This window comes from Desmodus rotundus, chromosome 4, assembly GCF_022682495.2.
Source record: "Desmodus rotundus isolate HL8 chromosome 4, HLdesRot8A.1, whole genome shotgun sequence".
NCBI classification, from domain to species: domain Eukaryota; kingdom Metazoa; phylum Chordata; class Mammalia; order Chiroptera; family Phyllostomidae; genus Desmodus; species Desmodus rotundus.
This window is the reverse complement of record NC_071390.1, coordinates 20,317,894-20,439,789: the sequence shown is the minus strand read 5'-3', so window position 1 is coordinate 20,439,789 and position 121,896 is coordinate 20,317,894. Positions and strand designations below refer to the sequence as shown.

Sequence of the window (121,896 nt, the reverse complement as noted above, 5' to 3'; positions counted from 1 at the left end):
TACTATATAGCACAGCACATTGAAGATTTCTTAAGTGTTCGTTTCAGTGTGAGCAGAACGTGTGGGTGACAGGTGAGACAGAGAGAAGTATGCAGGAAACAGGACATAGAGAGGACGGTATGGAGAGGTTTGGGCTACATGCCCCATAGCTGGCTGAAGCATTTTAAGAGGGAAAGCCATGAAACAACAAATGGGGTGTGTGTGTGTGTGTGTGTGTGTGTGTGTGGTAGAGCATCCCTGCTGCGGTGTGTGAAAGGAGACCATTTGTATTTCGCCAGAAGATGAGAACACGGATCGAAGCGATTAGGGTGGATTTCAGAGCTATTTTTGAGGTAGAGTCAATAGAATTTTGTCCCTGGAACTTGGGGTGACAAAGCACTGTGCCTCAGGTGAAGGTACTATCTCATAGAGAATTCAAGTTGACCTAAGCTACTGTTTGGGCAGTTTGAGACCAGGAGAGGGAGCTGTGCTTCAGAACAAAAGGTATCGAAAGATTTTTAGATTGCAGTTGTTTTGTTCTTTAGGGGCGCCCAGTTACCTTCTAAAAAAAAACAAAGCCAAAAAAAATATTTGCCAGCACCATTTAGAATCCCCATACTCTTTCTCTTTCTTTGCTAAACCGTGGGAATCCAGCACTTCCGCCACACCCAAGATGGCTATATCGGAGTTCGACTTTTCAATACTACACTTTCTAGGGGGGGCCCCGCCCCCTGGTCGGACTTACTTGGCTACACTTCTCATCCACACAGCTTTGCAGCACTCAAGATGGCCCAGCTTCCTCCTACTTTTCATTGGCTGGATCCCTCCGGTTTTCCGTCTTCGTGAGGAGGAACTTCGATGTGATTGACAGCCATTTCGGTCAATGGACGGAGTGTAGAGGCTGGTGCAGCGCTGGAACTGGAGGACCTCCCTAATGTATGGGAGGGTGTTTTGTCTGAGGTGGAGCAGAGCCGGAAGCGGGAGGGGGGAGAGTGAAACAGGAAAAGAAGGGAAGAAGGAAGAAGAGGAAAGAGGAGGAGAGGGAGGAGGAAGAGGGTGGCGGCGGCGCCGCGGCGGAGGAGCAGGAGCAGGAGGGGGATGGAGAGGAGAAGGCTCCTGAGTGGCATGGCGCTCCTGCTCCTCCAGGCGCTGCCCAGCCCCCTGTCAGCCAGGGCTGAACCCCCGCAGGTAAGGGGGAGGGGCGTCGGGGCCGGGCTGGGCGCCTGGGGGGTCGTCGAGGCCTGGCTGGAGGGGGCTGGAGACGGCCTCGCCGATGGCTGGAGGAGGCTGAAGGAGTGTTGTTGCCAAGAGTTGAGGGGTCGCGAAAGGGACATCCATGCGTGGAGTGGACACAATCTAAGGGGGCGCTGGTGTTTCGCTGAGGGACACCTGTTTCGGGGTCAGGAAGGCGGCAGAGGATGGGTGCCACGCGAGTGCGGGGCCTTTGAGACGGTAGTTAGGTCAGGTGGTCTGGCGTGACTGTGACTGGATAGTGGAGCCAAGCTGGAGCAGGTGGGGTGCGTTCGTGTCCCCCCATGGGGCAAGTTTCCTAGGCAGCGATGCCGCGTGTAGGTCTGTGGTCGGGGTACGTGGCTACTGGGCCAGCCTGAGAGGGAGGAGGGGCCGCGAGGATATTTATTTCAAGCTGGACTAGGGCAAGTTCTGAAGGCACCATTTTTAATGGAGTTGGAGTTAAGTGGTGGGAAGCAGGACTCTTGGGACGCAGGTGGGATGGGATGAGACGGGGACCCCTCAGGAGGAGGGCGCTTGAGCTCTTAGAAGCTCTTACTGTTAGGCTGGCTGGTCTGGGAGAGCCAGTCCCTGATGCTGATCTGGGCCAGCCTATGGCTATTGAGCAAACGGTGGTGCTGCAAATGGAGCACCCCAGCTTTTCTTGCTGGGTGGCTTGCTTTTTATCCAGGCAGCGAAGCTGGCTTGTGCTGATTCCAGCTCAGGCGGGCATTTCGAAACCTTAATGGGAGCGTTACTCTTGGTGCCAAGTTGGGTGGGGTGCACTAGGGGTAACCCCTCCTTCCCTCGCCTTTGGCAGGGCTTTACCTTTCTATTTTCTTCACTTTCTTTTCTCTTCTCTGTCTTTTCAAAGTCTCTCCAGCTTAGCACTTGAACTTTGTGTTGTGATCAAGAGTAGAAGCAGAATCCCAGCAAAAACCACTTGTCTTTTCCCCAGGAGTTCATGGGCTGCCTATTCACATAGGTAGGCATCTTTGTTTTGCCCATTATTATCCTTTATTTTAACATTTTAAGTGAAATGAAATTCACATAACAAACTATTTCAAGCCATTTAACCATTATAAAGTGAAACAATTCGGTGGTATTTAGCATATTCACAAGGTTGTGCAACCACCCACTCTGTCCTGTTTCAAAACATTTTTATCACCCCAATAGGAACCCCTACCCATTAAGCAGCTCAGCTCTCCTCCCCTTCCCCCAGCCCCTGGCAGCCTCCAATCTGCTTTGTGCCTATGGATTTACCTATTCAGAATATTTCACATAAATGGAATCCTACAGTGTGGCCTTTTGTGTCCGGCCCCTTTCCCTTTAGAATAATGTTTTTGAGGTTCATTCATGTTGTAGCACGTACCAGCACTTTATTCTTTTTTATGGCCGGATAATTCTCCATTGTATGGCCGTACCGCAGTTTGTTTATTCATTTATCTCTTGAAGTGTCCTGTTTTTCCCCCCAGAATATATTTATGTATATTTGAAATAACATGTGAAAGGAATAGAGCTCATTTTCTGGGCTAGTATATTCCTTTTTCTAGGTCTGAACCCTTCCATTTTAGGTGTTGGGGTTGTTTATTTTCCCAGTTAAATTAAAAGTAGGAGAGAGAGATACATTTTTTTGTCTATTAGAAAAGTTAATAATCCTTTGGACTGGTAAAATTAAGTATAAACGCTGATAGAGCAAAACATAGTCCAAACTGTTGCTTTTTCCTTTGCACCCGTCTATTTTTGTATCTCTAAAGGCTGTTCCCAATGACCAATCAATAACATTGTTAGGGGTTGATTTAGGAACATTAGGGCCTTTGGAGGTGGGTGCCCAGGGCCTGTGGACTGACTGCCTCACCCGGCGGAGCAGTGGTTGTCCTAGTCAGTGGTGGGAAACAGCCATTCCTTGTGTTCTGTTTTAAATCCCTGCCCATTTCTTCAGCAGGAGGAAGGATGGCAAGTGCGGAGGTCCCTTCCCTTGTTATGTAAGCTGGGAGGTGGCTAGAAGACAGGGGAGGGGATCTTACGGTTTGTTGAGCACAGGTCATTCTCTTATCATTTCTCTGGCACTTCCAATACTTATTTTGGGGACAGGGTGGCTTTTGTACTTTGTTCCATTTGGATGGGTGCTCGCACTGACCAGCAGCGATTGTGTGGTTCCAGTTCCTGCAGAGAAGGGACGGTTTTTCTAACCAGTAGTCTCCCTCTTCCCGACCCCTCCCCCCACACTCCCACCCCTGCCGAATACCCCTGTCTCTTTCTGTGGAGAACACCATTGTATGTATCTGTAGTGAAATTTATGTTTTGAATTTTAACCTTTGGAATGGAAGCTACTATATAATTATTAACTCTGAATCCACTGCAATTTAGCCAGTTTGGTGTGGGGTTTGATTTTTGTTGAGTTTTTGGCTTGTAGAAACCAGTAAAGAAAAAAAAAAAATTCAGAGACCATTTTGGCATAAGACCTACTTCAGGTACTCACTGTCCTTATTTCAGCAACGGGCTTCCAGCTAACTCTGGACTGAGGAAGACTCTCTGTACTCAGTCCGTGTTGAAATGGTATGTGTGCCTCACTGCATTAAAGTGGCTCTGTCAAGTACAGCCTTTTTTTCCAAATGCATTTAATACAGAAATACATATTGGGTGGTTTGCTTTCCCTCTTACCAGCTCTGCACTTGAACAGCCCTGTCTTACCATCCTGGCTCAGGGAAGTTCATTGGCTTAGCTCACTCCTGTGTGAGGAACTTAGACTTGACTCTCCTCTAGGTCACCGTAACTCAGATGTGAGCCCTTGAATCTGTAAAGAACAACAAAGCAGGAAGATCTCCAATTAGTAGGCCTTGGTATTTGTCTCTTCCAGTGAAATTATGATTGTGATACATGGAGTTGTTTTCTTTTTTCTATTTTTGGTTAAACTTTACCAGAAAAGTCTGACTATATTATTTAAAATAAAGATTTAGTTAAAAAAAAACAAGTCATTTTCCATAAAGTGAGTCAGCCAGTGGCGGGGGCACAGATCTCTGGAGATTCGGGCACTGCTCTTCTACTGTGCATTGGCCGGGGTGGGGGGTCTAGTTCCTGCTGTTTTTTCCCACCCCTCCATAGTATACCCTTGGCCCCCACCCCTTCCTTTAGTCACTTCCATTGCCCCAGCTTTTAGTCCAGAAGCCCTTCTTTCTTCAAAATGGCAATCACCAACACACCTTCTTGTAGAATAGTGGGATAGGAGACTTCCAGATTCAAATTCTCTTTCCCTCATTTTCTTAGTCTGTTTTACACACCAAAGTGCGCCGTTGTTGAAAATCAATGCCTTGAGTGTCTGCAAATTCTTTCAGTAGATTTCGGCAAACATTTACCGAAATGTCCCCTCTTTGAAGCAGGCTGTTACAGCTAGACATTGGGAATCCCTGTCCTCAAGGAGCTGGTAGTCTTGTTTGGAAGACAGGTAACACGCACAGTGATTTGTAACCAGAGGGGTCAGCGCTGTGATAGAGGTGTGGGCAACCGATCTGCTAGAGCTGGGGGTGGGGGGGTTTAGGGAAAGTTTCATGAAGGAAGAGGCATTTGGATGGGCTCTGAAGGATAAGTATGATGTCTGTGGGCCAGGAAGGGGGAGGCCCATTCCAGTATGCAAGTGGTGAGACCTGGAAGGTGCGCCGTGGTTGGATGGTGAAGGAGGCCTTCTACCCACTCGGTGGGGCAGTGCTGTCCAGCAGAACTCTCTGTGATGCTGAAGTGACCTGTGTCTGCGCCATTCATTTTGGTGGCCACTTAGCGACATGTGGCAAATGTGTCTAGGATACCTGAGGCACTGAATTTTTAATGACATTTAGTTTTTGTATATCAACTTTCTTGAGATATAATTAACTTGTCAAAAGATTCACCCTTTTAAAGTGTACACGAAACGTCTTTCTAGCCTGGCTGGTGTAGCTCAGTGGATTGAGCGTGGGCTGTGAACCAAAAGGTTGCCAGTTCGATTCTCAGTCAGGGCACATGCCTGGGTTGTGGGTCAGGCCCCCACAACCCTATTAGGGGGCATGCAAGAGGCAACCACACAGTGCTGTGTCTCTCCCTCTCTTTCTCCTTTCCTTCCCCTCTGTCTAAAAATAAATAAACAAAATCTTTATTTAAAAAAAAAGGAAAAAAAGTGTCTTTTTAGTAAGTCACAGAGTTGTTGACCGTCACCACTATCTAATTTTAGAACATTTTCCTTCATCCCATAAAGAAACCCCGTAGCCCTGAGCAGTCCCTCCTGGTCTCCCCCCCACCTCCCGCAGCCCCCGACAGCCTCTAACCTACGTTCTGTCTCTGTGGATTCACCTGTTCGGGACATTCCATATAAGTGGAATCATACACTTCTGTGGTTCCTTGTGACTGGCTGCTTTCACTTAGCACAATGTTTCTGAGATTCACCCATGTCGATAGATCAATATATCATTGCATGCATCGGTATTTTATCCCTTTTTATGGCCAATTACTATGCAGTCGTAGGAACGCACCACATTTGATTTATCCATTCATCAGTTGATGGTCATTTGGGCTGTCTCCACTTCTGGGTTATTATGAATAATGCTGCCGTGAGTATGCGTGTGCAGGTGTTTTGTGTAGACATATTATTTCCTCTCTCCTGGATGTGTGCCTAACAATGGGATCGCTGGGTTGTGTGCTAACTCCACACGTAACCTTTTGAGGAACTGCCAGGCTGTTTTTCAAGGTGGTATGATAAATTTAACTTTAATTAATTTCAGTGAGAAAGCTACATGTGCCTACTGACTACACATTAGATGATGCGGATGTCACAGCTGTGATATCCGGAGAGGGGGGCATGGGGGTGTAGTCGAACAGAGAGTGGTGAGACCTTGAGCTCAGGGGCAGGCCACCTGAGTTCCAAACTTGACTCTTCTGCTTACTGTCCTTGAGCAAATTATTTTAACGTCCTGCATCTTGATTACTCTCGGATTTGTTGACTTATGTTACCAGTCAGCCCTGCTTTTCCAGCCAGCATCAGACATTTTGAAAACATTTTTTTGGCCTGTGTGGTTTAGCAAGCAGGTGAGCCCTCCCTAAGTCACCCCATCTTGAACTTTCTTTTTCCTTGCTTTGGTCTGTCCTTGTGGTTTTACTTGAAGAACATGTTTGTTTTTGCCCCAGCGAAGCCGATGGCCAGTTACTTTCTTTATTCAGTCCCCTCGGTCCCATAACCAATTTGAATTGAGTCACGTACTTAGAACTTTTTCCTTTCCCCACTTTAAGTCTTGGATCTACTCTCATTTTCGACCTCAACAGGCAGGTGTGTATTTGTTCTCACACACGCTCAGCCTGTCGCCGAAGGGTCGCTGACTCTCCTGGACCTCAGGAAGGCTGTGTCTAGAGGAGAGCCCTCCCTCCCAGGCCCCAGGTTGTTGCTCGTTGTGGGTGTTGGGCACTAGCTAGCAACTCTTTATGGACACTGTGGCTACTGTAGATGGCTTTGGATTAAAAATTCCAGCTGCCTTTTGAATTCCTGTCCATCTATATGCCCTCGAGGGCCTCTTTCCTCCCTGCCTTAAATTGTTAGGACTGACGCTTGAGGGACCATCAGGTGCATGATGTGGGTTTAGTCCTTACCCTGCGACCCCAGTCGTGGGCACTGCCAGGGCCACCCGTTGCACAATAACTGCAGAGACAGGGAGAGCAGCTACTGAGTGAAAGGGAGCCGTCAGAGTGGGTCGTGGTGCCCTGTCTGCGCAGTGGCATCCAACTGGCTGTGGGCACCTCCCTTTTGAAAATCCTTTGTATTTCCACTAGGTGGAGAAACGTCTGGCCAAAATCTGCATGTAATGTGGAAACCACAAACAGACAAATACAAATAAATCCGGAACGTTGCAATCTGGGAAGTACAGAGAGGGGAAGCATATCTCATCCTATTGAATTCTGCTGCTTGTTGATACAATTCTGGGCTTTCCCAGTGTGGGAATTAAATAGGTCATTCTCCCAGACTTGTGGATCACCAGTCTTGCATGGCCTGGGTTTCTGGGATAGTCGCACTTACTCAACTACATGCCCATAGCCTTGACTTACTTCGGGTTTTCTCCTTTCCGTACTTTCTTCTGTGGGGAAACAGATGAGCTGCATCTGTACCGTCTGTTCCTGGTGCCATCACCACCCTCGGAGGGCCATGGCCATGTTTTGATTCATGGTCTTAGGTGTTTTAAAGAATTTAATTTAAACTGGTTTTGGAAGAGGTAAAAGTGAATCTAAGATGTTGCAAGAACATTTGTGGCTGAGAAGGGAGGGACCTAGAGTGAAGTTATAAAAACATGTCTGTTCTGATCTTTAAATATCAAGCAAGACCGATCTTATGTTGTAACACTGTTTTATTACACATTCTTGAAGATCGTCATCCATCCATTCATGGAGAAAAAATTTATGTTTTTCAAAATTCTACATGTTTTTTTGTTTGCCCTTTCCTAAATTATCTTCCTTACCTGCACTTGGCAATTTCATTCCAGTTGTATTAAAAACCAATTTAACATAGAAACAACACCCCCCCCCCAAACTTCATTCATTGATCAGATGTCATTATTCTCCCTCTTAGTGGTTTATTTGGGTGAGAAAGTTAATCTTTGGCTTTTTACATTGGGATGTTGGAGCATTGCCCCTCTTAAGGACTTGAGTGGTGTGAGAGTTGAATAGTGTAAGAGGTACTAGTGTAAGAAGTACATCCTGTGTACTCCTTTTTTTTACTTGAGACCTTTGTCTTTAAACATGCAGATCTTCTTGCTGCATTTGCAGGAGGTGGGGGAGACAGGAGACCCAGCACCAGTCTGATCTGGCACGAAGTCCCCTATGACTGACTTTCTTTCCAGTTGGTAGACCCTATTGCTGTTCTTGGTACTTTTTACCTTTTCACGTCAGTTTTTATTTTATTGTATTTTTAAGTTTATTTTAAAAGATTTTAGGTATTGATTTTTAGAGAGGAGGGAGAGAGGGAGGTAGAAGGAGAGAAACATCGATGTGTGAGCGAAACGTCGCTTGGTCGCCTCTCGCATTCACCCCCCAGGAGGAGCAGGCCTGCCGCCCAGGCTCGAGTCTGACCGGGAATGGAGCTGGTGACCTCTTGCTTCACAGGACGAAGCTCAGCCACCTGAGCCACACCGGTCAGGGCAAGTCAGTTTTTAGTTACACAAAAATAACACGTGCTCATAACGACGGTAAATAATACAGAAACACAACAATGCTTAGAGTAAAAAGTGAAAGTCTGTGGTTTGTTGTGTAGTTTTGGTGGTTTTTCTGCTTCTGCTGCCTATTTCTAGATAGGGTGGGGCAAAAGTAGGTTTACAGTTGTGAGTATGCAAAACAGTTTATGCTTATATTATTATTTATTAACTAATGTATTATTTGTATTACAACTGAAAACATACTTTTGTCCCACCCTTTAGTAATAAAATTCATATATACACACTTATTTATACATACAGATATCTCATACAAATGTAAAATTGGTGGTATGTGTAGGGTTCATTATATTTCACTTTTTTTTAAGACAAAAATTAAAACAGGGCCACTGGGACCCTGGTCCTGGCTGGTGTGGCTCAATGGATTGAGTGCCAGCCTGTGAACTGAAAGGTCACCAGTTTGATTCCCAGTCAGGGCACATGCCAGGTCCTCATGGGGGAAGTGCAAGAGGCAACTGATTGATATATCTCTCGTACATCAATATTTCTCTCCCTCTCTTTCTCCCTCCCTTCCCCTATCTCTAAAAGTAAATAAATAAAATCTTAAAAAGGGTGGGGTGCCCTGGCTGGTTACCTCATTTGGTTAGAGTGTTGTCCTGATACACCAAGGTTGTGGGTTTGATCCCCGGTCAGGGCACAAACAAGAATCAACCCATGAATGTGTAAATAAGTGGAACAATAAATTGATGTTTCTTTCTCTCTTAAATCAATAAATAAAATATTTAAAAATATTAAAAATAAATAAAAACAAAAATGGGGTAATTTATATGTAGCATTTTACAGTATGTACTTTTTACAAACCTTAATATATTGTAGGCTTCCATATCACATTATACCTCTGATGTTTTTTAAATGCCTGTGTGTTACTGCTTTAGATCATTATTTAAGCACTTTTTTAAAAAAGATTTTATTAATTCATTTCCAGACGGAGGGGAAGGGAGGGAGAAAGAGAGGGAGAGAAACATCGGTGTGTGGTTGCCCCCCACATACCTCCCACCGGGGGCCCGGCTTGTAACCCAGGCATGTGCCCCGACTGGGAACCAAACCGGTGGCCCTTTGGTTCACAGGCTGGCGCTTAATCCACCGAGGCACACCAGCCAGGCCAGCCCCCCCCCCCTTTTTTTTTCTTTAAAGAGAGAGAAGGTAAGGAAGGGAGAAAGAGAGGTTTGAGATACGTGGATTGGTTGCCTCTCACACTCCCCCAACTGGGGAGCTGGCCCACAATCCAGGCATGTGCCCTGACTTGGAATTGAACCAGTGAACTTTGGTTTGCAGGCCAGCACTCAGTCCACTGAGCCACACCAGCTAGGGCTTAACCACTTCTTTACAGATGAACATATGTTGTGTCCAGGTTCTTGCCAGGTAACCATTGTTGAACTTATTTCTGTCTGCAGTTGTGCTAGATTTCTAGAAGTGGCATTGTGGATTGTGAGGTTATAGGGTGTGAAATTTGTGGTCAGTAGTGCCAAGTTGCCCTCCAGTGGTTCTATCAGTTTACACTCCCGTCACTAGGGTATGCAAGGGCTCACTTCCCCAAAGGGTGAGCAGCATTTCTTGAACCACGTCCCATCCTTGTCCTTGAAGATATCTTCTGATTCTTAACATGGGCACCTGGGGAACCTTTCACTTTATTTCCTTGGAAGGCTGTAGGCCTCTGGTTTGCTTAGCTCCCAGCCTCCCTGTCTGCAAATCAGTTGCTGCCTTTGCTGGGGAGGAGGATTCACCCAAGGACAGGGAGCCTGTAGCTGCAGAAGGGGAAAATGCCTGCCCAGGTACTGAAGGCAGTGGTCTGTGGTCCCCTGGAAACACAATGTCGGCAGGTGGCCCGGAGTTGTTGACCAATTGCTTTGTGGCACACAAGTCTAATTGCATGCCCAGCAAACCACCTGCTCGTGGTCGTCCGGAAGAAGGATGCTTGGAAGTAGCATTGCCCAGAGTACAGACTGTGGAGCCAGACTGCCTCCATATGATTTTGGGCTAGTTAGTGAACTCAGTTTTCTCGTCTGTACGATGCGATAATAGCTCCTAGCTTACAGGGTTATTGCAAAGGTAAATTGAGTCAATACTTACAAAGCACTTGGAACAGTACCTGCCATATAGTGATCACTTGGTAAACGTTAGTCTCTGCTGCTGCTGCTGCTGCTGCTGTGTTCGGGGAACATTTGAGGCTTCCCTATTTTCTGACTGAACCGACATGTTTCCAGTGGAGGAATTTAAGTATAGATTTTGGTTCACTCCTAGTCCAGAAGGCACGTGCATTGCTTTCCATATCATCAGCCTTGGCAATCAGGTGAGAGGTGTTTTTCCAGCAATTGTATTTTAATGATAAAGTAGGAAATTATTTTTAGAGCAGGTAAGTTAGAATATACGTATACCGTTATTCTGATTTGTACATGCTTTCTTGAGTGGAGAAAAGATTGGGGGTGGGGGTTCCCATGAGCAAGGAGGTGTGTGGTCTTGTCTCAAGCGTGGGAGTCGCGGTTGCTCATGCATCCTGACCACAGAGCTGGACCACATGCAGCTCCGTCTGCTCTGGGACGCCATGTACTGTACTGAGTGAGGTGCTCTCTGGGGCTTCTTGACGCCTGACCCCACCTCCACTTGGTACATCCTGTTCTGAGGTGAAGATGGTTTCTGAGGGTTGGTTTTTTTTTTTTTTTTTTTTTGTAATAGCATTATTGAGCTATAATTCACATACCATAAAAATCATACTTCTAGAATGTCTAATTCAGTGATTTCAGCATATTGACAAGGTTGGGTTACCACTACCGCAATCTGGTTTCAGAACGTTTTCAGCACCTCGAAAAGGAATACGGTATCAGCAGACGTCGTCCGCTCCCCTCCCCATCACCCCAGGTCCCTGGTGACCGCCAGTCTACTTTCTGTCAATGGATTTCCCCATTCTGGACATTTCATGTAAATGGAATCATACACCATATGGTATTTTATGACTGGCTTATTTCACTTAGCATAATATTTTCACGGTTCATTCATGTTGTAGCATGTGTCAGTATTTCATTTCTTTCTATGGCCAATTAATATTCTGTGTTGTGGGTGTAACACATTTATCTGTTCTTCAGTTGATGGGTTGGGCTATTTTCACTTTTGGGCTATTATGAATAACACTTCTGTGAATATTGGTGTACAATTTTTTAAAAAGATTTTATTTATTTATTTATTTATTTATTTATTTATTTATTTATTTTTAGAGATGGGGGAAGGGGAAAGAGAGGGAGTGAAACATCAATGTGTGCTTGCTCTCACACCCCACACTGGGGACCTGGCCCGCAACCCAGGCAATTGAACCAGAGTCCTTTGGTTCTCAGGCTGGCGCTCAATCCACTGAGCCATACCAGCCAGGGCTGGTGTACAGGCTTTTGTGGACGTATGTTTTCATTCTCCTGGGTATATACCTAGAAGTAGAGTTGCCAGGTCACATGGTCACTGTGTTTGAGGAACTGCCAGGCTGCTTTCCACAGCAGCTGTGCCGTTTTACATCCCACTAACAGTGTACGAGGGTTTCAGTTTCTCCACAACTCTCCAACACTTGTCTGTCTTTTACCATATTTTGCTGTGTGTAATGTGCACCCATGGTTTTGTGCGCCTCATACATGGGGTTATTATACCCATGGTATGTAACATTATACCCATGTAGAATATGCATCCTTATTTTTCCCTCAAAAATTTGGGCAAAACGGTGCACATTATGCACAGCAAAATACAGTAGATCCTAACCAATCTAGTGGGTGTGAAGTAGTATTGCTTGTTCTGATTTGCATTTTTCTAATAATCAGTGATTGAACAGCCTCATATTCTTATTGACCATTTGTATGTCTTGTTTGGAGAAATGCTTGTTTGATTTTTGGCCTGTTTTAAAGACTTTGACCTGACTGAAGGGAAAGGGGTCATTTCAGGGAACCCCAGTGAGTGACTGCCCTGGGGGAGATTTTCCTTTCAACTAGATTCAGGGCTCTGGCCGTGCCACCACCTGTTCTCAGGACCCTGACCAACGGCTGCACTACTTCCATCAGCCTTGGCCAGAGGCCGCCCCAGGCAGCCATGTCTGTGATAAGAGGCCCATGTGGTCAAAAAAGTCTGCAGGGTTTGGGTTTTTTGGGGGGATTCTCAATGCACATGCTCCGTAGTTAGCTTCTGAAGAATATTACAGGTAAGCCGAATGAGTCCCTTGTCAGATAAATGATTTGCAAATATTTTCTCCCATTCTTTGTTGTTTTTACACTTTCTTGATGGCATCATTTGAAGCATAACTTTAGTTTTGCCAGAGTTCAGCTTATGTGTTTTCTTCTTTTGTCACTTGAGCTTTTGGTGCTCTATAGTTCTTTTTTTTTCTTTTTTTAATTTAATCTTCAGTGTATTTTTTCCCATTACCATTTAGTCCCCTTGTACCCCTCTCCCCGCAGCAGTCACCACCCTGTTGTGCATTCCCATGAGTGCTTTTTCCTTTTTGCTCAACCCCCTAACCTCCCCACCCTCCCCAGCCATCCTCCAGCTCTCCATCTATGAGTCTGTCCCCATTTTCCTTGTTCGTTCAGTTTGTTCATTAGATTGCACATGTGAGTGAAATCGTATGGTATTTATCTTTCCCTGACTGGTTTGTTTCACTTAGCTTAATGTTCTCCAGGTCCATCCATGCTATTGCAAAGGGTAAAATTTTCTTCTTTTTTACGGCCGAGTAGTATTTTATCATGTAAATTTCCCATAGTTATTTTATCCAAAGAAAAAGAGAATTAACACATGTACCCATTGGTAACTTCAGCAATTTATTCTCATGGCCAGTCTTGTTTTGTCTATATCCATCCACTTTCATTTCCATTCGTCCCCAGTGAAATTGTTTGGAAGCAAATCGTATGAAATCATTCCAACCATAAATATTTCCATCTGAATCTCTAAGAAATAAAGGGATTCTCTTTCTCAAAATAACCACCCTACCATATCATACCCTAAAAAATGGAAAGTAATTCCTTAATGTTATAAGATAGGATCTTGCATGGGATAATTTAAATTACATCCTTTGTAACTGCTGTCAGAAAATTTAGCTAATTATGACAGCTTTTCAATTTTCATAAGTAATTAACCCTCACTAAGTATTCCAGTACTTTAAAAACAGTTCTCTATAATACCTTTTAAAAGTGCTTCTCCAACCACAGCTTTCTCCTTTTTTCCTTTTTCCCCCCCCTACTTAAACAGGTCTAGTGGTGGAGTTTTAATCACAATCCTCTTTTTCACCCCAAAGAAAACTTTGTCATTTTGTTTGACACACGTCCATTTCCAAATTCTGCCGGTATATAAAGTGAAATACTAACTTAAGACTTTTGCCCGCAATTTCTAGTGTAGGGAGAATTTTTGGAAAAATCCTGCCCTTATCTGATATTGCACAGATGTTCAGAGAAACCTGGGAAAATGAGGAGACCCCATGAGCGTAATTTCTCCTCTTCCAGCTCTCCAGCGGTGTCAGCTGGGTCCCACGCGTGGCTGCCTGTGCCCACCGTCAAGGTGGAGTGCTGGGGGCTTCACGCAGCGCTGCAGAGGGAGAAACGGAACGTAGGATTTGGGGGCTGAAAGACTGGGGATGGATACTGGTGCTGCGGAAGAAGACTCAGTGAGACAGTCTGTGCCGTCGCAAGTGGGGCGGAGTTAGGGCTGCACAGACTTCTTCACCCCAGGACTCTTCAGGGGCTGTGCAGCGGGAATTTGCAGAACAGACGGTAGACCTCTGTGACCCCATAGGCCTCTTACAGCAGGAATGGCTGCCTCAGGTGGTCTCTGGACAGTGCTGAGAGAAGTAATGCTGGTGCGGAGCAGCGCGGTAATAACAGGTCCAGGGCCGCGAGAATAGGTAGCCACAGGGCGAGTCTCCAGTGCCAGAGCCCTGACAGAATCTAGTCGAAAGGTAGATTTCCCTCTGGGCAGTCACTGACTGGGGTTCCCAGGGAGGACCTCCGTCCCTTCAGTCAGAAGCCCTAGGTCTGTCTTACTCCTAGGTCACTCACTTTCAGACTTTCACTAGACGCGTCCCACAAGTGGGGCTCGTAGTAACTGCCTAGCCCTGTCACCAGCCGATGTAGGGAACATCTAAAATGGATGTGAAAATAGTTTATAAACCTTGAGTTCTCTGGAAGGATGATGACTTACTGTGTTTGTTTCTCGCTGGTTAACGCCACCTTTTCTGCAATATTGAGCATACCTTGGCTAGAATGTGCATCTTGAGCAAAGCGAAAGACTTTGGAACAGCCCTGGCTGGTGTGGCTCAGTGGGTTGAGTGCTGGCCTGCGAACCAAAGGGTTGCCGGTTTGATTCCCAGTCAGGACACATGCCTGGGTTGCAGGTCCCTGTAGGGGGCACACGAGGGACAACCACACATTGATGTTTCTCTCCCCCTCTTTCTCCCACCCTTCCCCTTTGTCTAAAAATAAGTAAAATCTTTTAAAAAAAAAGAAAGACAGACTTTGGAACAATGGATGTGGACACCTGCAGATTTTTTTCAGGCAAGAAGAGTGGCTTGCGGGGATACTCCTTCTTGCTGTGATGGGGGATGTTTTCTCAAAGTCACTTCCAGTTTTTTTCCTCCTAGGCCTTACACCTATATGGTGGCGTCTCTCTGCCCACTTCTGCTTTGGAGCAGTGATTTCTTCATGACTTGAACCCCAGGTCAAAGCGTTTTAAAAGTAGGCTTGCCTACTGCCGTCATCCTGTGTTGCCTCACACGCTGTGCCCCGGGAAGGAGTGAGTGCCGGGTGCAGGTGGGCCCGTGGTTGGGCGGTGAATGACGAAAGGACCAGTGCGCCCTGCATCTGGTGTGATCCCGTCTCCAGATTCACCCCCTGTAGTCGTCATTTTACTTGGGGTGTGGGTGTGTGTGTTCCAGAAATTTTCCCACTTCTACAACTTACGGGAAGGATAACCTGAATGTTTTCCTCTGGTGTTTTGAAATCTTAGAGCTGGAATAGATTTGGTTACCGCATAGCCTAAGGAGGGAAGAGGTAGTATTTGATTTACATAAGATCCAGGAAGTGAGGGAAGGCATGGTGCTGCGAGCTGTGTTTCCAACGAGATCTTACGAAGTTTCACAATCCTTTATGCAGAAAAGGCAACTTCCAGGTGTTGCTGATGGAGTTATCTGGGGAATGGGAGACAAACCAGGAACAGCTTCATCCTGTTCACCATTGAAAAACAAATGTTGGGGATTTAGATCACGTCCCAGCTCTACCTTGAGGAAGGGACTTTTACTTTTGAGGTGGCTTAAGTACCTTAAATCCCTCAGCTGAGAAATTAGAGGTGTACAGATAATGAGATCCCCAGAGGGTTTCCCAGTTCCTGCATCAAACCCCATGAACTCAGAGTAATACCCAGGTGTTCTGACCTCTTAGCTGTCTACCAGGTTTCTATGGCCAGGAAAATGTCACCCTCACTAATGTGTGGGGATTCGACTGTATTAGCTTCATTTTTTACAGTCTTTTCTTCAGTCATGAAGTCTGTTCATCCACGTAACCATCTTTCCTCGAGGGCGTATTTTGTGCAAGGCATTGCTTAGCATTGTGAGGGACACGGAAGTGCAAGTTTTGCATCTTGCCCTTAAATTGCTTGAACTTTAGAAGAGGAGAGAAGCCTGAGAATAAATAACTTTGCCAGAAAAGAGTGGATTTTCCTATAAAAGCACAACCAAGATGGCTTCTCCCTGGACAATGTGAATGACAACTTTTATGACCTTAAACCCAGAGGGTCTGGAGCTGCTTCCAGGGACTCAGAATTGACCTGCCTTTCATGAAATGACTTCCATGTTAGTCCTTTCTGTGTGCTTGCCGCCCATGGCATTCATATTCCCACTGAACGTGGGCTGCGTCTCTCTTTGTTTTGCCCAAAGTTTAAAGAAAAGTGGAAAATGAAATCAGACTTAAGGGACACCTGGAACACTTAATTTTTCTAACGGTCTTTTTACAAGTTACATCTGAGTGTGTATCATGCAGTTTTTATGACCTGCGTCCCCCTCCTTTTGTTCTTACTCTGATCTTTGGTTTAAAGAACAGTTCGTCAGGACACACGGAAGGTGTCTGGGAACAGTCCTGAGCTGTCGCTTGCTAATTTTCATGCAGCTTTTGGCTACTTGCCAGTTTGGTTGAGGTTGAAGTGTTTCTAGGGCAGGAAAAATGACCCTTGCATTTTGGTATGCAAACAAACAAGGCTGCTGTTGTACTTGATAAAGCTAAATTTGCAGATCCAGCGACAGCCCCTTAACCCTCAGTGACAGCCCACTGTCAGTGGTGAGTTTCAGAGACCCCTGTACTCTCTGGAGAGGGCAGCAAATGCCCGCGCGGAGGTCATAAATAGTGCCGAGTGATTGTCAGTGCAGAAGGAGTTTCCTCTTGGGGGCAGAGGAACAAGCGGCAGAAACCTGAGGGAGCTGTTAGTGTAAGCTGGTTTCAGCTTCTGCTGCTTTCGTTTCTGCATTTAAAAGCCTGAAGCTGCACCATTGACACGGGTATCTTCCCTCTCCCTGTCCCACCCCTGAGACTGGAACAAAAATCAGCTCCAAGATTTACCATATTTTAGTAGTAGATATAATTAAACAAGCAAAAAGAGAGCCTGAGATACTTAGTAAACTAGAAATTCCTGTCCTTGATATTTGTGGCAATACTGTCGTCATTAGAAAGAAAAAAATGTGCTGGTTAGAGGTACTTACTCAGTAAATACTGACACCCGCGTGTAGGACCGCTGCATTTCTACTTCCAGCTGACCTTCGCTTCATCTTTTGCCTTTCTTTTCTTTGTTTTTTTTTTTAATATTCTATTTATTTATTTTTAGAGAGAGGAGAAGGGAAGGAGAGAGAAAGAGAAACATCATCTGTGGTTACCTCTCACATGCTTCCTGCTAGGGACCTGACCCACGACCCAGGCATGTGCCCTGACTGGGAATCGAACCAGCGACTCTTTGGTTCACAGGCCAGCACTCAATCCACTGAGCCACACCAGCCAGGGCCATCTTCTGCCCTTTTCGGATGCCGTGTGTGTCCTTGTTTCTGTGGCTTGGGTCATGATTGGCCCTGCCTAGTGTATTCGTCTTCCCATCCAAACCATATATGTTGTTTTAGTACTCATCTCTCTCCCTCTCTCTCTCTCTCTCTTTAAAAATTGACTTTAGGGAGAGAGAAAGAGAGACATCGGTTTGTTGTCCCACTTATGTATGTATTCTTGGCTGTGCTTGTATGTGCGCTGACCAGGAGTCAGCCACAACCGTGGTGTATCAGGACGATGCTCTAGCCAAGTGAGCTGTTCGTTCTCTTACTAAAACTTTCTTTGGCTCTTCTGTCTCTCGCAGCTCTCCTTGCTCAAGCCCTTCTTGGACTTGCTGTCTTTGCTCCTTCCCAACATTTATTATGAAGCACCTATGTCTGTGTCTGTGGCTGCTGTCTTTTCTCCCTAACTGGTAATTAAGTACATAAATCCTCCGGGGTAAGACTAATTTGTCCAGTAGTCCATCCTTCTCATTCCCATGGTATATCCTGGATGGCTGGATATGACTGTGACTATCAGGTCACAAAAGAGGAGAAAGTGACAATTACAATATCAAGACATTATCTTCATGTGTGTTTGAGATGTTTCGGAACAAAACAGGCCTGGGTCAGACGTTGGTGCCACTGCCTACTAGGTGTGGTCCCTTGCATGTGTTACTTAACTTCCCTGAAGCTCATGTTTCATCTGTTCAGTGTCAGCTATCAATATGAGGGTCCTTTTTCTCCAAAAGAGATCATTTGACGTTTACCAAGGATTACATACTACATTTAAGAACTATGTGCCCAGCCTTCCTTTTGGGAAGACTGAATAGTAGGAAAGCATCCACAGGTTTTTTTGGAGACTGTGGAGATAGAAGAAGTAACCCCCGTGACTTGTAGAGCTCCTCGTCCTGCTCCGAAACTAGGAGCCGTGTGTTTTCTTGCCCTCTTGCCTCGGCAGGCCTGCTCAACGCCTGCCTTTGTCCAGCCCCAGGACACAGATAAGCTAGTATTCTTGGCTTCCAGCAGCTAAGCGAGCCTTAGCATTTCTACTTGGCACAGTTCTGAACATCTTTGTTCTGAGTTTGGAATTCTTCCCATGGCATTCGCCAGAATAATTACTTCAGGGTTCTTTTACTGACGTCCAACCCCACGTTCACGACATGAAGATGCTCTGGTTGGCTTTTGTTATTGTGGCGTTCACCTTGCTTTGGGGCTGGAGTTAGTATTCACATCTCATTTTTGTCAGAGCTCTACTGCTTTTAAGTGTGCCCGTGCCCAACCTGAGAGAAATGTAAAAGGTCTCTTATCTTAGATGTTCTGTGTCTACCTTACAGTCTGTACTCAAAGCTCCTGGAAATAAGTGGCCCAAGGTCTGGAGATTACCTCATACCCCAGAAGCCTGGAAGTTGCTGTCCTGTTCTGATAAAATTCTTTCTTCAGATTCCTTGTCTTTAAAACGAAGAATCTCCTGGCCCTCTCCCCTAGCCTCCTTCAGCCTGCCAGGTGACCTACTTGGGTGTGGGAACAGGTCACCAGGTTAGAGCTGAACAAATAGCTATCTTTCCCCATCTCTGTCCCAGAATTTAAAAACTATAAATACATAGGCTGCCTAGAACAATGTTGCCAAAAAAATTCTTAAATCAACTACAGTGGAAGAATGAACACCACTGGCCATGAACATGTCGCAGTGTGTCTTTTTTTTTTTTTTTTTGGCAGTATGTCTTCTTAAATAATAAGTTGATCAGAATATAAAGGGTTTCAGCATTGCCGTCTTCGGGGATTTTCTGAACTGGGGAGGGGCTGCTGAAGCAGGAGAAAGATGTCTCAGACACTACTTGAGGCCATAAGCACTTTGACAATTAATCCTGCCTAATTATGGTTCAGTGTACTGTTTCCATTTTTTTTTAATTGTTCGATTCATCATCGAATTTAATTTCAGCATCGTCAGGCAGATGACTATAATCATGTGATAAAGGATTTATTTGACTTAGCTTTGGTTCACAGTGTATGAGCCTGGACCGCTTAAAAGAACCCTTTTTTTCAGACTAGCAGAAACTGCTAATGATCATCTTATCTTGCCTCTGAAATCCCAAAGCTGACTGGTTTGTCACTGGGTTGTGGTGATATTTGCAGGGCACAGCAAAAAATGAAGTCACTTTCCTGGGAATGCCTGCATTTGTCAATTCAGACTCTTTTTCCCCTCAACCCCCCCCCCCAAAAAAAAAAAATCTCAGTACTCAATGAGGGCTGGTCAGCAGTGGGCTGGGGCAAGGAGAAGCAGATGAGTGAGAAGAAGCCGTTGTCAGCAGTCACTCTGTTAGAGTGTGTGATGTTGTGCTAGGTGAATGCTTTGGGTTCAGCGTTGCCTTGCAAACAGGAATATGTCATCTTGTAAGGAGAAAAAGTGGAAGAGTGCTGATTGGAAGAAACACTGTCTTGAGTAGCATCCATGAAAGGATGATTCATTAGGGGAAAATTGGGAAGTCTATGATGCGATTTCAATCATTTAGATTGAACTTTTACAAAGTTATATTTGGATTTCTAGTAATTTTGTTGCAGTTCCACTTATTCAGAGATCACTGATGATACGTATTGTTTAGAAATGGGGAGTGTTTCCATGGTCCATCAGAGCAAGGGTTCTTGGGTATTTTGCGCACGGTGGTATCCCCAGTGTTCGGCACCTGTGGGCGGTGAGTAGGCGTGGGACAAATGAGTAGGTGTGCGTACGCCCTGGCCCTGTTTCTGGAGCACTGCAAGTGCACCCCGCCCAGATCACAGCTGCCCACGAGTGGCTTTGGAGGCCCTTTGGCTGTCAGACTTAATAATGGTGCACGTGTTTCATGGTGGTCGGCTGCTGCAGGGGGACTGAGGAAATGAAAGGAAGGCATTGAAAACAGCTTTTTCGGGCCCTAGTTGGGTAGCTCAGTTGGTTAGAGGGGCGTCCCGACGCTCCAAGGTTTTGGGTCCAATCCCTGGGCAGGGCGCACACAAGAATCAAGCAATGAATGCATTATTAAGTGGGACAGCAAAAATCGACATGTCTCTTTCTCTCCCCCTCCTTCCTCTCTCTATAAAATCAATCCATTTAGAAGAAAGAAAGGAAGAAAGAAAGAAGAAAAAAGCAAGCAAGCAAGTAGGTTCTTCCCTGGGTGGCTGTGCCTCGAAGTCCAGGACTGCCTGTCTGGCAGCTTGGCCTGTGGCTGAGGACTGCAGCAAGGCGTGGGATAGACCAGGGGTGTCCAACCCGTGGCCCGCGGGCCGCATGTGGTCCAGGACAGCTATGAATGCAGTCCAACACAAAATCGTAAATTTGTTTAAAACATTATGAGATTTTTTTGTGATTATGTGTTGCCATGTACTTAATGTGTGGCCTAAGACAACTCTTCTTCCTGTGTGGACCAGAGATATGAAAAGCTTGGACAGCCCCGGAGACCGTATGACTGTGTCTTGAGAATAAAATAGGCTGAAGAACTGCTCCTTAGGCCCCAAACACCTTCAGCAGCAGAAGCTGCTTCTCTCTATACATCTCCCCTCCTCTCTTCTCAGTAGCGGTGAGACTGGGATTCATTCTTTCCATGAGCCTCAAGGAAATGGCTCAGCTGGCTTGGCTTATTCATTTCCTTGTCAGGAAAGTCAGTGTGACCTTGACCGTCAGTGGGAGACCTGCAGCGAGCACATTGTGTTTGGCTGGATTCACTAATGATTGAAAAGTACTTTTGGCAACTCACCCTGCTGTAAGTGTTGTGTACTGCTAATTTATTGACCTAGGTGGGGGTGATAGATACTAATTTGCAAGAGTCCTTTCTGATTTACCTGGGGTATGCCCAGCACCACCGTGCCACTCCCACAGAGGCCTTTGATACATATCACTGGAGGAAGATTGTTGCAGAAAATAAGATGAGATATACTTGCTTGGAGTCATGGAAAATACACCTCTAATTAGCAGCTTACAAAGTTAGTAGAAGGAAACTTTGGATTTATAAAGTTCCCCTGAAGATTGTTCTCCTCCAGGACAGTCATCGTTGCACGTCCAGATTCAGACACAGGCCTTTTGTCCTTTGCTAGTGTTTCCTTCGGTAGAGGATTCCAGGTTGGGGAGAGCTGCTGTGACCTGCTGCCTAGGGAATGGTGGCCAGATGAGAGCTGGCTTACACCACTGACTAGGAAAAATCAGATCAGGGCACCAACCGCGGGGCCTTTGCTTTCTGTGCAAAGCTTGCTGCCAGCCATTTTCTCCATAAACTGAGCTTAGAGAAGAAGGCACGACAAAGCTAAGGTAGTGAACTTTTAAGAAGCTAGAGAGTTGGTTTAAATATAGATGATCTGCTTCACTGGCAACTTGGAGGCTGTGGTGGGACTTGTTGTACCTTTTGTAAGACAAGTGAAGAAAGATGTTGGCACCTGTACTCGCGCAGTTTGTTTATGAAATATAAACTCTCCTGTTGAAGCGAGGGCCCGAGAGGTCAGCATCCAAGGTAGCATGTCCTACCTTAGCTGGGGAAGAGGTGCCTCTCCACGCCCTCTGCGAATTGCCTCAATCCCTGGAGAAAGTTGGGACAGTCGGCCTTAAAGCACTGACTGTGGGGGATGGGGGGTGGTTCCGTGAAACTTGGGTTTTCTTTTCCCAAGAAGGAGAAACAATACCTCAGGGGTCGTAGTGTCCAACCCTTATTCAGAGAAATGTGGCTCTTTCCAGCTTCAGGTTTATGTGCGCCCAAATCCGCTCAGAGCCCGAGGGAGCTGATGGGAGTGGGGGCTGCTGCCTCTGTCCTCCACTGCAGGCTCCAGCTCTAGGTGGGTCCAGGGCTGGCCATTGTGGGTTTGCAGCACATCCTCCTCAGTTCCACAGCAGCTGTCTGGAGCTTTCTCCGCTGTGCTTGAACTGATGTCATTTCCCTCTTGGCAGACAGCTTCGGGTTTGCTGCGTCTGAGATATGTCACGAGAAGGTGGGGGTGGGTCGGAGCCAGGCGGGGGGAGCAGCGAGGAGAGGAGAGAGTGCCTGCTTGGTCCCAGGACTCTGTTTACTTTCTCTGCTTTGCTCAGGAAAGCTGCTTAACTGGGACCGCGGAGCACGCAGGCCCGCCAGGGGAAATGCTCCTTCCAAGACCTTAACTTTTAAAAGCCGTTTGTTGCTAACATTAGTGTGGACGATGCTGTTGCAGGATGCCTTTCCTTTTGGGTCTTAGACAGGTAATAAACTGGTTGTGCGTGGGTCAGGGTTGGGAAGGGAAGAGGGGTGGGAGCTTGTTTATGGTACTGCTGCTTGGTGTGGAGGGAACCTTTTAGAAAATGTCTCACAGTTATAGTAGGCCAGCTCCCATACAGAAATTTCCAGTCTTCCCTTCTTGTTTGCTAGTGGCTCTTCGACGTCCCTGAGTCTCTTTGGGGCTGTCCATTCTGATTAGATACCTTAAGACCGGTTCCAGAGCTTCATGGAGAAAACAGTTGAGAGGTTGAGGTGGGGGAGGGGGAGAGGCAGTAGAATGGGATTCTTAATTAAAACGCCTTTTATTCCTTCTCCATTTTGATTTGGCTAGTTAGCAGAGATTTCTTCACAGTTCCAGAGATTTCTGAGTGGTGAGAGGGGAATATCTTTAAAAGGGAAGGGCTCCCAAAGGTTTTCTCCTTTTAAGAATGTGGTCAGGGCTGTGAGCCTCGGGGACATCCTGGACACTGCAGAGGGATGGGGGTGGTGGGATGGACCACCTTTTGGCCTTCCTGACCGTTTTTCAAAACCATCAGACTTGATTGCTTTGGGAGCCACTGTTGGAAGTAGGGGGGCACTGCGTTGTAGCCGATAACCTAGAGTAGGAGGAGAAAACAGTAGCGAGGGACCAACTGCTGTCTGCTGCTGCGAACACAGCTGTTGCCAACTATTTGTTCCAGGGCTTCTGAGAGTTGGCCACCCCCACCCCCGCCTTGGTCTGAAAGGCATGTCTGTATCCGAATGCGTAAGCGTAACTGTAACCGTCGTCGGCTGTAAGAGGGGGTGGGGAGGGACACACTCTGTTGCCTGTTCCTGGGTGAGGAAAAGCCACAGAAAAGATAGGACCAGAAGCCTTAGTTAGAGTCCCTGCTAAAGACTGCTTGTCGGATCTCACTCAGAAAAGTGCTGGGTGAGCAGATCTCCTTTGGTTTGCCTAAAATTTTTGTTTAAAAGTCAGCTTGTTTGAAAAGCTCTACACATTCCATTACTGCTCCTGTTGAACTTCGGTGTTCCTTTGATGTAGCTGATAGGCAGAGAGGGGGTTCCCATTTGAGCATCTCTTCTGTCCCCCATGACTGTCATTTTAACCTATAGGCAGAATGAGCCTGGGTGAGGCTGCTGAGCGGTGTTGGAAATGGGCTGGATGAGGGTTCCCGTGTTCTGCCAGCTGGTGGGGAGGTGCCTGGTACAGAGGGAAGAGCAGGGCTGCCGAGCCAGAGAGACCTGTGTCCCCGTCCTGACTGCTCTGGGTTCCCAGCAGACTGCCTGCCTGCTCTGAACCTCATCTCTGAGATCGAACAGTAAAACTGACTCAGAGAGTTACTGGGAGCATTTCACAAAATATTTGTTTAAAACAGTAGCACCTTGGCTGGCTGAGAGTAGACATTTAGTTAAAGACATAACTTTTTCAAAAATTTTTATTTATTGATTTGAGAGAGACAGAGAGAGAGATTTGTTGTTCCACTTACGCATTTATTGGTTGGTTCTTGCATGTGCCCTGACCCAGGGTCGACCCTGCAACCTTGGCATATTGGGACGATGCTCTAACCAACTGAGCCACCCGACCAGGGCAGCAACGTAACTTATTTTTATCTACTCATTCCTAAAGGATACAGGACGGGAGTGCTGGAAGGTAGAAGCTCTAGAGGATGGATTTCTTTACAGAGGTGGAGGGTGTGATAGACAGGAGCTCTCGCACCAGTCATTGGGTGTCTACCATTGTGCGCTGGCATATTTGGGAGGCTGTGGCTTGCTGAACTAATACACTATTTTTTTAAAGATTTTATTTATTTATTTTTTAATGAGGGGAAGGGAGGGAGACAGGGAGAGAAACATCAGTGTGTGGTTGCCTCTCTTGCGCCCCCTATTGGGGACCTGGCCCACAACCCAGTCATGTGCCCTGACTGGGAATCGAACTGGTGACCCTTTGGTTCTCAGACTGGCACTCAGTCCATGGAGGCACACAGCCAGGTCTGTACTAATATACTATTAATCTTATGTATTGGGGGCAAGAAGGGGACATCCACTCGCTAAGTGTGAGGTTGCAGTGGTTGGTTGCTGTGGGGAGCGTCTCAGGATCAGCAGCAGGTGAATCTTTAGCTCTTGTTTCTGAACAGGTTTCTGGTAGAAGGCTGAACTAGAGGACCTCTTGAAGGTCCTTTCTGCCCAGGCTTCTGTGATTCGAGCCTTGTCTATAAAAACCTTGAGTATTTTGGTTACATAATTTGTTATATTTCTGTCATTTGTGTGTCCGACAGTGTAACTGTTCTTTATTGGACGACCTCTGTAAAAGCTAGCCTTCTAAAGATTGCTTGGTGATAATTCTGTTTCTTAAAAATGGCATAAGCTATATATGCAATTAGTCTTTATCATATAATATGTATGTACTTTTTAATATTTTTTTCCTTTTAATCCATATAACTCTCAACCTTGTCTTTTGTGATAGTGTGATTCTGTTTCTACAGAAGTGCATCTGATGCTTACAGAAGTTAAGCCATTGGCCCAAAGTTGTTCGGCAAGTTAGGGAAATGGTAGTTGAAGTTTGTTTTTTAAAAACAAACCTTGTGTTGTTTTGTTTTGTTTTACTTATTTATTTTTAATAGAAATCTTCTAGAAGGGTCCTTTTGATTTTAAGGAGAATTTCCTCTTTAAAAAAATTTTTTTTAATTGACTTTAGAAAGAGAGGAAGACAAAGGGAGAGAAACATAGACTTGCTGCACCCATCCATGCATTCATTGGTTGATTCCTGTTTGTGCCCCGACCACCCCGCAACCTGGGTGTATCAGGACCACGCTCTGAGTAACTTACCTACCCTGCCCGGACTTAAGCCCTGTTTTTCTGATTTGAAAGCCTGAAGGTTTGTTGAAGATTTTTCTCACTTGCTAGACTGCTTTGCCCAGTGTCTGAGAGAGTGGAGTAGGATCAATGTGGTGTTCCAGTTGGGGCACCTTTCCTGACGGTTGTTTCTGGGTAGCCCGAGGACCAGATAAGACACTGCTCTTCCCTGGGTGCACATTTGCGTTTTGATCTGTGAAGACTCTCGGGCGTGCAGCATTTACCAAAGAATGCCACTGCACGGAGATTTTGAACTCAATGGGGTCCAGGTACAAAGGACGGGAAGACAAACTAGCGCACAGTCCTTACATCCTGGAAGCTCACACTCTGCTTCTCAACATGCATAACAAATGCCTGTGAGTTGGGCTTATTAAAATGCAGATTCAGTAGGTCTGGGGTGGGGATCCAGGAATGTGCATTTCTGTGAAGTTCCCCAGGTGGTTCTGACCCTGGTAGTTTCTGGTTACACTTTGAGAGACGCCCCCTCACCTCCCACCCTTTAGTAGCGAGGAAATAATTACAGGACAGTGTGCTGAGACTGACTGAGGAATCCCCAGGGACTATGAGAGCAGTGGGTGGGAAAGCATGTACATCAGGTTGGAGGAGGGGCCGCGCCTTGGAAGGCTTTCCTGAGTAGGTGATACCTGATCTGAATCTTGAAGGATGAGTAGGAGTTTACCAGACACACGAGCTGGGGAAAGAGCATTCTAGACAGATCAGGTTGGGAGTGTTTTTGTTTTCTCCTGTGGTTGAGAAAGGAAACTGTCCTCTTGTGAGTCTTGGTGTTAAAGAACTTGGCTCACCAAGTATTGGTGTCCCTTATGTCACAGAGGAGGAAAGCGTTAGGGCTCTTCGGTCTCCTCTGTGGCATGAACTCAGTCTGTGTAAAGGGAGAGAGGCCTGTTGCTTCCTTCCAGGGAGCTTCTTAACCAGCTCTGGAAGAACTAATGCAGTGTTCACTGAAGAATGGCCATTGTGCTTAAGAGGAGCTGAGGTTTGGAAGAGCATCGCCTGCCAAACTTTTGGGGAATGGCACCCTGTACCAAATTTTAGATAAAACACACCATTGAGGATGTGTTGTTCTTTTATTATTTGGCAAGACCAGAAAATGAGTTTTCTGGTTAAGAGAGAATTTATCATGTATACCTAACAGATGGGTGACTGATTTCTGGGGCATAAGATTGTAATAGAATGTTCTTAGTCTGCTGATTTGCATGAATTCGTTTTCCTGTTTGATTCAGAAGGCATTGATTTTTGTAAGGCTGGAGGATTCTTATGATCAACATTCTGTATCGGAAAAGTATTTTGCTTTTATTCTATTCAAAGCATGTGCATACAGAGGTATAAGCTCGGTCCCTGCCCCCAAAGGGTTTACAGTCAGGTAGGGGAAGTAGAACGAGTATGCAGGAAACTGGACATTCGGCAGGTGGCGCTGCTGAGTGATGGGAGAGTGGAGCAGAGTGCTGAGGTTCAGAGGAGTGAAGAGATGGCTCTCTGCAGGTGGCCCTTTCCACAGTCCAGCGGTCTCACTTATGCATGGCACTCACTGTAGGTGTGGAGGGACCAGTTGATGATAAATTCTAGTCGATGGAAGGCAGGAAATAATTTATATAACTTGTACCTTGGAGTATTGCCTTTCCCTGTGCCCCCAGTTGTCCACACCAATAAAGTGAGATATTTTATCCCTGATACTGGCAATGAGTAGGCTCCAACAGAACCGGGGTGGGTGTGGCACCCTCTCAGGCGACGTGCCCTTGCCACGTTAGAATTTGCCATGGGTCGGGACATCTAAGAGGGACCAACTCCTGGCCTAAGGGGTTGTTTGCACTCTGACAAGGTGACACTGGTACCTACAGCCCCTTGATTGGCCTGAGGTTGATTGTCAGAGCGGCCAGCATTTTGAACCCCATTCGCTCCCTGGGCATGGGCGGAGCTCTGAGGGTCTTGCAGGGACAACACTGAGATGCAGTGGTGAGAGCCAGCCAAAGGCTGCAGGGTGGGAGCCAGCTAGGCAGAGGGAAGGGGGGATCTGCCAGCCTCTTATTTACCTCCCAGCACTGCTGCAATTAACTGACATTTCCATGATACTTTTATTATTTCATCCAGATAGCCACCCATGAGGTGGGTGGTATTAGCTCCTTTCTGCTGTGAGGAAACTGAAACTCAAGGTGTCACCTCTTCAGGATCACACAGGTAATGGGACTAGGTCTTCCCAGTGTTGTCCCGCTCGTGCAGGTCCTGGTGTGGTACCTGCACCAGCATCCGCCGCCAGGCCTTCGCCCTGCGTGCCCTGCGGTCAGCAGAGGACCAGGTGTTGACTCCTAGTCATCAGTACCCTCCTGTGTGTGCTTAGCCTCTCTCTCCCAGGTTCAGGACAGATTGGGCAAGACCCTGCTTGGAAGGGAAGTAGTGGCTGTACACGGTGTAGCACAGCCCAAGGTGACACTTGTTGTTTGTACTACCTGAGGTTGGAGCCAAAACCCTTCTCGGAACTGATTGGTAAAAATCTTGTAAGTGACAGCACCACCAAGCACCTCCGTTTCCTACTGTCCCCTAAAGGCGAGGAAGGGAGGCTGTTACTGAAGCCTTTTCAGGTGTATTTTTAAACCCCAGCCATCTCTGTTGCAAGAAGGGGCTTTTTTAGAGGAATGTGGCTTGTTTTTCATCACATTCCTGTTACCAAAGCAAAGAGAAACCAGGGGACTGGACAATAATATAGTAGAAAGGAAGACTCTGTCTGATGATTTTGAAACTTTTATCCAGGACACAGCCAAAGAAAACATTCACTTCCTCCAGTGATATCCCTTGAGTTTGACCCACCCCCTCCCACCCCTTTCCCTTGAAGAGGTAAATTTTAGTCCAGAAAAACAGGATGATTTTGGACTACTTAAAAAACTGGGCTATAACATTTCTCTTCCTGCCCTAATTCCCTACCAGCCAGATCCTTGTTTCTTAACTCTATGCCCAGGCCTTCTTGGCTCTGTGCTCATTTGCAGGTGGAACAGCCCTGCAGGTTGACGGCTTGGAAATTTCTGTGCCCCTCTCTGGCCTTGCTTCTCTGGGTGGGGCTCAACTGGGCTCGAACCCTGGACCTCACCAGAGGCCTCTGTTGCTGGTTTCTGGAAATAGCGATTCAATCTTAGGTGACTGGCTTGACTATCTTGCTCTTTTAACTGAAAGGGAGAGGCGGGGCAGTGGTAGAAAGCTGCATGCTTTTCAGGAGAGAAGGGGGCAGGCTGGGAGAGTGGCTGGAGTATGGCACAATGACCTTCCTGAGAGTGGCTAAGTGTTTGCTGGGCTTGTGTTGCATAAAAGACATTGGTCCCTCGGGCACTGCATCAGGGAGGCCAGGGTATTTATTGTTGTTTGGTTCTCTTGCTTAACACGCTCCTCTCAGGAGCTTCCACTGAGCTGGGAAACACATGGTGTCGTTCACGGTGTCAAATACCGCCTGGCATATCATGTGGTTTTCAGCAAGGGTTTGGAAATCCCTGGTTACCCACAAGGCAGTGCTGTGGGTACCTGTGACCTCCCACTCCTCTGGGTGTGGCTCTGGAGCGTGGTGAGGAGGCAGGCTGCCAACAACAGCAGAAGATGCGATCACTCCCCCGTCTCTGGGTGAGGTTCCAGATTTACAGGCCGGGCTCAGATTATGCTGAGTTACTATAAACCTGTCATGGCCAGAGAGCCATGGGTAGGTCTCGCGGTGGTCATGTGAAGTCCCGTCACCACGCCACAGCCTTGGCCTAACCCTTGGAGGATCCCACCTTCTGCCTCGTAGCTGAGGCACAGGGACAGGACTAGCCCCTGGAGGTACTTGACCCTCAGCCTCTAGCATCAGTACTTTCTGAAGGGTTAGCGTGTCTGCTCCTTTGCTAGGGTAGGTGTGCTTGGGAGATGGACGCATGGACACATGGACACTCCAGGCAGACTCCGTCATTTTTTCTTTGGCTCCCAACAAAGCTGTGGGGGGAGAGAACTGCTGACCAAAATGGGGTTAAATTTAGAATTTTGCTTAAAATGAGGAAGGACTGTGTCCCCGGAACCCCATGTGTGCGCTCCACTGTCGAATGAACCTGGCGAATCCCTTGTAAAGCACATTGGCAACGTAGAAAAGCCTGGCCAAGTGCTTGAAAGCACAGTCACCAGGCAGAACTTGGTTGTCCCACATCTCTTGAGTGTGGTGGCAGGAGGTTTTCCTGATTCAGCAGAGGTGTCTCCCACATGCAGGAAAGAGGGCCCTTCTCTCTGTGCAGGTCCCTGTTATACACGTCCTGGGGAAGGTGTTTCTTGGGCCTCAGTGTAGCGAATTCAGATGTCTGCTGTTTGTATTCAGGCCTCTGCGGAATGTCTGAACCTCAAGGTAAGGGGTGAACGGTCTGTGACAGAACCTGAGAGCAAGAGAAGTTAACCAGATGCCCACAGGGGCCAGGCAGGGACGTGCTGAGTCAAGCAGATGGGGTATTGGACAGCGGGGACTGTGGGGAGGCCATGATGCAGTCAGAACTCATGGACATCTGTGACCCTGACTGATTTGGCCCTCAGGCCCCAACATGTGGGTCTTGAATTTTCAAGAGAAGCTGGAAATCTGAATTTCTGTATGAATTGTTCTCATCTTAAAATGTTGACAATTCCATTTCTTAACAAATTGAAAAAAGGACCCATGTGGGTAGAGAACTGATTAGCAGGCCGTTGTGTCCCGAGGGCCCCCAGTGCGTGATCCCTGCTTTCAGGCAGGAAAGCCAGTCATACTGCATGGGAAGGAAAGGACCTGCCGTCATAGGACTAACTATGGACACGTGGCAGCCAGCTGAAGTGCCCTCCTGCCCAGCCAGAGAGGCACCTGCTCCCTGCTGGTGTGTGTCTCTGCTCTCTGCACCAGCTCTGGACTGCCGGGGGTCAGAGGATACCTCAAAACCAGGATTGCTTTTCCTTCTAAGTGTTGGGGGGCAGGGGATGGGGGGTGAGGTGGAAGACTGGCCCGTTAACCCAATATCCCATCCTGCTGCAGGCAGTCTGACCCCACAGGCCTGCTTGCACTTGTATGCTGACGAGTAGCCTTTAATAAAACCATGGGGTATGTTGCAACTTCTAGTCTCTGTTGTGGGATTTTCCTACCAGGGTCAAGGGGCTTTATCTGAGTTTGTTATTCAGGTTCCTAATAGCAACACAGGAAATGGATTTTAATTTCTTTGCTGGCTGCTCTGTTTGGAGGCCATTTAATGAGGATCCAGTTGCAATGCAGCTTGGGCAGCAGCGGTGCTGGTGAGGATAGGAGTATACCCAACTGCTATGTTACTTTAAAAGGAAAATTATGGGTCCTGGTCAAGTAGCTCAGTTGATTGGACAGTTGTCCTGATACGCCAAGGTTGTGGGTTCAATCCCCAGTCAGGGCACATTCAAGAATTAACCAATGGGTGCATGGGTGAGTGGAACAAGGAATTGTTGTTTCTCTTTCTCTCTCACCCCATTCCTCTGTCTAAAAATCAATAAATAAAGAAAATTAATATAAAAAGTTGTGTTTGTCCCGAGGCAGAAAGATTAGAAATAATTTAATGTGTCTTGATTCTAAGTGGCTACTCAGGGGGCGGGTAACTGTTGGGATGTGTTGGGGATTCTAGAAAAAGAATAGTCAGACTATTCCACTTTTAGGGGGCAAGAACTGTGTATATTTTACATTTATTGGAAATCTAGGGCTATGGTTCTCAAACTTGAATGTATGTGAACATAATCAGTGGGCTGTGTTCTAAAAGGCAAATCCTCAGTCTCCGCCCCCAGAGGCTCTCAAGCTACATCTGAACTGACACCCCAGGTGATGTGGGGCCCACGGGAAACACCACATCTCTGTTCTGTTGCATGTGTTGTCTGTGTCCATTGCTGGTTTGGGGCAGACTCGCTTATGTGTGAGAGGACCTATTTAGTTCGGATTCATGGCGCCACCCTTCCTCGGACACTTGCAGAGTGTCGTTCTCTATGGGAAGACGGATAGGATTGTTCCAGAAGGCCCTCACAGGTTGAAGTGAGAACACCCCTGTCCCCACCACATCCGGGGCCCCTGGGACTCCCCTTCAGCATCATACATCTTAGCCAAATCTTGGAGCAGCGGCTGCCCCATTGGTTCTAGGCTTCTCTCAAGTCTGTCAGTAACTCCCTCCAGTCTTTGGCTTTATCCTTAAAGGCACTTTCCAACTAGGGGATGGGGGACGGGGTGTTCCTGAGCCCAGGAAGCTGAAGTCTAGGGGCCCTAAGGGCACAGTGTCAGATGTTGGGGATGAGGCTGAACCTTGTCAGATGAGATTTACTGGTTTGCGTAGGGCAGCCTGCCCCTCAGCTAAGGCCTTTTGGGACATTACTCAACTCCACCAAACAGCATAAAAGTCCATTCCTAATGTCCCAGTTCATACAAAGCAGACTGGTTACCTTACTAGCAATGGCCTGCCCTTCACCCCAAAGGCTAGGCGTCATTGTCATGTGCAGTATATATTGTGATCGAGGCAAAAACACATAACAATCCCTACCCTCAAAGAGAGGGAGATGAGACTAAGGTAGGCCAGACTCCTCGCTGAATCATCCCTCTGCCAGAGCTTGCTTCCCCCTCCTCCCCAGCTCCTCCATAACTTCCTTCCACTCAGTGCAGAATGTACGCTCCTGAACGATTCTTATTTTCCTCAGCCTTTCTTCAGACAGCCTTAAAACCAGAATTAGGGCAAACGTGAGTGTAACTTTCTTAGTGTAAAATAGAGGCAAATCCACAAAACTCTAAAGAACGTTTTTTATGACCACCACCAAGTCTTTTTCTAAGGACTTGCAAGTGCTGCATTTTCAGAAATCAAAGATTCTGTCTAGGATAGAACAAAAAATAGTTGATTCTCAGTTTAAGTTTCTAACTACCTTTTCTCATGTAGTCATTTCCAGTCGGTCTTGTTGATGAAGACTTTGTTGTCCTTTGGTTACAGAGCATTACCAAAATCAGATAGTGCTAGAATTTGGTCTACTTTCTGAAAAGCCATTCCTGATTCAAAAATGGAAGGAAAGTTGATTTTGTTGCTTACTCTGCACTAGCAGCCACAACTTGAGTAGTGGGGGGCAAAAAATAAAAAAAAAAAAAAGAAGGGGCTCAAATTGAAAAGTAGGTATGAGAGTTGCAAAAATACTTTGAAATTTATTCAAATCGCCATGAGCTAGGGAGAACCTAGCTACCTTAGCCAACAGTGAAATTACAAACAGGTACTTTGGATATTATTTTAAATGTTGTACAAAGCACTTGAGGTCTGGCTTCTGCTGAATTCTCAGCTCTTCCTTCACACACCACTCTTCCTGCGATTTCATGCGCTCAGCCTCTTCCGTCTTCTTTCTTTCCCTTCAGCGCACCAGGCTCTTACCAGCACTGATGTTCTTCATGCGCTTGGCGTGCCTGGAGCCCTGGTCCCGGGGGTCAGCTTACACTGGCTTCTTCTCAGGATTCAGGGCTCCTCTCCGATGTGCCCTTCTCAGGGAAGCCTTTCCTGACTGTGCCCTCGAAGGCCCTTTGTCCTATTATTCTGTTTTATTATACTTATGAAGCTTATTACTATTTTAAATTCTAATTTCACTTTAACAAGTGAAATTTTCTGTTGTCTTCACCAGAATGTACTTACAGTCTTTTTGTCTTTGTGTAGTTCTCTGGTTTCAAACAGTGTGCCCAGGTGTGAGTTTATTATTGTTTGAAAATTCCGTATCTTTAATCAGTTCTGGGAATTTTTTTCTTTTTTAATTTAAAATAAAATTTTATTTTTAAGTATATTTTATTTATTATGTTGTTACAGTTATCCCATTGTTTTTTCCCCGTTGTCCCCTCCACTCTGCACTCCCCCCTCCAACCTTCCCCTCCCTCCAACCTTCCCCTCCCTTAGTTCATGTCCATGGGTTGTACACATAAGTTCTTTGGCTTCTCTATTTCCTACATTATTCTTAACCTCCCCCTGTCTGTTTTGTGCCTAACAATTATGCTTCTTATTCCCTGTACCTTTTCCCCCCATTCTCCTCCCTCCCCTTCCCCATGGAAATTCTTAAATTATCTCTTTAAATATTACCTCTCCTCCATTCTCCTTTCTTTCTTGAGCCTTTTATTTCTCATTTGCCATTTCTATGTTTTCTCTTAAATGGTAGAAGCCCTTTGTTCGGTAATTTTCTCAGATCTCTTTTCCATTTCCTAATTCGTTCTTTGCCTGAGTCTAAGCTCCCGTCTGTTTAGTTTTTCATTTCAGTAACTACCGTATTTTTCGGACTATAAGATGCACAGGATCATAAGATATACCTAGGTTTTAGAGAAGGAAAATAGCGGGGGAAACCCGCTCCACCGTTGCCCCCTCCCCCCCGCGAGCCAGGTAAGCCATATTCGGGCTATAAGACGCACCCCTATTCCTGCCCTGATTGAGGGTAGGTCTTATCAGAGTTTTACATTTCTTCTGCCAGGTATCACAGAGTTACTGCCAGCCTAAGGCCACTTTTTTTGGTTAAATTTTTGGGTTGGGGATTCTCAGACCATGTAGAGGTACAATTCAAGTCTCAAATTAGCTTGCGGAAAGGCCTATGGTTACAGATTATTAGAGGAAATACTTTTTTGTTCTCAGTTCAGAGCTTTTTGTCACTGTTTGCCAATGGGCTATTTCCTCCAGTCTGCTCGCTCGCTCTCTCTTTGAGGATCCTCACTTTGTATTGGTGCTCAGTTCCAACTCCCAGTTTCAGGTGGGCCCACGAGCAACAAACAGCCCCTTTCCAGGGCAGCTGTTCCCAGGGCACTGGAAAGGCTTGCCTTCATTTACCAGTGTACTTTCTAGTTGCCCACAACATTTTTGGCCCCTGGGGATCCTCCTCGCTTTCTTGCAAGCTCTGCTGTATAATTAAACGAATATTCCTATATATCTAGTATTTCTGTGGGTTTTGACGGAAGAATTTTTAAGTTACCTACCCAGCCGTATTGCCAGAGGCAGGATCTCTTCTCCCAGAATCTCACGCTCATGGCTGTAGCTGTAGCATCCAGCACAGGGCCTGGCACATGGGGAAGGAGGATATATGTTGATGTGTGGAATTGGATGCTTCCATTGGAAACTGTTTCTTTGCCCCATAAGGAATGCCAGACAAAGGTGGTGCTTCAAATTCATTTTTGCCCAGCAGCCAAAGTAGTTAGTTGGCATCCTGTGAAATATTTTAATATTCCTAGTTTTTTACTTTGAAACTTTAAAACTTCAGTGTTTTACTAAGGACATGAAGATGCTGTTGCCAGCTGCTAGCAGAGCTTTCCAGCCCCAGAAACTGGCAAATTAAAACCATGCCTGGACGACTATTACTGCCCGGTGCCTCCTTTTGTGCTGGCACTTTGGAAGTTCTTGTGCTGATTAAGTTGACCTTTACTGTGGCTCAGCTAAGAATAGCTACTATAACACCTGGAAACTCTTAAGGAAAATGTTGTTAGTCCCGCAAATATGCTGCCACCAAAAAGATGCGATAATTTTTTGCATGTGTGCAAAAGGCATACTGTTGTTGTTCCTCCTTTTCCATTGTGAAAAGTGTTCTTTCCAGGCCCGTGTTGGTCATTCTTGCTTTTCTGTGTCCGTGCATTTTGTTTGGTGACCAGAGGTGTCCCGTATGTTGGAGCCAGTCACTGTGGCACCAGGGCTTGAAAGCACATGCTTACAACACACGAGGACCCTAGCGGTCATCACCATGGTCCTCCCTGAGGTAAAAGACCTTGGCATAAGAGCACATGTTATTTGCAGAAAGTTCACTTGTGTACAGTTTTACCCTCCTGGCATGGAGTTTTGTGCACCTGAAAACTACCAGGAGGAAGGTGTCTTTAAAAGGCAAATCTGATCTTGTCAGCTCCCTGCATAGTCTGGTCCCCGTTTACCTAACTTTCCTACCTACTTCCTCAACCACCCTTAGCTAAAGGGCTTTGCTTGTTTTATTTCCTCGGCCTGGAATGGTCTTCCTGTCCCTCTTCCCTAGTCGCTCACTTCCTAACCATCCCGACCATCTCAGTTCCAACTTACCTTCCTCCCAGAAACCACTCTGGACCTTCCAGACTGGCCCCTAGTCTTATCTGTTGTAAGCTCTCACTGTATTTTTCCCTCCTGGTTGCAGTTTTATCTGTGTGATTGCATTATCTTTTTTCTTTAGACTGCAAGCTGCTCAAGGACAGTGGTGGTGACCTTCTTTTAGCCATTTTCCCATTGTGTTTGCCACATCTGGTTCAGTGCTGGTGCAGGGCACTCAATAAATGTTGAAGGAAGGAACGTAGGCCCTGTGTTCCACACTGGGAGGAAACCCATTCTGCCCTTCAGTAAATCAGTATGGAAAATATGAGCAAAGAAGGGAGGAGTCCCACACATGCTGCCCCTCCTTGCTGCAGAGGAGGAGGAGGAGGAGAATCCCATTCTCAGAGTCTGAGAGCCCCAGGAGGCAGGGCCCTTATCTTTCCATCAAAGACAAAATGCTGACTTTATTTGGTTTGGGGCTTTTATTGGATTTAGTTAAGCAACTGAGGTGGGAAAAGCAACGGAAGAAGTATAACTTTAACCAAGGAGGCTCTAGCTTAACAGTAGTTAGAAGCTCAGGCTCTGAAGTCAGACAAACTAGTCCCAGCTCTGCGACCTTAGGCAAATCACTTAGCCCCTCTTGGCCTCAGTTCGCTGATAATACCCATTTCATAAGGTTGCTTTCAAGCTTAGATAAAGGAGTACACATAAAGCGTTTGGAACAGTGCCCAGCACGCAGCAAGTGCTCAGTGTACATTAGCTGTATTGTTCACCCCAGGTGCTCTGCCTTCGTGCGGGTCGCATTGCCCTTGTTTCGTTAAGCAAACCTTTCATTGCCCAGGTCTGTGCCCATGGCGGGTTGGGGAGGAGGACAAGGAGAGAGAGCTCCTGCCGGAAGGGGGAGTGCAGTTCATTCTCCGCTTCCCCTCTGGAGGAAGGGTTGGGGCAGATATTTACTGGTCACTCCTCAAGAGCTGGCCTGAACAACATAATCTATGTGAAGTGCTTGAATATGCTTGGAAGAAAAGCAAAGAGTAATCACAGAGGGTGCTGAGAATTTTCCATATTTGAACTTTCCATTGCATTCTTTCCGATTCCTTTTTCTGTTCTTTGTGTCTGGAGCCGCCCACATTGCCAGTGAACTTTGCTATTCTGAAAGAGTTCTAAATGAATTCGAAGTGCGGTTTGAATGGTCTTTCATCCTGGCAGTAATGGCTCACAAAAAGATACTATTGATATTAAGAGCTCAGAGAAGTTGAGTAACTTCCCAAGCGCTCACACAGTTATTTAAGCATTGTGGGCTTAACAAGTTAATAAACTGGGCTTTAAACCTGGATTTGACTGACTCGTAATCACTTCTGCCTCATGGTGGATCTGGAGCCACGAGGTGGTTGTGGAGGTCTGTGAGAGTCTGCTGGGTGTTCCACTGGTATGCTCCTCTTCATGGGGCGGGGGCGGGGGGCAGGCACCAAGCAGCATTCGCACACCTGTGTCCTTTGCCCACACTTTGTTGTTGGTGGGTTTTTTTCCTTTTCTTTTTCTTTTTGTTTTGTTTTAAGAGGGGAAGGGAGGAAGAGAGGGAGGGAAACATCATGGGTTGTCTCTTGTGTGCTTCCCGGACCAGGGCCTGAACCTGCAACCCAGGCATGTGCCCTGACTTGGAATCAAACCAGCAACCTTTCACTTTGTGGGACGACACCCAAGCCACTGAGCCACACTGGCCAGGGCCTTTGCTGTCACTTTGAGAGGAGACAAAGATTTCAGGAGCTTTTTTGTCAGAGGGAATGGGTGGTGGGTAGGATAATAAAGCCTTTTGGGTTGAAAGGGACATTAGAGAGCATCTTAACTAGTCTTAGGGCCACAGAGTAATTTACCCCAAGTTATGTGCCTCTGTTGTGGCAGAGCTGGGACCAAAACCAAGGTGCCTGAACCCCTTCCCTGGTGTTCTTCGTGACACTTGCAACTCACTACCCCAGTCTTCATTTTTTAATTTGCTAAAGGTCTGTGAGCCCATTTATATACGTAAATTTTTAACTCCCCATCTTCTTTCCTTTCTCCTGCAGCAGAAAAATGACAGTTTTCATAGTCAAGACTATCACAGGCAGCTGGGGGCTCTATCTGGGGCCAGAGGGAGAACAGGGGATAAGATATACTGGTTAAAAAGTGTTCAAAGAACTCTAGATTAAAGGGTGCTACTACAGCTCTGCTCTCCCTGGGAAAGAGAAGCGGGGTCCTGTTTATACCAAGCTTCCTCCTCGGAGGATGGAAGAGCCAAGAGAAAAGCTGACACCAGTAGGTCATGAGGATGCCACTTGTTTAGATTTCAAACACGTTCCATTCCACACCTCGCTGAGGACCAGGTGGCTGCTGTGTGTGCAGAGCCTGGACCTCATCTGGTGAAGTTTCCCGAGGCAGAAGTATCACTGGATTCTTTTTTTTTTTTTTTTAATTGTATTGATTGATTGATTTTTAGAGGGAGGGGGAGTGGAGGGGTGAGGAGGGAGAAAAACGTCAGTTACCCTCCATATGTGCCCCGAGCAGAAATTGAACCCACTACCTTCAGGGAATTGAACCAGTGACTTTTCATTGTACAGACAAGGTTCCTACCAACTGAGCCACACCTGCCAGGGCTCAGGAGAAACTTTTGATGTCCTAATGAAAGCAGCGTTTTACCCTGAAGTCAGAGAGTGTGGGTCCTAGCAGAAGTGAGCACAGGTCTGCTTTCTCCATGGGCTCCAGGCCTTGCAGCAGATGGCCCACTGGACAGCCCCCCACTTAGGTGTTTGCATTCTGCATCGGCAGACACAGGAAGGCAGAGAGAGGAAGGGTTGTTTGCGGTATTGTGAAACGCTCATTGTCAAGAGTTTAAAATGCATTTCCCACGTTTCCTTCTTCGTAAACCCCTTTAAGCTAGCGTGTAAGACCCTTTCAAGACCAGGAAACACCTGAGGATGTGTGGTGGAAACCTGCACTGAGCCAGGGGTCTGGTTTTTAGCCCTTCTTCTCCTCTCTCTGCGGCTCCTGGTGCCTGTACTATGGCTCCCCGGCCTCTGGCCCTGTGGACAGTCACTGGCATGCCTTGTTTATACCCTTGGCCAAGTAGACAGCCTAGTGAAGCCAGGGAGAGGAGGAGCCGACCATGTGACTTCAGTTTCCACTGGCAGGCATCCACCCGGATGTGCGCTGTGGGCTGGGTCAGCCTGAGTGGCAGCAAATACTCTTCTGTGGTTTTCGTTTCTTTGCTGAGCAGGGTTTTTTCCCTTCTTAACGCTGAACTTCTTGAGCATAGGGGCGCTGTCTTACCCACTTATCTCTGAATATCCCTCGCACCCAGCCCAGTGCTTGGCACAAAGCAGTGCCCAGGAATTGCATGTGTTACTTCTTCAGAATAAAGAAAGTTGAAAGCCAGTAGAACAGGTCACCTCTGGGTCTCATCATACACATGATGGTCCAGGGAACATGTTGGGCTGAAGTTCAGGTTGGCTGGTGGGGTACTTTTCAGTGTGAAATATAAAACATCCTTTTTCACCTCCATCCCCATTCCCCAGCGCTGGGAGTAGAATCTGGCAAACTGCTGGATTTGTCACTCAGCAGTGCCCTTTCTGTAGCGGCCCCTGACGAGGGACAGTGTGAATCCCAGATCCAGCCAAGATTATTAGGACATCATTCGATAAGCAAAGCATAATCTAGCGGCTCGATATTGGACTAGGTCCCTTGAGCAGGTCACCCCTTAAAAGCGAAGAATTTTAGTAGCAGTGGTTTTTAGCTGTCCTTTGAATCATACGATAATTAACCTTGGAGATCGTGTGTCTTGAAGGAGGGTGGGATGACTAACAAGAAGCCGGACCTAATCCTAGAATACATACTGCATTAATTATTCCAGGAACTTTCACGGAAAAGCTGCTCTTATTTGAAACCGCTGCTAATTACAGGAGCAGCATCACCTTGTTACCCGCTGAGTTTAAATAACACGAGAACATCGAGTGTTTCTGCTTGGATATAAAAAAGAGGTGACACAGCCTTGTCTGAGGAGAACTCTGCTCCTTACCAGTCAGCTCTGTGTGCTGAACCCTCTCCTCCCTTTAGTGACCGTTTCCCCCCTTAAGTCTGCTTGATCTAATGGTTTTTTTTCTTAATGGAATAAACATTGGTCTAAACCATTTTGGTGAAGGGTGGCAGATGACCAGAAAGAGGGGAATGAGAAGAAAAGTGGTATTTTTTTAAAAGATCTTACTTATTTATTTTTAGAGAGAGGGGAAGGGGGAGAGAAAGTGAGGAAGAGCAACACCCACGTGAGAGAAACATGGATCGGTTGCCTCTTGTACCTGCCCTGACTGGGACCAAACCCGCAACTCAGGCCTGTGCCCTGACTGGGAATCGAACCGGCGACCTTTCTTTTTGCAGAAAGATGCCCAACCAACTGAGCCACACTGGTCAGGGCGAGAGATGTGGTGTTTAAAAGGCCATCATTTAAAATGCTATTTTTTTTTTCCTTTTTAGGATAAGGAAACCTGTGTGGGCACCAACAACCAGAGCTACATCTGTGACACTGGACACTGCTGTGGGCAGTCTCAGTGCTGCAACTACTACTATGAACTCTGGTGTAAGTCCTTGCCTGCTCCTTCTGGGGCCCTGGGGCCCTGGTTATGCCTCTGCCCTTCGGAAAGCCATGGACTGGGCAGCCCTTTTCTCATCCTCCTGGGGGCAGTGTTGGCAAGTAGAATCCGTTCCCAGGTTCCAGAGGTGACTCCTGTGTAGAGGAGGAGAGATCTGATGCTCTTCGGACATTGCGGGCTGAGCCTTCTTAGAGGCCGTGGTTACCGGGGCTGCTGCAGAAACTCCTGCTTGGGTTCCCTTCGACGCTCTCCGTGGTGTGTGCTGAGCAGGGACAGCCCTGAGAACTTTGCATGGGCGGCCCCAGACTCCCAGGCTTGCCATCTTTGTGAAGAGAGGTTGCAGCAGCCAAGCTGCTATGGGTGCTGAGCTGGGCTCTCTGAATGGCTGTAAATCCTTTTTTTTAAATAACAACCACAAAGTTCCAGAATGCCCTGTGGAGCATCAAGGAGCTGCCTCTCTTTCTGAGGGTCCCTCTCGAAGGGATCATCGTTCTGTAGCTCCCTGCCTATAGAGTGCTCCTAGAGAGAGGGAGCCCCCTGTGTTTTTTTCCCCCCAGCTCTCAACCTGGAGTGTCTGGAGGCTTTTCCAGTGCACCCACCGTGTTACTCCCATGAGCTGCATGTCCTGCAGAGACAGTCCTTGTCTCGCCAGTAGTGTGTGGAGGCCGGGACAACTCGCCCCTTCCAGAGGTGCACAGGGTGGTAGTGACAGGACGTGGTCTTCAGGGAGGAACCCAGCCTTGCAGACTTCCCTGACGCGCTTTGTGCTCTGATCTTCTTGGAAGTCAGACAAGACGCTGTAGGACGCTGGATGAAGGATGGGAGGATGGGAGAGCCCTTAGGGCAGAGAGCCCCAGTGACCAGCATGGCAGTGGTTCTAACAGCTGTCTGCGGAGAAAGGAAATGATAGATGTTTCCCTGGATCGTTTTAGTGTCCCCTCACTCCCTTCATTTGGAAACAAGCTTTGGGCTTGTTTGCCAAATCGGGCCATTGTTACCACCATCACTTCTACCCGCTTTCCTCCCATCGTCTTTCCCTGCTCGCCCCACATCAGTGATATGGTTGGAAAGCAGCGAGAAGGGCTATTACTGGTATGGAAAGGAAACTAGACTCTTGGCTGGGAAGACACTTCCTCTAAATGCAAATGGATCTTGTAGCCAGTGGGAGTGATTCTTATAAACAGGACCTCTTTTCACCCTGTCCTTCCCTTTGAGGACTGAGGACTCCCAGAGTCCGGCAAGAGCAGGCTCCTCCCCCCACCCCAGAATTGTTGCTGCTGTTTTATAATAGAAGAGGTGGGGCTGAGGGACTCACCAGAGAACACAAAGTACCAAGCAGGTGGACAGACTCTGTTTAAATGTTTGAAAGTGCAGACAGCCACAGGGTTCAAATTCTCCCTCCTATTCCTTGTTAAAACAAAGGTCGGAGCTGGGCTGCCAAAAAGCCCCGGAGCCGACAGTCTGTGTTTCTGGGGCCTGGCCCAGGCATGTCAGTTGCAGGAAGGGACGGAGTTGATGGCTCCATCTCAGATTGACAGAGCCTCCTGGGCTGTTGGCAGAGTGGACTCAATGGCCACCAGAATTGGGTCACCCAAGCCAGGGCAAAGTAGTAGAGCGGCAGGGACAGGGAGATCCAGATGGCAGGGAGGCATTCTGGGAGTCAGGCACTTCACCCCAAGGGCTTAAAAAAGCCAGAGGAAGAGCTGCACAAGTGGCTCCTTACTTTCCAGTTATGGTCGGTTGGACAGAGGGGGAGGCCAGGCAGAACCCAGAGTCTGGATGAGGAGAAAAGACTCACCATCAGGGATGGAGATTGTAAAAGCAAGCCTTTCCTCTCCTCTGGGCCCAGAAATGGCTTTGTGGTCAGGAGATGCTCATGGAGTGTCCCAGCCCCCAGGGGATTCTTTGGTGTTCCTCCTTATTAGGGTCTTGACCTCCGTCTGATGTGCATAGGGAGAGGCTGAACATTGGAATGGACCCTTTCAGTTCTCATCAAAACTGTACTTTATGTGGCCTTGAACCATGCTCCCTCTAATTGCCTCTAAACTTTGCCTAAAATGTGAAAGTAATGGGTTATTCTCTTTGTCTCTTTACTTTGGAAGGAAAAATCTCAGCCAGGAAATCCTTGGCAGAGGGCCCCAGGGGCGGGGCGGGGGGGGGGGTGCGGCGGGACATGCCATTTCCACCAACCCTTTTACCTGAATTTTCCTGTGTGATGAGATCTCTGTCTCACCCCATTTTACACAGACACACAAGCATGTGCAGACCTTGAGCTTCAGCCAGCACCCTTTCTCCCAGGCCTTTTCAGCCTGTTGTGACCTCAGCCGGTAGTCATTCCTGGGCTTGCGTCAGACAGGAAGCGAAGGTCCTGTCTTTTCCATGCTGTGGTTGAGGCTGTAAGGATCTGGTCATTACTGTTACTATCAGCCTGCACATTTTTATGGCACTTGCACTTTAACTCATCATCCAGTCATTTATTCATTCAGCAAACCCTTATTATAACACTGGTTCTTGAACTTTGGCAAGCATCTGAATTTCCTGGAGGGCTCATTAAAAGTTTTCTGGGCCCTACTCCCAGATTTTTGATTCAATAGGGTGTGGGGTGGACCTGAGGATTTGCAATTCCAACGAGTTCCTCCCAGATGCTCTAGCCTCTTTGGTGTCAGAAACTGTGGGCAGATACAGTCCTTGCCATCAAGAAGGGCATCTCCTAGCAGAGAGAGGAGATCTGAGAAGATGCCCCAGTAGTAATGCAAAGTAGAGCGTGGAATGTATTTGCCAGAACTGCTGTGAATGTGCAAAAGGAGAGTTTGCTTTGTCTGGACAGGGGTCAGGCTGTGTGGGAGAGGCAGCGTGTGCAGCGGGTCTTAAAAGGGAGATAGGATTTTTAAACACGTGGAGAGGGCGGGATGATTTTCCAGGCAGAGAACATGACAGGTCAAGGCCCCATGAGAAAGAACAGAGTGTGGATCATGTTAACCTTTCCCCTGGGGCTTGACTGGGAAGAAATAGGCGATAAGAAGGGTGCTAATATATACAAAACTCTTGTAGTGCCAGGCACTAAGTGAGGTCTTCACGCACGTACATCATCTCGTTTCACCTAGAGAACACCCTTCTAGATGCACTTATCATCTCCGCGTCTCTGGACCAGGGCTCTGCAGCCTAGTAGTTAGGTCAGTGCTCTTCACTCCAAAGCTGTCCAAGTGCCAGGTTAGAAGGGTAAAGGGCCAGGTCATGGAGAGTCTCAGGTGTGCATGTTTACTTCCACCTAAGGATGCATTTCGTGGACCAGAGAGAAAAACTAAAAGCCAAGGCCCCGGGGAGGCTGGGAACATACTCAAGGCCAAAGGGCCTGAGCCCGGACCTCCCAACTCTCATCCCAGCGCTCTTCCCACTCACCCAGCTCCATTTTCCAGGGAGAGGCCAGAGTTTGGAATTTCTGCTCCTGAGGTAATTTTGGGAAGCCAATCAGGCCTCAGTTTTCATTGGTTTGGGCTTTAATGAGAGACAGGGGAGTGTTTTTACAGTGGCATTTCCCAGAGATGACATGAAACACATTATTAGTAAATGCAGTTAGTGCTGAACAGCTTTTCACATACTAAAATTTTTTTTTAAATTTTCATTTGTCCTTAAAATTTTTTTTTTTAACTTACTGATTTTAGAGAAAGAGGGGAAAGGAGAGAGAAACATTGATTTATTGTTCCACTTATTTAGACATTCATTGGTTGATTCCTATATGTGACCTGACAAGGAATTAAACTCACAACTTTGGTGTGTTAGGACGACCCTCTAACCAAACCTTGTCGTAAGATAACCATTGAACTGCTCTTAAGGAAGGCCCACAGCGCTTGCCACGCAGAGCAAAGTGGAGAGCGGGGATCTGGGGCCTCTTTCCGAGCCCTTACTGGCCCCAGTTCCCTAGTGGTCTGGGCTTCAGGACAAAAACAAGCCAATCAACAGCAGGTGGGCTGGTTTTCCAATGAATTCAGCCAAGAGTAGAACCTAGAAGCAGACTTGGGACTTGTTCCTGACTCTTGCTTTTTTATGGATTAAAGGGAAATTGAAAGGAAACCCTTGCCATCCGTGGCCATGCCTGTAACAACAGTAGTAATAATAAGCTAGAGAACTTACTCAATACCAGGCGTGGTTCTGAGTGTTCTGCATATATTAGCTAATTTTCCTCCTAATGATCAAGCACTAGAGCATTATTCTCCCCATTTTACAGGTGAGGGAAGTTCATAAAGCTAGGAAATAGTTTGGTGAGCTGGGATTTGAACCCAGGTTGTCTGTCTCTTCTGTTTTCTATTTGCAATTGTGCTTATAGGAAACTTGTCCAGCCGTTCAGATAAAGTTGCCAGTCCTCTAAAGTCTTCATTTCCCAAGTTCAGGCTCTTTCCACAGTGACAGTAGCAGGAGCTCCTGATGAAAGGTATAAGGAACCCAGAGGGCCACCCACCATCCTGTCGAAGGAGAGCTAATTTACAGTATGCTTTGGCTTCCTAATGAGGAACTTCCGGCAGGCGGAGAGTGGTGCTTCCCCAAGTTCGCTGTGAGCCCTGGGGCACGTGACTCAGTGCCTACATTGGCTGTGGTTGTCTTTAAAAACAAGTTCCCATTTTGCTTAGTGTGACAAGTGCTCCCCAACATGAGGTCACGAATTTCAAACTTGCTGGGGAATGTAATCTCTGGGTAGGTGTGTGTTTGGGAAAGAGGGTGTCCTTTGGCTTTTGCTATATGTCTCTTTTATTAAGTTTTCCTATTTGAAACTCTTCCTTGTTTGTGAAATCTAGCAAAAAGGTAAAAAATTGGCACAAATTCAAAGGGACTAGTCGGATATTCCCCGTTTTAAAATTGAGGGGACACTGCTTTGACTAGAATGGCTCCCACGAGGGTCCGTTTCGTGAGGGTCAGACAGGAAGGCCTCCTGCCTTCCGTGAAGTGGGGACAGTTCACTGGGGCTCTTGTTCGGACCTGTACTGATACCGCATCACATCACTAGACCCGTTCTGCTCCCAAGTTGGTTTTCTGCCAGTTTGATCCGCACGAATGATCCAGTTGTCTCTTTTCTATCCCCATGCCCCTTCGGACCTGCCTTTTTTTTTTTTTAACTCTCATTTTCTATTATACTTCTAGTTCAGTGGATCTCAGCTTTTTTTTCCTGTGTCAAGGATCTGCTTAAGAATCTGTTGAACCCTTTAAATCCACTCACCCAAAAAAGCCTATAAACTCACTGCGTCAGTCAGGATAGGATAGGTTGTGCTGCAGGAACAAACAAGTCCAGAATCCTGGTGGACAGACAGTAGGTTTACTTGTCGTTCACACTACAGTATGTCCATCACAGGTTAGCTGGGAGCTTTGTTCCCACTTCATCATCCTCTGGGGCTTGACTGACCCTGTCACTGTCTGGAATGCTGCCAATTGCCATGGCAGAAGGGAGACTCATGGAGGGTTTCACATATGCAAGAAATGTTCTGGCTTCTAAGAGACCTATGTCACTTCCAATCCCAATTCATTAGTTAGAACCAGTCTCAAAGCCTCACCCAATCGGAAGGGGGTGGGGAAGTTCAACCTACCCATATGACCAGAAGGGGGAAGACGCCTTCTGGGGTTTTGGCTAGTGTGAAAACCAATCCATTTTTCCTACTAAAAACATGAGCTTTTAATTTTTTAAATTTGTATTTATTTCTTTTATTCTCACCTGAAGACATGCTTATTGATTTTAGAGAGAGGAAGGGAGGGAGAAAGAGAAGGAGAAAAACATCGATGTGAGAGAGAAACATCAGTTGGTTGCCTCTCATGCGCTCCTACCAGGACTGATCTCACAACCCAGGCATGTGATGTGCCCTGGCTGGGAATTGAACCTGAGATCTTTCGGTCCAGCCAACTGAGCCACACCAGCCAGGGCAAAAGCATGTTTGTTTGTTTGTTTGTTTTAAGCATGTTGTAAAATCTGAGAAATGTTGCCTTAGATCATGTACTTTGCTGCATGAAAGTTGAAAGTAGAATTAAATGCTGATTATCAAATGGGAGAATGTACTTTCTAAATTATCAAGTACCAGAACTATAGGTAATATGCAAAGAATTGTTTTGACTTTGAAATTCACCTGGAATCAGGCTCTTCAGCAGAGTGCACTGTGCTCATCTGTGGGACTGCAGTGCACTCTGGTCTCACCTGAGGAGGCTGGGAGCTAACGAGATTGACTGTAGAGGAGGCTGGGAGCTAACGAGATTGACCGAAGGGGCCCCAGGAGATGTTGCGGGTCAGCAGCAGGCAGTCACTTCACTCGAAGAGCTCCCTCCCTTCTGGCCCCAGCTCCGTTCTCTTGAGAGCTCCTCTAACAGCGTCTGTCTGGGCTTCAGTCAGCCAGCAGCAGGAGAGAAGTGGAAGTTCAGTGGCACAGATGTCAGTAGTGAATCTGGGAAGGGGGGACCACAAGGGAGACTTCTAACTTCAGCTCATGTTTATGTTCTCTGGTTAGGAATGAGGCTTTTCTGTCTGCTGGTGGGAAAGGTCCCCCACCTATTCCCTTCTGCCTGTTCTGTGGCCAGGCCTTCGCTGGAAGTTCCATTGGACACTGACGTGCCACAAGGAATAGGTGTCGAACAGCTTGCCAGAGCCTGGCGGCTGTACCACCACGCTGTCTGGCCCTGTAAGGGTGGCTTTGTGGGGAGGTTCAGTGAGGACACCCCTGGGGACAGAAAGAGCTGTTGCCAGAGGCCACACCCTAAATGTCACTGGGATCTTTCAGAATATTATGTTCTGGTACAAATGTAAAAAAAAAAAAAAATTAGTGTCTATTCATTTACTGTCTGTAGGGAGAGGGGAGCCTTTAAAAAACAACAACGAGGCTAACTCATTCTGGCAAGAGATACATGTGGAAATACTTAACAAATTCTGAGCACAGATTTATAATTACAAAGCAGATGATAAAAAATAGATGTAGCATTTGTAATGGAAAAAATTGAAGTTATTCAGGAATAGAGAACAGATGAACATTAATATAATCTATTCTCATTTAAAAATAATTCATCTTAAAATTATTCCTCAGATAGTTTTTTTTAAATCCCCACCCAAGCATATGAGTTTATTGATTTCAGAGAGAGAGACAGAGAGAGAGAGAGAGAGAGAGAGAGACACTGATGTGAGGGAAAGCATCCATCAGTTGCCTCCTACGTGCGCCCCAACTGGGATCAAACCCAAACCCTTTGGTGCACGGGGCAATGCTCCAACTAACTGAGCCACCCAGCCAGGGCCTCAGATAAATTTCTTTGTAATTTCGAAGAAGTACACATTCATCTTAGAAAAATTAGGAAATGTAGATAAGCAAAAAATGAGGGAGCTGGTTCCAGAAAATCTATTGTCCTGTTTTCCAGTAATAACCTCATGATTAACTTGCTGATTGTCCGTTTAGATGTTTACATAGGCTTGTTTTAAGTAAAAGTTGGGGTCATATTTTACACTGTCTTATAACCTTTTTTATTTAATATCAGGAACATCTTTATGTCAAAATAATAGTACCTATGACTGATTTTTTAATGACTCATATCATTTCATTGTGTGAATATATTCCCAGAAGAATTAAAAAACCCATCCAGAAATACAGTGATTTTTAAAATAAAAGCCAGCAAAAGTAAAATTAATCAGATATTTTGTTTGGGTTTACTTTGTTTCCAGTTTTATAATTTGAAAGAAGAAAATAATTGGGAAAAGAAAATTAAAATTTGTCATAATCTCACTAAAGATAAGTCACTATTTTTGTGGTTTTTTATTCCAGTTTTCCCACCATATGTTTATATATTCCAAAGCAAAATTGCTCATTAATTAGATATTTAGGAGACTTTTCTGCATACATTTGAAAATTGGAGAGGGGGGGTCTTATATTGGGGTTAGCCAAGAGACCCTGATTAACTAACCAAGAGAACCAGTGGGAAGTGAGAAGAAATAATGCCCCGGAGAAAAGAGGGCTGGGCCTTCTCCATCCCGCTACTGCTCGCTGGAGCCGGGAGGAAGAAGGGAGGCTGCTGATGGCCCTGAGTCTAACGCAGCTGCAGGTCAGAGGAGGTAGCGTGGATCACTGGTGCCACAGTGGGAGATGGAATTGTACTGGATTCTGTCAGGAGCTCAGGAAGTCATTTGCACTCCCTAGGGAAGAGATGGGCCTGACTGAGGTAATTAGAATTTTCCACCTCTAACTTTAGGACTCTTCTGTTACCCAGGCATACATGGTAGAGAAAAGCCCCAGAACTTTTTGGTGGTATCTGGAGAACCCGGAAGAATTTATCAGGCAGCCCCTCCGCGGCCCCCTGCAGTTGCTAACAGCTGAGCTGTGGGGATTTTGGGAGGCTCTGTGCTTTTGGTAAACACCCTGGTGTCAGCAGTAGGAAGTGAGCCTGGGAGCTGTGCTTCTGGGAGAAGACGGGCACTAGAGAAGCTAAAGCATTTTCTCAGAGATCTCTTGGGAGAGGAAGAGTACGCTGTCCAAAAAGGGGAGCATAGTTAATGCCCAGCAAACCTGAAATAGGGGAGGACCCGTGGTGCTGGAGTGTTGCCTTGGTGTTCTTCCCTCCCCCCAGGTCCCTGGAGGCTCCCCAGAGTGAGTGACCTCTGCTGTCATTCTGTCAGTCCTGCCCTCTTCCATCCCACGTGTCTTTCACTGTGGCCCAGACGTTTATGAAAACTGAATGCAGGTTGCCCTGGCCAGGTAGCTCAGTTGCTTGCAGCATTGCTCCGATACACCAAGGTTGTGGGTTTGATCCCCAGTCAGGGCACATACAAGAAATTGATGTTTCTCTTTCCCTCTCTCCCTTCCTCTTCCTTGAAAATCAAGTTTTTAAAAGATTCTTTGTTTATTTACTTATTTATTTTTGAGAGAGAAGCAAAGGAAGGGAAAAGGAGAGGAGAGAAACATTGATGTGTAAGAGATAACATCAGTTGGTTGTCTCTTGCATGCCCCCAAATGGGGACCCGGCCCACAACCCAGGCATGTGCCCTGACTGGGAATTGAACCAGGGACCTTTGGGTTTGCAGGCTGGCACTCAATCCACTGAGCCACACCAGCCAGGGCTCTAAAATAAATTTTTCATAAATGAAAAGCAGGTTCTAAATGTGGATTCACCGAGTGAGGCCTAGCAGTGATAGCTGTGACCAGGCCGGTGCTGCTGGGGACTTCGCTGTTCTGAGAGCTGCCCATCTGGCTGGTGTTCACTCTGTCTCTGCCTCTCTGTCTTGCTTCCCCACCCCCAGGGTTCTGGCTGGTGTGGACCATCATCATCATCCTGAGCTGCTGCTGTGTCTGCCATCACCGCCGAGCCAAGCACCGCCTTCAGGCCCAGCAGCGGCAACATGAAATCAACCTGATCGCCTACCGGGAAGCCCACAACTACTCAGCGCTGCCATTTTATTTCAGTACGTACGTCCAAAGCTCCCCAACCCCACCCCTCAGGAGCCCAGGACTCAGACTGTGTGTATCGGTAGCCAGGGCTCTTAAGAGAATCGGGGTTTTTGCCTCTTTGCCCAGCACAGAGCAGGGTTTTGAAAGTGCAGGAACAAGAGGGCAGTCATGTTTAGCACAGAAGAACCAGAGCTGTGGATGCAGCTCCTTGAAGCCACTGGCCCTTCCGTATCTACCCTGGCTGAATTCTGACCAAGTCTCTGCTGCTTGAGCAGATTTTCTTTTAGGCAGGTGGCTGGATGGTACATGACGGGAGTGAATTGAGGTTCAGAGTTCAGTGGTCCTAAAGCCTCGCACTCTGTTTACTGCCATGTGATATGCTGAGCAGAGGCTGCCATGAAAGAGGCAGGTGCAGGTGGTGACATTGGGACTTCCTGAGAATCAAGAAAATCGGTGACTCACTGAAGGGCACTCACCTTATGTCCCTGGGCCTCCATACTGACGACTTCTCAAATGGTCAGGTGGAGGCCCAGCTGTGCAGTGTGTTCTACAGAAGAAAGTGACCACAAATGTGGAATTTCACACCTAGAAAAATTAAGTGCTTAGCACAGTGCCTGGCGTGTAGCAAGTGCTCAGTAAATGCTAACAATTATTACTGTACAATTAGATCATCAGTGCCCCAAGGCATTCAGCACCTCAAAAGATAACTCACCTGGCAGTTCTTTTTTTTTTTTTTTTAAAGATTTTATTTATTTATTTTTTGAGAGAGGGGAAGGGAAGGAGAAAGAGAGGGAGAGAAACATTGATGTGTGGTTGCCTCTTGCACACCTTCAACAGGAGACCCAGCCTGCAACCCAGGCATGGACTCTGACAGAGAATTGAACAGGCGACCCTTTGGTTTGCAGGCTGGCACTCAATACACTGAGTCACACCAGCCAGGGCTCACCTGACAGTTCCTAATAAAGCTTGGATCACAGGCCCCCACCCTTCGCTGGTAACCCACTCGCTCTTGATTTGAGTCAGGATGAGGTTTGGTTTGTCTTTCCAGACCTCTCACTTCCAGCCACGCTAGAGTGAGACACAACACAGGTTTCTAATGTCCCGAAGACAGTGGTCAGACAGCCTTAAGTTAGGGTCCCTGACCCTGAGGCTCATGGGACATAGATGGAGGACAGTCTGACCGTGAAACCTGAGGCGTGCGTGCCTGTGGAAACAGGACCATTCCGGGCAGCAGTGATCTCTTCTTGGCCACCCACCCTATCTGCCTAGCCCTCTGCCTTCACTCCAGACCAGACAGGCAGGAATCTTTGCCTATGAAGCAGCTTTAGGGGCTCTCCGGTTTCGAGAAGCTAGATTAGGTTACTCCCCCAGGTCTCTGCCCTGCCCACGCCAGGAGCTGTAGCTGTCACTCGGCGGGTGTGCTGGGGGTGGGAGAGACATGTGTTTCGTGTCTCTGCCCCGGATCAATTGCCAGTGCAGTAATTTCTCCTCCCTACCTCCTCACTTTAGGGTTTTTGCCAAACTACTTACTACCTCCTTATGAGGAAGTGGTGAACCGACCTCCAACTCCTCCCCCACCATACAGTGCCTTCCAGCTACAGCAGCAGCAGCTGTCTGCACAGTGCGGCCCTGCAGGCGGCAGCCCCCCAGGCGCCGATCCCACTCGGGGCTCCCAGGGGGCGCAGAGCAGCCCCTTATCTGGGCCCAGCAGAAGCAGCACAAGACCCCCAAGCATCATCGCTGACTCTGAGCCCTCCAACACCGACATGCCAGCCAACCCAGCAGCCACCAAAGCCCCTGGAATGGAGCCCTGCAGCTCTGTGGCTGGCCGGGGGGAGCTGGCCCCTGGGGCCTTCCTGGACAAGGATTCTGAGTGTAAGGAGGAGCTGCTGAAAGATTACAGCTGCGAGCAGGGCAGCGCCCTCCCCGACAGCAAGGATAAGACGCCTGGTAGGCATCGCCGCTTCACTGGTGACTCGGGCATTGAGGTGTGTGTGTGCAACCGGGGCCACCACGACGATGACCTCAAAGAGTTCAACGCTCTCATCGACGACGCTCTGGATGGACCCCTGGACTTCTGCGACAGCTGCCACGTGCGACCCCCAGGTGACGAGGAGGAAGGGCTCTGCCAGCCCTCTGAGGAGCAGGCCTGCGATCATGGGCATCCCCACCTGCCACGGCCCCCCACATGCCTGCTGCTGAACACCATCAATGAGCAGGACTCTCCAAACCCCCAGAGCAGCAGCTCCCCCAGCTAGAGCAGGCCCTGCCTGTGTCCCGAGAACTTGGCGAAGCAACCAGGGTAGGGGAGAACCACGAAAGAAGCATTAAGTGACTTTCAGAGAAAGTGGTACAGCCACTTGGTTCTTTTTTTTTTTTTCCCCCTCTTTTTCTGCCTTGGTTCCTGCATTTTTCTGCATCTCCAGGTACAGTTTGGGGTGCCTCTCCCCCCACATAAGCACGTTGTTGTGGAGGGCTGAGAAGTTGGTTCTGTGACTCATTCCTCATACCCCACCCCTTCCCCTTTTCAAGTCATATCTCACTGCCTTTGGGTTGAAGAGATGTGTGTTAAGAAGCCCCCAAGGAAGGGAGCCAAGACTGTGTCCTGAGGTGACTTTGGGTGATGGCGTGGATTTTTGCTCTGCTGTTAGTGTAAGAGAACCTTGCTCTGTCAGTCCAGGAAAGGCGGCCGGGCTCAGCCCTGGCTGAGGGTTGTCACCCCTCACTGCCAGCGCCTGCGGAGCCGGACTCGGGCTGATCCTGTAGGAGGTTGAGAGCCGATGGGCACTTGTGTGGTCGGTGGGGAAGGGTTTGTTGCCTTCCCAGATTCCAGGTGATGAGGTCGGTGCATCACCGCATCCCTGAGGGGTCCTGCCTGGCACGTGCTGGCTGGCCGCAGACTTGCAGGTGTAGAGATTATACTGCCTTCTTTTTGGCTCTTTATTATTATTATTTTTTAATAAAAGAACAAAAGCGAGCTGAAAACAGGAACTTGACCAGTGGGCAGGCAACAGTTCTGTCCTGGAAAAGGGAAGCCTTATGGCTCTTTTCCCTAGTTGGCCTTCCAAGAGCGCGGCTGCAGTTGAACCAGGAGCTGTTTTATGTGCCGGCTTGGGTGGGGGTTATCTCTGCACCTTCTGTGGGTGCTCAGGAGGCCTTAAGCCACGGTGGTGGGTAGAGGTGCACTTTCTGCGTCTCTGCCCATAGGTCTGTGCCCACAGGTGACGGGGCCCGCCCCCACCCCAAGTACACAGTCTGCGGGCCTTTCTATGTCACTCTTGTATATGAACAAATGAGACTGTGGGCCCTGAGGAAGGGCAGCCCCACAGCCTGGCTCTTTCACAGTGTTTTCTCTTGATTCTGAGTAATTTTTTTTTAACTGACCACTTGGAAAAACATGCCTTGGTTATCTGTGGTTTTCATGCGCTTCCCCTCCCCCATCCTTGTGAGTGGGATAACTAATCATTGTAGCCTTTGTAAAGAGTCAGTGGCCCAGGAGGGGGTGAAGGCAACTGTCCAGAAGGGCCACAGGGTCCTTATTGCTGCAGTTGGGCATCAACCAGCCAGGTGAGCTTTGATAGTTATGATCTGAATGGAGAACGCAGACAGCCGAAATTAACATTCCCCGCCCATCCCTGTTTGTAGGAGGAGTTTGGTTCACCCCCCACTTTTGAATGGTGACATTCAGCCTAGGCATTGACATTATGATAAGAAAGGGAAAAAATACATATGTATACAAAAATAGACAAGTCCAAGGCTGCGAGGTGAACGCGTGACCGTGTTTGGAGTCCACAAAACCAAAACCCATGTCGAACAAAGTGAAGTCCGTACACAGTGACTTTCTGGGTAACCTGTGTGTGTCTGTCCATTGTGTGTGAGCCCCCAGCCCTGTTGTCCTGTGAACATACTTTGAATGGCAGCCATTCTGCTCTCACGATCACAGGTTTGGAGCGCATATGGCCCTCTCAAGGTAATTTATTTTATGCATTTACTGTTTACTGAACAAATGTCTGACTGTGTACTTGGGTGTATTCAGCAGCATTGTCAACGGTAGTCCCCAGTGTTTGCCAGGGAGCCTGTCCTCGAAGTAGAGGTTTTACTCTGCCCGTCACTGCGATTTGCACATTGCTCCGTGGACACTCGGAGGCCTGTGTTCTGTTCCCTGTCAATGGAAACGTGCTCTGACCCTGACTGCCTCCCTCAGCAGCTCCTGGCCCTCAGATCAGCCCCCTGCGGGGGTGTCCACAGCCACCCCGGACAGAGAGTGAAGGTGGAACTTCAGACAGAAACTCAACTGGATCTTCAGGGACAAGCTTGGACTAGCTGTGGCCCAGATGGCAGCCCTGCCCAGAATTGCCAGGAGGGTTTGGCAGGCCCCGCAGGGCTTACCGCCTCAAGCCGAGGCCCTGTGCGTACAGGCCAGCTGGTGTGTGTCACGAGTGGGCAGTGGGTGTCCTTGGATGCCTTTTCTTCCACTGTTAAAAAAAAATTCCCAAGCAACTCACTGAGGTGTCTCCAAGGAGATCAAGGTTTACCAAAATGAGTCCTCCTTCAGGGAACTGACCATATGGATGAACTCCGGCCCTCTTCACGGTTCCCTCCCCAGTGAGAGTGGGGAGCCGGTCTGCGTGCTGAGGCTCATTGCAGCGCCCCACCCGAAAGGCAGGAGATGAGGCTGGCGGACCCGGGTACCAGGGCTGCACCACGGCGGTCCCAGTCCGTCCCCGCTCCCGGACATGGAAACGGGGTGCCGAAGGACTGTGAGGGGCCAGGGAGGTTCGATGGAGCCTGGTTTTCTGGGTGAGTGGAGAAGGAAGGTCTAGGCCGAGGGTTTGGTGCTAGTCAGATTCGCAAATGCTAACACATTCCTGTGTGAGGCACATCACCATTTGTCAGTTATTGTGAATATGTGTATTTTAAGCAATAAGATTCAGCTGGTTAGACCTTTCCGGGCAGTCTCAGTGACGCGTTTCCTGTGCTGTGATTGTTCTGAAGACAGAGTGGCTCTAACCACTGTGAGAAGCCCAAATAAAATCCATCCCCAAAATCCGACTGTGCTTTTTTTCTTGGAGGACTTCATGCCTTTTTCCCTCTACCTCAGACTTCAGGGAGTCGCACCTCAAGATCCCTGACCACAGGGGCCTCCCCCTTCTCCACACGGCTGAGGGAAGTCACACAGCCATTGAGGACAGGCTCCTGGGCCACACGTAGCCGCAGGGCCAAGGGCAGGCCGGTAACACTGCTGCCGAGGCCACGCTGCATGCTGAGGAGTTGCCCCAAGCCCTCTCTGCCAAGGGTGTACATCTGACGTTTCAGCGCTTTGTAAAGCACCACAAACAGGTTAAAATTAGGCGCAAGTTTGGTTAGATACCACGAAGCTAAAACACAACATTCAAGCACTCTGCAATCTCTCTTACCGATAGGATAGAAATGTGGATGGGTACTTGGCCTTGGAATTTAATATGCGAACTATGTATTAGTGAGTCCCCAACTCGGTGCCCAGCACTGTGCGGGATGCCAAGGAGAGTGTGGAAGAAGTATACCTCTGCCCTCTAGAAGTTGTAGTTAGGAAGATTAAAAACATACTTGGGACAGTGATACGAGGTAGATTGAGATGGAGTGAATGGTTCGGGTTCAGAATTGCAAGTAGTTATGGGAGGTAGTTTGAGGTCTTGAATACCAGGTATGGAGCTCAGAACTGATTTGTAAGCTCTGGAGGAGCCACTGGTGTGCCAACGTCTGTCATCGTGGGACAGTGACTGTTTCCTAAGACTCACTGTCATTTTACTCTCTACTTAAGACTGTCCTGTGTAAGTCCCTGTTTAAAGGGAAGGAGCAGCCCAACCCAGCGAGACTTCTTTTCGGGCAGCCTGCAGGTGGGCAAAGCAAGATGATGCGGAGCCCTCCCAGGAGGGGTTTCTACCCCCCTCAAACGGAGCACTCATTAATGGGGGACACCGGCGGAGAGCAGCCGGCGTTCTCTTCTGTAGCCTCTGAGTGTGCCCTGCAGTGAGCACTGCTGTTGCTGCGAGTTCTGTGTGAGCCAGACATGCCCCTTCCCCATCTTTGACCCTGGCCCTTCAGTTACTCTGGTAGGCTGGTTGCTGCCCCTCCAAGTCACCCCCAGGGAGTCACAATTAGCATCTGGAGGCAGTTCTAAAGTCCCAGGGAAGAACAGTATGCCATTCCTGCCTTCTTTCATCGACTGGCAGAAGAACAAACGTGCAACTCCTACAGGCCGCATGTAGAGGCTGTGCATGTACCTCTGATGCCCAGGCCTGTAGGGTATCCCCCCCTGCTCACTGCATCCCAGGCTCCTGGGTCACTGAGTTCCTCCTCCAGGTGACCAAGTTCAAATGGAGACAGTACAGATGTCCTGAAGCACAAATCAGAGTAGCCTTGATAAACAAGAATTTCAAGAAAGTCACCATTCTCCAGTCTCCTGTTTTAGGGGGAGGGCAAAACTGGGGTTTCACTCAGGAGAAGGGGTGAGAGGCGGGTTTGGCCAACTGTTGGCCTAACCTGTTGGAAGCCTGCTTCTGGCTGAGCCCAATGCAAAGGGCTGTTTGTCCTGGGGGGAGTTTGGGATTATGGGTTTCTACCCTGGGGGTGAGTGACTGGCCTTTCTGAGCATTTACTGAGCACCTTCCACACGCGCAGGCATTGGGAATGCAAATACCCCACGCACCTCAGACCCACCTCTTTAGAAGAGCTAGTGGTCTACAGAGGAAGAAAGGCATGCCAACAGTGTTAGTAGCACATGGAAAGGACCACGAAGCAGCATGTGATGCACGGGACACTGGAAGAGAATGTACCTACGTGGGGGTTCAGGACAGCCTGGGACAGAGACCTCTGCACTGAGCTTGCCAGGTGAAGGAAGGTGGGAAGGGAATTCTGGGCAAATGTTTAGCCTGTAGATTATTGAGTGCCCACTACGTGCCAGGTGCAAAAAAGCACAAGAAAGCATGATCGGTCTAACATGAGAGTGTGGGTGTCATATCTAAACCTGCGAGCAATTTAATCAGTCTAGATAATTGCCTTCTGGGCAGAGACAGGAGATAAAGCTGGAGCGGTGAGCTGGTAATAAAAATGATTGAATTTATCTTTATTGTTTTCATTTGTTGGCTGTTTACATGGTGCTGGGACTTGTGTAAGCACCTCACCCACCTTTTTCCATTTCAGCCTCATGACAGCCCTTGGAGGTATGTGCAGTAATCATTCCTGCTTTGTTAATGGGGTCGAGGTGTTCAGAGGAGTTGACCAGCTTGTCCAAGATTGCACAGCTAATAAGTGGCAGAGCTAGAGTTTGAACCCACATGGTTCATCTCCAAAGCCTGGGCATTCCACTAGTCGGTGGGACAGTTGCAGTATTGGTGTCCAGTACAGAAATCCTATTTTCCTTTCAAAGGTGAGGGGGGAACCAGAGAAAGGTGCAGTGAGCAGGGGTCAGCATGATGAAAGGGGAACCGGACACCTTATCTCAGAAGCTACTTCAGCCCCCTTTTCCCTCCCCCTTGCCTTGTCATGAGCCCTCAGAGGCCCCTGCATCCAGATGAGCTTCACCTGACAGAGCCCCTCCCAGCTGAAATGGCCTCTAATTTCCACAGGGAGGTGTAACTTCTTGGAAACATTGTAAAATTTCCAGGGTGTTGAAGCCCTGGATCTTTATCTTTTCCTTGCAAAAGTGTTTTGGTGTTCCTCTGAGGAGATAAAAAGAGCTATGGGGCCCCAGCCCTCGTGGCTCGGTTGGTCGGGCATCTTCCAGCGAAAGGTCGCCGGTTTGATTCGCAGTCAGGATGCATGCCTGGGTTGCAGGTTCGGCCCCCTGGGACATGTTACAGAAGGCAATCACAATGCTATTTTTCACACTTCTTTCTCTAAAATAAAATAATTTTTTTTAAAGTAAAAAGAGCTTTGGGTGACATGAGGGGAGAAGAGGATTTGTCTGATCTGAAGTCGCTCCTCACTTGGTATAAGCCAGCTCCTCACCACACATTGCATGTCTCACCAAGAAGTGTCAAGAAACCCAATCCTACTAGAAATGTTACAAAACACCCTCAGTTTGGGAACCATGAAAAGTTAGTCTCTGGGCTCTCCATCTACCCCCTGGCCAGCCTGCCCTCTGGGGGGAAGGAGGAGGCAGCTGGCAGGCCAGCCAGAGCTGCCAGGGTAGGCTCCTGGGGGAGGTTTGTCCTTCAGGTGGACCATCTGGACACACCCGCTCCTCCTGACCCAGCCGACGCCCTTTGGGCAGTTTGTATAAAGCCCTGAGAGGACCTGACTGGTATAGCTCAGTGGATTGAGTTCAGGCTGTGAACTAAAGCGTCACTGGTTCAATTCCCAGTCAGGGTACATTCCTGGGTTGTGGGCCAAGTCCCCAGTGATGTTTCTCTCCCTCTCTTTCTCCCTCCCTTCCCCTCTCTCTAAAAATAAATCTTTAAAACAAACGAGAGAGGGGCTTATTTTGTGGATCTGGGTATAGGAGATGATCCATAACACATATTTGATCCTCAGCAACACTAGGAGGTTGGTGGTACTGTTTCTACGCACAGCTCAGCTGCCCATGGTACAGATGAGAAAACAGATTTAAGAAGGTCAGGCAAGCCACCCACGGTCATTCGGTCTGTAAATGACGACACCAAACTTGCCTCCACAGCCTGATTTCTCCTGTAACTGTGGTTGGTGTGGAACTGGCCTGCTCCCACAGCCGTTTCTGCTGCTCCTCACCAGAGCCTCAGGTAATGGGCAGCACACGTGGTAAGTTACCCCTGGTACAATGGGAGAAGTGGGGTTCAAGAAGCTGGCAATGGACCTAAGATCTAGGGCTAGGAACCCAGGGAACCTGGGGACTAGAACCTGGGTATTCAGGTCCTCCTCGTCTGGCTCTCTCCACCCCGGTCTTTGATTGGATTCCTGTCCTATAGAGTTGGGTGTTTACACCTATACGCATGACTGGAGAGAGGACTCCCAGGCTGCTTGTGCTGGCGGCTGGGGCATCCACAGCTGCCCACAGACTCTCCCTTGGGCTCTTTCGCAAGGCCCAGGGGCATTGGTTGGTGACAGCTGGGACTGGGTTGGGGGCCAGTAGGGAGTGGTCTGCCACCACCACTGGAGTAACAAAGCCCTTGGAAGGAAGACAGTGCTGCTGTTATGGAAGACCTTGACCCTCCTTCCTTTCAAGGGATTCCCAGATTCCTTCTCTCTGAAAACTTGACCAGGCAGGGGCTCAGCCTTGGCCTGCTGGCCCTTCCGGAGTCCCCTCTAGTCAGAAGAGAAGGATTGGGTGTGGGTGAGCTGACCCTGGTCTGGCTGGCCTTGGGGAGCTGAGGTGAGGGCGTCTGTCCAGCCTCAAGAGCAGGGTCAGTTCTCCCAGGAGCGTCTCAGGACATCTTCCTCTTGCAGACTGGCCAGTAGGCAAGGTTTCAAGATGCCAGTGTCAAAATTTGAAGAAGTCTGGGTCCCAGTGTCTAGTGAGACATTTATAGGCTTCCTGGGCTTATGGAGTGGGGAGCAGGGGAAGAGCCCAGGCGTGTCAGCAGAAGGCCTCCGTGGAAGCCCTGTCCTGGCAGGACAGGACCAGGAAAAGGAGACCTGCTGGTCACTGGGGACCAAGACAAGAAGGTTGAATTTGTGGGTCACACACAGTCCCCCAAAGCCAAAGCATTGAGGTACATGCGGCTGATGATGCCTGTTTGCATCAAAGCAAACACGATCCGTTGTCCACTAGCAAAATATAAACTCAGTCCCACTACTTCTTACCATCTCTGCCGCTGTGGCCAGCCCAGCCGCCTCCTCCCTCTAGCCCAGCTCTCATCCCTCTGCAGATCAACCTCTGCTCAACAACAAGGTTGGTCTTTTAAAATACAAAAACCAGACCTTTCCACTTCCGTGTTTAAACCCTACTAGCTACAGGAACTACTATGAAGGACACATGGACAAAATCAAGGGGGAGGGTGGAGGTGGGGGAGGGAAGTGGGTTCAGCTGGGGTGGGGTGGAGGGATGGGGAGAAAAGGCATATAACTGTAATTGAATAACAATAAAAATTAAAAAAAAAAAACCCTACTAGCACACTTCAGATAAAAACCTAGATTCCTTCCTGCTAATTCAATGGCTCCAGGGGACCCGACCCCTGTCTCCAGTCAGACCTCATCAGGGACCGCCCTCCCCTCAGTTGGCTCCGCTCTGGCCACACTGACCCCTCCCACCTTGAGAACATCTCACCTGCTGCTCCCTCAGCAAGGGGGCGCTCTCCCCCAGGGCTTCTGTGCTTTCCCCAACCACTGACCACTTGCTGACGGGCCACGTCCTACCTCTGCCATTCTCTTTTCAAATCGCCATCCCCTGGTATAATTGACATCAAAGTACTTGCGAGTCTCTGAACTGCTTATTTATTTGTAGGCCCTTGCTAGAAATATAAAGCTTCAGGGCACCAGGGAGCTCGAGTGCCCAGGAACAGTGAGCGGCACTGTAGGAGGTGCTTAACGAAACATTTATTGAAAGAATGAGTGAACAATTAAATGCATGAGCTGCTCAGAGACCCTCCCCCCTCTTTCTTTAAAGAAGGATAATGTAATGATATTAACAAATATAATGATTAAGTTCAGGGATCTTCTTCTTTTGTTTTTTTAATCCTCACCTGAGAAAAATTTTGCATTGTGGAGGGAGACAGACATCCATGTGAGAGAGAAATGTTTCTTCCTGCACGTGCCCTGACCCGGGATTGAACTGGCAACCGTTCGATTTCCGGGAGGACATTCCAACCAACTGAGCCACAATGGCCAGGGCCAGAGACCTTCTTAAGAAAAACTTTAGTTTATGAACATCACTGTCAGGGCTGCAGGGTGGAAAAGAATGCAGAGTGGTCCAGGAGGAGGGAGGAATGGTGGAATAGTGGGTGAGGCTGGAGTAGCACCTCTAATTCTGTGCTGTGGGGCCACATAGGGTGGAGCATTGGCTACGGCTTCTAGGTGCTACCTTCAGCGTGCGCTTCCTTCCAGGCCTGGCGCACCTTAATCTTCACTTTGTAAGAGTCGATCAGAAAGACCACGTTGGGGGTGCCCTCCAGGGAGGGCAGCTGCCCATCATCCGAGACCTCCAGATCAAACCTTTGCAGCATCCAGGACAGGAAGAGGAAGAGCGCCTGGCGGGCCATGTTCTCCCCTACGCAGGAGCGAGGTCCTGCTCCGAAGGGCAAGTAGCTTAACGATGGCAAGATGAGCTGGCTCCCCGTGGGGTCCAGGAAGCGCTCTGTGGACATGGGGCAGGTGTCAGTCAGGGGCCAGGACAGGAGTAAGTAGAGGGGTGCCTCTGCTCGGCCAGAGGAGCCCCAGTCTGGGAGGTGCACAGACTTACTTGGGGGAATCTCAGCCTGGGAGAGACACAGCCCTACCCTCAGGCAGCCCTTCATCACACAGAGGAAATGCAATGTTCAGCAGGTGGAAATGCCACCATCCAAGGGGAGAGGGGGACAACTTCTTGGGGGATGTATGCCTAGAAGGCCCCTTGGACGAGGAAGTTTGCAGTTAGTGGAAGGACAAGTAGGAAACCCAGCCGTGAAGAGTTTGGTTAAATCTAAAGGAGGATGGGGTGTCGGTAGGTCCATGCAGTTGGAGCCAGGAGTGTTCTAACTGCCACAGTGGCAGAGGGGAAGCGGAGCTGGAGTGGGGCACAGAGGCCAGGCTGGCCGTGCGGCTTGCGAGCAGGACAGGAAACAGACTCACCGGGCATGAACTGGTCGGGCTGGTGCCATTCCTTCTCGTTGTGATGCAGTGCCCACAGGTTGATGACAACATTTGTGCCCTTGTCAATAGCAAACTCGCCGATGCTGTCCCGGAGAGGCAGAGGAGAAGGGGTCTGGCACATTGTCCTCCCCCACCTGCACAGCCCCCAGCTTCCACAGTCCTCCACCCCAGGGACAAGGGCCCTTTACTCCCTTATGCCCACTCCCTCATCTTTCCTCGGCTTTCGCCAGACTTAGCATGAACCCAGCGCTCTCTTCCCCAGTGCTCTCTCCCTGACAAGCACTTATGGAGCAACTCTTTTATGTGCAGATATTCATGTCTGGCAGGGTGTGTGCACATGTGTTTGGAGCTGGTGCAATGTGTTTTGTGGCTATTGGGTCAAGTAGGAGCACGGAGCACCCATCTGTCGTCCCAGACCCCACGTCTCCAGGACAGCAAGCAGCTTCTGAGGGAGCTTGGGCAGATCTGTGGATTAGTCGCTGGGGGTTAGTGAGTGGTGGACACACTGATCAGTAGGGTCACTGGCTATCGGGTGAGCACGGGTAGGCCAGGAAGTTGGAGGGCGGGGGAGTGGAGGAGGGGCCAGGTGGGCTGGCAAGCAGCACCGAATGCATCTTAGGGGTGGGTGTGACTGGGAGGCAAGGCACACCTGGAGTCAGTGATAGCCTTGTGGGGGATGAGCGTCGGGGCCACGGGGCGAATGCGAAGCACCTCTCGGATGGTGGCCTCCAGCAGAAGGAGGTGGTTCCGGTCACTGACAGTTGGGGTGCGGCTGAAACCTACATTCTGGTCAATCTCCTTCTGGATCTTCTTTAGCAACTGGGGGGCCAGAGAAGGGTAATGTGAACAGAGTGCTTTGAAGTCCAGGAGAAGCATGGGCTTAGAAGAATCCTACTGTCACATCTAGAGGAGCTGGCCCAGCCCCTATTCGGGGGGTGCTCTGCAGCCTAGGCTTTCCTTTCAGAAGATGGGCAGTGCCATCCTAGGGTAAGGATGGAGCAGGCTAGTTTTCCTGCACAGAAACCCTGCGGGTGGTGCCTCGTCCTCCGAGGCCAGAGTTGCATCTGGCTGGGGTCAAGAGTGGGAAGACTGGAGTAAGGAGAAGCCCACCTGAGGATTGTGCAGCAGGAAGGCCACTGTCCACTTCACCACAGAGGTGGTGGTCTCCAAACCAGCCCCAAAGATGTCCCCTATGGTAGCAAGATTGTGTCGATCCGAAAGCAGCTTGGACTCCTGGTCTGGGCCAGTGTTGTTATTGACCGAGTTCGCCTGGGCTTGAATCAGTATGTCCACCAAGTTGGTGACAGAGTCGCTGCTGAAGTTCTTCTGGTTGGGTGAGATCGGGAACCAGTGATAAGGAAGGAGCCCCATCTACAGCATTCTACCATACTTCCATCCTAGACTGGAGATACAAAGTCTTCCGCTTGGAAGTGAGGGAGTGAAATGAATCTAGTCTGGACCTATGAGCTTGTGGAGGTGAGGCAGCTCTAGGTCCTCTTTAAATTTGGTGGGGGAGGGAGGTGGACCTGGCTTGTGTGGCTCAGTGGATTGAGTGCCAGCCTGCAAACCAAAGGGTCGCGGGCTCAACTCGCAGTCAGGGCACATGACTGGGTGGAAGGCTAGGTCCCCAGTAGGGGGTGAGCAAGAGGCAACCACATATTGATGTTTCTCTCCCTCTATTTCTCCCTCCCTTCCCCCTCTCTAAAAATAAAATAAGCAAAATCTTAATAAATAAATAAAGGGGGGGGTGGACAGGTCCCTTCTGGGATCTCCTTCAATTCCTCACTTCCCCATCCCTATTCATTAGTTGAGTCAGTTTTTACTGAGCACCTACTATGTGCAAAGACTCTGCTAGCTGCTAGAGATCCTACGGTGTTCAAAGTGGGCCCCAAACCCTGCTCTCAGGACACTTTCAACCTAACTCATAATCCCTTCTGCTCCATCACCTACCTTATGTTTCTCATAGATTTCACTCAGCAAATCATTTCGCATTTTAATATAGTTCTTCATCATTTTCATGGTTTTGTTGGGGAAAATCTGGAAAGTAGAAAGGAACGTCAAACCCATCCCTTTTGCATTTTGTTTCTACAACTGCCAGAATCCCTCTTGGGGGTAGATCCTAGCCTGTGTCTCTGGAGAGTGAGCTCCACTCCAACCCCAACCTTCAGCCAAAATGGAAGGCAAGATGGGAACGCAGAACAGGACCATCAACAACAACTAGGATGATTCCAAACAAGGGAGAAGGGGGTGGTCTCCGCTCCCCTCCCCCCCCCGCCCCCCCCCCCCGCCCCGCTCCTCCCCACCCAATTCAGTCAAACATCAGACACTAATGTTTACTCAGTCGACTGTTTTGTGCCCAGCCTTGAAGAGTAAGAAGGACTTGAGTCTGAAGCCCTTGGTAAGTTTCTTAACTTCTCAAGGCCTGTGTACTCATCCGTCTGGGGATAATAAAACCCACCTCCAAGGGGAATGCCATGATTAATGCATGTGGATTGCTTGATACTGGCACATGGCAGTAAGTACATAAATGAGAGCCGTTAATTATGAGTATAACATGCATGATTAAAAAGCTAAACCTATGTTTGTAGACAAGCAGCAAAGTGTTAAGAGCCACAGACGGTAGAGGTCAGTGTGTCTGAGGTGGCCAGGAGAAAGGTGGGTCTGGAACTGGGTGGTAAGAAAAGAGAAGAATTGGGGGTGCCAGCAGGGTCTGCTGGGATCTGCAGGGGGCCTGTTCTCATGCTTACCTTCAACATAGGGAATATGTCTACCATACTGTTCTTGCCCAGCGATTCCATGATGCCTTCATTGTATGTGTGTATGGTCTTCAACGTAGGATGTCCCTTCTTGAAGGAGGTGTTGAAGCAGATAAAGCAGATTATGTTGGTCACCGCCAGGAAGAGCGGCAAGGACAAATCAATGGACTGTCCATTTTGGGTGTCCAGGAAATCACAAAACGAACTGATCTCCTGACATACTGAGGGGAGAGAAGGACATGAGGCTGGGGAATTAAGCAGCACCCTCACCCCGTCTCTACCGGTTCCGTCTTTGTCAGGGACAGATAGCAGATGGCCACTAGATGGCAGCAGTAGCCAAGAAAACGCCAGGTTGAGCCCTCTATCCCTTTTCCCTGCCCCAGCCCTCTTCTCCCTCCAGAGCCCCAGGGGCCCCGCTGAGGCACTCACGGATCTTTTCTAGCTTCTGGTCTCCATCCTTGAACAAGGCAAAGGTGGCCCGTACCAGCTTCCGATGCAGCTGCCAGGCGGCACCGTAATCCGCAAAGGCAACGCCCCTTTGCTCGTCTGACAGGATATCTAGAGTCATCTTTGGAAAGCAGGAGAGTCTGTAGGAATCCGACACGACCCACCGGCCCTTGCCCCTGGTCTCCTGCACCCATTTCCCGGATCCAAGGGAGCCGTGCTGTGGGACGTTGCCACATCTCTCCACCGGGACTGCGTGGCCTTGGTAGACCAGGGCCTAAGCCCCTCTAACTCCCGATTCCATCAGAGAGAGTGGGGAGGAAGAAGGGACGCTCAATTCGAATGCAGGGGTTTTGGGGTTCCGTTGAACGTCAGGGTCACCTCTGGGCCTCTCTCTTCTTACCAGTTGCTGACTGAGTGGCTGGGGAGAGCAGCTGTGGATGGGGTGAGCTCTCTGAATAGGGCCTGTCCTGAGGGCAGGGGTGGGCGGTCAGGGGCTTGTAGAGACCGAGGACTGCCCAGACCTCTGCCTTTTGCTGGGTTCTCTGGAAGGCGCTAAGGCACAGGAGCGCATCTCCTTTTGGTGCCCCCTTCCATGCAAGGCTATGTGCCCACCATAGGGCCACACCTGAAGAGTGCAGATGTCTTGTCCACCCAGTCTGAACTCGGGGTCAAGCCATCTCGTCCCAGAGGCACTCCAAAAAGCGTAAGGCTCCAAAGCCTCCCCTCCTCTCTCCCCTGACTCAAAACCCCCAACTGACTGGCGTCCTCCTTCCTCTTTGCACTGGAGAGAAGGACTCAGCAGAGTTGGGCCTGATCAGAGACGAGTGTCTGGGGAGCCCTGTCTTGGGTGTTCGGGGCAGTGCTCAGCAGTGGGGTGCGGGGATGGGGTGCTGGCGGTGCTTGTGGGTGGGTAGCCTGCCGTGAGCGGGAGCAGCTGGGGACGGCTCCAGAGAAACAGCAGAAACAGCAACCCCAGCCCTCCCAGACCAGGCTACTCCCTTGCACTTTCCCATAGAGGACAGCAATGACTACTCCCATTTTTCATATGAAGAGGAACATCCATAAAGCTATTTATTAAGCACTTACTGCACTGGTCACTGGGCTGAGATTTCTACATGCACTGTGTTAATTAGGGAAGTCTTAGGCTCAGAGAGATCATTATCAAGTTCAGGGCTGAGATGAGGGGAGTGAGGACGCCCTGACCTCCTCAGGCCACTGCTCCCCCCCCCCCACTCTTTTTTCTGGGCAGTCCTGAACAGGAGGCTTCCTTTAATTCTTCCTGCCTAGGTTAGAGGCTGGGTAGAACCTTGAGGGGTCGCTCCCCACCAGTAGCCCTGCTAGTCTGTTTTTAGGAAGAATTACAGATTGTTAGAGCGGGAAGGGTCATTCCAGGCATGGTCTTGGGCCAAGAACTGAACAAACACAGGGGGTGGTGAGAGAGGAGAGACAGTGGGCACTGCTTACCACTTGGGGCCGCCCGGAGAATTCCTTGCCCTTCTTGATAAGCACCTCCTTGGCTAGCTGGTGGTGGCCGATCATCACTGTAGTCTTGCTACCCATACGAAAAGAATAGATGGGGCCGTATTTTTCCTGCAGCTTGAAGAAGTTCACGTGCTGATGGCCACTTCTGGGGATGAATGGCAGGCTGCCCACCAAGGGCAGGGATGGGAGGCTTTTGGGGTACTTGCCACTTGGGTGCTTTGCCTTGGGCCAAAAAAAACAGGCTAGGGTCAGTAGCAAGAGAGCCCAGAGCTCCCACATGGTGACCTGGTGCCGGCAGGTAGGATGAACAGCTCTGGAGCGGAAGGGCTGCAGCCACTCTGAGGTGCAAGGAGGCCTTTTTAAGGGCTCCCGTGATCTTCACCTTGGCTCGGTGTTATCTCTTGCCTTGTGGGAGTTTATCCTGGAATGCAGCCAAGTCTGAGCTCTCTCATAGAATGGGGAAAGGAAGGGAGAGTGGAGGCCTTCTTAAGGGCTGGCTTAACTCCAGGGCAAACCTCTAAGGGAGGGGCAAAGGAAGAGGCGGACATCTGGTCCCCCTCCCTTTTCCCAGAGTATACCAGAAGTGGACGGTATCTGGGTCAGGAATCAGGTTTGGGACATTCCATGTAAAATCAAAACCACCGGACAGGCTAAGTCACACTAGACAATGATGGGAAGAACCTAGAAGTCCTGATTTGTGTTTGGCCGCTCTGTCCAGAGGCAGGGAAGCCCTAAGGTTGAGAGCTTGAGCCCTACAGTCAGATAGGTTTGGGTTCAAATCCTAGCTTGACCACTTTCTAGCTCTATGATTTAAAAAAAAAAATTATTGACTTTAGAGAGAGGAAGGGAGAGAGAGAGGGAAAAAAAAAACATTGGTTTGTTGTTCTACTTCTTCATGCGTTCCGTGGTTGCTTCTTGTCTGTACTCTGACCAGGGATCAAACCCACAGCCTTGGTGTTATTGGGACAATGCTGTAACCAAATGAGCTACCTGGCCAGGGCTCAGTTGAATTGTTTTTTTAATTGGGTTTTATTACATTAAAATACACATTAAAAATGTTACCATTTTAAGTGAACAATTAAGCAGCATTAAACACGCTCACGAGCTGTAACACCATCACCTACCTACTTCAAAACTTTTATTACCCCAAACAAACTGTGCCACTAGGCTGTGGCTCCCCATCTGCTTCTCCCCCCAGCTCCTGGTATCCTTTAATCTCCTTCGTCTCCATGAATATGTCCACTTCACATAAGTAGAATGATACAATTTTGTGTGTGTTTGTTTCTGGCTTATTACACCTGCCATAATGTTCTCAAGGTTCATCCACGTTGTAGCAGGTATCGGAACTTCATTCCTGCTCTGGCTGGGTAACTTAGTTGGTTATAGCGTCGTCCCGATAAGCCAAGGTTGTGGGTTTGGTCTCCAGCCAAGGCACATTCGAGAAGCAACCAGTGTTGCATAAATAAGTGGAATAAGTTCATGTTTCTCTCTCGCTCTCCCACTCTAAAGTCAATTACAGTTTAATACCACTTTCAGGTGTAGAGCCAGTGATCAGATATCACACAACTTACGGAGTGATCATCCCGATAAATCTCACACCCGTCTAACAGCATACATAATCATCATGACGTTACCGACTGCACTCCCTGGGCTGTACTCTACATCCCCACGACTCTTCTGTCACAACCAATTTGTACTTCCTAATCCCTTCACGTTTTCACCCAGCCCCCAGCCCCCCGCCCCTCTGGCAGCCTTCCAAACGTTCTCTGTATGCACCAGTCTATTTCTGTCCTGCTTGTTTGTTTATTTTGTTTTTTTAGATTCAGTCGTTGATAGACATGTATTTTCTGGAATTTTATCCTATTCATGCATTTGGGTCACGTTTATTCGTCTCCTTATTTTGGCAGCATCCCTGTGTTTGTTCCTACGTATGAGGTAGGACTGCTGTGTCTCCCAGGCTTGGCAGAGTGGCCTCACGTAGTAGGAGTCCTGTAGGGCCCAGTGGCACAGCCTCCCCTATCACCCAAGCTGGGCACTCTGGGTGCACCCCCCTGTAGGCTGTGCACACCCTTCTGTTGTAGCTAAGCCTCGATTGCCATTGGCACATCATCTCGAAGGATTTACCCCCAGGCCACTCAGTGGCAAGGACTGGCTGAGACCACCACCCACAGACCTCCAGCCTCCTCGAGGGGTCAGCTGTGCCGGGACCTGCCCCACAGAGCAGGACTTATCACACTGGGGCTCTGGTGTCCACCGAGTCTGCTCCTTGAGTGTGACGGTTGTGAGGTGGTTGGGTGGCGGTGCTTCCACCGGGTCTGCAGCTGGCCACTGGGTGCCGTGACTCTGGGGCCTCCTGGGAGGTGCAGCAAGGTCAGCTGTCACCTGCGTTCTGCCCGGGGCAACTGGCATGGGCTACAAAGTGATCTGCAGACGGCTACCACTTGTGTTGGGCTTAGAAGAGGTTGAGCTGGGAACCAAGGCCAGTTGCTACTAGTGCCAGGCCTGGGGCCACTTAGCCCGAGACACAGGACACAGTGAGACCAGAAGCTGCTTGTTTGAGCAACTTTAGGAAAATCTGAAGCAGGAGCCAAGATAGGGTACTGGTATGGAAAAGCCAATGGAAAGGGCTTGGGTGGGGCGTGGCCTCAGGGAATCACCAGGGCAGGGCAAAGGAGGATAGCCAGATTGATGGATTCTCCGAAATGGAGCCTGGCTGCCAGCTCTGTGGGGGAAGGGCTCATCAAAAAAACAATGGCTTCTGCCAGCACTTCCGTCTGGGAGAAAGCTGTCCCTATAGCTCTGCCCTGATACTGGACAATTCAGTTCCTCCCGACGTGTCCCTAGTTCTCACCAAGCTGCTACCCTAGCCCTGCCTGAAGCTTAGAGTGAGTGAGTTCAACTAAGTCCATGCATGGGCCCTTTAAGAGGAACTGCCTGGGACTCCAGAAGCACGCCAGCACACTCAGCCACAATCCCCCCTGATTTTTACATCCAAAAGTGATGGGGACTTCTCTTCCTGGCCCTGGAGTCCTGGGCTGGAGGGTTAGTGTGGGGCTGGGGCCTCTAGCTCCTTGGGAAGCACCTCCGCAGCTGAGATATCCCTCCCGAGTTTTATCCACTACACATCAGTGTGAGACTAGCCCGTTCCATGTCTCCGCCTCTCCTACCAGTCTCAGTGCGGCTTCTTCCTTTCCCTAGCTGTAGGTCTTGCGTTTAGCCAGACCTCGGGTGGTTCTGAATGATGGCCATTTTGTAGTTTAGGTGTAACTTTGATGTAGTTGTGGGAGGAGGTGAGTACCACCTTTACCTCTGCTGTCATCTTGCCCCGAAATCCTACTGAAAGTTCTGCAGTAGTGGAGAGACGGGGGGCCGTGGCGTTTTAGGGGGTTGAATCTGGTGTCAGTGCTGGGGTAGACTGGATGAGGAGACCCTGTGCACAGTGTGACAGCTGGGTGAGGGGGGGCGTCCCGAGTCATGGATCCAGACAGGGTCCTAAGTGGGGTCACCCTACTGGTAGAAAAACATAAATGAGTACTTTCTAAAGTGAATGCCAACATCATTCTCCGATATTTCACTCCTAATCACAAACAAAAAATGGACATTAAAAAAAATTGTTGCTTCACATTTTTATCACCGTATTATAAAAGTTATAAATGATAATTACAGAAAGTGTGGGAAATGTGATGGCTAAAAATAAATTAAAATTTATATATATTTTTTTAACCTGGGTGAGGCCATATTGCATTTTGGAGATGTGGATATGTTTCTGTTTTAAGACTTTGCCACAACATTATTGTTATGGCTGCATATTCTTGTACGCGTGTCATATGTAGAGCATAGTGTGTTTAACTGACCCTGACACTTAGGTTAGTTCTGGTTTTGTCTTTATTGATATCAGCAACACGAAGGAATAGCCTTGCAGTGACACTTTTGTGTACAGCCGTTATCACTTTCTTAGGATGGAACCCTAAAGGCGGGGTTGTTGGTCAAAGGCCATGGACGCCTGTTTTAAAGACTCGTGAGCCCTGGTTGGTGTGGCTCAGTTGGCTGGAGTGTCCCCTGGACTGAAGCGCTGTGGTTCGATTCCTGGTCAGGGCGCATGTCTGGGTTGCGGGTTTGGTCCCAGTCAGGGCGCCTATGGGAGGCAATGGATAGATGTTTTTCTTTCTCTCTCTCTCTCTCCCCTTTCCTCTCTTTTTGGAATTAAAAAAAAAGTGATAAATACTGACTTATTTATGAGATGCATTATATTGATAGCTATCTTGGTATCTAGCCATTCCTAGAATAATAGTAACTTATCTAGAGTGTCTTCTTTTAATATAGAATTAGATTCTCTTTGTAATAAACTTAGGATTTTATTTTTTTCACATCTAGAGTTGTATGAAAAATTGCCTTGTAGTTTTATTTATGCACTGTCAAGTTTTGGTATTATGATTTTACTGGTTTTATACAGTTATTGGATAGCCTTTTAATATATGTCCTACAGCAGATTAAACAATACAGGAATTATCTTTTCTTTGAAGCTGTAAAGAAAGGTGATCATGAGCCCTGGCTGGTGTGGCTCAGTGGATGGAGCACCAGCCTGCAAACCGAAAGGTCACTGGTTCGATTCCCGGTCAGGGCACATGACTGGGTTGTGGGCCAGGGCCCCAGGTTGGGGCGTGTGAGAGGCAACTGATAGATGTATCTCTTGCACACTGATGTTCTTTCCCTCTCTTTCTCCCTCTCCTCTCTTCTCTCTAAAAGTAAAATAAAATCTTTTTTTTTGGAAAATAAATAAAATCTTTAAAAAAATAAAAACAGGTGACCATGAGAAGTATCAGGTCCTAGGCCCTTTTTTGGGGAGATAATTCTCTCACAGTTCTGGAGGCTGGAAGTCCAAGATAAAGCTGCCGGCCCAGTCACTTTCTGGTGAGAGCGCTCTTCTTGGCTTGCATGCAGATGGCCACTTTCTGACAGGGTAGTTGGAGAGAGAATTCTCTAACAATTCCAGTTTCTTCAATAGCTATTGGCCTTCTCAGCTCTCTTAAGTCTTCTTGAGTAATTTTGGCAATTAATGTTTCTTTCTTTATTTTTTTAATGTTCAGTGATCTCTGAACTTTTTATTGGTCTCCTGCCCCCACAAAGGGTGCCCCACTTCTGCCTTTAACACCTCAGAATTTTGGTGGCGCTGACCTCAGACACTACCTTGCCGTCCACAGTCCTGCAGGTGTTGGTCTTTTGCATGGATTGTAGGGAGTGGCTGTGGTCCAGGGCGTCACCAAGATTGAAGTCCTCCCCTTCTTCCACTAGGTGGTGGTAGGTGGCAATCTCAGCCTTCAGCTTGACCTTGATGTTCAAGAGGGCCTGTACTCCTGGACCTGGTGCTTGCCCCTCTGCCTGGGTCTGGGCCGGCTCTGACTCCAGGTGCAGCAGGGTCCTGTTGAGCTGTCCCATCTGCCCGGCATGGCGCGTCTCCACCTCCCTCAGGCAGTTCTCCAAGCTGGCCTGCAGGTTTCCCATGGGTCCAGGTCGATCTCCAAGGCCCGGGTTGACGTCTCAGCTCCAGAGTATCATCTCAGCAGCTCCTTTCTCAGAGGTCTGCAAGGTGACCACTGTGGTGCTCTCCTCAATATGCTGGGACCAGTACTTGTCCAGCTCCTTTTAGCTCTTCCGAGCCAGCTTGTGACACTGGGCCCGGATGTCCATCATGATCTTGCCGAGGTCCTGAGATTTGGGGGCATCCAACTCCATGATCAACCCAGACTTGGCAGTCTGGTTTTGTAGACCATTTACTTCCTCCTCGTGGCTCTTCTTCACGAAGAGCAGCTCCTCCTTGAGAGCCTCGATCTCTGTTTCCAGCTGCAGCTGAGTGGTGTTGGTGTCAATGACCTTTTGGAGCCCATTGATGTCACTCTTCACAGACTGGCAGGTGGCCAGCTCCACCTCATACTTGACTATGAAATCGTCAGCAGCAAGATGGGCATTGTCAATCTGCAGAATGATGTGGCATTGTCCACAGAATTTGTAAAGATGTGAGCCCTCAGGTCCTTGATGGTCTGGAAATAATGCCCTCAGTCCCTGACCTGGGATCCCTTCTTCTCTAGGTGTTCCCAGGTTTTGCTCTCCAGCCTCTGATGATCAGCGTCCAGGCTTCTCACCCTCCCCAGGTAGGGCCAGGTGCTCATTCAGGTGTTGCATAGCCTCCTTCTCACTCTGGATGCCTACAATACCTGCCAGGGCCCCAACCATCCCCACAGCCAGGTCCCTGGATCCCCAGCCACCCCACATGCTGGTAGGACACGGAGATCCAGGAGCCTGAGCCCCCAGCACCTGCATAGACGCTGGCCGCACCATTGGCCGGCCCGACCCGGTGACTGGGCGACTTCATGGAGCCCAGGGTCCGGTAGTTTGTGCAGGAGCTGGAGAGGGTGCCGAAGCTCGTGTTCAGGGAGGGAGGTGAGAGGCTAAGAGTCTGGTTCAAACAGCAATTGGCAATTAATAGTTCTTGAAAGGTTTCATTTTGCTATTTTTTTCTTGACTTGACGTGTCAGAAGTTTTATTAATCTTTTCAAAGAGTCTCCTTCGAGATTTATCCATCAAGTCTTTGATTGGTGTAGGTTTGTTTTGTTCTCCATTCTAATAAATGATCGATGCAAAACAACCATTGTAACTTTATACCAGAATTCAGATTGAAAGCTTGTGTGAATTCCACTTTCCTTGCATCCCTGTTTGTTCTTGTTGCTTGTCTAAAACATAAGCCCATTATCTCCTACAGCTGGAATTGATGACCCCAGAACTCCGTTCCTGGGTATTTAACTGATAGAATGCACATACATGTTCACCAAAAGGCATGTTCAAGAGTGTTCAGAGCAGCACTATTTGTAATAATCCCAAACTAGGAAAACCCCAAATATTTATTTCTCAAAGATTTTTATTTATTTATTTTTAGAGAGAGGGGAGAGGAGGGAGAAAGAGAGGGAGAGAAACAGGGATGTGTGAGAGAGACTGTTGCCTCTTGCACAAACCCAAATATTTACTGATTGTAGAGTGGGTGTGTTGTCATATTTCATACAGTGGAATACTGCACAGAGCTGAGAGTGCGTGAACTGCAGCTGCACGCACTAACACGGATGACCTCACAAACAATACTGAGTGAAGAATCCAGGCTCATAAGAATGTACGGCATGTGATTATATATATATTTATATGTATACATGTGTATACACATATATACGTATAAACACACATGTATGTATATGCATATTTATATGTGTATGTATATATGCACACATAAATTCCAAAACAGCCCTGGCCTGGATGCTCAGTTGGTGAGAGCATCATTTTGTTATGCCAGAGTTGTGGGTTCAGTCCCCAGTCAGGGCACATGTAAGAATCAACCAATAATGCATAAATAAGTGGGACAACAAATCGATGTTTCTCTCTCTCTCTCTCTCTTTCTCTCCGTAATCAATAAGTAAAAACTTTACAAAACCAGGTAACACTGCTCTGTGGTTTTAGATGCCAGGAGAGTAGTTGCCCCTGGGGACGCTGAATAACTGAGAACTTGTGGGGTGGCTTTGGCAGTGCAGGAATGTTTTGCTTCTAGACGTGGTTGCTGGTAACATAGGTATTTTCACTTTGAGCTGGACATGGATTTTTTGTACGTATGTTATACTTCCATAAAAAGTTTGGTTAAAAAAGTTGATGCCTATGGAGTTTGTGACCATCCTAGGATTGCGTGCAAAATTTGCATGTATGTATTAATACATATATTTTTGGAGAGAGGATCCATAGCTTTCATCAGCTCCTCAAAACTGATTTCACCATTGGCTCATGGTTCCCCGCATCCTCAGTTATTCCCATCCCCATCTTGCTTTATGATTCTTCTCCTCCACCCACCCTCAAACTGCTTCTCTCCCTCTCTCTAAAACCTCTTCCCTGAGCTCTGTGGTGTTTTCTCCTTCTGGAAAAAGCATACTTTCTTATTTTCCTTATCTGGCTATAGAATATTCCCTCTACCTCCTGCCTCTTCCCTACACTGGGCTCTTCCCTGAAGACAGCCCTTTCACGGCTGTCCTTTTGAATGAGGGCACCCAACATCAGCGTGGGCCCTGGAACCAACGCTCTTTTCACTCCTCGCGGCCTGCGGACCACTCCTCCTTTGCAGTTTCAAACCTTTGTTACTGCCATTACTTACGGACCTCCTGTTGCTCATTTAATTTAAAGTTCTTTCTAAGATTTGGGCACCTGGCTCACATCCTTTCTTTCCATAAGATGGTCACGCTTACTCTACTTCAGTCACTCCTCCAGGCCTGGAGCCGCATTCACTGCCCCATTCTTTTCATGCTCAGCAGGTAATATCTTTTACATAAGGAATCGGCGATCATTAAATTTAATCTCCCTGAATTTCTGCTGTATTACCTCTTTTTATTCAACCTTAAAGATAAAGCATTGCTACTCCTGCTTCTAATCAAACCACCTAACAGTTTGGTAAAAGAATAATAATTTTATTGAGCATTGGCTACATATTACATGTACCATCTCATGTAATCTTTACACGAATTCTGTAAGATAGGTGCTGCTGTATCACCATCTCCATTTTTCACAGGAGGAAACAGACAGAAAGACTTGCCCGGCCACAGAATTAGTGATGAAGCCGGGATTTAAGTAGTCTAGCTCTTAGCTCTTAACTGCAGTGCTAATCTGCTTCTCATAATCTAGACTGAAAATTTTTTTAAAAAATAGATTTTATTTATTTATTTTTAGAGAGAGGGGAAGGGAGGGAGAAAGAGAAGGAGAGAAACATCAATGTGTGGTTGCCTCTTGTATGCCCCCAACTGAGGACCTGGCCCACAACCCAGGCACGTGCTGTGACTGGGAATTGAACCTACAACCCTTTGGTTCTCAGGTTGGCACTCAATCCACTGAGCCATTGCTCCACTTGATGCATTTATTGGTTGATTTGTGTATGTACCCTGACTGGTGCTCGAACCCGCAACCTTGGCATATCAAGATGATGCTGTAATCAATTGAGCTAACTGGCCAGGGCGACTGAAAATTTCTTTATATATATCTTTGAATAAATTATTCCAATTTTAGAAATTTAACCTGCAGATATCTCATAGTTCAATATACAAAACAGATCATTTCAGCATTGTTTATAATTTCCAGTAATATATGCTGCATCAGTAGGAGATTGGAATTAGTCAGAAAAAGGAGAAAACACTTTATGTGCTCATCATGGAAAGATTTCCAAAATACATTGTTAGGTTAAAAAAAAAAAGCTTCAGGAACAACTATAAAGGACACATGGACAAAACCAAGGAGAGAGGTGGGGACGGTTGGGGTCGGGGGGGGGGGGTGGGGAGTAGTGGGGGGGAAAAGGCAGACAACTATACTTGAACAACAATAAAATTTAAAAAAAGAAAAAAAAAGCATGAGTGGTATGTAGTGAAGACTGAATAGATGTTGATGTAAACAAACCCCATTTTGTATCTGGAGTGCCCTGACCTTTGACCAATGTTAATGGCTTTAGCAAAGCATACCAAAGCCTTCCAGTTGATGAGTATCTGTGTCCCTTAAAATGCAGCCAGAAGTATTTCTGTTAGTAATAGCTGAAATGCCGTAACGACCGAGATAGGTGTCAAACTGGTGAAGAATTGATTATATGCAGTCACCTTCCCCAAGACCACCAGAAGGGGCTGCCCCGGCCTGTGCTGCGCACCTTGTCTCCTCAATCATTAGCGCCTGAGTTACACTTGGAAAAAAGCACTCTAACCGGGGTCCCTTAGTGGAGAAAATTCGTGCAAAAAACTGCTGGGTCGTCTGTCAGCTCTGACCCTACATTCCTGTAAGTACATTACCCTATAATACGTTTTTTATATTCAATGGAATTGCCTGCTTCGTCTGTCAGCCACCTTCCCATACCTTCTCATTACGGTGTCCTCTGGCCCTTTGCCCCATTGTTGGACAAGACACACTCTTGCACCTTTAAACATTTTTGAATCCTATGAACATATCCATTTCAAAGTTGAGTTAAACATTTTAAAAAGAATAAAGGAAGAGAGGAACAGAAATAGAAAATGTTTTAATGGACTGCCTTAAATAATATATTTTTCAAAACTCAGCACCTCCACCTATACCCCTAACTCCTGTTCCCTCATGTCTCCTAGAGATTTTGTTTCTTTCATCATTTTCCACCTTCCACGCAACCTCTCTGTCGGCTTCTTCTCCTCAGCTGATACATGTATATAATCAAGACTTTATCCCACAAGAAATGTAAAAATCCCGCACTGATGCCACATTCCCCTCTAATTTCCCTTTAATTTCTCTCCTCTTTTCCATTAGACTTCTTGGTATGATAATGTAATGGATGCTGGCGTCTGTCTTATTTCCCAGTCACAGTAACTCACTGCAGTTTGGGCTCTGACCCCACCACAGTATTGGTACTCTTGTTAATAACGTCAGCAGTGGCCTTCATATTGCCAAATCCATTGGATGTCTTTCAGACCTGCGCTTATAAAAACTCCCCATTAGCATTATTGATTACTTTCATCTTCTTTAAACCCTCTGCTATAAAATATCTGGGTTGTTTGTGATTCTTTTGTTTCCCCTCTTGCTCTCACTGTCGTCTTGTGTATGCCAAGTCTGTCCTTGGCCCTTCTCCATATACATTCTCCCTGGCTGATGTCACCCCTCTCAAGGTTTGAGCTATCACCAACCTTTAACAAATAGGTTCTGCTCTTGGCCCTCAGAGAGACGTCAGCCATTGCCTCCTACACTCATCGGACTTCACCCACAGTTTGTGCTTTTGTGTCTCGTGCCCTGAAGGGGCTAGGAGGATATGGCCTAGGGAAGAAAAGTCTCCAACTAGGTTAAACTAATCAATTTCTCCTTTTTGACTTGACCCTGCGCCATTGTGAGCAATGTGGGCAGTGGTCTCAGATACTGATTTAAGAGTCTCCTAGTCATGATGAGGTCTTGCATTTCTCTTTCAATCCTTGGATATCTGGGATAACATCTATCATCTGATCACTAAAAAATCTTAGCTTATTAAAAACTTTGTATTTTAATTAGCTTACAAAAATAAAGCTACCATTTCAAAATAAAAACAAAAATTCCCAAATATATATGATTTCATGTTACCCCGTTTTTTGGTGTGAGCCTTTGGGTCTTACTTTTGACTTGTTGGGTGAAACCAGAGCAGCATTGGTCTAGAGCTAACGTTGCCTCGCTACCAGGGCAAGCCCCTTCAGAGTACTCTGCCCAGCGCCCCGTGGATTATTAGATTTCTTATTCTGGCTGATGGGAACAGGACCAAGGTGACATGTGAGGCGATGGATGTGTTGACTAGCTTGGTTTGGGAATCATTTCACAATGTATGTGTATCAAAACATCAAGTTATACCTTAAACATATTGCTATTTGTAAATTACACTCCAATCAAACTAAAAAGAGAGAGAAAAGGGCACTGATGGGCAAATCCAGAGGAATTCTGGGATGGGAGAGATACCTGGGACTCAGACTTGAATCCTGGTTTCCACACTTACCTGCCGTGTGACCCTAGTTAGTCACCTTCTCTGACACCCACATCTAAGGGTTATGGTGAAGACGAGTGAATTCAAACCTCATAAAACTCACCTGAGCCAATGCTTGGAGCAGAACAGACAAATGCTCCAAGTGTTTCAGTCGTTATTTCTGAGTGTTGGCTCCAGAAACAAGGCACAGATTAACCTGCAGGGGCTACTGTGAGTGTTGAGCAAATGACAGTGGACCGGGCCTTAGCTGGAAGTCTCCACCATGAAGAGCGAAAAAGGAACCATTACTAGAAAGCAATGTGTGAGGGAGGTGCTGGGGGGAAATCAGCCGCTCCCAGGGGGAGGCTCATGGAAGGACCTATGCCTTTGAGAACCAGGAAGAGGGTGGACAGCTGCTGTGGGAAATCCCTGGGGGAAGGGGTCAGGTCAGTCCTGGGGAGGGAGAGGGGTCCTTATCTGCCCCCCTGGCTGTGGGACTCATTCCACACTGTGGCCAACACTGCCCTAGGTGCGGGGGATACAGCAAACAAGGTAGACAAAGTCCCTGCCCTCTAAGAGCCGACCACCTAGTGAGAGAGACAGGAAAGTGAGTAAGTAAGATATAAACTATATCATAGGTCAGACGGTGAAAAGTTTTATGGACACATATAAAGCGGGGCACGGGGTCATGGCACTGCAAGTTTCAGTAGTATGACCACGGCCTCCCTGAGAAAGAAGACTTCTGAGCAGAGATGTGACGGAGGAAAGGAAACGAGCCCTGGGGCATCTACAGGAACAGCGTTCCAGGCAGAGGAAACAGCAATCGCAGAGTGCCTGAGGTCGGTGTGTGTGTACTGCGGGATGTGCTGCAGGAGGCGGATGTGGCTGGAGAGGGGTGAGCCTAGGGGCCAGTGGCCAGGTGATGAGGGCCCTCATCTGACCCCTGTGGATGTAGGCAAGGGGATGAAAAGTCAGAGTCTTGCAGCTATGGCCCCAAGAGGCCAGGCAGCTCTGCAGGAGGTGATCTCCAGCGTCTGTGGGAAGGAACAACAATCATTATTTCCTCTAATCATTTCAGGTGGTTCTTCCACTAGCCTCCAGTAGTTTTCTCACGTGAAAGCCCTTATCAGGACCCAGTTAAAGATTCAAGGGCATCACTCCACTGATGTCTGGAGTTTCTCTCTCTGTTAAGCAATCTTCACTGTCTTGCGACTTTTAGTCTCCTGGACTAAAGTCTGGTCTCTTCCCAGCCTGGTCTCTTTCTCTCCCAGGTTCGTCTCCACCAGGTTCTGCTTAAATGTTCTTTCCCTGTGAAACTTTGTTCAGGCAGTACCCTGCAGAAATCACTGGACCCATCTCATTTGTTTCCCATCCCTCAGAGATCGCTAGCCTTTTAAAATTTCATTTCACTATTTATTGATTTTAGAGAGAGAGGAAAGGAGGGAGAGAGCAGAGATAGACAGACGGGCAGACAGATAGAAACATCAATTTGTTGTTTCACTTATTTACGAATTCATTGGTTGGTTCTTGCATGTATCCTGACCGGGGATTGAACCCTCAACCTTGGCTAACCTGGCTTTTTATTTCTAAGAGGGAAGACACAAATTGCTAATATGGAAATGAAATAGGACCATCACTACTGATGCTATGGACATAAAAGGATAATAAAGGAACACTAAAAATAACGCTATGCCCGCAAGCTTTATAACCTAAATGAAATGGACTAATTCCTTGAAAACATAATTTAATAAAAGTTACACAAAGAGACATAGATAATCTGAATAGGTCTATATCTATTAAAGTAATTGAATCAATAACTAATAACCCTCTAAAACAGAACGTATCAGGCCCAGATGGTTTCATTGGTGAATTCTACCAAACATGTAAGGAAAAAAAATGATGCCAATTCTCTACACTCTCTCTGTTCCACCTTCTCATCTATTCCCCTGGCCCCTGGCAACTACTGATCTTTTTCCTGTCTCTGCGGTTTTGCTTATTCCAGAATGTCATATAGGTGGAATCATACCTTTTCAAATTTTGCAGATTAAGTATAAATGAGGCATGAACTGACCACATCCTCTGTTATCTTAGGACAAAAATCTTCCATTTCTTTTTATTGTGGTCAAGTCGTACTTCCTGGAATGAGGTGTTTCACAGAGAACTTCATTCAGTGTCCATTCGCAGTCTGGTGCAACCAGATAACAATGCTGGTTTTCCAAGGTCTTATGTTCATGTATCTTTTTTAAAAAATTATATTTTATTGATTATGCTATTCCAGTTGTTCTGATATTTCACCCTTTGCCCCCTCCACCTCCACCCTCCACTCTTTTATGCAATCCCTCCACCATTGGTCACGTCCATGGGTCATGCATGTAAGTTTTTTGGCTACTCCATTTCCTCTACTAGACTTAACATCCCCATGGCTATTCTGTAACTACCTATTTGTACTTCTTTGTCCCCTCACCTCGACTCCCATTTCCCCACACCACCCTCCCATCTGGCAACCTTCTGGTAACTAACTTTTCTCTTGCTTTTAAGAGTCTTTCTCTTTAACCTTTGGCCTTTAATAATGGTGTGTCTTGGATTGGGCCTCTTTGCATCCATCATAATTGGGACTCTGCACTTCCTGGACTTGCATGTCTATTTCCTTCACCAAATTAGGAAAGTTTTTTTTCATTGTTTTTTCAGATAGATTTCCAATTTCTTGCTTTTTCTCTTCTCTTTCTGGCACCCCTATAAGGCAAATGTTGGACCTCTTAAAGCTGTCCCAGAGGCTGTTTGTACTCTCCTCATGTTTTTGGATTCTTTTTCCTTCTTGTTGTTCTGCACAGTTGTTTTTTGCTTCCTGATTGATTTGATTCTCAGCTTCATCCCTTTTACTGTTATTTCCCTGTAAGTGGCTCTTTATTTCAATTAGTGTATCCTTCGTTTCTGACTGGGTCTTTTTTTGTTGCTGAGTTATGACTGGGTCTTTTTTATGCTGCTGAGGTCCTCACTAAGTTCCTTGAGCATCCTTATAATCAGTGTTTTGAACTCTGCATCTGAAAGATCATTTATCTCCATTTTGTTTAGCTCTTTTTCCTAGAGTTTTGATCTATTCTTTCATGTTGCTTTTGTCTCCTCATTTTGGCAGCCTCCCTGTGTTTGTGACTATGTATTAGGTAAAGGTGCTATGACTCTGTGTCTTGGTAGTGTGGCCTAATATGGCAGGTGTCCTGTAGTGTCCATTGGCACAGCCTGCCCTATTATCCAAGCTGGGTACTCAAGGTGCTCCCTTTGTGTGGGCTGAGCCCTCCTCTTGTAGTTGAGTCTTGTTTGCTGTTGGCAGATCAATGGGAGGGATTTGCCCAGGCCAGTCTGCTGCAAGGACTGGCTGTGACCACTGACCACCAATATCCACCCTCTATAGAGGATCAACCGTGCAGGGATAGGGTGGTGGTGCTCTGACATGTCTGTAGCTGTCCATTGGGTGTGTAAGCCCTGGGGTTTCCCAGGTGGTGCAGACCAAGGTCAGCCCCCACCTATGTTTTGCTCAGGGCCACCCTGCCTAAGCTGCAAAGCAATCTGAGATGGCTGCTACTTGTGCTGGGCTTGGAGATTGCCAGGTCAGGCCAAACTGTGACTCCAATCTTATGGCTGCTACTGATCACTGAAGACAGCTGTTGCTTGTTTAATAGGATTTAGGAGCCAAGATCAGCCATTCTTTCGGGAAAACAGGTTGGGTGGGGTAGAGTCTTTGTGGATCTCCAAGATGGGTCACACAGTGTTACCCAGGTTGATGGAATCTCATATGGCACAGGCCTACCAGCTCTATGGGAGGGAGGGCTCAGCAAAGGGACAATGGCCTCTGCTCACCCCGATGCCAGACACTTCAGTTTCTCCCTCTATACCACTGGTGCCTTTCAAGCTGCCATTCCAGTGCTGGAGCTCAGAGGGAGTGAGTCCCCAGGATGAACTGCTTAGGGCTCCAACAGCCTCCTCCATTGACTCAGTCCCCACTGGCTTTTGCAGCCAGAAGATGTGGGGACTTACCTTCCTGGCACTGGAATCCTGGGCTGGGGGACCTGGCGTGGGTCTGTGACTCCTTGCTCCTGAGATGTCCCTCCTGAACTTTTATTCATGTGTGTGTGGGGCCAGCCTGTTCTGTGTCTGTGCCACGACACAGGCATTTGCCCTGACTGGGAACAGAACCTGTGACCTTTCAGGTGGTAGGCTGGTGCTCAGTCCACTGAGCCACACCAGCCAGGATGGCCATTTAATTTTTTAAAAATTGCCTGTTTGTGACCTTTGCCAACTTTTACTTCCTCTGTTTACACTCCTCATCAGTCTGGGAGCCCTTTGGAGACAAGTGCTGTATCTCAGTTTTTTCCTCTATCCTCAGTCCAGAGCAGTGTTTGCTATTTCGTTCCTGAAATGTTTACTAAAATGGAATTGAATTATCTCAACTTATTGTCATAACCCTTTGGAGAGTTTATTGTTATTATTTCTATTTTACAGATGAGGAACACAAGACGCAGGGGTTGAATAATATGCAGTCACACAAATGGCACAATTGGGATTATAATCAGGCCTTCTGATTTTAAACCACGGGTTTACGGAAGTTGTCCTCCATTTCCTCCAGAGATGTTTGCCTGGGACCTGTCTCCTTTAGGGTATCAGCTGAGGATTACAAATGAGCAAAAAGTTAAACAAGATTAACCTCCCCTAGGCACGACGCCTCCCTTCCTTTTTCCACTGTAGAAAAAAATAGACGCCTCTTCTTTTCCTTCCGCTTCGTGGCTCTTTTGGCCCCGGCGACTCGCCATCGCCCGTGAGAAGGCGTCCGCGGGCTGAGGTGATGGCGACTGGGACGCCAGACTCGCAGGCGCGATTCGGCCAGTCGGTGAAGGGGCTCCTCACGGAGAAGGTGAACACCTGCGGTACCGACGTGATCGCCCTCACTAAGCAGGTGCTGAAGGGCTCCCGGAGCTCGGAGGTGAGCTGGCCGTGCGCTCCCTGGGCCTGAAAACCCTGGGGCTCCCGGCGTTCAGAGCTGCGGGACAGCGGGTCGAGCTGCATCTTGGGAGTTGTAGGCCGTGCATTGGGGCGAGCGTGGAGTTGCGTTCTGGGACGTAGTCTTTGGGAGGACGATCGGTGCAGACTGGACAGAAACGACGTGGAGGGAACCTGTGCTTTCCGCCCGGGTCAGGCCACACACAAGAAGCAAGCAGTGAATGCATCAGGTGGAACAACAAATCCATGTCTGTCTGTCTGTCTCTCCCCGCCCCCCTCCCCCTTTCCCTCCCTTTCTCTCTCTCAAATCAGTACATAAAAAATTTGAAAAGAGAAAGGGAGCACCTTGATTTAAGTATACAAAAACAAAAACAAAAACAACGACGATTGTCGCAGAAGGATGGATGAGATAGTGGTCCCAACCAGCTGCTCATTTGTTTCTCGGGGTTGTCTCTGTCCATGTTGGCCCCCAAATTCTGCGTTGTTTCACCCTCAACTCCCCAGATTTCTTTCATACTTTTGTGTATCATCCGTCCTGTGGATTTATTCTTTTTCTGATTTGTCTTTCCGGGCATGTTCTTGGCTTTCTGTTTCTTTTAGATTAAGTTTCTTCTTTGTCCAGATTTCCACCTCATCAGGTTGGTTTCATGTATGAAATTATTTGATGTCTTTTCACACCAGAAAGCTGTACATACCACTTTCTCCAAGAAAAGACCTGTCCATTGTGCTCCTAGATATTCACCCAAGTTAAGTGAAAAAATATATACATGTCCATACAAAGACTTGAACTTGTTCATAGCACTTTTATCTATAATAGCACCGAACTGGAACCAACCCAATGCCCATTGACAGGTGAACGGGCAAACAACATGGGTGTAATGACCAAGCCATTCCATTCCTAGTTTTTTACCCAAGAGAAATGGAAAATATGCCCCTCATCTTGTTACATAAACCAACCACACATGCTATAGACTAGCTAAGATTTCGAGTTTTGCTTTCTTTGGAATGGAACAACATCTTGAATATACCTGTAAAACAATGTGAATATGGAGTCTTTTTAGATTTCTGTGACTGTCCTGTAGGCCATGTCTTTCTCATAATTAACTCAGTAGTGTATCTTAGCTACTTGTCTTCAAGAAGAATTTTTTATTTTCAACTCAGTTTTCATAGAGATAGCAACTCTCTCTTTATTTTATCCACATTGCATTCGTTTTTATATTACTTCACTAAGTTACATAGTTGCAATAGCAAGCGTATGTCCGCAAGTCTTTAGACTTATATGTGAATGTTCATAGCAGCTTTATTCATAGTCGTTTAGGGTCTAATAGCATTGTCTTTACAGAGTGACCTTTCATGTTATATCCTTAGCTTTTATTGACAGTGGCTACGAGAAGCAACTGCAGGAAGAAAGTGTCTGCCTTTACCAAAACGCTGCTGTTCAAGTCACTGCTCCGGTGATCCCGAACACGCTTTGTGTGGGGTCCCACACAGTGCACTCATTTCAGGATTCGGTATCAGAAAAGTTACCCGTTTTGAAGAATTGTTACGTTGCCTTTTGCCAAGTAAGAATCATGCAACTTGTGTTTCACTTTTTGCCTTGGTTGCACAGAAGTTCCTATGTCAGTTTTAGTGGTAGATGTATTTACTTCCTTCTTTTTGTGACTTAAATTCTATTTCCGTTTTAAAAGTGTGTGTGTGTATGTGTGTACCACACAACTTGGTATATATTGCCTTGAATCTTTTTTTTGAGAGAAATACGGTATAACTATATAAATTTGAAAAAGTAGATGGTGTTCATAGTTAACCACCGGAGTGTATTGAAGATCCATACTTACAGTAATAAACTTCCATTGACTGAGCATCTACTATGTGCTGGACACTGCTGTGTTGTATGTACTTTAATCTGTGAAGTCTTTATAATAATTAATAAAGGAGGTAGTTTTCTTACATAGAGAACACAGGAATTTAATTTGTGCAAGATCACGCAGTAGCTAGGAAGGGGCAGAGCTAGTATTCAAACCTAGGCATGTTGGTTTTAGGCCCACGTTCTTGGACACCACCTCTCGTGTGGCACTAGCTGATTTAAGTGGCCAAAAAGCCACTGTGCCACCATTGACTGCCCCAGTGTGGCTCGTTCCTTCCTGTTCCTCCCCCGCCTCATGTATTCTTCACATGGGCTGACTCTGTAGTAGATTTAGATGGAGTATTCAGTAAGGGGGTTGGCTTGAGTTAAGCTGAAACCAGTCCAGCTTTCTGGGACAGGATTGACATACAGTTTCTCAAATCTCTGAATTTTGTCTTTTAAAATAATGTTTATTTTTAGAGAGAGGAGAAGGGAGGGAGAAAGAAACGGAGATAAATATTGATCGGTTGCCTCTTGTACGGAACCTGCAACCCAGGCATGTGCCTTACGGGCAACCTTACTCTTTGTGGGATGATGTCCACCCGAGTGACAGTGGCCAGGGCTTTTTAAATAAGTTTTTAAATATGTTTTTATTTTTCAATTACAGATGGCATACAATATTACATTAATTTTAGGTATACAACATAGTAATTACACATTTACATAACTTACAGAGTAATCACCCTGATAGATCTAGTGCCCATGTGACACCGTACACAGTTATTGCAATGTTATTGACTATATTCTTTAAGCTGTACTTTAAATTCCCGTGACTGTTGTGTAACTACCAATTGGTACTTCTTCCTCCCTTCCCCCTTTTTACCCATCCTCCCCACCCTCCCCCAGTCTGGCAGCCATCACAGTGTTCTCTGTGTTGCCCTGGCTGAGTAGCTCAGATGATTAGGGCATCATTCCGATACGCCCAGGTTGCAGTTCACTCTCTGGTCAGGGCACGTACCAGAATCAACCAAGGAATGCAAAAATAAGTGGAACAACAAATCCATGTTTCTTTCTCTAAATATCAATAAATTTTAAAAAAGAACTACCAAGTTGTTAAAAAAAAAAAAGGTTCTCTGTATGTATGAGTTTGCTTCTCTTTTGTTTGTTCATTTGTTTTTTAGATTCTACATGTAAGTGAAATCATATGGCGTTTTTTCTGTGCCAGACTTATTTCATTTAGCACAATACCCTCTAGGTCCATTCATGTTGTTGCAGATGGCAAGATTTCATTCCTTTTATGGCTGAGTCATATTCCATTGTCTGTGTGCACCACCTCTCCTTTATCCACGCATTTACTGACGGACGTGTAGGTTACTTCCATATTTCTGTCTGTGTATTTATCTGGAGAAGCCCCAAACACAAATTTGAAAAGACGCATGCATGTATACGTTCACTGCAGCATTATTTATAATAGGTAAATAATGTGCCGTTCAACCTCGGTATGTCTTTTGATTGGAGCATTTACTCCATTTATTTTTAAAGTAATTGATCGATAGGTAGTTCTTGCCATTTTATTATTCATATTTTTACTGTCTTTTTGACTACATTTGTTGCAGCATTATTGCTCTATTTCAAATAACACTGCAATGAACATATGGATGCATGTCTTTTCACATTAGTGTTTTGGGCTTCTTCAGATAAATACCCAGAAGTAGAATGGCTGAGCCTTTCTTTGTTTCTTGTTATATAGCCTTTGTTTTAAAGCCTGTTTTGCCCTGCTACTCCTTGTTTTCGACATCATGAAATACGTTTTTCCATCCCTTAACTTTCAGTGTGTGTTCCTTTTGGTCTGAAGTGAGTCTTTTGTGGACAGCATCCGGAAGGGCCTTGTTTTCTTAGCCGCTCAACCTCTATATGTCTTTTGATTGGAGCATTTACATTTAAATTGTTTCCACTTCACTTTTTTTAATCCTCACCTGAGGATATGTTTTTATTGATTTGAGAGAGAGAGGAAGAGGGCACAGAAAGAGAGAAAGAGAGAGAGAATGATGGGAGAGAGAAACATCAATCAGTTGCCTCCTGTGCGTTCCCAACAGGGTATCGAACCTGCAACCTAGGTACGTGCCCTGACCTGGGATCGAACCTGCAACCTTTTGGTGTATGGGATGATGCTCCAACCAACTGATCTACCTGGCCAGAGCTACTCCATTTACATTTAAAGTAATTGATAGATATGTAGTTATTGCCATTTTATTATTCATATTTTTGCTCCTTTTTCTTCTTCTTAAAGAAATCCTGTTACCATTTCTTATAATACTGGTTTGGTGGTGATGAACTCCTTCAGCTTTTATTGTTTGGGAAGCTCTTTATCTGCCCTTCGATTCTAAACGATAGCTGTGCTGAGTAGGGTAATCTTGGTCTTGTGTGTTCGCATTTCATCACCTTGAGTATTTGGGCCAATCCCTACTGGTCTGCAAACTTTCTGTTGAGAAATCAGCTGATGAGATCAGTATTTTATTTTATTTTTATTTTTATTTTTTGAGAGTACATTTATTAAAGCTGGGGACAGTGAAACAAGGAAGGGCTTAGGCTAGGAGAAGCAACAGGAGAGCCTGGATAGGGCTGCTTTGGCTCTCTAGAAAGGTTACAGGAAAAAAATGAGCCTAGGCAGGGCTGCTCTGGCTCACTGGGAAGTCAGAGGAAAGGGGCCTTGGAGACAGGTTCAGGGGGTGAGCCTGGGACCGGCTGCCACTTGCCCATTCCTCCCCTGGTAGCCTTTCTCATAGGGACCCTTGGCGTTAAGGAGATGCATGCCTGAGAGGGAGGAAGAGGGGGAAGGGAAAGGTGTACTCCCAGGAGAGGGAGCACACACTGAACTCTGTCTTTTTACTGGATCTCTTACATGATACTTATCACAACCATAGTGGCTCACGTATTTTTGCCATTTCCTTTGGTAGGCTATGAGGTTACTGGAGTGTTTTACTGATTTTCAGTCCTCAGCCCACAGAGCCTTGCTTCCCTCTTCAGCAGATTCCATAGAGCTATTTTATTTGATGAACTGACACTTTCCATATGTAAAATATTCATTCCACAGCATTCATTTAATAAATATTTATTGAGTACCTTCTGTGTGTCAGGAGAGGATGGTAAAAAAATAAAATAAAAACCCACCCAAAAAACTAAGTCCCTCTACTTAGCAAGCTTACATTTTGGTGAAGAGACAAACAAATGAAACATGTACAAAAAATCGGGTGGTTTAAATGCTCTGAAGAAAAATGAAGCATGGAAAAGAGGGTGACAAAAAGGCTCATGGAAATACCGTAGGCTGGCCGAGAAGGGGCTCTCTGAGAGTGAGACGTTCCAGCAGACACTTGAACGAAGTGAGGGGCAAGCCGTGCGGGCACCCGGATGCAGCGAGTTCCCAGGAAGAGGCGAATGCAGAAGCCTTGAGGTGGGGATGTGCACGGGGGCCAGTGTGGCCGGCACGGTGCGAGGGGAGGACGTGGCAGCTGGTGCCGGTGGCACTGGGAATGCTTGTGACTGATGTGCCCCTCTGCACACCTGCACTTCTCTTCCAGTTGAGGTGTGTCCTTTGTGTTTTTTCCCCTAAACCTGTGCGAGGCACTTACACGTGCTACTGATACGATGTTATTTAATGAAATGATATGGGAAGCAATGAAACGTGGGTACGAAAAAAGAGGTTTTGCTGTTGCTATGAAAACTAAGTTGAAAATCAGAAATACTTGTTGAAGATGAATGCTGAGACAAGCTGCTGTTCGTAAATTATGAGCAAGACAGAGGTAAGAGCCTGGGATCAGAATTCCTCGAAATGTAGAAGGACTTGGTGCTCAGATGGTCTTACAGGTGTATTCAAGATGTTCCACTTTAAAGAAACCCAGACTGGAAATCTCGGACCGTGCGTTCTGTGTGTGGTAGGTGTAGGTAAGAAAACGATGCACGTGCCACTCAATACATCCATCATCAAGGGCCAGGCCTTGGCCCTGCATCATTATACAGGAGCCCCTGCATTCCAGGAAATCACACGTGGTCCCACGTCTGTCTTCTAAAAGGTTCCCAGCCTTCCTCCCCCCTTTCCTTTACTGCCACTTCTGTGGTTCCGGCCACTCTGACTGCTTGCTTAGAACACTGCAGTGTTCTCCTAACCAATGTCTCTGCCCTCACTGCCCCCGCCCCCTGGTCCGTTCTGCTTAGCACACTTCTAAAATGGTACATCTGCTTGTGCCACTTTTCTGTAAAAGCGAGAGGAACTCTAAGCCCCAACCTTTAGGTCTTGGCTTAGAAGAAGCCTCTTTTAGGAAGCTCTCCCTGAACACCTGCCCCGGTGACAGAGGTGATGGATAGCCGTGCCCCTGGCCTGCCACTCCACACCCTCCAGCGCCTCCCTGTCCTCGCTTGCCGACCACAGGGTGCCAAGGTGCCATTGTCCTCTGCGTAACCCCTGGTTGTGAGTACTGTAAGGACAGTGACTGTGTCTCTTACTGGCACGTCACAGGAACTTAATACGTATTTGCTGACTGACTGAAGGAATGAAGATCCCATTAGGACCCTTTTTTCTGCCATCAGGTTGTCAGTCACTGTCCTCCATCTACAGGGGCTCGGAGTTTGCTACTTCAAAGTGGCCACAGGAGGGGACAGCCACTCATGCATTGTGAGTGGGAATGCAAAATGGTGTGACTCTAATGGAAGGGGAATCTGGCAATATGTAGCAAAATTAGATCCCTCTGGTCCAGCTGTCATAATCATGGCTCCGTGAGTCTATCCCCAAGACAGGCTGGCACAAAGATGCAAAGATACGCAAAGTACTTTTTTGCAGCTCTGCTCGTAATAGCAGAAGACTGGAAACAGCCTCAAAGTCCACATTCTCTATGGGGCTTTGAATACTCTCATGGGACAGCTATACCGTGGAGGGCTCTGCAGCCGTAGAAGCACGGAGAGATTCAGTGATGCTGCTGCAGATCCAGCTCAGTGCACGTTGCCAAGTGAAAACAGCGGGATGTGGAAGAGGGCATAAAATAGGTTACATTTTAAGTACCGGGAATAGAATGTATATTATATCTGTCCATTGCTTAAAAACGGAACAATGTAAAGATAAACCAACATATTTATGCATAGGGGAGAGGGAATAGGGAGGGGCAGGGACAAGGATGGAAGGTCTTGTTTTATTGTTTTGATTTGAGAAGCATGTAAAGATTTATTAATTTTAAAACTTGAAAAATAAATAAAAGTTGCCATGAGGGACGGAATCCGACGGCTGTAGCAGTGCTCACGTTCTTGGTTAATTTGAAGCTGTGGGTCCTCTTTTACCAGAGCAGGGAAGCGAGGGCCGGTAGGACGCACGTAGCAGCAACTCCCATTCCGTGGCTGGACTTTGTGTCTGCCACGTTAGGTCCGGTGCAAATGCAGGCCAGAATCCTCTCTTGGCGTCTTCTTGCATCTCCATGCTGAGTCACATTGCTTTGACCACTGGCCACCCAGCAGAATCAGAGCTCAGGACCCAGCAGTCAGTGAGAAAGCTCGTTAAAATCTGCCCCCACATTTCTCCTTTCTTTTCTTTTGCCCTGGCCGCATCTTGCCATCTTTCATGCAAGGGTTTCCCACTGTGCATCCCAGGCCTTCCCTTCCCCCCACCCCCTCAGGCCTACCCTAACCCCTGCCCCCTCACTCCTCTCAATCCTCCCCAAGTCTCAAGTTTGCCTTTAAAGAATGAGAAGTCAGGTTCTCACTGGACTTGCGAAGCCAAAGGTGTGTTTTGTGGACTTCTCGTAGCACTTGACTAATGAGCTGTGCGGAGAGCTCAGCAGCTGGGGAGCACTGGGTCTCCTGGGCGGGGGCCTTCGGAGCAGATGTGGAGCCTGTGCCGGAGCTGCCACAGTGACAGTGGAATGGGTTTTCAGTGGGAACAAGTGGAACGTTATCGTCCACCACATTTAGCGTGTCTGCAGCTGTATGGGAGAGTGGGCGAGGACAGAGGGCAGGGGCAGAACAGCTGCAGAGAGAAGGTTACAGGAAGTTCGGAAATTCTGAGTATTACCATTTCACTTTTTGCTTTCCAGATGCTAGGTCAGGCAGCTCGAAATATGGTACTGCAGGAAGATGCCATCTTACACTCAGAAGATGTAAGAAGTCATTTCTTTTGTGATTTGGGTGTATGTACATAGTTCATGTGGCTACAGGGAAGTGAAATGTTCTGTTTCTCTTTTTTCAATGCAGAGTTTGAGGAAAATGGCAATAATAACAACACATCTGCAATACCAGTGAGTATGCCCTCTCTGCTGACTACTTGCTACAAAATCTTTGTCCTTGGGCGGCTTCTGATTGCCTTGGCGCTCCTGCTTGTTTTCCTGTGGAGGCAGGAGCTGGGAGGACAGGTGGGGTTCAAGGATGAGTTCCCTCTGGAAGAGATGTCTGAGATTGCAGCCGTTGGGGTGAAGGGTGAGACCGGGAACAGGGACTGCCATTTGTGAGCCTTTCTGTGTTAATCCGAGGGCTCCTCAGAAAAGAGACCATAGACCCCGTGAGGGCAGGGCCCAAGCCGGGTCCATGCTAGCACAGTGCTTGGACCCAGGAGGCGCTGAATCAGTGTTTGTTGGTTGTCTGAGCTGGAGCTTTCTCCTGGGGAGACTGCTCCTTCACTGGGAGGCAAGCGTGACTGCGCCCTGCCTCCTGCACTCCCACATGCAGCCCAGCCCTCCCTGCGTGTAAATCATCCTGGAGATTTGAAACGTGAAGGCACCTTCTCCATTATAACGTTGGATAAAATTGTAATTCAATTCTCTTTTCATCTTATTTCATTGTTTTATATTTTATTTTAGTGGATATTATACTTAGGTGCCTGTTGGAAGCGTATGGTTGGGAATTGAACTCTTGATTTGATATTTAAATAGCTACTCACTCTTTGGGTGTGTACATGTCAGTTATGTGACCATTTGGCTCCACATTCTCTGCAACCCGAATCTGAGCCGTGCACGTGGTTTCTGGGCCCACACCCCGCACTCCGTGACAGAGTATTATTACCTCTTCAGGGTTAGAATCCAGCTGTCCAGCAGCTCTGCGCTCCGACGGGGAACGGGTTCGATCGCACAAACTTGGGATAGGATGGACAGCAATATAGAAGGTGCTGGACATTTGTTCAGCTGGACATACAGAAGCTGGACATTTGTTCTGCCTTTATACGTCTGGCCGTAAATACCTTCTAGTTCGCTGAGTTTTCTCATGTTTATTTTCCTCTTTTCTTTTCTGCTTTAGGCAAGAAGCTATTCAGAAGAAGTAAGTAACCCACCGCAAGGGGAGTGGGTGGCCAGCTGAAGCAGGCTGGAGGGAATTAGCTGCTGGCCAGGGTCAGTGCGCAGCTCTGGTCGACAAGATGCCTTTAAATTGGCTTCCGCTCTGGGATAGCTCATTCAGGATATAAACAATACAGTATATTTCAAAGGCATGAACTGCTAGTAAAGGCTTTCTGAAAGTTACAGGGTGTAGAGACCAACCTTAAAAAATCTTTTTTAGCTCTGACTGGTGTGGCTCAGTGGGTGTGGTGTCATCCAGCAAAACAAAGGGTCACTAGTTTGGTTCCTGGATCAGGGCGCATGTGAGGGACAACCTGTTGATGTGTCTCTCCCTCCCTATCTCCCTCCCTTTCCCTCTCTAAAAAAATTATTTTTAAAAAGAAAACTTTACATTGGTGATAATCATTGAGTAAATGTGCTAAAATTATTAAACAGCCTTTTTTTTTTTTTTTTTGAGGGAGAGAGGAGAAGGAAGGGAGAGGAACATTGATCTGCCAGAGAAACATCAATTGGTTGCTTCTCCTGTGCCCCCAACTGGGGACCCTGGCCTGCAGTCCAGGCATGTGCCCTGACCCGGAATCGAACCAGCAACCTTTCAGTTTGTGGGACGATGTCCAACCCACTGAGCCACACCCCTCAGGGCCAGCCTTGTTTTTTTTAATGGATGAAATCTATCCCTTGCAATATTGTTTACACTACTAATTTGGCTTTACAAACCTTTTTCTCATAGCTTAAAAACTTCTGGGCCTCTCGTAGACCAATGTACATTTTGATTTAGCTTCAACAGTACTCTCACATTAAAGGGCAAATAATTTGCACAGAAATGTCTTTTTTTTTTTTTTAAACCTCACCTGAGGTCATGCTTATAGATTTTAGAGAGAGAAGAAGGGAGGGAAGGGGAGAGGGAGAGAAACATCGATGTGAGAGAGAAACATCGATCTGTTACCTCTTACACGTGCCCCGACCTGGGACTGAACCCCCAACCTAGGCATGTGCGCTGACTAGGAATCAAACCTGCAGTCTTTTCTCTTAATTTCTAGTGTTGAGCAGTCCTCAGACCTACAGGACCAGTTGAAGCATCTGTTGAAATAGAGCAGCTTATAAGAAGGCTCTGCCTGGTGCCGAGGAGGACATATCTGCCACACCGTTGTGCTGTGGGGTTGACTTGCCGTTTTCTTCTCCAAAAGTTAAGTTAGAAAGGTCTGTGAAGATGTGGAGGTTCTCCGGGAAAGAAGCTACACGACTGAATTTTGGAGGCACTTCTTGAATCAGACTAACCTGTGCTCTTCTTGATTGTTAAGTTGCTCTATTGTTTTAAGGTGCTCTATTAGTTTGATGTTAAAGCAAAATTAAAAGATGTCTTAGTTTTCCCCCGAGAACTTTAATGTCAAAAGCTGTATCGTCTATGTGTGATTCTTAAGCAAATACCAGTAGTGTTTTAAATTCAGAAATAGAGCTGCTGTTGTGAACACAGAATGATTAATATTCTTTTTAAAGAATTTTTTTATTTTAATCATAAATTCAGGAAATATTTTAATTTTCTGGTCAAAGAATGGTGATGGGTAATACTTGTTTGCTAGTAACTCGGGAGATACTTATTTTATTCATTATAGCAAATACCTAAGTGAAAACTAGGCAAATTGTATCATATCTGGCCAGCTGCAGACTCCTGCCTTGACCTGCATTCCTAGGGTTTCTTTGTTGTTGTGACTCTTTTGATCATGTGGCCTTGGGTTTATTTTGTAATATTGCTAGTAATCAGCAGATGCACTTGTGTGGCATTGCCAAATGCCAAGGCGGTTGAGTTACTGTGAGTGATTGCAGTGTGGGGTGTGCCTCGGGGAAAACCTTATGTTTGTATTCAGTTTACCTATGGTCATTGAATTCATCTTGTGAAATGGCGTTCCCATTGTCCATAGTGCAGTCTGAGTATCTTTGCTTGAATTTGAAATGGGATTCTTTCCTGTTCCACTTCAGTTCTTAATTTACGAAGGGACCGGGGGAAATCTGACATAAGAAAATGAAGTTTTCACTGGAAGGGAAAAAATGAGTCCAATTTAATTCATATTACATGTCATCAGGTTGACTGATCACATCAGATTGCATTTACCCTTCATCGTACATGTACATGTTAACTTAAGGGTGAAAAAACAAATGAGGTGTGAAGGAATTCACTTTTGCGTTTATTCTATGAGCTTTTGTTATAATTATGAAATATAAGCAAGTTCAATTTAACTTAAAAAGAAGGGTTGCAAACTTAGAGCAAATTAAGAGTACAACATTTCAGACATAATAAACCTTGGAAATACTTAAAAAAAAAAGACTACAACATTTGAAATATTATCCGAGGATATTACTATCACTGTTTCTGCTCAACATTTTGTTGGTGGTTATGCCTAGGACAGAAATTAAAAATAAGTGTAACTTATAGCAGTGAAGGGACAAAATTATTATTATCATACGGTAGGATGATCTACTTAGAAAATCTAAGGCCTGATTTTTAAAAAGGTCTCCAATTTAGAAAGCAAAAGTCCAACCATCTAAGGATCTTAGTCGCAAAGAAATACTTAAAACGAGAAACAAATTGAAATACAAGTGTGCTCTGTCATGCTGGGACAAATACGAAGCAGCAGTGATCGCGTGCATTATACCTGATAAAATAAATGTCACAATCAAAGTGTTAATGGTAAATAAGATTAATGTAAAGATAAAATTTACATTAAATAATGAAAACCTAGTAGCATTGAATTCAGTCATTTTAAAGAGCATAATGCCAAACTACATGAAACAGAAGTACCCAGAAATGTGAGACCAGACTGAAATACAAACATAATTTGATAGTTCTTTTTTAAAGATTTTATTTATTTTTTTAGAGAGAGGGAAAGGAGGGAGAGAGGGAGAGAAACATCAGTCAGTTGCCTCTCACACATCCTCAACCAGGGAGCTGGCCCAAACCCAGGCATGGGAATCGAACCAGTGATCCTTCGGTCAGGCCAGCATTCAACCCACTGAGCCACACCAGCCAGGGTGACAGCTTGTTTCTCATAGAAATAGACAGGTTACATAGAATTAAATGGTGATCAGACATAATGGAAATGAAAACGACCTCTTTAAGTAATTCTGCGTTGCAGAGGATATGTTGGAGGGATAATATTTGTGAACTAATGAAAATTCAAATTCTATGCAAGAAAATTTATGTGATGATACCAAAGCATTTGTATAAAGAAAAAAATATGCTTTAAATCTCTGTGTTAGGGGTAAGGGTAGAAATAAATGTTTTTTTTTAAGGGGTTTGTGGTTAGAATTTAGAAAGAAAACAAAAGAAATCAAAATGGAATAAGAAAACCAAGCATGAATGACAACAATTTGAAAAACATATGAAACCATGAATTGGATCTTACAGATAAAAATTGTCAGCTTAATAATAAAGACAAATTAATAAGTTTATAGCTGCATAGAAGATATATAAAATGAATCAGTTATATTTGGAAAGAGTTATCAGCTTCATGCTAAAAATTTGATTACTAGTATCAAAATGTTTGGCTCTTGTAAGAATATAATATTACAAAACTGAAATTTAAAAGAGAATATGTCGAGATTGGTTAGGAGAATTAATCCACAGATTGTCAAAAATAACCAATTAAAATGTCATTTGCTTGTGATGGCTTTCCTGAGACTTTTCTAAACTGTCAAAAGAAAATATTTTCATACACTTGTAAAGTATAGAAAATGATAGTAAGATACCCAAGTTATTTGCTGACCTAATGTGGCTTTTCTTAAAAAAATAAAAAGAGCCCTGGCTGGAGTGGTTCAGTGAATTGAGCATGGGCCTGAAAACCAAAGCGTTGCCAGTTCGATTCCCAGTCAGGGCACATGCCTGGGTTGCAGGCCATGTTCCTAGTAGGGGGCGTGCTAGAGGCAACCACACATTGATGTTTCACTCCCTCTCTTTATCCCTCTCTCCCCATCTCTCAAAAAATAAGTAAATAAAGTCTTTAAAAAAAAAGTAACATGAGAAAAATTAGGAGATTCTTAATTATGAACATAGATGCAAAAGTCATAATAAAATGTCAGAATAGTTTAATAGAGAAATATTTTGGAGAAGTGCCACAATAATTCTAGAATTACAAAGTTGATATAACAGCTGCAAAATACATTACATTAAGAAACAATAAAGTTTCTGTAATATACATCAAAAAGTCATTTGGAAAAATTCAACTTGTACTTTTTTTTAAAAAGTTACTGTTATTATTATTTTTAAAGATTTTATTTATTTACTTTTAGAGAGAGGGGAAGGAAGAGACAATGAGAGGAAGAGAAACAGCAATGTGTGGGTGCTTCTTGCATGCCCCCTACTATGGACCTGGCCCACAAGCCAGGCACTTGCCCTGACTGGGAATCGAACTGGTGACTTTTAGGTTCATAGGTCGACACTCAATCCACTGAACCACACCAGTCAGGGCTTAACTTCTATTTCTTATTAAAATTAAAGAAATTTGTTTCTAAAAGAGTATGCTTTAAAATCTAAGAACCAACATATAATATTTGGTGAAGAAGAAAGAATCATAGAAGCCCAGCATATTAGTGGTGTGAGGCCTCAGAAAGTGATTAAATTCTGGCCCCATGTTTTACAGATGAAAAACTAAAGCCAGGAAGATGAAATGACTTACCGAAGGTCACTGAGCTTAAGTAGGTCTTTTGACTACTAGCTTAGCTGTCTATTTTGTTACTTTCCTTATAAATAGAAACAAGGGTTGCTGCCTATTATTTCTAGTATTTAACGTTTTAACGTTAATATGAAGGAAAGGATGTTGGGAGTAATTGAGTCCAGTTTGTTTGTCCCAGCTCTGCATCTCTGGCAAGTAGACATCTAGCTCCTGCTTGAATGCTTCCATTGTTCAGGGAATCCTTTACCTAGGGATGCTGGCCATTTTGGAAAGCCCGACTTCTTTTTTTTTGAAGATTTTATTTATTTATTTTTAGAGGGTGGGGAAGGGAGGGAGAGAAACATCCATGTGTGGTTGCCTCTCGTGGGCCCCCTACTGGGGACTTGGCCCCGCAACTCAGGCATGTGCCCTGACTGGGAATTGAACCTGCAATCCTTTGGCTCATAGGCCAGTGCTCAATCCACTGAGCCACACCAGCCAGGGCAGAAAGCACTACTTCTTGAACTATTTCTGTGTACAGAACCAAAAGCTGACTTTCTGAACTATCCTATAATTGTCAGACGAGTATATTCCAAGGTAGGATGTGTGGAGGTACACACAAGGCCATCCTTGGAGGTAAAGGAAGAAAATATGAAAATTTCTGTGCACATTTATTTTTTATCTTAAAAAAATAAAATTAGCTTTTGCTAATATTCAAAATATGGCTTGACATAAGAGCTCTGATTTGGTCAGTATGGAGCATACTGATCTACACAGTGTACCTGTCACTCAGCAGGGGTGATATTAAACAAGAACAACAAAAACTGTAGCCAAGGCACCGACCGACCAGAATGAATGATGGTCTCAAGCAATGTGGTCCAGAATCAGCCCTGCACACTAGATCTTGAGGGAAATGACTCAATCTGAATTGACAGTGATTTGCTTTATTGCAGTTTATCTGTGTGTTGTTAAGTGGGTTTAAGGCTTATCAAATGATTCTTGTGAATAACCACTAATTGGAGATAATACAATAAAGCAAGCACAAGTGAACAGTGGAAACGACAGAGCCCTTTCCTAACATCCCACTAACTGACCCTTCAAGATGATGAAGATACCACTTTAACAAGGAGTGAGAAAGTGCTTCTCTAAAGGAACTAATTTTATGGAGAGAGTATTTTGTAAACTAATATTTAAGAGAGTTATGTGATTGCCCAAAAAAGAGATATATATAAAAAAAAACTTTTATATACTTCATAGTTGGAAATATTTATAAAAATATTTCAACAAGGATTTTTTCCATGGATTTAATTTGTTAAGAAAATAAAAACACAACACCTTCCTATTAATGTTTAACAACAACTGACTGACATTAGGGAAAATTGTTATTGGTAAATGAAATTAAAAATGAGTATAATTTGGCCCAGGCTGGATAGCTTGGTTGGTTAGAGTGTTGTCCCGATGCGTCAAGGATGGGGGTTTGCTCCCTGGTCAGGGCGCACACAAGAATCAACCAATAAATGAACAACAAATCGATGTTTCTTTCTCTGCCATCAATATATTTTTTAAAATGAGTATAATTTAGTAAATCTTCTATTTAGATAGCCTTTCACTTGGAATCCTGTGTCTGTCTCCTTACTGTCCTAAAGAACAGATATGCTTGTTACAACCACAAAAGGAAATAAGATATACAAATATAAGAGTGGAAGAAAAACAAATAAATGTAACTTTCTGTAAGATGAAATGATAACACCCAGTAGACACACAAGTGAATTGATCAAAAATTACTAGAGGTTAAGCATGAATGGAGCAAACGTTGCTTTCCTAATTAAAATTCAGAATTGACTGAGAACGGCTGCATATTGTATTGATTCCATCTCTCCGACATTCTGGAAAAGGAGAGAGAACAGACCTGTGGTGGTTTTGGGGGCGAGGGGAGGTGTAAACAAAAAAGGGGTTATGTAGTAAACCTGAGAAGCTCAGGGGTGAGGGTGGGGAGCACACACCAGGCTTGACAAGCTCAGTGACTGAAAGAAACCACAGAGGATGGTTAGATCAGAGATTCCTGGCTGGGAGGTCACAGGAGGTGGTCACATTCCAGGCCTGCCTTAGCAAAGATCGGATCTTTGCCTTAAGCGAGCCCTGTCTATTCTTGTGTATCTAGGATAACATACCTTTGAAATGTCAGAGTCACTTTCTTTTTGTTAAAATGTTTAAGGTGGTTTTATGTTACATGTATTTTGCCACAATTTATTTTTTTTTTAAGATTTTATTTATTTTAGAGAGAGGGGGAGGGAGGGAGAAAGAGAGGGAGAGCAACGCTGGTGTGAGAGAGAGATGTCGATCGGTTGCCTCTCCTACGCACCCTTTCTGGGGATCAGAAATGAAACCCAGGCACGTTCCCTGACCGGCAACCGAAACTGTGACCTTTCGCTTTGCGGGATGATCCCCAGCCAACCGAGACATACTGGTCAGGGTTGGAATAATCTTCTTTTCTTGCAGACACAACTGCGGCACCAGAGCACAAGACCACCACAACCCGATACCACAGAACCCTTCACTGATACCACGTTCCCTGCATACCGTATCTGTGTCTGTAAACGCTAGTTATTAAGTGTCCTCTCTCCACCAGTGTGAAAGCGGTCTGTGTTGCTCCATTTTGCTTTTTATCCATTCTAGAGATTTCCCCACTTTGCTTTTCCCTACCTCCTTAATCTATTGCCAGTGGATTTCAGGTACCTTTCTAATGTTCTCTCCTTTGATTCTAAATTCATGAAAGCAACTCAAAACGGCCATTTTCAAGAGCATTTTCCCAGTCTGCTGAGATCTTGCTGTGGGCATGTCTTCAGAAACTTGGCTCAAATAAACTCTGATAAACCTTTTCTATAGGTTTGGACATTCTTTCCTCAACAGAGAGGCTGTTAGTGCAAAAGGGCAGGAGGACACATTTTTGGGCAAGAGCACTTTTCGAAGAATTCACAGAAATGCACTCTAAAGAAAGGTGAATTTTGCCCTGGCCGCTGTGGCTCTGTGGGTTGGTGTCTTCCCACAAAGCGAAAGGTGGCCAGTTCCATTCCCCGTCAGGGCACATGCCTAGGTTGTGGGTTTGGTCCCCGGTCAGGTGGGAGGCAGCCAGTTGATGTTTCTCTCTTGCATCGACATTTCTCTCCCTTTCTTTCATCCTCCCTTCCCTTCTCTCTAAAAATAAATAAATAAAATCTTTTTAAAAAGATGAATTTTACCAAATGTAAATTATATCTCAATAAACCCGACTTTGAAAAGTGGATTGAGAAAAGGCAAGTTCATTTCCAAGATGGGCAAAAATCATTGCATATGTGGGTGTTCATTTAAGTCAGAATATGAGATTTATAAAATGAAAATCACAGTGAGCGATAAAGGGAGATAATAATTAGTAGTAGTAGCCTTTTCTGGTTGTAAAAATTAAAGACAGCCAAGGTGGCACTGGGCCCAGCGGGGCCAGAGCATGGAGTAAGTTGGCGCTGGAGTGGCAAGCTAGGAGCAGTCCTTGGCAAGCAGCTGGCTGCCAGGGGCTGGGTGCTAGCTTGAAGCCCACCCAGCTCAGCTTGCCTACTCTGGATGGCATCTCAGGTGAGCTCAGTCTCTGGAGCTGGCTTTGGGGGACTGGAGTCCTGGAATCCGAGACCCAGGAGACAGTGAGTGTGCTGTTCCTTGCCTCCTGGCCCAGGCCCCCAGCTCCTTTCCCTGACTACTCCGCCAACCCCTGCTAACACTCAGACCTACCACCTACCTTTTAAACCCCCTCGTCTACCCCAGCACACCCTTTCCCCTAGGTTCCTGCTCACACCCTTTGCTTTCAGCCACCTTTTCCTCCTCTAGGCAGTGTGCCCCCCCTGCCTCCACCAACATCTGGAAGAACTTGCAGGAGAAAGCAGTGAGGAATGGCCAAAGGTGTAGCCTAGGCTGGGGGGGGGCGCCCTAGGCCTGAGAAGATCTGGCCCATACCCATGCCCCCAGGCCTGGGGCAGGGCAGAGTCCGGGTGTAGAGCTTTGCCTGCAGTATGCAGACCTCAGCTGCAGTATTTCTTCCTTCTCCCCACTCACCCCACCCTTGGGTCAGACCCACCACAGCCACAGGCAGGTGCTAGAGAAATCGGCGCACCTCCAGACTAACGCCAGTGTCACTGCAGCCAGTTGGGCCCCCAGGCACACTAGGGAAGACCTGCATGATGTACATGAAGAAGCAGCCTTGAGGTGGGGTAGAGTGTCCAGTGCTGCCCCCATCAAGACCCCAGATATCAGCTTTCTCAAAGCACAGTGGTGCTGGTCGCTAGGGAGCCGACTCATCTCCTCCGGCCTGCCTTGTTTGTCACAGGACTGGGGACCACAGCACTGGGTATCTCACCACTCTGTGTAACAACTGCCGGTGGCTCCCCACCCCCTCTTTACTCACAGGATACATTCACACTCCTTGGACCTGACATTCTAGACCATCCAGTTCTAACTGGTGTGGCTCGGTTGCTTGGGTGTTGTTCCACAAAGCTAAAGATCGCAGGTTCGATTCCTGGTTGGGACACTTGCCTGGATTGTGGGTTTGTTCCTGGTTGGGATGCATGTGAGAAGCAACTGAATGATGTTTCTCTCTCACATTGATGTCCCCCTCCCTCCCTTCCCCATTCTCTCAAAACAAATAAATAAAATCTTAAAAAAAGAAAAAAGATTGTCCAGTAGTTTGGCTCTCCTCCCTAAGCGACCTTGGTTCCTGCCGATGCAGTAACTCCTGTCGCCAGACCTTTCCCTGCCTCCTGCTTGCAGAGCCGCCCATGTGACTGCTGCCCGCCAGCCTGCCCTTACCTGAAATGCCCCCTCTCCCTTCCACCTCCCACCTCCTGCGCATGCAGCACTTCACTGACCCCCTGCCTGCGTTGAGAAGCTTCTCCAGTTCTGGAGCACGCTCTTCCCCACACCACCGCAGGACCTGCTAGCCTGTGCCTCTCAGTCTGTCAGTGCAGAATGGAAAGGGTTTCCTGTGCTCGTGTTGGGCCGCCCCAGTTAAGTGCACCCAGGGGACAGAAATCCTGTCCTGCGTTTTCCTTGTGCCGGAGCAGTGAAAGTAGCCGAGATCACCGTGCCCTTAGATGGCTCCTGTGAGAGTGGAGATGTTCCTGGGATTGACAGGTCAGGCAAGACAGTGATTTGGAGGAAAAAATTCTCAAAAGCATTCATTTAGAGATAAAATTGTTTCCTATGTGATTCTTCAAGGAGAATTTTTTTTTTTTTAAAGCTTGTACATACTTAGAGAGAGGGAAAGGGAGGGAGAAAGAGGGAGAAATGTTGATGTGTGAAACATCAATCGTATGCCTCTAGCACATGCCCTGGTGGGGACTGGCTTGCAACCCAGGCATGTGCCCAGGTATGTGCCCTGAACAAGTGTGTGCCAGGAATCGACCTTCTGCTTAGTGGGACAAAGCCCGGCCAACAGAGGCACACCAGCCACGCGTATCTGTGCTGCTCATGCCTTTTGCCTCGGAAGCTGAGCGCTTTGACAATTAGGGGGCTCCTCTGGCAGGACAGTCAGAGGTTTGAGCTGGTATATGAATATCGTGGTGACCCAATGGAGTTTGATCTTTTCTTTCCTGCTGCCGCCTCCTGCCAAGATTTAGTTAGTGAATGAAGAGCTTATTCGAGCAGATCCGTGGACTGAGCAGGGAAGGCCTCACTGAGTTGTCCCTGGCTGTGGTGTGTCCTGCCTGCCCAGAGGAACCTTGTGTACTTATCGGAAGTAGTCTGGGGGAAATAGATTCCATTAGTAATGGGAGCTTTTTAGGGGAAAATGTCGTGTATTTTTTAAAGTGTTAATTTTCAAATCTATATTTTTCTTTTCTGAGATAGAAGTGACTAAAAAGTATATTGAATATCTCCTGGAAAAATACGGCTTCCTGGCACGAAGGTGGCTTTTATTCCTGGCTGCATGGAGAAGTGGGGAGAGTCTGGAGCCAAAAGTGAGAATTAGGATGTTATGTAGGTGTCTGTCCTTACTGTTAGGAGTACAGCCCATTTTTTACTGAGCACGCAAATGTCACCACAATTGGCTGGATCGACTGTCATTTAGGGGGATAAACTAAACTTAGCATGACTTAAGGGAAGGAGCTGGTCTGGCTGAAGAGAGAACTTATTTTGAACTTAAACCAACGAGCCCCAAAGACCAGGGAGACGACTGAGTCTGCTCATACAATACACAATGACCTGTTATCTTTAATGTTATTTTCGTAGCAAATTACAGGATTCTGTGCTGCTCTTTTTCCTGTGAGTTGTCAAATCATGCCCAAGTGACACTCCCAATAAACTGCCTTGAGGAACTTAGCCTGTTTACGTGTGGGATAAGACAGGCCGTGTGTAGGAGGCGTCTGGTCCCAGGTCATTCTGTTGCAGGAACATCAGAGTACGAACAAATAAAGAGGCATGCCTGAAATTTCCCCCGCACTCAAAACCTGTTAACACTTTGTTGAGATTCTACGCACTGTCCATCTCCCTTACCTTGGGAAAAAGTTGAGCGTGGGAGAGAGGAGGGAGGCAGGTAGCAACATTATTGTTGGAACCAGACTTTCATACTCTTGAAATTAGCTGAATAAAATCTTAAAATTCCTGCTCAGTTACATGCCTGAGATATTAAGGACAACATCGAAAAGATGTATTATTATAAAAGTACATAATAGTGAGGCAGGAGATAGTCAGGAGTGAGGAAACTCCAGAGGGGCCCGGGGAACTAAGGCAAAGGACATGAATACAGAGCAGACACCCTGTTCTGAGACCGGTTCCTCAGGAATGAGAAGAGTCCAGAGGCACCTCAGGCCTAGGACAGGGGACATTGGTACAGGACAGAGACCCTGTTGTAACACCCATTGTCCCTGCTTTCTGGAAAAGTGCTGAATCACGGTGAGTCAGGGCTGTACCTACGCAGAAGATGCTGCAGGACCCCTGCTTCATTACAATATCATTATAATAAATTATCATTGTGAGGCCCCTCTTCCCCGGTGGGCAATCAAGAAAATCACGGAAGATCGCATGTGCAGTAGCTTAAAAATAACATAACTTGTACACGTATAATAAAAGCCCCCCAAACCAGCCAGGAAATACCCGCCCTATAAGAACAGAATCCCTCCGGCCACTGAAGGTCAGTCGCTGCTCAGAGTTGCCCCACTCCCACGTTCTGCAGAGTGTACTATCGCTCAATAAATCTGCTCTCTCTCTGCCATAAACTCTGGCAGAGTGTTTGATTCAATTCATTGTTCACGATCACCCAGAATCTGATTACCTGTGCCCACCTGTGACAATAGCATTACAAAAAGCTACATGATTTTTGAAGGAGGGTAGTTTATGAATGCTATTTACTTTTCTGTTAGTTACACAACAGTCTGGGGCTGCATTTGGTTTAGGATGGCTCAAAATTTAGGTAACCTGAGTATCCTTATTTAGGAGAGAGACATTCCTGCAAAGCCATCTTATCACCTGTCAGATAGGGCACTGAAAAAGAAGTCTTGGCACTTGGCTATTGATTTTAACTAGGTGGGCAGCTGTTACTTGTTCATGTGGGGCTAAAAGAATGTTAATACTTTCCTTCCCATCTCCTAAGTTCTTCTAGGCTGGGCTAACAAGCTGAGAAACCTGTGTCAGGAGGGAGAGTTTAGGAAGCCACTGTAGCCTGATTTGAATTGAGTGGTGAACGAGGGGCTGGGAAGCTGCCTGTTAGCTGGATAGCCCCTGTGCCCAGTTGTTTGGAGTTGTCTAGCGAGGACTTTCCTGCGCTGTCTGTTCCTGGTAGGTTTTTCTATCTGAATCTCTTGGTGGAGGCGGGAAGGATCAAAGTTTCCTTCTGAGTCTTTTTTTTCTTTTTTCTTTTCCATATTTTTAACATTAAAAAAAATTGTTGTTCAAGTACGGTTGTCTCCATTTTCCTCCCTCCACTCCCCCCAACCTGAGTCCTTTTTTTTCTTAATAAAGACCTTAAAACCAAATCCCAAGAAGACAGCTTCAGGATGGCAAATCTTTGGTCCTTTCATTTACAGAGTATCAGCTCAAGCACTTACACCCCCCGCCCCCCCCAACCCCCACCCCGCCGCCCTCATTGGGTGTTAAAATTGATTTTCTCCCCTCATTCCTTTCTTCGCTCTCTGGGACTAATGTAATCTCTAACCTTGTTTGGACTAATGCTGTTTCAGCATGATGGGGAGCTATATTTCAGTGACGTCTCTGCTAGCCTTGAATTGCCAGACGCAATCAGAACACACAAAGTTTTATGGGGGTAGATGTCTTTTTGTTTTGTTATTTTTTTTTGGTTTGTTTTAAGGTTGTTACTTGTTCCTGTACACAGTGCCATTCTGCTAATACCCAGATAAGGCTTTGTGATGTGGGAGCACATGGGGGGTTAGGTCTGGAGGCCTGGGTTGCATTCTCCCTCTGCCCCTTTAGAGTGGTGTGACCTTGGGCAATATAATTAATCTCCCTGAATCGTTTTCCAAATTGTAAAAATGTAGATAATACTACAATCTGTTTATAGGACTTTTATGACAATTAAATGGGATAATAAATGTGGAAAATACTTTGAAAACTGCAGTGTGGAAATGAAGGCAGCCGCTGCGGGAATGATACCCCCTCGGCCCCTTGTGTTCCCCCTCGGCCTCTTGTGCCGTTGCTTCCTCCATTGTCTTTGTAATGCAGTCTCTGGGAATTGAGGAGATAAATGCATGTGCGTGGTCTGCCTAACTATGAAATGAAAAGTTCTTACTTTTAAAATGTTAACTTTTTCCTCATTATAAAATAAGAACTGGATATTGTTAAAAAGTTGAAAAATACAAAAAGCAAAAGACAAAATTACTACTAATGATATAGCCCAGCAATAATCTCTTTAACATTCTGATATATATTCTTTTAGGTTTATTTTTCCCCTCTGTGTATGTAATAGAATTGGAAACATGCAATATATAGAATTTAGTATTCAAATTTTATTTAGTACATTTTCTTTTTCTTTTCTTTTTCAAGATTTATTTTTAGAGAGAAGAAGGGAGGGAGAAAGAGAGGGAGAGAAACATCAGTGTGTGGTTGCCTCTCGCATGCCCCCTACTGTGCAAACCAGGCCCGCAACCCAGGCATGAGCCCTGACTGGGAATCGAACTGGCAACCCTTTGGTTTGCAGGTGGACACTCAGTCCACTGAGCCACACCAGCCAGGGCTGTTTAGCATAGTTTCTAAGCCCATACATTTAGAAATGTTTTCAATGTTTCCGTTACACAACTGTATCGTACAGCTGTACCATACTTTATTTGACCATTTCTCTATTGGTGATTACTCGGTTGTTTGTAATTTAGTGTAATAAATTAAAAAAACTACGAAGTTCCTTCCTAACATTAGTGGTAGTTATTTCTGTAGTAGCAGATCGTTATGAAATTAACCTGGAACTAAAAGGCTATTTTGTAATTTTTATTTCATTTTTTAAAGATTTTATCTATTTATTTTTTGAGAGAGGACATGGCAGGGAGAAAGAAAGGGAAAGAAACATCCATGTGAGAGAGAGAAACATTGATCAGGTGCCTCTCACATGCGCCCCAGCAGGGGACCTGGCCCATAACCCAGGCATGTGCCCTGTCCAGGAATGAACTGGTGACCTTCTGCTTTGCAAGATGACGCCCAACCCACTGAGCCACCTCGGTCTGAGCTGTAATTCTTCCTTTCTGCCTTTTCACAATACTCACATAGGAGAGTACTGTTCAGAATGCAACCTAATACAACATACACGAGCATTATGATCCCAGTGGGGTGGGATCACTACCTTAGTGACGTCCTGAGGAATGGTCCCCGGAGACCATTAGCTAGCATTCCCAAGTTTAACTGTGGCTTGCTAGACCTTCAGGTGGACGACACTCAGGTGCTCTTTCTAGGACCTATGTTTCAAGTAATACCATATCCTAATCAATTACGTAGAAGAGTAATTCCCTTGCTACCTGGTTGTACTGCTTGTTCTGTGATCTCTCCTTTTTTAGGTGAGTGCCTGGGGGGTGCTTTGTACTGGAAGCGTCTTGTCATGATGCCCCCAAAATTGGGTTCTGCCCTCCATGTCTGGTCACTGCCGATTTTGTTACAATTCACAACGAGAAACGAGAGTGGTCGCTGAGGAGCACTCTAGTGCGACTATACTCAGAACGGTTCCAGTTTGGTGAGGAGCCAGTGTCTACTGAGTGAGTCTCCCGGAGGGAGACTTTGTGTCCTTTGGAAAGGTCCATTTCGCCTTCTGTTTGATGGCACCCTCCCAGGGTTTGGTATTAATAAAGCACTTTCAAGTTAGGGAATGGAGTGAGGCGCCCAGAAAGAAAACTGACAGCGTTCAAGGAAAATCACCCTCATAACATGTGTGCTGTTCATCTGCCGAGCACCCCAATAACTGTCCGAGTGCTGGAGCCGAACCACGAGTCAGCTCTGTTTTTACATGACTATCATTTTGCTTCTGCACGTTTTGCCTCTTCAAACTCCTTAAGACAGAACGAGCCAGAAGATGCCACATCATTTACAATGGAGGACTCACAGGACATGAAAAATAACTAATATTGGATGCAAGGTTCACATTTAAGGTAAATAAAAATTTCTGAGAGAGAGAGAGAGACCAGTTTCTTCTTTCACTTTCTTATGCATTCATTGGTTTATTCTTTGTTATTATCGCATTTTTCCATTACCACTATCCCCCTTAGAGCTGCCCCCTGCCAACAGTTGCCACACTGTTGTCCATGTCCATGCGTCCTTTTTCCTTTCTGCTCAATCCCTCCACCTCCTGACTCATTGGTTGGTTCTTGTGTGTGCCCTGACCAGGATCGAACCCTCAACTTTGGTGTTGGGAGATGATGCTCCAACCAACTGAGCAAACTGGCCAGGGCCCAAGTGAAACTGGAAAGGTCAGCATTAGTGCTGCCTGGCACCACCAGAACCAGTAAGTAGAGACAGGGATTGAACCTTCATGGGCGCCTTAATCAGATGGCCAGTGATCTGAGAAGACAGGGGGTTGTGCACCCTAACAGACTGTCTCACATTTCCTTTCAAGCTAGCCTTTCTTATCAGCAGGAAAATGTGTAGGTAAGGGAACTGGAATTCAAGGGAAAAGAAAGTGTAGGTAAGGGAACTGGAATTCAGGAAGGAGGTTAGTTAGATAAAAGCTTCAGTCCAGCAATTGCCCTCTGGTGATGTTCTACCTGGACCCTGAGTCCTGTGTCTTGGATGATGTTCTTTATCTGTTTCCTGGCCTGCCCTCTGGTAATGTTCTACCTGGACCCTGAGTCCTGTGTCTTGGGTGATATTCTTTATCTGTTTCCTGGCCTGTGGGGATGTCTGTCCCTGGGAAGCAATGGGTCAGGTGCTATCTTGATGGCTTATGGTGTCTTCTGGAGCTCAAAGGTTGACTTGCCTGTGGCTCCTGGAGTCTGGGAGGGCTGTGCCCTCAGTTCCTGAAACAATAGCTTTTTACATGCATCACCTACTACTTAATAACTACTACCTAAAACTAAAATTTTCCAAGCCTTGAGTTCCCCCATCAAAAGTAGAGCAGGTTTTATACTCTGAAAATGGAAAAGTACAGGCTTTCCAGATGTGTGGGTTCAAATTCTGGCTCTATTATTTATTACTGGAGTAAACTTGAAGAAGTCATCAAAATTCTTTAAGATAGTTTGTTCCACTATAAAAGTAGGGATAAACAATGCCTCCTTTACAGAATTCTTAGAAAGGTAAGCAATACTATAGCAAAACATTTGTACATACTGGGAACTCAGCAAATAGAAGATACAGCCATCCTTTTTCAAAGGTGGAAGGACTTACTGCTTCCTTGTTTCCTTCCTTCCTCCCTTTCTTCCTTCCTTCATTCCTCCTTCTTCTCTTTTTCCTTCTCATTCTTGTTTCCAAATAGCATCTTCAAATTTCTCAACTACTCCCAGGGTAGTGGAGTCATTAATGCTTTTTCACTGGTGCACAGCCCAGTGACATGTTGCCTGATCCAATAGATTCCCGGAGTCAGAAAGGGAAGAGCTTTTAAACCCATTGCTCTGGTCTAGTGGCTTAAAAAAAAAGCCACTTTTAATAGCAGAATTATTTTTTATTTATTGATTTGAGAGAGAGAGAGAGAGAGAGAGAGAGAGAGAGAGAGAGACATTAATTGGTTGATTTTTGTGTGTGCCCTGACTGGGATCAAACCCACAACCTTGGTGCATTAGGATAGCATTCTAACCAACTGACAACCTGGCCAGGGCCTAATAGCAGAATTATTTTTGAAGCAACACCTTATTTAAAACACCAATACCTACTATGTCAGGGATTGCCTTATATAACTTCAATATATGAGGGACAAAAGCAGTTTATCTGATGGTAGCCCAGACTCTCCAGCGCTCACCCCTGGTTTCCAAGGCATGGGCCCTTCACACACTTTCCCGGGCATGCTGGGAGTCAGGGAGACACTTTAAAATCACCAGTCTAAAGCCCTCATTTTAGTGATGAACGAGGTGAAACTCAGTGTTTTCTACAGCTGTCTCTTTGGAGACATTAGATCTTGGAGCAATGAGTATGAATCCTTTTTCTGTGTTGCCACCAAGAAAAACTGATATGACACTAGTCAATTCCATCTGGAAATAGGCATGAAACTGGCAGCAAGGTCTGAACATGAGTGAATACCATGTAGTCTTGTATCCTGAAATGGCATTTTTAGTAAAACTTCTGGATGTTTTCCTTCTGTCGAGACTAAAGTGGCATTTCTTTTCTTTCTTTTTAAGTTTTTACTTATTTATATTTAGAGAGAAGAAGGGAGGGAGAAAGAGAGGGAGAGAAACATCAATGTGTGGTTGCCTCTCCCATGCCCCCTACTGTGCGAACCAGGCCTGCAACCCAGGCATGAGCCCTGACTGGGAATCGAACTGGCAACCCTTTGATTTGCAGGTGGACACTCAGTCCACTGAGCCACACCAGCCAGGGCTAAAGTGGCATTTCTTAATGTGTGTTTTTGATGCACCCTTCAGGAAGGAGAAATTGTTGAAGTGGATGAGGCAACAGCAACTGTCTTGAAGAATTCATAATTTGCTCAGTATTTTCTGATCAGACCAATTGGAGAGAAGTTGCCGACATATGGAGGCTGTTTCTGCTCTATGATCAAAGGTTTGGCTTTCAGTTTCTTACTCTCAGAGAAGCATTTGAATAAGTATTATGCTGGTCTCAGACAACCAAAGCAATAAATGAGTCATTACTCTTTTATTTTTAAATCTTCACCCGAGAGTGTGCACACTGATTTTTTATTTTTATTTTTTAGAGAGAGGGAAAGGGGGAGAGACAGAGGGAGAGAAACATTGATATGAGAGAGAAACGTTGATTGGCTGGCTCCCTACCAGAGACCAAACCAACAACCTAGGCATGTGCCCCCACTGGGAACTGAGCCCCTGACATTTTGGGCTTCAGCCGCTGCTCCAGCCAACTGAGCCACGCCAGCCAGGGCTGACTTAATAAACAGGCTAAAATCAATATCCCCAAAAGCAGCTTCAGTATGAAAACTTTGGTCCCTTCACTTGCTAGTGTCCTTTGATACACAAAAGGTTTTAATTTTGAAGTCCAATTTATCTATTTTTTTCCTTTGGTTGCTCGTGCTTTTAATGTAATAGCTAAGAATCCATTGCCTAATCTCAGGTCATGAAGATTCTTCAAGTACACTCACGGCTTTGCTTTTCATGTTTAAACTTTTAATCCATCTGAAATTTACTTCAGCCTAAGTGTTGAGGTAAGAGCTGGACTATTTTTCCAAGCATTAACTAGTTCAAGTTTTCCCATTTCCTTTATTAAATCAACATCATTTCTCCACTGTTTGCATCATACCTTAATTTCTTTTTCATTTTTAGATTTTATTTATTTACTTTTAGAGAGAGGGGAAGGGAGGGACTAAGAGAGGGAGAGAAACATCGATGTGTGGTTGCCTCTCACACGCCCCCAACTGGGGACCTGGCTCACAACCCAGGCACGTGCCCCGACGAGGAACTGAACCCGTGATCCTCCAGTTTGTGGGAGGGCACCCAGCCCACTGAGCAGCACCAGCCAGGGCATCACACAGTAATTTCTCAAATGTATATTTGAGCTAGTATTCCACTGTATTCTAATATTATTTTCTAATATACTTTGGATTCATGTGTAGAATTATTGTAGTAACTGAGATATTGGTATAGCATTTTCTATAGAGTTTTATCACATCATCTCTTACAACTACCCATTCAAGAAAACAGAAACAACAGATACTAGCATCCCTCTTTGCCTTTTTCTCTCATTTATTTTCACCTTTTCCCCATTCATGCTATCATAATTATTTTGTTAATCCATTCATTCATTTATAATATTTTATTGGTAAGCCAGACTTAGGGATGGGCGTTGAGCCTCCTGTGGCTGGCAGAAGTCCTGACATGCACGGAGTCATGATGAATGATCTGAGAGTGATGCACCTCCAGGCGCTGAGTGTGCAGGCCGGGGAGTAAGGCGCTGATGTTGCTGTGGCCGGATGCGGCACAGCCCGGGGTTGAAGCCGCAGGCCTTGCAGTCAGATAGAGGAGTCAGGTTGGCTGGGTTCTATCTTGGCTCCATCACTTACGTGTGATCTTGGGTATGTTACCTTTTCTCCCTAAACCCTTAGCTTCCTCATGTGGAATGGGGAGGTAATAATCACCTTTCCTGTTAGGTTGTAAAGACCAAATGAAATGAACATGTTAGCCCAATGCCTGACACATAATACATAGTGAGTTTTTTTTAATATCACTTGAGGATATATTTTTATTAATTTCAGAGAGAGGGAGGGAGAGAGAGAAAGAGAGAAACTTTGATGTCAGAGAGAAACATTGATCAGCTGCCCCTCACCCCCCACCCCTGTACGTGCCCTGACTGATGGTAATCGAACCCATGACCCAGGCATGTGCCTGACTGGGAATCAAACCTGCAAGCTTTTGGTGTAGGGGATGACGCTCCAACCAGCTGAGCCACCCAGCCAGGGCATGGTACATACTTAAGAGATAGAAGCAGTTATAAGTATGGATTTGTACTTATTAAGATTCTTGGTTGCTTGGGACTCTGTTCTAAGTATCTGAGTTCTGACTATCTTTCTAGGATTCTTTTATCATTCTCCCATATACCCTTTCTCTCGGGCTCAGAAATTCTGTAATCTATCTCCATAAATTTTTTGCTTTCTGTTGCTTGTATGTTATGGTAATTTTGGATACATTGAACATACACTGATACCCAAGTTACTTGTGCCTTTTCCTCCTCCTTTTGTTACTTTATAAGTAGGCTTCAGGATAAAGCCGCAGCCTCGGCCGGCCAGCTCAGTTAGTCAGCGCATCACAGGAAACGACAAAGCAGTGGGTGTGATCCCGGTCGGGGCGCACACAAGAGTCAGCCCACGCATGCACGGGTAAGTGGGGCAACACATCGATGTTCCTCTCCCTCTCTCCCGTCCTCTCTCTCTAAAGTCAATACGTAAACAATTTTTTAAAAAGAGCCAAGTTGCTCTCTGACCGCACAGACTGCCTGCAGCACGGTGCCTGCCCGGAGTCTAGGACGACAACCTGGGTGTTTGGTCCGGGCTTCCTCGTCCAGTAGAAGATGGAATTTTTGATTTTGCAAATTTTGAATAGTTTCTATGGGAGAAGGTTAAAGTCAGTGGAAAACTGGAAATCTGAGGAATGTAGACCATAGAGAGTGCTTCAAGAATTGAATCACAGTTTCTGAGAAACAGTTCTCTAAAAGATATTTGAAATATCTTCCCAAGAAATACCTTAACAAGAGCAGCCAGCAGACTGGCTTCATGTAGCTGCATCTGACAAGGGGACTAGAGAACTTTGTTACTGCCAGACTAGGCCCGATGAAGCCAAGGCTGAGAGTGAGAACTGGGGGAAGCCACCTTCATAGGGCTTTGCTTGCTAATAAAACAAATGGAGGGTACAAGAGAAACATCTAGAAATGGACTTTCAGTGTATCAGTGAGTTAAAAACAGTACTCTGGAGGGAAAAAGAGTAAAGCTTATTTAGAGATCACTTTAAGAAAAATGGTAAATTTGTCGCTGAGAAAGTTTAATCAAACATCAGAGACAAGAATCCCAGAGCCAAAAAACCTAATAGGTCCTTGTTTGGCCACTGTCACCAGCCTGAATCAACCCCAAGCTCAGTACAGAAAACACCAGGAGAGCTGAAGAAGGATTTCCTTTCTTCACTTTATTAAAGTCTTAAGCCCTCTGCCGTTGTCACTCTTCTGTTTTTCTAAGCCGATGCTTTTTTTGGAGGGTAGAGAAATGTGACTTCTGACTTTTCAGTCCATCAAACATTTCACAGATGTATTACTGGTGTTTTGAAGTTCTTGGGAGTTCATTGATTCTATGATTGGAATCAATGTTTATTTGGAAATGTTTTCGTCACTCTAGTTCTCCTGTAAGCCGGTTTCCAGAACACCGGCCACAGAAGCTGTCGGGGGATTGCAGTTACGTGCAGTAAAGGGAGTCTTTCCTGCAGTCACCACATTTCAGTGCACTTTGGCCATAAAAAATGTAGTTAAGTGGGTTTGCTTCTACGGAAAACCATTTTCCGTCAGCGTAGCTGGTTTTGGGCTCCCTCCTCGTGTGCATGCGGGGCCGTGCACAGGTGGGCTTTCGACCTCAGATATAGATTGTAACATTCTTCACGTGTGATTGTGACATTCTTCATATTTGAACTGGTTTATCCCGACAATCTTCTTACTATTCCGCCTTAATTGTCTTAGCCTGCACATGTGCCAATGTCTGTAGTTTCAAGTTTTCGAAACGGGAATAATTGACACTGAAGGCAGATTGAGAGAGTGAAACAGCTGGTGTGTCCTAGAAATATAACCTTGTGCTCTTGAGGGAGGACACTCCTATCTTTTTTATTGCCGACCTTTACGATAAACCCTCAGGCACAGCACGGGCAGGTGGCGCACTGGGGCTTGCTTGTTGGTGCTCACATTTCCCTCAGTTGCCGCAATAGAGAGGAATGCAAGGGGCCGCCTCTTTGAAGTTTTGACTCCACAATGACTATTTTTTCTTTTGTCTCCTTCTTCTTTTTTTTTTTTTTGTCTCCTTCTTCTCTCTCACCTTCCTCCTTCCTTTTTAATCCTGACAAAAGTGTATTTTGCTATTAAAAGAACTACATTATTAAGACACTCCCGCAGCCCTGGCTGGTGTGGCTCAGTGCGTTGAGCACCGGCCTACAAACCTGAAGGTCCCCGGTTGGATTCCGGGCCAGGACACAGGCCTGGGTTGCTGGCCAGGTCCCTCCCTCTCTTTCCCTTTCCCTTCCCCTCTCTCTAAAAAATAAATAAAATCTTAAAAAAAAAAAAAACCACTGCAGTATCTGAAATGATACAAATAAGACTTGTGCTATGTACTGTCTTGCTTCATTTGATAGTAGTGGCGTAATCCACGAACGTGGACAACAGCGGTAATAATACGGCGGACCCAGCCTCTACCGAATAGTTAATATATTCAAGGCGCCATGCCATTTAGTCCTCACAATAACCTTAAAATTTACTTATTATTGTATTTTTTCCATTTATCCCCCTTACATCCTCCCCCACCTCCTCCCACACCCCTCCCACCCCGCACAATAACTCATTTTACAGGTTAAGGAACTGAGACTCAGAGAGATTAATTCTCTCTTCTTTTTTTTTTTTAAAAGCTTTTCTTTTAAAAAATATTTTATTTTTATTTTAAGAGAGAAGGGAAGGGAGGGAGAAAGAGAAACATTAATTGGCTGTCTCTCACGTGCCCCCAACTGGGGACCTGGCCCACAACCTAGGCATGGGCTCTGACCAGGAATTGAACTGGCAACCTTTCGCTTTGCGGGAGGATACTCAACCCACTGAGCCACGCGAGTCAGGGCAGAGAGATTTATTTTCTAATTCAAGGTCACACAGCTAGGAAGTGGTGAATTTGAACCCGTGTCTGATTCTAGAGCTGATATTCTTGCCCCATGCTATACGAACTTTCCACATTTATGCTTTCATAGGACCCCAGGATGGTGTGTGCCAAAGGACCGCTTATTAAAATGTCCCACCTTTTATTTCCTTTTTAGGGCTGGGAGCATGCATTTGGAACTGATACTAACATCAGTATCTCCCATTGAGAAAGGACATGGAGTGGGAAAAAGAGTACAGACGATCATCTTCCTGGGTGAAAAGGGGGAGAGGCTAACCCTTCCAAGCAGGAATTCCAGCACATGAGGAGGAAGAAAGACAATGGTGTGAGACCTGGCACCAGCAGCCTCCTCCCCCAGCCCTCCTCCAGGCTTGGAGATCCCCTGCTGGGTGCTAGTCTGCCTGAAAAAGAGACATATGGAAAGAGACAAAGTGAAAGGTTGCCAGTTTGATTCCTGGTCAGAGCTGGGGAGCCCAGATTAGGCAGACCTCTTCATTTCAGAGAAATGGCAACTGAGGGCCACAGAGGCTAAGGCCACCAGTAAGTGACTTCAGTAAAGGGAGTGTGGGCCATAAGACTCATTTGTGAATGTAAGTCTGTGCCTGCCTTGTCCACCCTTCTGTTTGCAGTGACCAACTCTAAATAATGCGAGTGTAAATATATGGTGAATGATTTCATTGTCTTTATTTAAGGTGGCTTGTGCCTGCTCTTGAGTTCCCGCCTTTGTGCCTAGTTTTTCTAGGCCCCACTGGCACTGCTGTTGGAGGAGAAAGGAGGAAGAATAAACATTGCCGTTTTGTCTTTTGAAAGCTCCACCTGTCCTGAGATCTTGCTGGCCTTTGGTGACTATCTCAACATCTGAAAGTCAGCAATTGCCAGTGATGGCTCTGGTATTTAGGACTTAGTCTCCTTACCTTGCTCACATTCCTGGGGATTACAGAAAAGGTTTCAACATTTCAGCATCTCGGTTCCTAAAGGCTAAAAGGCACATAGCAATGGGGATCCCACAAAACAAAGCAAAACAGACTCTCCTGGCCCAATAGGGACTGCCTTTAAGAAGCTTTATTTTTTAAAATTATTCTTTATTATTACTTTTAAAGATTTTAGTTATTTATTTAGAGGGAGGGAAAGGGAATGAGAGAGACAGGGAGAGAGACCTGGATTGGTTGCCTCTTGCATGTCCCCAACCAGGGACCAGTCCCGCATCCCAGGCCTGTGCCCTGACCAGGAATAGAACTGGTGACCCTTTGCTTGCAGTACGACACCCAACCAACTGAGTCATGTTGGCCAGGGCCTTTAAGAAGCTTTAGACGAAGTTTACTTTGGAAGTGGTAATAACTTGATTAAAATCTTCAGAAAAAGATGGCCACCTTCCTAACTGAATGACTGATACTGCTCCCAGGACTCCAAGGAGCGGTACAATTTTATCTCCCTTCTAGGTAAATCAACCTGAATCAAACTGAAATATTAGCGTTTGGTCCATCAAACACCTTTAACTTGCCCTTCCATTTCAGTTTGTCATTTGACAGGACCACATCACAGACCCATGCAAGTCTGCAGGGAAGCCTGACAACACACAGTCCGGTTGTCCCCGATGTCGCTGGGGACTGCCGAGGCACAGAGAGGAGCTGCTCTGAAGACGTGGGGCAGGTGAAAGAATGAGTTACATATGTCTCTTCTTCTTTTCTTAAAGATTTTAATTTATTTTCAGAGAGCAGAGAGTGAAGGGAGAAAGAGGAGAGAAACATCAATGCGTCAGAGAAACAACTGCTCGTTCGTTGCCTCTTACACGCCCCCACCAGGGACCTGGACCCCCCCCCCCCCGCCCCCAACCTGGACATGTGTCTTGAGGGGGAATCCAACCTTGGTTTGCAGGACTGCACCCAACTCAATGGGCCACACCAGTCAGGACTACACATGTCTTTTCACTGGCTCTTCCCCATGGCACAGACCCTAAGGAAGAATAAAGGGCAAAAGTCACCATAATCTAGATCATTGGTAAAAAGAAGTGAATTCTTTTTAGAAGGTATTAATGAAGGGTCCATAGCAAATCATCTAAAGACTGGTTACGCAAAGTTTTTCTCCATCTTAAGTAATTCAAAGTTCTGGTGCCACCTAGTGGTCAGAGGTGGAATGGAGACGCGGTCTCAAGGCTTGGGCAACGGGCGAGCAAAGCTTCAGACATAACAACTGTCAGTCTCAGGAAGAACATCTTCCTTCTGGCCCGCAGAACCCCTTTTAGACTTTTCAGCTTGTTTGCTCCTTAAACAAATCTTCTACTGAAATTGTGCTAATCACACCAAAAGATGCCAAATCACTTTGGGTAGGAATGCTCTTGGGTTAACTGGTCTTTTAAATTCAACACTTTTAAAAAATTTGAGTTGAATGAAGAACACAAATGAATGATAAATGTCTTTAACCTCAGTTCGCCTTAATGTATGACAACTCAATGACTAGCTATAGTAAATCCTAACTGGATTAGGAAAAGGATTTGATCATTTTTAAAAGACAGGCTAGAGATTGGTGGGTTTTCTTTTTCTTCATAAGGCACCTTAGGAAAGTATTAGATTTAGTCCTGAGCAATATTTCAGGGCTGATTACATTATTAGAAATTAAGAACACTAAGGAACGCTGCAAGAATGATTAAATAAATGGAAGCCCAGTGCTCTAAGATTCTGTCAGAGAACACAGAAAGATGACAGGGGCCATGTAAGCCATGATCCTCGTCATCAGGAGCTGATAGTTCATTTTTTAATAAGAGTTTCAAGTGATGAGGGGTTTTAGAAAGACGATTTCAATAGCTCTGAGTTCAGTGCACAAACAAAGGGGAGCTGGCATGGCCCAAGAGATTTTTTATTAGGGGTATGTGAATTTTTAGACCTTGTAAAACATTGGAATGGATTCTTCAGGGACAGACTCCTCTTTTAATACAGCTGTTAAAAATAGAGCAGTTCTGCCCTGGCCGGGTAGCGCAGTTGGTTGGAGCATCATCCTGACATGCCTGCATTGTGGGTTTGATCCCTGGTTAGGGCACATACGGGTAAACCGGTGAATGCATGAATGAGTGGAACAACAAATAAAGGTTTGTCTCTCTGTCACTAAAGTCAATAAATAAAGTAAAAGTGAAAACATCTTAAATGGAGAAATTCTCAGATTACTAAATGTGCTCAGCTATACACCCTCACTTACTACTCCTAACCAAGGGAAGTGCTGGGTGATATCTTTTGAGCCATATTTGTCTCTGTGACCTTGACTCTAAGCACTGCTTTCTCGGTTTTCAAGTTCAGGATTCGCCCAGTCATAACCTAGTTTGGTGACAGCATTAGCTAGAACGGTGCAGCGCGGGTCAAGCACGCTTCACTGTTCACGAGCACGAGGTGGGCCTGCTACAAAGTCTTGTGCTTGATGAAAAGCAAGCATGCTGGTTATTTGGCTTATTAGACTCCTCCAAACTTAACGGCAGGTGGTATTAGCCTCTCACTTGTCATTCTGAACTCTCAGTTTCCCCCAAAAGACATTGAGTGATAACACTGAGCTGGAATGTAGAGATTCACCTTGTCCCTTTCCCAAGAATGACATTTTCTACATTACTTTCCAACAAAAAATATTTTAAGAATTGTATTGGACTTATCATCTAGAAAAGTGCTGCAGCCGGCACCGCTGGATCCATCAGGTCCCCAGGAAAGGCGACGGGGGACTAAGAAATAAAGGGGAAGGGTCAAGGCGGGATCGGGTGGAGTCCCTTCTCTGAGATGCAGAGGAGGGAACTGCTTATTGGTAAAGTCAGGCTGTACTGGTTGAGCACGCTTTGAAGCAGAGCGTGAGAAAGACAAACCGCAAGGCTAGGTACATTTTATTTTTCTAAGAACATTTCTTGCTCCTTCCTGGTACAGCGATCTAGCAAGTGGCCGAGTCATTCTTTTCTTGCGACAATCCATCTTCTGCGGCCTAGGGCAGCTGTGCTGAACCCGAGGCCTGCGTTCCGACTCCCTTGGCACACATTATCCTTCTTGGCTCTCCACAAAAAGATATCTATTAGACAATATGAAATAAAAATAGGTGTGTTTTACTCGGAAAAATAGCATAAATAGTTATTTAAATACTTAAAATGGGTGAAAAAGACAAGTAGGAATGGACAACACTTACCGGAGAGGATGCCTCTCCTTCAAGAATGAGAGGCGGTCTGGCGTGATGGGTAGGAAGAGCAAACCCAGAGGCCGGCTTCAAAGGTTTGTTCCGTCTAGTCTCTGCCGTTTAGCGTTTTGGCCTTGAGAAAATTACTTAGCACCTCTGTGCCTTTATTTCCTCATGTACATGAAGTTCTCTGGAAGAGGGCATGGCCTGGTTTAGAGTATTGTTAGTTTAGACCCAGATGGTTGCTACCAGCGTGTGATGGCTGTTGCTGCCCGTGCATGGGTTAGGAAGCTGCCTGTGGCTCTTTTGACAGCAGGCAGCTGCCCCCCAAACATTTCATTAGGACAGTTCTCAAGTACACAGAAAAGTTGAAAGAATTGCAATGACTACCCATTTACCTACCACCTTTTGCAATCCACATTTTAACATACGAACATTAGAGCTGCAGAAATGGGCCTAATTCTTTCCTAGCCACGAGCCCTTTTCAAAAAACATTGGACTTGAAGAACAGATTTTCTCTTAGTTAATTATTGTATCAAATATACTGTATTTTGCCATGTATACTGCACTCTCGTGTATAATGTGTGCCCACATGTGTGCGCATTATACACGGGATTATTCTACCCATGGTATGTATTCGTTGTACCCATTGATAATGCGCATCCTTATTTTTCCCTCAAAAATTTGGGCAAAAGAGTGCACCTTATACACAGCAAAACACGGTAGTATTTTCAGTGCTTCATCATCACAGGGGCAGGATTTATTTAAAAACCCTGGATGCCCGCAGAGGTTTTTCAGCATACCTCCCAGAACAGGCCCAGCGGTTGCCTAAACAGGACCCCCCTCGCCATCCTCCCCTCCAGGCCTGCAGAGCTTAAAAGGGCATGGCTCTGTGCCAAGACAGGAGCAGAACCTGCACCTCTGGTTGATCCTTGGCCTTTCCATGAATGGCTCCATGGGAGCAGCCGAAACCGTCAGTAATTTTCCTTCATAGGTTGGGAGGTCAACTAAACTCATCTGACAAGGACTTCTCACCGAGTATTAACTAAGTACCTACTCGAGTGTGGCAGGCACCGTCCCAGGCCAGGATCACTAACAATGGGATGTTGTGCATGCTGTGGACAAAAGCAGCCGCGCGTAGTTTCTGAACGTGGCTGGCCTCTGTCCTAACTTCTGTGATTCGCCAAGTTTCTTCAACCACACGCCAAAGTTCGGGACTAAACAAGGGTTCTTTTGTAGACCCTGCCCTAAGCATCTGTAGAGGGAGCTCTCACTAGATTAGAAAAATGAAGTCTTTTGCACATAGGAAGCTAGAATTAAAAATCCTAATGAGTGCCTATGACTCGAGCTTTACTGCTTCGTTCCAGTCTCTGTTCAACCGCTGATCCTGCAATTCCTGAAAGCACAGCTCCCACCGAGGTCAAGGGGAGTGTTCTGTGAATGTAAGTTTTGTACTTAATCTTCTCCTGCCGAGTGAGCCTTGCTTGTCTTGGACTGACTGCCATCCCAATGCCCTTCTCCAGTGGGAACACGCTAGCCCCTCCTTTCACGTTGCAGAGCCACTGGGCAGAGATATGCTCCAGGTGAGGGGCCAATCTATTTGGAACAAAAATGTTCTGCCCTAATGTTTCTCCATCACCTCATGCGCATCGTCCGGAAGACAGAGAGAATTGAAAACACAGAATGGTGAATCAATAATGTTCTGGGTGCACTGAAGCCAGAGGTGGGTCTACTAATTACTTTTAAAACTAGGCCTAAAGACATTAACCTCCTCATTCACGGAATGAAAGTAATGCGGGAGACAGAAAGCAGGCGTTCTTTCCAGACTTGGCTGTGCTACTGAGCTAGTTACCTACTTGCTTATAGGAAAATCATTTGTCTGTTTAGGGTTCACTTTCCCTAGCTGTCAAATAAGTGTGTTCAACTCGGTATATTCCAAGTTCTCTTCCAGGCTTCGAAACAGATGTGTGGAGTGGTCACAGAGTTTTAAAAATGGTTTGAATTAGTTGCTCACATTTGTATGTCAGTAGGTTTTACATACACTATGAATGGCTGGCTTCTCTTGAAAAACGGGAAATGCTGGCATCATTGACCCTGCATTTCTGCCTCAGCTGCCATGACCAGAGTGAGTAATGGCTTCCCCCTCAAGCAGGGCACGTCCCTTTAGACAGTTCTTCACCATCCCTACCCAGTCCACCTTACTGAGCTTTTGAGCGGTAGCCCTGTTTTAGGACTAGAATTAGCAAAATTTAATCAAAGTTACAAGTTAATTTTTTTTCTTTTCTTTTTTTTTTTTTTATCATAGTTCAATGGCAGGTCAATGGCTTAATCTATGATTCTGACATATATTTAATTCATTACAGGTACTAGCCAAGAAGGGCATGTGGAGCTTTGCAGAGAATGCTCACAGGAGGGAACCAAAGGGTGCTGGAGCGCTTATGGTAATTTGACATATAACTCAGAGCCTAATTGCGCCAGGTGAGGCGGCCTGGGTGGTTCATTCTCTGTTCCCAGAGTTAACAAGCTTCTGTCGCGTAACTCTCTTTGTGAATATCCAATGAGCATCCACTGGAAGGCAAATCCTCAAAAGGTCAGCTTGCTGGAGAGGAAAGGTTTGCACAGCAAGGGCGGGGAAGGCATGTGGCTTCTCTGCTTAGAAGTTAATCTTTCATGAACTGCCCTTCTTTTCTTTTTCTTATTAACCTTACTGTTCCTTTCAGTTGGATCTACCTAGGGAAATGTGATGAAGGGCTACATTGTTTTTACTTTTGCTTTTAACAATGCAGCAGAAGCCCATGAAGCTGATGCAATCCTTTAAAAATGGTGATTTCTCACGGTAATGAGGAAGATTCATTGTGGATATGAACCAAGCCAAATATCCCAAGTTGATCCTTTACTAAAAATAATTTCCTCACACCTCCCTCACCATGCTGATTTTTCTAACTTTACAGAAGAGAAAACCGAGGCTAAGGATGTTTAAGAAGCTTGCACAATGGGAGTACACTGTATGTGTTAATGCCGAGACTAGCACCAGGTCCTCTGAGTCTCCTCCCATTGTGTTATGGGGTTTGTCTTTGCTCTTCTTCAGGGAGTTCCTAAATTTAAAAATATAGACATAGAAAGGGAAATGGTTATTATAGCAGTAAGGATCATATTTACATCTAGGGTGGAGGATGGGGGGGTGGTATGAAAGGTATGTATGGGGGTTTTGTTCAACGAGGGGGTGGTTCCGTAATCATCATAAATTCTTATAAAGGGAACGTGATCTTTGCCTGGGACTGTCCCAGTTTAAGCCTTAAACTAGGTTAATTATTAATAGTATCCTTTTTTTTCACTCTCCAATGAGTTTTGTTTTAGATAATGAATTATATGGTGAGGTATTTATTACACACATTTTTTGCACTTTTATGTTTGTTTATTATATCTCAAAACAATTTTTTAAAGTTTAAAAATATTTTATTAGGAAGTTTGACCTGTGATTAGGATTCTGGGCCATCCTGACAAACCTTATATTTGCGCTGAGGTTCATAGTTACTGTGCAGACTGAAGTGTGAGTAGCTATGAATCAGGGGTGGACTTCCTGGACAGTGGGTTTGGTGTCCTCTCT

At 46.4% G+C, this 121,896-nt stretch overlaps 4 protein-coding genes and 1 pseudogene across 5 annotated transcripts; 3 read left to right on the top strand and 2 right to left on the bottom strand.

Annotated features, from left to right (window-relative positions):
• The first annotated feature begins 940 nt into the window (after window positions 1-940).
• WBP1L (WW domain binding protein 1 like) lies at window positions 941-54,549 on the top strand. 2 transcript variants are annotated; one of them, XM_053923303.2, is made up of 4 exons: window positions 941-1,167; window positions 39,995-40,097; window positions 49,355-49,516; window positions 51,012-54,549. In XM_053923303.2, exons 1-4 carry the CDS (start codon window positions 1,078-1,080, stop codon window positions 51,758-51,760), a joined length of 1,104 nt encoding a protein of 367 aa, XP_053779278.1. In that variant the 5' UTR covers window positions 941-1,077; the 3' UTR covers window positions 51,761-54,549. The 2 variants fall into 2 exon arrangements, with proteins under 2 accessions (XP_053779278.1, XP_024411445.1); XM_024555677.3 differs by lacking the exon at window positions 941-1,167 and adding an exon at window positions 22,432-22,627.
• Window positions 49,381-98,060, top strand: BORCS7 (BLOC-1 related complex subunit 7). Its single transcript, XM_024555674.3, has 7 exons — window positions 49,381-49,516; window positions 58,159-58,240; window positions 81,924-82,401; window positions 90,336-90,398; window positions 90,493-90,536; window positions 91,528-91,548; window positions 92,606-98,060. Exons 3-7 carry the CDS (start codon window positions 82,264-82,266, stop codon window positions 92,655-92,657), a joined length of 318 nt encoding a protein of 105 aa, XP_024411442.1. The 5' UTR covers window positions 49,381-49,516; window positions 58,159-58,240; window positions 81,924-82,263; the 3' UTR covers window positions 92,658-98,060.
• CYP17A1 (cytochrome P450 family 17 subfamily A member 1) lies at window positions 59,572-66,366 on the bottom strand. Its single transcript, XM_024555401.3, has 8 exons — window positions 65,912-66,366; window positions 64,430-64,568; window positions 63,992-64,221; window positions 63,195-63,281; window positions 62,355-62,570; window positions 61,894-62,063; window positions 61,224-61,327; window positions 59,572-60,750 (listed from the first exon to the last, which is right to left on the bottom strand). Exons 1-8 carry the CDS (start codon window positions 66,206-66,208, stop codon window positions 60,467-60,469), a joined length of 1,527 nt encoding a protein of 508 aa, XP_024411169.1. The 5' UTR covers window positions 66,209-66,366; the 3' UTR covers window positions 59,572-60,466.
• On the bottom strand, window positions 69,774-72,763 carry LOC139440874 (keratin, type I cytoskeletal 18 pseudogene; annotated as a pseudogene).
• Window positions 98,061-99,692: 1,632 nt separating the features above from the next.
• On the top strand, window positions 99,693-115,817 carry AS3MT (arsenite methyltransferase). The gene is given in 13 exon segments (XM_053922705.1): window positions 99,693-99,697; window positions 100,067-100,121; window positions 100,308-100,446; window positions 102,080-102,130; window positions 102,133-102,208; window positions 102,620-102,629; window positions 104,407-104,503; window positions 106,225-106,266; window positions 106,269-106,397; window positions 106,721-106,809; window positions 109,228-109,368; window positions 115,685-115,743; window positions 115,745-115,817. Coding segments are annotated over 13 exon segments (966 nt in total).
• The last annotated feature ends 6,079 nt before the right edge of the window (window positions 115,818-121,896 follow it).

What these genes read in the sequence shown, in the direction of transcription:
- WBP1L (XM_053923303.2), top strand. Translation starts at nt 1,078, where the DNA reads ATGGAGAGGAGAAGGCTCCTGAGTGGCATGGCGCTCCTGCTCCTCCAG. An exon ending in CCAGGGCTGAACCCCCGCAG is followed by an intron (nt 1,168 to 39,994) that starts GTAAGGGGGAGG and finishes TTTCCTTTTTAG; the next exon opens with GATAAGGAAACCTGTGTGGG. An exon ending in AGCGCTGCCATTTTATTTCA is followed by an intron (nt 49,517 to 51,011) that starts GTACGTACGTCC and finishes TCCTCACTTTAG; the next exon opens with GGTTTTTGCCAAACTACTTA.
- CYP17A1 (XM_024555401.3), bottom strand. Translation starts at nt 66,208, where the DNA reads ATGTGGGAGCTCTGGGCTCTCTTGCTACTGACCCTAGCCTGTTTTTTT. An exon ending in CCAGAAGCTAGAAAAGATCC is followed by an intron (nt 64,222 to 64,429) that starts GTGAGTGCCTCA and finishes CTCTCCCCTCAG; the next exon opens with TATGTCAGGAGATCAGTTCG. An exon ending in TCCTGCTGCACAATCCTCAG is followed by an intron (nt 62,064 to 62,354) that starts GTGGGCTTCTCC and finishes CTGGCCCCCCAG; the next exon opens with TTGCTAAAGAAGATCCAGAA.
- BORCS7 (XM_024555674.3), top strand. Translation starts at nt 82,264, where the DNA reads ATGGCGACTGGGACGCCAGACTCGCAGGCGCGATTCGGCCAGTCGGTG. An exon ending in AGGGCTCCCGGAGCTCGGAG is followed by an intron (nt 82,402 to 90,335) that starts GTGAGCTGGCCG and finishes TTTGCTTTCCAG; the next exon opens with ATGCTAGGTCAGGCAGCTCG. An exon ending in ACAACACATCTGCAATACCA is followed by an intron (nt 90,537 to 91,527) that starts GTGAGTATGCCC and finishes TTTCTGCTTTAG; the next exon opens with GCAAGAAGCTATTCAGAAGA.